Source organism: Halichoeres trimaculatus, unplaced genomic scaffold, assembly GCF_033239565.1.
Source record: "Halichoeres trimaculatus isolate MK-OKI-2021-1 unplaced genomic scaffold, fHalTri1.1 fHalTri1_scaffold_21, whole genome shotgun sequence".
NCBI lineage: Eukaryota > Metazoa > Chordata > Actinopteri > Labriformes > Labridae > Halichoeres > Halichoeres trimaculatus.
In genome coordinates this window covers 2,303,888-2,448,066 of record NW_027437199.1, presented here as the reverse complement: position 1 = coordinate 2,448,066, position 144,179 = coordinate 2,303,888, and the positions used below count along the sequence as shown (strand labels likewise).

Here is a 144,179-nt window from a genome sequence, read left to right as displayed (position 1 = left end):
TTTATTTATTTATAATAAATAAACATATACTTTAAGGCTTTAAACAAAGTGAAGTGTTGGAGTTGGTTTTATTCAAAGCTGTGATCCAGTTTCTGTCAGAAACACAGGAAGTGATGGAGCTGATTTTCTACGTCCTGATCCAGCGAGTTTAAAATCGAATCATGGAGGATGCAGAGCGGCAATAAGGGTCAGGTTGATTTCTTTAATAAGAACGAATCGCTCTGATGGAGAAACTCAGTTTCTACCTTGGTGACTCAGATCGTTTTCTCAGATGTTTGTTTGTTTCCTTTATTGGATGTTTCCTCTGAAAGACGCTGCAGGAAAGATGCTCGGTGTGATAACAACAGGATGACCTTTAGTCTAAGCCTCCTCGGTCTCTATCCTTCTCTTTATTCCTTCCTCCCTTCTTTCTTTCTTTCTGTCTTTCTTTCTGCTTTCATCCTTACTTTCCACCTACATTTCTTTATTGTTCCTTTTTTCCTTAACTTTTCTTTTTCATGTCTCTATTCCTTCCATTATTCATTTATTTCCTTCCCCTCCTCTTCCTTTCCTTCTCTATCTTCTTTCTTCCTTCCTTCTTTTTGTTATCCCTTCTTTCCTCCTATCCATAGTTCCTGTTTTCCTTCCTTGTTTCCTCCCTTTCTTTTACCTATCCTTCCTAGTTTCCTTTCTTCTACCCCTCCTTTCTTCTTTCCATCTGTTCTTCTATCGTCTTTCTTGTCTTCACTTTTCTCCCTTTGCATCCTTCCTTTATCTCTTCCTTTTATCTTTCCTATTTCCTTTTTTAAATTTCCTTTCTTTTTTTTAATCTTTTTTCTTAACTCCTCTCCTACCTCTCTTTCTTTTTATCCGTCTTTCCGTTCTTCCTTTATCACTTATTATATCCCTCCTCCCTTTAGTCTACATTCTCTGTCCCTACCTTCCTTTTTTGTTTCCTAACTCCTTTCTCTTCATGTCTTTCCTATTACCTCTCTCTTCCTCTCTTTCCTCTCGTCACTCTATCTTCTTGCTGTCTTGTCCTTTTGTTTTCGTCTTCTCCTCTTTCCTTTCTTCCTCCCCTTACATGTTCTCTCCTCACTTCCTTCTTCTGTTTATCCGTCCATCTTTACCTTTACCTGCTTCTCTCTTGTATCCCTCTCCTCCTCCTCCTCCCTGGTGTGGGCGCCATGTTTTTTTTTCTCGCTGAGTTTTTTTAATTAATTGGTTTAAACTTTGTGCAGATTAAACAACATTACGGTAACAGAGTGAACCCTCTGCCCCTCCTGGTCTTTATGTCAGCTGTGTAATCTGTGACAGGGAGGAGGAGGAGGAGGAGGAGGAGGAGGAGGAGGGTTTAATCCTCTCCTAAAGCTCTGACAGGAAACCGGAATAAAGCGAAGCAGAATGGCGCAGGACAACACGACAGAGGAGGAACATCCAGGTTAAAAACGTCATTTACCTCATTAAAGACTTTTTATCGGAGCGGAAATGTTTTTATTCACTCTTTTAAAGAATATTTCCCGCCTTTAGAGACCCGGGCTGAGAGGAGGGGGAGGAAATGGCCGCTGTCTGCTGATGGCTCTGAGCCGAGACATGTCAGGACCTCTCCTCTTAACTTTACATCAAAGTTTCATTTCCGTTCTGTCTTCGGGACGGGGGGTAAGGGGGTTTAGTCTGCAGGGATGATTTGGTCTGTGAGGGTGTGTGTGTGTGTGTGTGTGTGTGGAGAGATTTAGGTGATTTAAAGCGGAGCACGGACTGAAATGAACGCGGGTTCAGCACCACGCGCGAGCGGACAGCGACTTTCCTTCGTGACGTAACAGCGGAACAAAAATTTAAATGTAACGACACCAACTGACACGGCTCTTTACTTTAACGTATAAATGAAAATACCGTTATTTTCTGTATCTGTTTGTCAAAATATTTTACATTCAAACGTTGAAAACTCATGAATTGATTTATTTGCAGCTAAAACAAACAGCTAACTTTTCTAGCTAACACATTTTCACCTCTTAGCTAGCCAAAATGTTAGTAAACAACTGCATATGGTAGGTCTATTACATATTTTACTTCGTGTGAATGCTGTTTGACTTCTGTGAAGTGTTTATTACTATTTATTGTGCAACCCTAACGTCAGTGTAAATAGGCAGGAATTAGCGCTATAGCTAATTTCATCTGTAGTCCTGGGGCTTTCCTGCAGTTTTACGCCCAAAATGGATGTTTTTGTTTTATTATGAATGACAGACCCACCTACAAGGAGCAGTTTAATGTATAAGATAAGTCCAGCGCCCCCAGAGATGGTCATCAGAGGAGGAAGCAGATTTCATAAGAACATGTCTGTTCAGTGTTTGAGTATTAGTTTAAAGGTGAAGTGATTTTCACATTCACTGATATGAGTTGGTTATTTATTTCAGGGGTGTGAGCAACGAATGGACAATATAATTTAAAACAGCAGTTTATCTCATTTTACTTTAGTCTGTGCTCTAGTATAAGAGTCTGTAACCTGCCAACATGCAAGCTTAATATACATACATACATTTTTGAATTTTCAAAAATATTTTAAATATTTCAATTTTTGAAAATTTTTCCCCAAAAAGTTGAAATAAAAAAAATTAACTTTTGCTAATTTTTTAAATTCCTTTTTTCTGCATTATTTATTATTATTATTATTTTTTTAATTAGGGTCCTGGGCCTGAGAAGAGGGCACCTTCTAGCAAGAGCTATTGTTTTTTTTTATTTTTAATTTTATTTTCTATTATCTTTTGTAATTATTTTTTTTTAATCTGCAATTTTTTAAATAAAAAAAACTAGGACATAAAAAATATTAGCAATTTTAATCAAATTTACTTTTTTTTTTTTTTAAGCAATTTTTGCAAGTTAATTGAAAATCAAAATGTTTGAATTTTTGAAATTTATTTCACATGTCAAAAATTTTGCAAATTTATGAAAATTAAATCTAAGAAAACACATGCAATGCTATGAATAAAAAAAAACATTTGGTGTAGATTATTATTCACTACATTTTTACTATGTTTATTATTTTTTTTTACACTTAATGGTTTTTATTGTGAAGACAAAGTAGATTTTGTGGCTCCTGTTTGACTTTAATCCAGGTGAGCTGAGGCTAAATGACTCCTATGAAAGTAAAGGATGCAGACTCCTGCTCTAGTATTTGTGATTTTGTTGTGTTTTCTTCACTTCATGTGGAGCAGGAGATCTTTTCAGCTTCAAAATTCAAACAAAAATCAGAAAAATGAGCAAACTATCAATGCTGAATCGCCCGTCCCAGGGATGATTTTGTAGAAATTAAAAAACAAAACAATAAGTGGAAATGTAAAACAACAAGATGTTTATTGTATAGATTCAGGCAAATGAAAACCAGATTTTACATCCTGATAATGTCAAGCATCATGTCTGTATTTAATTTAATCACTGATTACTTTATTATCCTCAGAGACAACAAGGACAGACGTTCACTCTTTGTACATGCTAATATTAGCTTGTTTCTGTCTAATCATAGCGTTTGTGCAGATTCCCAGTGAAGCGTGTCGCAGTGTTTATCTTGGCGTCTCTCTTGTTAATAATTACCCAGCTCTGTATCACTGCCTGCATCCGCGTCATGTGGAGCACGAAGCCTCATCCAGAACAATAAGAGGGTCATTGCATAACCGCCTGGAGGATGGGAACAGTAAACCTGACCCAGATCCTGCTCCAGACGAGCCTGACCAGGTGTTTCTGTTTGTTTCCAGGAGTCGACACGAGACTGAAGTTTACCATCGAGCCGTCGCTGGGGAAGAACGGGTTCCAGCAGGTAAAGGAGTTAAAACTGTGTCAACACGTGGTTGTGCTGCAGCTTATTTTAGTTTTGCATTATTCACATGAACACAGTGGGAGTTTGCTGCAGACGTCAGAGTGTAAACAGCGTGTGTTTTCTTCCCCGCAGTGGTACGATGCTCTGAAAGCTGTGGCCAGACTTCCCACGGGGATCCCGAAGGAGTGGAGGAAGAGGGTGGGAAACTTTGGTGAGAGTGTTTTAGCTCTTTGTTAGACCATGTTTCACGTGTTTGACTCCTCGTGTGTGTGTTTTCGTCTCCGCGCAGGTTTGGCTGACTCTAGCAGATCAGTACCTCCACAGTATCTCCATCGACTGGGACAAGACGCTTCGTTTTGCCTTCAACGAGCGCAGCAACCCGGACGACGACTCCCTCGGGATCCAAATCGTCAAGGTAACCACGTGGCATCTTTGACGCGTGAGAGGCTGGGTGTGACATACTCTGACACTTTGATGCCTCAGCATTTCTCCTCTGCAGAGAGATTTGACCTGATTCTCAAGACTCTGTTTGCTCCGTCTGATGAATTTAAATCAAGAACAAACTCAGCAGTTTGTTTGTTTTCCAGATCTCTGTGTCCACAAAAACATCTTTCCAAAAACTCTAAAAGCAAACAGTGACGTTCATATATGCAGGAAGCAAATCAAATGATTATGGGACATAAACGGCCTCTTAGCTCCAGTTTTAAAGTCTTAAAGAAGCAGATCTTTGTTTACACGGACTGATGTGTGAGAATAACAAGGTTTCATTTCAAACAAACAGACGACACACACTCTTTCCACACATCAAAACCTGTTTCCGCACTTTGACCTCATTTAATGTCATGTGATCTTCATGACGTGTGCAGAGCTGATGACACCAAACGTTTCTTATTCATTTTTTTAACTCCTCTGACTCAGAGATCGATCCACCTCTTTGTGTTTGTTTTCTATCACTCTCTTTGTCTTGAATGCATTTCTAGGATCTTCACAGGACAGGCTGCAGTTCTTACTGCGGCCAGGAGGGGGAGCAGGACCGTGTGGTGCTGAAGAGAGTCCTCCTCGCTTACGCTCGCTGGAATAAATCCGTCGGTTACTGCCAAGGATTCAACGTGCTGGCTGCTCTCATCCTGGAGGTGACGGAGGGCAACGAGAGCGATGCTCTGAAGGTACGGGTTCAGTTTCAGGTCGTTTTCATGTCCGTTAAATAATAATTCAGCTTCATGAAGCTCCGTCTCATCCGTGTTTCTGCGCCTCTGCTCTCAGGTGATGATCTATCTGATCGATAAGGTGCTGCCTGAGAGTTACTTTGCCAACAACCTGCGAGCATTATCAGGTAAATACCTGAGATACAAGTTTAAAGCATCTTCTGGGATCAATCTCTGGAAATGTTTACAGTCAAACGATTTTTCCTCTGTCAAAAAATAAAAATGCACTTTTCCTGTTTCATAATCCTCATTTCTTAGACTTATCCAGGTTTTTTAAAATTAATCTGCAGGCAAATAGTCATAAAGAGTAAGGTGCAAACTACTAAATCTAGAGCGACTTCTTTAGCGAGTTGTTTGGTGTTAAATGTGCTTTAAAAAGGGGGTATTCTGCTTTAAAGAGGGGGTACTCTGCTTAAAGAGGGGGTATTCTGCCTTAAAGAGGGGGTATTCCGCTTTAAAGAGGAGGTATTCTGCTTAAAAGAGGGATTATTCTGCCTTTAAGAGGGGGTCTTCTGTCTTAGAGAGGGGGTATTCTGCTTTAGAGGGGGGGTATTCTGCTTCAAAGGGGTGTGTCTTCTGCTTTACAGAGGGGGTATTCTGTCACAGAGAGGGGGTATTCTGGCTTAAAGAGGCTGTATTCTGCTTTAAAGAGGGGGTATTCAGTGTACAAGAAGGGGTGTTCTGCTTTAAAGAGGGGTTTTCTGTCTTTTAAAGAGGGTATTTTGCTTTAAAGAGGAGGTATTCTGGCTTAAAGAGGGGGTATTCTGATTTCCCATATTTTAAACTTGGTTATAAAGTAACAATGCTGGATGTTCAGACTGAGCGTGTGCAGATTTTCAAACCTTTACATCCTTGAATCGGTCTGCAAACTGATCAAAAATTGTACATTCTAAAAAAAAAACAAAAAACAAAAAAGCATGAGATCGTAATGAGATCTTAACGAGACTTTCTAAAATGATGACATCATGACATAAGGATCTCCTAACAGGCCTCAAACACCAAGGCCTGCCCATAGCTCCACCCAAACAGACCTCCAGAAGGCTGGCCAATCAGAAGGAAGGGGGTTTCTCTTAAAGAGCCAGCACCCAAAAAGAAGCGTTTAAGACAGAGGATGAAATAAGAGTTTCTTCTTTTCTTAAAACACCAAGGAGGGAAAGAAGAGATTTATTTAAGCTGTAAGAGACACAAGAGGGGCACCAGAGGGACAGAATAAAGCCTTAAAAAAGCAAAGTACCCCCTCTTTAATCTTGAAACACCAACATTTAGTGTGAAAAAGTGAAGAATTTGTCTTTTTTCACGTGTAATTTGTAGGGAAACAAGATAAATTTTTAATATAATTTAGCTGTTTTAGCTTCTAAAAGATGTTGGATCTTTAAATAAAAACCTGAATTGTGTCTCTTCCTGTCAGTGGACATGGCGGTGTTCAGAGACCTGCTGCGTCTGAAGCTGCCCAGACTCTCTCAGCACCTCCACCACCTCCAGAGAGCCGCCAACAGAGAGGCCGGAGGTAAAACACGTCAAAATTTCTGCGCTAAAATAAAGATCCAGTTTAGGAGGAATGACATTTTTCTGATTTCTCTCAGGGAGCTACGAACCGCCGCTCACCAACGTCTTCACCATGCAGTGGTTCCTCACCATGTTCGCCACCTGCCTGCCGGCGCCCACCGTGCTGAAGATCTGGGACTCGGTGTTCTTCGAGGGCTCGGAGGTGCTGTTCAGGGTCGCCCTCGCCATCTGGGAGAGACTGGGAGAGTGAGTGCTCGTCAGCGAAACAAGAATCAGACAAACACGTGAAATATCAGCTTCTCAGTTTGGTAATCACCTCCTCGCTTTCTCATGCAGGAGGATCGAGTACTGTCACACAGCCGACGAGTTTTACAGCACGATGGGTTGTCTCACTCAGGAGATGCTGGAGCACAACCTCATCGACCCGCCTGAGCTCATGCAGGTACGAGAAAAACAAACTCTGAGCTCATTTATCAGAGTTATACGGCGCTGATCCATCTCTCCTCTGTGTCTCGCAGGAAGTTTACTCCATGGCCGTGTTTCCGTTCCCTCAGCTGGCCGAGCTCAGAGAGAAATACACGTACAACATCACGCCTTTCCCTACCTCAGTCAAATCCAACGGGAGGTGAGGACACGGGGTCAAAATCCACTTCCTGGGTTGTTAGGAAGAAGTTTTGTCTCTTACTTGCTGCCCTCTACTGGTCTGGAGGTTTAGTGCAGTTCGGTCGTTGCTAGATACTCAGCCTCCACAGACCGACATGGTGTAAAAAAAGTTTTACCACCGCCCAAAAATGTTTTTAAAAGAGGAAATGTTGAGTGAAATATTTAGTTTGTGTTAAAATTTGATAAACAGATTAAGTGACGGAGGTTTCCTGTGTTTCAGCGGCGGTCTGGGCAGCTGGGAAAGCGACGACGATGCCGACATGGACGATGAAGACTCGGTGGTGACGGCGCTCGGGTGCCTCGGCCCCCTGGGTGGCCTGCTGGCCCCCGAGCTGCAGAGATACCAGAAACATCTGAAAGGTCGGTGCAGCCGCTCGAGTCCTCCTCTCAGACTTTTAATAGCAGCAGCTGAACCCCGCGGAGAGTTTACAGAGAGCGGCCAAGTGGATCAAGACAAACCGCCGCCCCAAATCCTCCGGTTCTGACCTCGATTTGACTCCAATTACAAACGTCTCTGATCTGTTTCCTGCAGACAAATCCTTCGCTTCCTTCTCCTTCAGCGACTCCTCCAGAGAGGAGAGGAAGCAAACAGCCGCAGGGCTCAGTTAAAATGTTGAACATCTGAAGCCACCTGGTTTTAAGAGCAGCTATTCATCATAAATCGAGTAAAGAGAAAGGTTTATCATTTCAGTTTCTAACCAAAGAGAAACCTGACCTTTCAGCTGGAGGAGTAAAGAGAAAAGCGTCAGTGAAAAGCTGCTTTTATCTGACAGCATCAAAGGAAACAGGAAGGTCTGCAGCGAGCGTTTCACCCACACACGTCAAAAACCTTCAAACTCACTACCTCAAACTGAAAACAGCACATTCAGTCATGTAAAGAAAGGATAAACTCTGAACTTGGCAAGAAATTAAGCAGGAAAAAGAGCTTAAGAAAGGTTAAGGCCTTTACTGATTTGTCTGTGAGTGCAGTGATTTCTCTCTGCGGGGGGTCGATGAAACTCAGAGAGGAGAGGGAAATCCTTGGCTTTAGAAACCCTGATGAAAAAGTGCAAATTTTCCATCAGATATTTAGAGTAGAGGGCGAAGAGACCGCTTTGTCTAACTTGGATCTTTGGATTGGTGCAGTTTCCACCCTTTTACTCTTCTTTGCATTTTTACACTTTGTCCGAAACGCTGCTGATCTTTTTATTTGCACTTGTTGATCTTATGAGGATCTGTGATGAGTTTCTACGTGATGTTGAAAAAGTCTCTCTTCTAGAAATCTGCCTGAACCTAATCCACACTTTAAAAACAGATTATCAGCGCCAACATAGGTTGCAAGATTGGATTGATTTATGGCACGCCAAAGTCTCCATGACAACACCACACCATCTGACGAAGTTTGGAAGTGAGAAGACAGATTTGTGTTTTTCACAAGCAAAAGGCAAAAACATAATTTAAACTAAAAGAAGAGCTAAAGGCTAAAAGATGAGCTACAGGCTAAAAAGCTTCAGAAAGGCTAAAAGATGAGCTAAAGGCTAAAAAGCTTCAGAAAGGCTAAAAGATGAGCTAAAGGCTAAAAAAAAGAGCTATTGGTTTGAGCACAAGAGAAAGGCTAGAACATGAGCTTAGCTAAAACCCAAGCTAAAGTCTAAATGATGAGCTAAAGGCTTAACATGATTTAAAGGTGAAAACATGAGCTTAAGGCTAAAACACAAGCTAAATGCTAAAACATGAGCTTAAGGCTAAAACACTCCAGAAAGGCTAAAACACAAGCTAAAGACTAAAACATGAGCTTTAGACTAAAACAATTCAAAAAGGCTGAAACACAAGCTACCAACTAAAACACAAGCTAAAGGCTAAAACACAAGCTACCGACTAAAACATGATTTAAAGGCTAAACCCAGCTAAAGGCTTAAACTTGAGATAAAGGCTTAACATCGGCTAAAGGCTAAAACATCAGCTAAAGTCTAAAACTAGAGCTCAATGCTAAAACACAAGCTAAAGGCTAAAACACAAGCTTAAGGCAAAAACATGAGCTTAAAGCAAAACACTTCAGAAAAGCTAAAAGATGAGCTAAAGGCTAAAAAAGGAGCTATTAACTCAAGCACAAGCTAAATAGTAAAACATAAGCTTAAGGCAAAAACATGAGCTAAAGGCTAAAACATGAGCTAAAGGCTGAAACACATTTTAAAGGCCTCAACATGAGCTTAAGGCTAAAGTACAAGCTATTGGCTAAAACATGAGCCAAAGACTAAAACACAAGCTTTAGACTTAACATGTGCTTAAGGTTAAAACACAAGCTTAAGGCTAACACAGGGGCTAAACTGTTTGTGCTGTTGTGCAGCAGTTATTCTGCAGTAGTCTGTTCAAACTTGAGAGTTTATCAATAAAATGAAATGAAACGTTAGCTTGTTGTCACGTTTCAAACAGCAGCGCTACGTAGCTGTACTGATAAATACCTTACCTCGTATCGTTGTATCCAGTCAAAATTTGACTTGAACAAATAAAATTTGTTCCAAAACAAAAACACGCCTGGTTAAAAGTCACATCTTTAAGAAAGTGTGCGTGAGACTCTGGGCCAGAAGGTGGCGCTGCAGTCACATTAAAATAGATCCTCCTCGCGGCAGCTTTAAAGCTGAGAATGAAAAAGCAAAAATGTGTTTATGAAGCAAACTAAATGGGTAGAATGATGATTTCCTCCTTTTCGCCCTCCAGACCAGCGAGGCGATCAGGGGAACATCGCAGAGCTGAGCCCCGGAGCAGTGGGGGCTGGAGGGGCAGGAGGCGGTGGAGGAGGAGGAGGAGGAGGAGGAGCCAGAGCGGAGCATCAGGCAGCGATCAACAGCATGATGATGGAGAGGATGAGCACCGACATCTACGCCCTGAAGAAGCAATACGCACGCATCAAGAAGCGGCAGCAGCAGCAGGCTATGCAGCTCTACATCCGCACAGGTGAGGGGAGGAGCTTAAGCTTTCTCAGCAGCGAGACTTCCTGGTTTACGTTTCCTATGAGTTCACTCCTTTAACACTCCGGCAGCAGAAACATCCAGTCTTTATCAAAACGCAGAAACCAGTTCTTCTCCAAACAAACCCTGGATCACATCCAACCGCAGGAAGACAAACACTGATGAGGCCACGCTGCCTCGGTGGTGTGACACAAACGCAAACACGCCGCAGAAAAAGTTGATGTTTGATGATGATGATGATGATGATGTGTGACTCACAGGACCTGAAACTGAAGTGACCACGAGTCCCGGAGTTCCTAAGGAGGATCCGGATAAAACCAGTGACGGTACCGACCAAGACACAGACGGTACCCGAGACCAAACACAGGGTTTTCTGAAACTGGGGTCTGACTGATGTGGTCCTGTTTTATAATCGTGGTCTACAGACCAGGGGTTCCCAGAGCAGATCTCTAATGGATCCACAGTGTTTAGGATTTTAAAACATCTCTTAAACTTAACACACTTAAAGTTTAAACCAGACTCATTTTGACCTTTGAGGATCTCGTCTTGACGACGTAGAGAAAAAAAGTCCTGCAGGATGAACTTTAGAAGTCTGGTTTGGGAACTTCTGACTCACATAAAAACTCTTTTCCAGGTGTCGCAGCTTTAAAATCTGTCTCTAATTGAAACTTCGTATTTTTTAGTTTGATATGAACTCAGGCTGGGACGAGTGGTGATGGTTTTATTCAAGCTTCTCATGCAAAAACATCCAATTCACTACAAGATCTCGAATATAACAAAGTGATTTTGTTTTAGTTCCTGTTTAGTAATCTAATCAGACTTAACGTGATATTTACCAGACAAGTCCAAGTAATGAGTCTTATTTCAAGATATTACACAGTGAAAGTAAGACCTTAATTGCTCACAGAAAGTAAAAAAAATCTGCCAATCCAGCACAAATTCAGGTCTTACTTTTAGCGTGTAATATTAGCTCCTCATCCTTTCTCCACATCTGAGTCTACAGATTTCTGTCCATCTTAAACAACTACTGGACTAAAGCTCTGACTCTGATTTGGTGTTATCATGAATTTGTTCGTCTAATTCTCTTTTCTTTTTTTTCATTGTTTTATTTACATCCATATATTAGACTAATTATGGCCTTTTAACATGACATGGGGCACACAGCGAGTCTTCTTCCATTGTTTTTTTTTTATCCAAAGTGCTGTTAAAACATTGATTTAGAACAAAGGTCTGCAACCTTTTTTTTACAGGAGCTATTTTGCCTAAGCTCACCTGGATTTAAGTCATTCAGGAGCCTCAACAGTAAAGCCAATAAAATGTAAAAATAAATCTAAACTAAGTAAAAATCTAGTGAAAATGTATCCACATAAATGTTTTTTAAATTTTTTTTTTTTTTTTTTATTAATTTGCAAAGATTTTTAAAATGTAAAAAATTTGGAAAATTTTAAAAAATCGAAATTTAAAAAAAAATAACAAAAAAATTCAAATAATTTGATATCGAAAACAAATTGCAAAAAATGTATAAAATATCCCAAAAATTGAATGATTTGCTAAAATAGCAAAAAATCTAAAGAAATTTGCAAAAATTATAACATTTCACATGTGTTGTCTTACAAAATTTTCAAAAAGTTAAAGAATTAAAATAAAAATAAAAAAATAAAACCAAAAATTCAAATAATTTGATATTAAAAAAAATTGCAAAAAAATGTGTAAAAGTTTCCCCCAAAATTGTATTATTTGCTTATATTTAAAATAAAAAAAGAACTTAAAAAAACGTGCAAAAATTGTAGAAATTTTTTGAAGGTTCCAAATTTTTCATTTTTTTTCATTCAAAAAATTTGCAAAAAAAAAAAGGCAATTATTTTATAAAAAATTGAAACATAAAAGATATACAAAAATATTAGAATTAGAATTGTAAAAAATTGCTTTAGAATATCAAACTTGGCTGAATTATTTTTGAACAGAAAAAGCTGGAGAGACTGTTTTAAAATAATATTACAGCCTGAAATTATAGAAAAGCTGGACTGGATTAGACGTGTCAGAGGACAGATGTCTGTCTGAGATATGGTTGGTGATTAACTTCTAACTTGACTAATCATAGACATGGCTGAGACCCAGGTGAAACATATCCTGTGGGACTAGGGCTTAAGACATTTTCTGGACTTTTCTGGTGAATATAGCTCGTTTGAAGTCTAAAAGATTTTTTTTAACCCCAAAAAAAACAAAAACACTTGTTTAGTTTCAAGTTTTTTCACGTATTAAGCAGGGACTTCCTTTAAGTCCATTCAAAAGGAGATATCTGTCACTATTCTTAGTAAATTCATGAGATTTATAAGACAAGATGCCAGTAAATCATCTGAGACTAACAGAAATTGTTGGTCAACCATCTACAGAATTAAGTCTGATTATCATCCTCCTTCATTTCTGGAGCAACGGTTTCTTAATATTTCATTTCCTCTGAACACATCTTGTGACAGATGTCTCCTTCTGTACATTTGATTGTAAAAACAATCTCTTCCTCGGCTTTGTTTCTGAACATTTTCCTGGTTTCCTGTCTCTAACCTCTCCCTCTTCCTATTGGTGGATGCTCTGAATCCTCTAACATATGATCTGTGAAGCTTGTATAACAGTATTACAGTCAGATTGGATTTTTTTTTTCCTTGTTAGAGTAAAACATCTATTTACACACTCACCCCTCTCTTTTAACATTCATCATCACTCAGAAACACGCTCAGAAAATCTCATTAATTGGAAAAATTTGCATCATCATGTTTCAGACACAAGAAGAGAAACTGCAGGTTATGCAAGTCTCAATCTGTGAGGCCTGAAAATACAAACTGTGGCGCCCTCTGGTGGCTGATGGGGCTCACTTCTTCTCTCTTTTAAAAGCATGTTAAATAATATTAAATGTTTTTGTGCTTTTTAATCTCCCTCCAGATAAGTGCCCCGCCACCCGAGTCCTGCCGTCCCAGCTCAACCCGTCCAGCACCGTCATCAACCACCTCCTCCTGGGCCGGAAACCCCGTGGAGGGAGCTCCAGGCTCTCGTCCTCCTGCTCCCGTCCGGCTTCGCTCTCCCAGAATCAGAGCTCCCCGTCCCGGCACTACAGCGGGGGAGGCGCAGGGTCGCCCTGGCGCACTCACGTGCGGGTACACCGGAGGAATATTGCCAGAGCTCGAGCACAGCTTGGGTTTGGAGATTCAGAGGAGCGAGAGGATGAGGAGGAAGACAGAGCATCAGCAGGAAAGGAGGGAGGAGAGGAGAAAGACGAGGAGCAGAAATGTGAGGGTGATCCTGCTCCGTCTCTGGATCCCTCTGGTACCGGGTCAGAACGTGAAGAGGCTCCTCAGGCCGCTGAAGACCCACAGGACGTGGAAGTCGCTGAGGTGGTCGTGCAGCTGGACTCTCTGGACCTTAAAGAGGAATCAGATCTGACCCCGGATGGCAAAGATACTCAGCCCAGACCTGAACCCCAAGTCCCCCTGCTCCCTCCTCCACCGCCCTCGACCCGCCACAAAGATCCTGACTCCTCAGGCTCAGACAGAAAGACTCACAGACACTGTCCCCCCATCGCTTTACCTCCACCAGACCACTCGTCGTCCTCTCCTTCCACCTCCCCGGTCCCTGTGTCGTCCTCCCCGACTCCTCCATCCACGCCAACGCCAACCTCCACATCCCACCTCCCCTCATCCTCCTCCGCCAACGACCTCTCCGCTCTCCCTCTCCCAGCATCCTCCACCTTCTACAAAACCTCCTCCCCCTCTACTCCATCTCTCTCCTCCATCTCGTCGTCTGGGTCTCAGCTATCCTCCTCCCCTTCCACCCCGGCGTTCCAGTCCAACGGCGCCGTCTCTCACAAACAGCAGGTCTTCTCCCCGTTTCCCAGCGTGAAGCAGCCGAGGAAGTCGGCGGCGGCCAGGAATCTGGGTCTGTACGGCCCGACGTCCAGAACGCCCACGGTTCACTTCCCTCAGCTCAGCCGCAACCTGAACAGGAGCAGCGGCGCCGGGACCACCGGGCGGAGATAAACACCTCCTGAACTGACGTTAGAACAACACACTGATGAAAAATCATCCTATAACGACACCGTGTTGCCTCCTGCATAACGAGTAAACAACACATATCTGAAGACGACGTAAAGCTCAAAGTGATTTCTGATAAAGAGTTGATGCTACGATTCACAAACTTAAAAAAAAAAAGTTCATCAAGTGACTTATGTAGTGTTTGGCACCGTGCTGCCAAGATAACACACAACTACGACAGTATCCAGCCCTTTACAGCGGCCTGTGCAGGTCTTTGATCGTGAAAGGATCGTGAAAAATAAAGATGTGTTGTGTTGGATGTGTGTGTTTCTGAAACACAGGTTTGCAAACCTTAAGAAGAGGATTCTCCTTGGACGTGAATCATGAAGAGACTCTGGCCTGGACACGCTCCCCTGTGCGGTAACAAAACAAACTTTCTTCTCTCTGAGTTTACACAAAGCCATCCAGTTGTTTCTATGCCAAGTATTGAAAAAGAAAAACCCCAGATGTACCTGAAAACTCCTCCAGGAAGTCTTCTTATGTCTGAAGCACTTTACTTTGAATCACCTGACGTGTGTACTCTGTGTCTGTAACTTGACTGTTGAACACAAGGAATGTAAAATCTCTGTCACTCATGAAGAAAAAGCAAAGAAACGTTAAGATCAGCTCGGGCAAGTTTTGTTTTGACCACTAGGTCAAATATAATATACTGTGTAAATCTAATGTGGAAAATATAAATATAAAGGAATTTCCTTTACATTTATTAAAATAAACCTGCACAGCACCTCCATGTTGTCTCCCAGTGTGTTCACTATATGATAAATACAAATAAAACATCCTTACATCTTTGTTTCCTCCACATATTTCCCCCTCATTGCTTCAGACCAGCTTCAGATAGAGCCCTCAGAGCAGGGGTGGCCAACCAGTCAGAGACCAAGAGCCACAAAAATGGCCATGGTACTACAGAGAGCCACATCACCCACATGGTCACACTTCCTCTCACACATAAACAAAATGACATAAAATGAAAACCAATACATTTCCAAGTTTTAAAGCGAGATGTATTGTGTTTGTGTGTTTAATCTCGTACAAGAGAAGAGAAACTGAAACTTAAGTATCAATCCCAACTGATCCCAACGTTGGCATCCATTTATAGATAGTTTAGATTAATCAGCACACCGCTACTCATAACTATATATTTTTTAAAAAATGGATCGAAGAGCAAAGAGCCACATGCAGTTCGCGAGCCACAGGTTGGCCACCCCTGCCTTAGAGTTAAACCCAGAGGGGACAATGTTCAAAATATGACACCCCCTAACATTTAGAAAAATAATATTCAATATTTAAGTCTTGGTATTTTGATGACATTGCTGCAACTTGACTATTATGAAAGGAAAAAAAAGGCAATGTTCAGTGAAGTATTTTTTGTTGTTGTTTCAACCAACCAAAAGCTATAACTTGTGACTTTTCATTTAAATGGATGGATAAACAAAAAATCATCCATAGAGTTAAAAAAAAACAAAACAAAACTTAATGACTTTGAAATGATAAAAAAAAATCTGTAAAAAAAGAAAAAAAAAGTCATTTTGTGATAAAAATGTGAATTTTGTTCTTTTCATATATATTTTACTTTTTACTTTAATTTTTTTTTATTTTTAACTTAATTTTACATTTCAATACAGTTTATTGCCATTAACCTATTATTATTATTAATTATTATTATTATTATTATTATTATTATTATTATTATTATTATTATTATTATAAGTAGTAGTAGTAGTGGTAGTAGCAGTAGTATTAATAACTATAACGAATTAATTCATTATAATTATTAATACTACTATTTATACTACTATTAATACTATTAATACTACTGCTACAAAATAAAACGGAGGAAAACAAGAAAATTTATCTTCTTGTTTTCCTCCGTATGATTTATTTTCATATATATTTAATTTTGAATGTCTTTTCTATTTCACTCATGTATGCATAAGTATGCCTCTAGTGACAAAAATTAAATAAAGAGAGTGAAAAAAAAAAAAAAAATTTAGGTTTTGTGATGTAAAGTCAAAAAGTAGCCAAGTCAAAGTCAAAATGTTTGTAAAAAAAAAATCTGTAAAAAAAAAAAAAAAAAAAAAAAAAAGAATTTTGTGATAAAATGGTAAACTTGTCATTTAATTTTATTTAGATTACCACCGGAGGAAAAAAATCAAGACAAGTTAACGTACAGTTAAAAAGGACGTAAAATACAAAGCATCTACGATGACGATATTTTTAGACATTATAGTATTTTTAGCGATTTAAAAACGGCTGAAAGGGTTTTGTGAATGTTTCATTTCAGTGAAAACGTTCAGAAGACGTTTTCTGAGGAGATATTTGCTAAAAAAGAGGTAAGTGCGGTCCGTTTTCCTGCTTAAAAGCTGTGTTTTGGTTTTATGCTAGCCGTTAGCCGGTTTCGCTAGCTAGAAGCTCGTTAGCTGTTAGCGAGCTAGCTAAACAGTGAGTGTTAAATTAGTGAGGACACCTGGGGTGTATCAAACTTACGTTTTACATGTTATACGTGCAATAGAATGTGTTTTAACGCTATTGTGTCACTTTAATACTTGGCAGTGAAATACTGTAGGGTGTTAAGCTAAATTCAGAGTTAGCATGAGTACGTCTGTGCCCCAGATTAAAGATGGCTAACAAGAAGGCTATTGAAAAACTAATAACCAAGTGCTCTTCATCTTAGACCAGATGTTAGAGAATGTCTTAAGTCAAATGAATGGTTTTGTTTTATAGTTTTTAATCCTATAGAGAAAATCAGTGATGGTTATTTACCCAGCAGGCATCATATAACAACAGAGAGCCAAAGTCATGGTACAAACTTACCTCAAATTCACTTCCTTTTTCTCCACCCTCAGTAATCCTGCTAAGTCATGTTTATCACTCATTAAAACAGGCAGGCATGTACAAAAGACACCTTTTATTGTACAGAGTTTACAATAATGAGAACGATAAAGTCTACAGTACAGGGATTTAAGTAGCTGATACAAATTACAGCATCAATAAAACTCCTGAGGTACGATAACAAAACACACGTAAACAAACCCTGTAATTATTATCTGCTCCACACTAACAGATCTACAGTACGTCCACTGAATATCAACACAATTACACAACATTTATTTACACAAAAAGGACTGAAAGTTCTTTTTACAGCCAATGTAGAGCGCTTGAATAAGAAATGAACAATAACATGAACACAGCTGTAGGTTGGTGTTATCAAATGTGTTTAGCTTGCATTGTTTGAACTTCATAAATGATTATGAGGCACCTAAATTATTAACGTTTTCTACAGATAAACACACCCTTTAACGCACAAAGACAAGGGTGCTGGGTTTCTTCCATTCTAGAGGTAATTCATGATAAAGGAGAGTGTGTGTATTTGTGATGGAGTTATGATTTAGTCTGAGATTTGTACATATTTAACAATTTTTATGAAAGGTTTAAGATGGACTTAAGGGGGCAATGTCTGGTTCTTAAGTTAGAAATTTTAAATTGGACAGATTTAAAAATACTTCCTTTCATATAGATTTTACACCCTCTTGGTAGCTCTCTAACTGATATCTGAGTTTTGTCACATTCATGGTCTGAAGTCTCTCCAGTTTGTTTCAGTTACGGTTATGAAGTGCTGGTTGTGACTCGTTAGCAGGTAGTAGGTTGTCAGTTGGTTCTTCAGTGGGCTGCAATGCGGTTCATCCCCGGGTTGACGAAGGAGAAGTTTCTGAACATCGTCTGGTCCACACTGTTGATGAGCGTCCGGTCAGCACACGACAGCCGAGGCTTCTCGTTGATGAACTCTTTGTCGAAATTGCTGCAGTCACTGGGTGACGACTGTGAGGGTGAAGGGGAAAATATTTAAGTACATACGATGACTCAGAAAACACTAATAGTTTCACGGTCTCACAAGTTGCTTTAGTAGCTAATGATGAGAATTAGTTAAGTAATTACAACAAAAGTAAGAGCTACAGTGAAAAAATAAAAATAGAAAATATGAGCAAAAAGTCTTTATAGTTAAAAAACACATTTTATATTGTTCTTTAATATGGAAATAAAATCGGAATGTAACAAAATTTATTTGGAATCTCACAAAAAATAGGTCAGAATGAAAAATCAAGTCCCAGTTTTACAAATTAAAAGTCTTAATGTTATGAAATAAAAGTTTTGTTACAAAAAAAAATGTGCCTTAGGAGACATAGTCATGATGTCACAATAACGAAGTCCTGATGTTACAGTATACAGTTGCTATGTTACAAGCATAATTGTTATTTGTGATTATAATTAAATTAAAAATTATATTAAAAGGTAAAAATAAATAAAATCAATTCTTTTTATATATTTTTGTCTTTTTACTTTAATTTTTTAAACTTAATTTTATTTTTTTTAAAACCATTTTACATTTCATTTCACTTTATTGCCATTTAGTTATTATTATCATTATTATTATTATTATTATTATTATTATTATTATTATTATTATGAGTAGTAGTAGTAGTAATAGTAGTAGTAGTGGTAGTAGTTGTAGTATTTATAATTATAATGAATTATCTTCTTGTTTTTCTCAGTTTTATTTTGTTGGCTTATCACTAATTTATCACTAATTTATTTATTTTGAATGCCTTTGCTTTTTCACTTATGTATGCATAAGTATGTGTCTAGTGCCAAAAATTAAATAAAAAGATTGTGAAAAATAAAATAAATATAGCTTTTGTGATTTAAAGTCAGATAGTTGCAAAGTTGAAGTCAACATATTGTGAAAAGAAAGTCATAATTTAACAAAAATACAGTTGTAAGATTGTTTAAAAAAATTATCATTCCACAAATTTGAAGTTTGACTCATGTAAAAAAATAGTCACAACATTGTGAAATAAAACTGGGCTGTGATAAAAAATTAAGCCATAATGTCACCGAAATAAAATTGGAATTTTACTTAAATTGTTACAGTTATTACAAAAATTATAAGAATAGGAATGTTGGGAAATAACAGTTGTAATTTTGTTAATTATAAAAACATGTTACTTTAACCAGACAAAACCCACTTGCAACTTTTTCTACATGTACTCGTTCAACATACTGACAAACCACATCATGCTACAAGTTGCAATCTGTCATCTGTGCCTTGTTAAATCCAGGTAGTAGAGCTTTATAGCTTTATAGTTGTAGCCTTTATCTGAGAAAACAGCCTTAGCCAGAGGCCAGGGGCTGCACTACAACTTGAACACAACATATGACTGAAGTTTCAGTATGCAAATGCTCGAATACAGAAAGTCTACCGGGCCGTGGATGTGCTTACCAAGGTTGGCTTGAAGGGCGGCGTCACCTGCCGTTGTTCCAGCGCCGTCCAGTCGGTGCTGCTGAAGAAACCGTGTTCTCTGATGTTTCCCTTCACCCCCAGACGCTCCTCAGGCTCTCTGACAAACAGCTGCAGCACAAACACACACAGGATGTGATTGTTAGGCTTGACTTGGCAGCAAACTCTGCTAACACGTTTGGATGGCTGTGCTGTCTGACCTTGACCAGGATGTCTTTGGCGTCTTTGGTGAGCCAGCGGGGATAAACGGGGTTGTCCGTTCGTATTGACTGGAACAGCTCCTCTTCATCGCGGCCGTGAAACGGTGACTGACCAATCAGCATCTCGTACAGCAGCACTCCAAACGACCACCAGTCCACTGAGCTGTTGTACTTCTGACCCAGCAGGATCTAAAACCACACCGTTTGATGAAGCAGGCTGCTTTCACTTTCACTTTGTGTGTGTGTGTGTGTGTGTGTGTGTGATATTACCTCTGGGGCAATGTAGTCCGGCGTCCCACAGAAGGTCGACGTCCGTGACTCGTCGTACATGTTCTCCTTGCACATGCCGAAGTCTGCTATCTTTATGTGACCCTCAGAGTCCAACAGGACGTTATCCAGCTTCAGATCTCTGCAGAGGAAGAGGAGGATGTAAACAACGTTATGTTTTAAAAACATATACAGGAAACGGTTCACCGCTCAGTCTCTTGAGTATTACTCATCCTCAGTTTCAGTTCTGGGTCTGGTTATACTTAGACGCTACCTGTAGATGACTCCTTTAGAGTGCAGGAACTGGAGCCCACATATGATCTCTGCTGAGTAGAAACTGGAGGAAGACACAAAGAAGAAAGCACAGGGTGTGTTAGCGTTCCTCGTTCTGTATCTCTGGAGATGTCGAGGTGTTTTGGGGATTCGTACGTGGCTCTGTGCAGGTCGAACTTGTGACAGTTTTGGATGTGGAACATGAGGTCGCCTCCATTCAGATACTCCATCACAAAGAACAGATTCTCCTGTGCACAGAAACAAAGGGGCGTCAGCTGACGTTAACACATCGAGCTGCAGGTGTTCAGGTAGACATGACTCTCACCTTGGTCTGAAAGGTGCAGTGCAGGTGTGTGAGAAACGGGTTCTCCCAGGCTAAAGACAGCACCCTCCTCTCCACCATGGTGCACTCCACGTCATCGTCCATCAGCACCACGTCCTTCTTCAGCGCCTTCACCGCGTAAAACTGCCCGCTTCTTTTCAGCTCTGCTAAAAACACCTGGAAGCAAAGCCAGAAAAACACTCACGAGGCTTGAAGGTTTATATTTTTCTTTCTGTTGTCCACTCATTTCTTACGCCCCCTTCGCCTGCTGATGTAAAAATCCACCTACATCACAGCTAAAAAGAAATCAGTGGTTTTATCTGGCTGCACCAGCAAAAACAGAATATCTCAGAGATGCAAAAATCTAAACCCACCATCAATTTTACTAAATATAAGTTCCAGTGGGTCATTTGGCTGATATTTCATTTTTATTAATACAGAAAGTTAACAGGTTCCATCATTTCTTTAGCAAAAAATGCAAATCATGTGTTGAAATTTGCAGTTTTTGTGCTGTCTGATTTCCCAAATCTTAAGTTTTCTTTTCAAAATTAACACTAGACTACATCATACGGTATTATTTCTCCAAAATAATCATTGAAACATGACAAAGCTATTTTTAAAACTATTTTAATAATCAATTTAGATAAAATAATTCGGTAATAGTCACTACAAGACAACTTAATCTATAAGCTATATGGAACCTAACCCTAACCCTCTTTGTTTTTTGTCTTCTGCTTTTGTCTCTCATGAGCCCTACCCCTAAACCTAACCATTCAGGGCCCCATGCCTAAACCTAACCATTCAGGGCCCTATGCCTAAACCTAACCATTCAGGGCCCCATGCCTAATCCTAACCAATCAGGGCCCCATGCCTAATCCTAACCAATCAGGGCCCCATACCTAAATCAAACTGTTCAGGGCCCCATGCCTAGATCTAAATATTCAGGGCCCCATGCCTAGATCAACCATTCAGGGCCCCATGCCTAAACCTAACCATTCAGGGCCCCATGCCTAAACCTAACCATTCAGGGCCCCATGCCTAAACCTAACCATTCAGGGCCCCATGCCTAAACCTAACCATTCAGGGCCCCATGCCTAAACCTAACCATTCAGGGCGCCATGCCTAAACCTAACCATTCAGGGCCCCATGCCTAAACCTAACCGTTCCCGGCCCCATGCCTAAACCTAACCATTCAGGGCCCCATGCCTAATCCTAACCATTCAGGGCCCCATGCCTAAACCTAACCATTCAGGGCCCCATGCCTAAACCTGACCGTTCAGGGCCCCATGCCTAATCCTAACCATTCAGGGCACCATGCCTAGTCCTAACCATTCAGGGCGCCATGCCTTAACCTAACCATTCAGGGCCCCATGCCTAAACCTAACCATTCAGGGCCCCATGCCTAAACCTAACCATTCAGGGCCCCATGCCTAAACCTAACCATTCAGGGCCCCATGCCTAGACCTAACCATTTAGGGCCCCATGCCTAGACCTAACCATTCAGGGCCCCATGCCTAAACCTGACCGTTCAGGGCCCCATGCCTAAACCTAACCATTCAGGGCCCCATGCCTAAACCTAACCATTCAGGGCCCCATGCCTAAACCTAACCATTCAGGGCCCCATGCCTAAACCTAACCATTCAGGGCCCCATGCCTAGACCTAACCATTCAGGGCCCCATGCCTAAACCTAACCATTCAGGGCCCCATGCCTAGACCTAACCATTCAGGGCCCCATGCCTAAATCTAACCGTTTAGGGCCCCATGCCTAAACCTAAACATTTAGGGCCCCATGCCTAAACCTAACCGTTCAGGGCCCCATGCCTAAACCTAACCGTTCAAGGCCCCATGCCTAAACCTAAACATTTAGGGCCCCATGCCTAGACCTAACCATTCAGGGCCCCATGACTAAACCTTACCATTCAGGGCCCCATGCCTAAACCTAACCTGTGGGGCCTTACCCTTACAATGACCTTATTAAACACTTATTAAGCAGTTATATAGTCTTATAAACAAATAATAATGTGAATAAGCATCTTATAAGTACTCACAAAGGTCTTATTAATGCTTATTACAGGACCTTAATATAAAGCGACACCAATAATTAATTTTATGTGTGTCTGAGAAATAAGCGTTAACCGTGTTACCCTTTAAAAACCCTATAAATCAGCAATGGTTTGCTCCAAAGTCACATGACCCACATGAAAGGAGCAGAAATATCATTCATCAGAGCTGAAGCTTGCTAATTTATACTTTGCAAACGAACAGAATATGAAGCAAACAAAGCACAGATTGTTTCACTTTGTATAAACCTGAATGTTCCCCTAGTCTTGTATTGATGCAAACTTTCCCAACATGTCTCCTTCACCTTCCCAAAGCTGCCTTTCCCGAGCATCTTGTGCAAGGTGAAGTCCTCGACGCTGAATCTGAGTTGGTGCTCCTTCCTCGGGACGGCGTACAGCGGCTCTTCATCCGGCACCTCCTCGGTGATCGACCTGCTGACGTCTGCAGGTCCGTCCCATGACACGCCCTGCGTCTCTGCAGGTCAGGAAACACGTGAAGTTAAAAAGACTTTAAAGAGAGCAGTGACAGACTTTTAAAGAGTGAGACGTTGAAGGTGTGTACCTCTGTTCGCAGGTGCAGCTGTGGCGGGAACACCTGTTACTAACCCGGACGGAGCTCGAACCACGCCCGGCTGCTCCACGCTGACCGGACCTTCCCGACTGATGATGTCTGAATCTTTGGTGCTTCTGGCCTGAAGACGCAAGGTAGGACTGACATCAGCATCATGCTGTGTTTGGCGCTTACAGACAGGTTTAGGTGTGTGAGTGTGTGTGTGTGTGTGTGTGTGTGACCTGCTGTTTGCTCCCGATGATAGCCAGAGCTTCAGCCATCAGTTTCTGGTTCACTCCGCAGAGGTTTGCTACTTTCTTCTGACACTTGTGATGCACGTTCATGCCGCATTCTGCAGGAAATACACAGTCACAGGTTGTAAAGTCAGAAAATGTGAAAGTTGAGTATTTTTCTGACGTTTTTCTACACGTCGTCATGCATCATCAGCTCGTCGCCTCGCTGTGTAAATGTGATTAATTTCACTCCCGCGTCCAGCTGCTGGAGCAGCTGCTGGGTTTCAGCTCCAACATCTGAGCCATGCAGAGTATGTGCTTCATGTTTCTGAGGGGATGATGTGTGACCAGCTGTTGGAGGGAGATCATGTGTCTTCTCTGAGCATGCTCGGTCACTTTGCTCACACGTTAACAGACGGACATTATGGCGAGGAGTTGGTTTGATGGTTCAGGAAGTTTTAACAATGACAGTGAGATGAACTGAGCTCCTCCAGAAACATCGACACAGAGTTTAAAGAGTTTAAAGGAGGACGGTGGACAGTTTCTTTCCTTTGCTCCATCTTCGTCTTTTCTTAATGCTCTCTATTTCTATTTTTTCTCTTTTTCTCTCTCCCACTGTTTCCTTCCTTCTTTCTCTCTTCTCTCACTTTCCTTCTCTCTTTAAAGTTACTGTGGAAACTGATCTCGAAAAAGTGTCCCTCCTAGATATCTGCCTGGTATTTGAAATGCTACTTCCCGATCAGGTTAAGCCAGGTCTAAGTCTTTATGACTGTTATTGCTTGTGTTAAGTGAATAATGTAGAAGATAACCCCCCCCCCAAAAAAAATAAAATAAAATAAAAAAATAAAAAAAAATTGCATGCTAAATTGCAATATTGGTTTAAAAAAAATCGCAATTAGATTATTTTCCAAAATCGTTCAGCCATATTTTCTATAGATCTTTCTTTCTTTATCTCTGACTCTGGCCTGTTCCTTTCTTTTTCTTGTCCTCTTTTTCTCTCCCCTCCTTCTCTCTTTGTCTGTCTATAAGAACTGTGACCATAGACTGTAAAAATAAAAATGGATGTCATCTCGCTCGGCTCAAAGTGAGGTCTCCACAAAAACTGCTCCCCCTGGTGGCTGGCTGCAGTATAGGTTAAAAAATCCATCTCCCCAGTCATTCCAGATGGGCTGTGGCTAAACTTTAAAAAAATTAATCCACCTGGTAGAAATGTTTCTCACGTCTGATTGTTGTGGTGATTTGAAGATATCATTTGGCTGCCTTATATTCAAGTCATCTTTTTTTCTGAAAAGTTTTTTTTCAATAGTTATACGAGGTTAAAAATGAGGTTTTACGTCATGTTTAATGATGATTAACAGCTGCTGTTCTCGTGTATTTTCTTTGGGGATTGTAAAATATGTCTGGAGGTAGAGTCAAGAAGTGATTAGACTCTCGAAAGAAAAGAAAATATTATTATTTTTGTCACCAAGCTCCACTCAGATTTTCCCAGAATCCCTCACAGTCTCTACTACGCAGACAGCCCCACTGTAATTCACCCCCGCCAACTATTCCAGACAAAGAATTGTGTGTGTGTGTGTGTGTGTGTGTGTGTGTGTGTGTGTCTTTGTGTGTGTGTGTGTCCTCTCACCCTCACATTTCAGCCCCTGCTTGGCGAGCCCCCACAGCAGAGTCCCACAGTGTTCGCAGAAAGTCGGACTCTTGTAGTTGTAAACTTTGAACCTGTGCGGCATGTCGATCTTGAAGCGCTCCTTGTGGATCTGCAGAACACACACATACACACACACACACACACACACACACACACCACATCACACACCTTTATAAAGCAGATTCCACTCACTTCCTGCTCTGACAGAGTTTTCAGCTCGGTCCTTTATTCTCTCTGAGGTTTTTATCCTCTTTTGATTTCACCGTGTGAACTCAGATCGCACGTGGCTTACACAGTGAAACAAAAGGAGATAAAAGCAGCCGCTCAGATAAAAACATCAGCGTAATGATGCATTTATTAGACGCAGAATAACCACAACTTCACACATCTCTGGCTCGTGCAGCCTTGGGATTGAAACGTTGGCTGATTAATGGGAACAAAGAGTCTGAAAACCCCTCACCATGGTCTCTTTGCTGTTAATGGCTGAACCCGTGCACTTGGCGATGACTTTGTCGATGCATTTTTTGTGAATAGCTGCGTTGCATTCTGAAAAAAACAACACGATACGGCTGTGAGTAACACAAGAAGAGGAAAAAAGTCGAATGGGACTTTTCCATCCTGAAGGTCGGGGGAAATAACTCACGTCTGCACTGGTAGCCCTGCTTGTTGAGACCCCTGCGGTGGATGAAACCAGGTTGAAATGACTCAGAGGATGTTGCAGGAAATGAAACTTTAATTAGAGATTTCTGAGTGTGTAACGTACCAGACGAACTCTTTGCAGACCGAGCAGAAAGTGGGCTGAGGGAAGAAGGTGGCGCTGAACTCGTGACACTTGACGACGTGGACTTTGGCCTGTTTGATGGCTCCTCGTCGGTGGTGCAGGGCGAACAGACCCTCTCTTTCCGGCTCAGACTCGGGTTCTCCGTCAGTCTGGCCTGCAGCGTCTGAAACACATCGGACCACATCAACAGAGAAGACGAAACGTTGCTTCTTTCAGAGCAGATATCACACCATGGTTTGGTTTCTCACCTCGATGTCGTTAAAGATCTAACTTCTCGTAATGGAGGCGTTTGTGCTCTTTGTTGCTCCCTGTCACTTTTAGTTTCATGAAATCCTTTTAGCTTTAAGATTTAAGGTTTGTTCCCACGTTTTCCTTTTTTTAAACCTCATACTTCATGATTTGTTTGAGTCGTTATGTAGCTTTTATTGAGTGATCTGAAATGGGGGCATGCTGTGTCTGAGCTGTACTGCAGCCTCCAGCCACTAGCTGGAGCTGCAGCTCTGGTTATAGATGACAACTACCGTACGTAAACAATAACTTATCACCTCTTAGCACGGAGCAGTTGGTGGTTTTTGGTTTGGAAATAGAGATTCGTTTTTAGTGTGAACTAATCTGATGTAAAATCTGCACAAGGTCTGAGTTTGGACAAAAATTTAACCGAGTTTAGCAGCAAAAACAGAGGCATGAGCTAACAGCTAGCCTTAAATATTTATCCTCTTTAAAGAGGGGTATTAATCTCTCTGATTCTTTGAACATGAATAAAAATTAATAATTATGGACGTTAGAATTTAATTTTAACTAATCACTAGTTTACTGTCATTTATTAGGACTTTAATTTTGTAACATAACTTTTACCTTGTATCATCACAAAATAATCCTCATAACGTCACAACATTACAACTCTGTTCTCATGATATTTGTAGTGTCAAAATTTTAATTTCGATAATTATAGATGATTTTTTTAAACATTAGGACTTTAATCTTGCAGCATCACAACTCCATTCTTTGAGAATTACAAATTTGACTTTTGTGGCATAACTTTATCATTGTAAAATAACAACACTATATTGTATATTCTTGCTGCTTTAATCTTGTAACAGTTAAACTTTAATTTTGTCATATTACAACTTTGTTTGGAGAGAATTAAGTCTGTTTTGACCTGAAACTGTAGCATCACAAATTTTACTTGGCATCATCACATTATCACTAACTGTCTTTACTTTACGACTTTAATCTCGTAATATTTCGTTAAAAATTCTGTAATAAAACAAATTTATTGTTACGACTTTGTGACTTAAATCTTAGCTTTATCATTTCTTTTTCATCTTAATTTTTTCTAATTCTCTGTCGTAAAATATTAAATACTGACTTCTTGAAACAAACTAAAAAAAATCTGCATTAATAAATTATTACTATTATTATTATGATTATTATTATTATTATTATTATTATTATTACTATTATTATTCAATTTTTTATTTTTAAGAAATATATTCATTGTTTTTTGTTATCATAAAATTTTAGGTACTGTCCCTTTGAAACAAACTCAAAAAAATCTGCATTAATAAATTATTCTTTTTTTTCATATAAAACAAAGAGCAAAAACTCCTCCCCCCCAAAAAAAGGATAAATCATTATTATTTTATTTTCTTTTTTTTTTTGTGGACAAGTTTTTTTCAGCCGATCTGTGAAATGAACTAAATTTGACAATAAAAATTATCCCAGATTATAAAGATCGTCCCTTTGTTGCTTTTTTTTCCTGGTTTTACAAACACAAGTGATTTTATTTTATTATTTTACATAGTGTCTCCTCTTTTTGTATCTTTAACCAATCAATCAAAAAAAGTTACGTTGGGTGGTTCTAAATCACTGAATCTGACTGTGAATTGATCGAAATGCTCAATTAAAAAACAAAACAAAAACACAAGATCTTGACGAGATTACCTAAAATTATGAGGTTAATACATGAGGCTCTCTTCACTGCTTTGTAACACATTCAAGGGTTGGGCCTCAAACACCAAGGTCTGCCCAGAGCTCCGCCCTTCAAAGGCCTATACAGAGCTGGCCAATCAGAAGGAAGGGGGGTTTCCTTAAAGAGACAGCAGCTAAAACAAAACACTCCAGGCAGAGACTAAAACATTGGTAACCCTAAAAATAGGTGTATATTTTTTAGCTGTAAATCACACAAAAGCTAGAATAAAGCTGAATAATCACACAATACCCCTTCTTTAAACCCAATAATGAAAAGTGATGTAAAAAGAGCGTTGTTCAAAGTCACAGTGACCAGATGTCGACAGCAAAGCAACAAACTGACAAAGACTGGAAGTGATCTTTAACCTTCACAGTTTCTCTTTTTAAGAAACATCATACCTGATTAGAGAGGAGACTTTTAACCACATTAAACTAGCTGGTTGTGTTAAAAACCTTGTTCGGTGTTTGTTGTGTGTGTAAATATCAGGAGGGAGTTCCCCAGGCTCTTCCCCCGTCTCTTTGTACCCCGCTCTGTGCCACCTGTTGTTCTGAGCAGTTATTTCCTATTAGCTGACTCTATTTATAGAAACATAACAAGTCCTCCTCGGTGACACCTCGGGTGTAAATGTCAGGGAAGCAGCCGTGAAACGAGGAGGACGCATCTGTTGAGCCAGCGCTCTGCAGGAATTCAGTTTCTATTTTATTCTGAAAATGTAATCAGGCTTGGAAGATTACAGCCGGGATGCCTTTCGGCTTTTCAGGGACTACACGGACAATCTGGATGATGGCTTCTGTCTTATGATGTCATTTTTTGTATTTATAGAGTGTTTTATCATTTTCAATCCTCCTAAAAATCAGAGTAAGCAAGTAAATGAATGAATGGACGAGTGGATGAATGTTTCTTGAACCTCTCATTCAGAGCAGAAGAGCTGATGGGCTTTTAAAATTTTCCCAGGCCAAAATTTCTGAGAAGGGAAACCTTCTAGTGTTAAAACTGGGATAAGAGGTGAAAGGCACAGCTTTGTCCACAGGGGGCGCCAACATCAACACAAAATGAGAATTCCCCACTAGAGCCTTAATTATCTAAATGTTACATCTCTAATCATCATCACAGCTTCATTTTTATATGATTACATTTCACTTGACTTCAAGTTTTGTTTAGTTTGGACTTTTTCCTCGTTATGTTTCATCTCTTTTTGTAACAATACAATTTAATTTTTCTGAAATTATGATTTAAATCTATAAGCACTAGAATTTTCCTGTTATGTTTAAACTTCAAACTGTCTTAACAGAATAAGAATCAGAATCAGAATGACCTTTATTCTCATTATACACAAAGCACGACGAGATTGGAGAGCCACTCCTCTCAGTGCCATAAATAGTTAGTTAGAAAAAAATATATATATACAAAAAAATAAAATAATACAATTTAAAAAAGATAAAAAAAACAACAACTTAAAGTTGCAGAAGGCTTATGATGTGATGTCTTGTTTTTTGAAGTGTTTCAACATTAAACTCAAATCATCACAACTTTTTTCTTTTGGTATTGAAAGTTTTATTTCATGACATAACTTTATTCTTATCACATTACGACTTTAATCTTGTAGAATTAGAGTTTTTGCCGTAACTTTGTGACTTTAATTTTATCTCACTGCTAGTTTACTGTCATATATCAGGGCTATAATTCTGTAACGTTACAACTTTTTGATTGTCACAACAGTACGACTCTATTCTCATGGTATTTATGGTGTTAAAACTTTTATTTTGATAATCCAAAATGATTTCTTTGAACATTAGAACTTAAATCTTGCATCATTACAACACTGAGAATTACAAATTTAAATTTCATGGCATAACTTTATCATCGTACTATCACCACTTTGACCTTGTAACATAATAAAGTTATATTGTATAATCTTGTTACATTGCGACTTTAATCTTGTAACACTAAAACTTTGATTTTGTCACATTACAACTTTTTTTTGAAGAGAATAACGTCTGTTTTGTCGCAACAATACAACCTGAATCTGCAACCTCACGAATTTAACCTGGCATCATCACACCGTCACTATCTGTCTTAACATTATGACTCGTAATCTCATGACATTTGCTCAAAAATTCTGTAATATAAGAAATTTATTGTCATGACTTTATGACTTAAATCTTGTAGCATTTTGGCTATATCATCTTTTTTTTTTTTTTTTTTTAAATCTTAATTTTTTTCTAATTCTTTATCGTAAAATATTAGGTACCAGCCCCTTGAAACAACCTAAAAAAATCTGCATTTTATATATTATAAATTGAATTATCATAATAAATTATTCTTCTTTTTCATAAAAAACAAAGATCACGAACTCCTCCTCCAAAAAAAAGAAAGAAAAAAAAAGATAAATTATTATTTTTTTATTTTTTTGTGGACACTTTTTTTTTTAGCCAATCTGTAAAATGAACTAATATTGATTAGAAAAAATATCCCAGATGATACAGATTGTCCATTTGTTGTTGCTTTTTTCCCTGGTTTTACAAACACAAGTTATTTCTTATAGTTTTTTTACAAAGTGTCTCCTTTTTTTTTCTTTTTTCGATCTTTAACCAATTAACCACATAAAGTTACGTTGGGTGGTTTAAAATCTCTACTCACCACTTTTCTCCAGGTAGTATCTGGCCTCCATCAGCAGACGGCCCAGTGGCTTCAGCTCCAGCTGAGGAGGAAAATCAGAATCAGGTTTATTGGCTCACAGGGAGTTTACTTTTTGTTACTGGTGCATATTAAAATAAATGTAATCACAGTGGGCAGACGTCGTTCTCAAGTCGATAAGATCGTCTAGATATTTAGGACTGGAGCTGAAAATGTGCTGCGTGTGGTTTTTGGTTTCCAGATAGAGCTGTTTGGTTTGTTCAGGAATATTTTAAGCCTGAACTTCATGAGAAAATAAAAAAGGGAAGGATGTGAACGCAGCGATGATTGGGACAGAGTTTGGCTTCTCTCTGTCTGTGTGCCTCAAACAAACTCACACAGGAGCAGAGCGTAGAGGAAATCCAGCCCCAGACTATATTTGATTTGACTTATCCACTTTATTTGTTTATTTGATTCCTCGGTTACTCTCAGAGGCAGTTGGTCCTGAGCCGCTGGTGTCGCCCAAATCTTTCCAGGGAAATTAAAATCTCTTCCAGGGAAGGAGTGGAGTCATGAGTTAGAAATAAAACGAGGAAGAGCAGCGCCGTGACCCTGGTGACATCAATATAATCAGTATGTCACAACTCAGGGTGAGAAGGAGACGGTATTAGCTTGAATGCTAAAGAGATGAGGATAAAGTCGAGATAAAGAGATTTCTGAACTCTTTTTCAGAGTTACACAGAATCTCAGTTTCCTGAACGCTTCACGTGATGATCCTCTCCCCCACAAATGGACGAGCAGGTTGGCTTTTTGTGTGTCTAAAAGGTGGATTACGGATTAATACGTTTGGCTTTTTGACCCCAAAGTGAGGCAGCACATCTGGATTTTTGCTGAAGCAGCCAAACAGCTGGCCGGTAAATAAAACACACACACACACACACACACACACACACGTCGTTCGACACTCACCCAGATCTCCAGCTTGCCGTTTTCTTTCTTGCATCGTGTTGCGAGCGAGTCCAGCGCCACCGTGGCCTCCGACTTCAGCTCGGCCGTCCGGTCCTTCACCATCACGTGCATGATGCGGCCGCGGTGGACGTGGGCGTCGAACGTGGTGCTCCACGGAGGGTACATGGTGGGCTTCTTCTGCTTGTAGACTTGACCTTTTTCTGTACAACCAAAAGGAGCAAAGAAACGGGTCATCGTACATCTCTTTGACGCTCTGACCTCAGAGATAGAGTTTGGTCATGTTGGAATAAACCAGTTTCACCAGTTTGTGGACATCAGTGATTCCTTCACCACTTCCTGTGGGTTTTCTGTGCAGACCTGTGAGCTCAGCGATGACCTGAAATTACTCTGAGCGTCACCGTGTGTTTACTTCTCACTGCGCTGTATTTTCTAACTCATCTGTGACATCTGACTCTTTGTTCCCCTCCTGCTTCCCTCTTTCTTATTTTAGACCTCTGCTTAATTTAACTGTCTTTCTACTACGGCTGACGACACACTACTTCCTGTCACAGCTGTTTCAGAACGTGTTACGATGAGTTTCAGTCGTTAGTTTGACTTTGATCTAAAACAAGATGCAAATCCCGGCAGCGCTTTAACTTGTTGGTCTTATACTTGACGAGAAAACCGGCGTGGTGGGATTTTTCTGTCCCCAAAAGTTTCAAGACAAAATCAGCCAGGAGTGGATACACCCTTTTCCCCACAGGGGGCGCCAGAACCAACACAGACCAAACCAAAAGATCCTCACATGAAGCGTTCAGAGACTTGATGATCTGCAGACCACAGAAAATGTTTGTGAGTCTTTGGAGATGTGTTTGTGAGATTTCTCACTGTAACGAGGCTAAAAAAGGTTTGTCGGGTGGCTTCATGTATTCCTTGTATTTATGACGTGTTTTTTCCAGTGGTCGTTCTCTTTTCTCTCATTTCTGGAAACAGAAATGATCCTTTTATCCTTTAATTTCATTTTTGATTTTCTAGATAAAATGTAATTTTGCTTGCACTTTTAAGAAAAAGACAAACTTTGTTTTGCACAGTTTACTCTAACTCAGAGAATTATAACAGGAATTCTTTTTAATTTTTTTTTCAAAAAGAGAAATTATATTTTATAGTTTTTATACATTTAAATATATATGTGTATGTCGTTACATCCCTATCAAACTAAAATCTAAAACTCTCATGTTGCAATATTTTACAAAGTGAATATTTTCTGTCAACATCATTTTATCAAATCCAAGAAATAAAGCTGAGTAACATAAAATAAATGCTCAGCCATCGCCATTAAGAGCATCAGCTGTTGAAAAACTGATATTAATAAACCTCGACTTGATACATGACAAACTTTGCCGCTTTAACGAGCCTCGACTAAAGTCTTTGCCCATGACCGATGAACCAGCCACACGTTTGGGTCGATACATCCTGATTTGTTGAAAATCAACACCATGGATTAATCCTGTGCAGCAGGATGAAGCGTGTTGTCGTTTCACTCTCAGAGGATTAACTGCTCTTTTACAGCTGAGCTGTCGTTTAAAGCTGAAATCCATGAATCCTCGACATTAAAATGTGTCGTCGTATGTCGTGTGTGCAGATGTGTCCGGACGTCTCAACATAAACACGTTGTTCCCTGTTTTTTCATGAGGGATAAATTTAGACCTGGATTTGTCTGACCGCTGGTTTTTGACTGACAGTGTCGAGGGATTTCGACCGCATTACATGGCCACAAAACAAACTAAAAACCCCTCCTGGCTTCATAATTGACATCTGCTGATGTTTCTGTGTAATAACATCCTAAATATCTACTTACATAACAGCCACATGCCATCCTGCTGCTTCAACAATAAACCCGTTAAGCTTTTTACTCCTGATGTGATCTGCGGCCTTCACCGGCTCGCTGTCGCGGCAGCCGCTGCTTTTAGAGCCGCTTTAAGCCCCCGAAGAGGAGAATACGTCTGGATGTGTGCATCAGACTGGGTGTTTTTCAGAGAAATCTGTTTGTGGCGTTGTTGCCGGGTGAGAGGTGACAGGTTTTGGTGTCAGCAGGGACTCTGTCAGTTCCTGTGAAGTTCTATGAAAAGCGGCGTTTACACTCAGGTGTGCTTTCACAGCTCTGCTGCTTGGCGCGCGCTGATGTCAGAAACAGCGTTAAACTGAAGTTTTTTCAAAGTTATTAGATTTTTAGAAGTTTTTTAAACAACAACACAGCTGGATGTAATCCTAAAGGCTTAATCCACTTTAAACAACTTTTAATCCGGCACTAATGAAAGTCTATTAGAAACATTTGGGGGCCTTGACTCAGCAGGTTTGCTGTGTTTGAATGGGATTTGAAAAGTGGAAGTAAACCAAGAATGGCCTTCTGTTTGACTGCAGGTAGAAGCTGTCAAACTAGATTTTCCATCAACACGAGCAGCTCTGAAAACAAAAAGGGAAATGGGTTTTCACGAGTAGTCATCTACAGCCCTGTGTGTCCTCTTCTTACCTTCACTGAGCTCTACCTCTGTCCAAAACTAACAAAGCACCAACAAACTCTTTACCCAGATATCCCAAGCTCTCCATTTCCTGTTGCCATAAATGTGGATTAATCCATTGATTAAAACTGCCCCAAATAAATCCACTGTGGACTTCTGTTTGAGTTCTCTTTGTTACAAAACAACGCTGACCAGACTGACCGACCCCTTTTGTCAAACACACTCATATGGTGACCTGTTTTAAAACATTTTGGCAGCCTCGGCAGGAACACATGGTGGGTGACACTGGATTAACTGTTCTGAAAAATTTCCAACTACACAGAATATTTTTATTAACCCCATAGTTGCTTGTTTGTTTCAGCTAAAGTTAGCCATTAGCTTGTATAGCAGGCATGGGAGCTTGCACTTAAACAGCTCATTAAAAAGAAAAGCTTTTCCCTAATAGGCCACATTCTGATTGTTGTCTAGACATTACGGTTTTCTTGTGATAGACTTTAAATTCCCCCATTGTCTCTATGATGTCACCCATCTGTTTCTTAAGCAGAGTTTTGAAGCCTGTCCTCAGCAGTCGCCATATTGAAAAGCAGCTGATTCAACCTAACAGTGATCAATCCACTATGAGACAAAGAGGTGGAGTTTATGTTATCCTTTAGCCTCCTTGCTAAGAATTTGTAAGTTTTATATCTTCAGATTTAAAAAATTATAAACAGTTGAACAGTTTGTGCCGAACTATGTTTGAACCAGGATGTAAACATGTTTATTTTTGCTGTAAAGATCCACATTTTTGAATGGGTGTGAATGTAGTTTCTGGTACACCCACCGCCAGCCTGAAGTTTTACAGCCCTGGGAAGATAACTTGATGTTGTCAAATTCAAGTGTTTCTTTATAAAATTTTTCCAAATATTAAACATTTTTTTTATTTCAAAAAGTTTTTTTTTACATTTCAAATTTTTTTGTAATTTTTGCTTATTTTTATTTTAAAATTTTTGAAATATAAGCAAATCTATCATTTTTTAAAAATGTTTTACAAATATTTGCAAATTTTCTGAATATTACAATTTTTAAATGTCTTTGCAATTTTTTCTTTAATTGATTTTTGTAATTTTTTGCATTTTTTATTTTAAAATTTTTGAAATATAAGCAAATCTATCATTTAAATTTTTTTTTTACAGATTTTTGCAAATTTTCTGAATATAACAATTTTCAAAAGTCTGCAATTTTTTCTTAAATTTATTTTTGTAATTTTTGCATTTTTTATTTTAAAATTTTTGAAATATAAGCAAATCTATAATTTAATTTTTTTTTACACTTTTTTGCAAATTTTCTTAATATTAAAATTTTTAAATTTCTTTGCTATTTGTTTGCTTAAATTTCATTTTTTAAATTTTTGCACATTTTTTTTAACATTTCAAAAATTTTAGCAAATTAAAAACACACACACACACACAAATTAAGGCATCACATGTGCAATGTTATAAATTCAAAATAACTTATTATGGCGATAATTATTCACTAGATTTTAACTTTTTGGAATTTTGCTCTTTGCAGTGTTTATAGTGAAGGTGAAGTAGATTTTGTGGCTCCTGAATGACTTTAATCCAGTTGAACTGAAGAAAAAATGGCTCCTATGAAAGTAAAGGTTGCAGACCCCATCATAAAGCTTTCCTAAAGCCGCTTGAAGTGAGCCGCTTCAGTGTAAAATAATATTAAAAAGACTAAGAAGAGGCTCTAACTTTCATAGAGGACTGATATTGCTATCTTCTCCAAGCATTTCACTTTAAAACATTTTCTGTCTTTGTCCCGGCAGAAGTAAACTCAACGCCCTGATCATTCTCGATACTGAAAAGGAAAAAATTTGACCTGTAAGTGAAATGAAACTAAAGGATGGTGTCCGCTGTGAGTCAGCCTGTGTAAATGAAACACTCTGACGTATAAAGGAGCCTCTCTGTGCTGCCTCGTAGAGCCAGTTTTGTGGTTTTGAGAGGAAAAGACGCATCAGAAACCCTCCTCTTTCCCCTCAGCGGCGCACTGTTTTTAGCTCTATCCTGCACTCATATTTACCAGCAGTTAAAGACAGACATGCAGAACAAAGATATCTGCTCTGCGCCTGTTATCATGTGGAGAGTTTCCTTTAGTGGTGACAATAAATAATGACCGACAAACTCAATGAGAACATGAAGGGTTATTAGTATGTGTTCAGAAATATAAACCTGGCCTGAGTTGATGTTGTAGACGTTTGTTATGTCAAGTTTGAAACTTAAAACCAAAAGTAAAAACTGCTGATTCTGTCGTAAATTTTCTACAACTCTCCTGTCTTACTTCTGCTGTTAACCCTCACCGTTTCACACTTCTTTCAGACAACTTCTAGAAAACACAGACTCCACTTTTCTATTTTTATCCCACACACCCACTGTCGTTGCTTTTCTCAACACAGAATGCGTCACTTCCTGGGAGGCAGAGGAGTTGTTTTCTTCAGAGGAGTCAGAGCTGTACATGCATCATATGGCGCAAACAAAGGAATCAGAGTTAATGTTCAACTATTGTCAGAAAAAAAGTCAGGACACAACCAAAAATCAAACTGACTGGCACCAGAAAAACACAAAATTATCACCAAAAAAAGTGGTTTTCTGGTTCGTTTTTACTGTCTCCTCACCCCAAGTCCCAACATCCTGTTTATACTGATGTCACTGAGGTCAGAGATTTTGTTTTCCCTGAAAAGATTTGGGCGACATCAACAAAATAAGAAAGAAAAGATAGTGCGGAGAAACAAAAATCCCAGGTGAGGAGTAGGTACCCATCTACGGAGGCTGCTATCTTGTTTCTACGGTAGCACAGAACAGACAAAATAGGAGCATACGAGCTTTTGTGTTTAATGAGTTGAATGTGAATGTGAGAAGAGAGTGATGCTTAAGGATGGGTACCGTTCATGTGTGAAACGGTACGGTACAGATGCCTTCTACCTGGCAATCAGTATTAGTACTCTACTGCACCAATTTTTGGTACTTTTCTGTGTATTTATGTGGTAATGAATATAGATTTTTTTTTAGTAATAAAATCTCAACATTTTTCAATTTAACATGTTTATTTCTCAATATATAACCTTGCAATGCTGTGTTCATGTTCGGTAGGAAAATCACCTACTCTTCCACTCCCTCACAGTCACAAGGATTTAGGGATGGGTACCGAGATAGATACTTTTATGGTATGGTATGAGTTCTGTCAAAAGTACCTGGTACCGATTCACATAAAATCAAGGTACCTTGTTTAGATACATAAACGCATCCTCGTGACTGTGAAGGAGTGGAAGAGTAGGCGATTTTCCATACTGGACATGAACACAGCATTATAAGGTTATATACTGAAGAATAAATATATTAGATTGACAAAAAATCATATGTTATTATTAAACAAATTGGTGACTGCCAAACTGAAAATTGGTACTGTTGAGTACCGGTACTGGTTGCCAGTTACCAAGCATAGGTACCGTATCGTTTTGAATGTGAAAGGTACCCATCCCTACAAGGATGCGTTTAGGTACCGCGACGTGATACTGTTTGATTTTGCATAGATATACTGGTCAACATGGGTTGATCAGCAGGAGGGGTAAATAACGTAGCATTTCAAGCTAGTCGGGTCAATCTGACAAACAGCCTCAAATAATGCAGAAATGTTTTTGATTATTACTTCACTAGAACAGAAAACATCAACAATAACAATACGATGTGATACGATTCAAATTTGTTTAACATGATGCAATACGATGTGGTATGATCAGTGAGACACAATAAGTTATTGTACAATTCAATGAAATATGATACAGCTCAGTGCAGAAGGTTTGATGTAATACAATATAAGATTTAATTCACTAAGAAATATGTCAATATATGATACTATAAGGCAACATATCACAATATTCTGGCCTCCAAATATCAATATTTTTTAAAAAATCAAAATTAATTTTTTAGCCAAGTAGGAGGTGACATATGACTTCCATACATCCACTGCTGTAGATGGCGCTGAAGAGCTACTCAGCTGTATGTTGCCATAGACGGTGTTTTCTGTCTTTTTTGGGGTCAGTTGGTTTGAAATAATTTGAAGTTTATTTTTTAACAGTGTTTTGTTAGTTTCACCAACTGACCACGACTTTCACCCAATAGTTAAAAGACATGAAAGACACCATTAGTTCAATGTCACAGTAGTTTAAGAGACAAACTTGTTGTACTTAATGGTTTTAAGTTAAGTGTTTGTTTGTTACTGCATTTGACTTTCAGTTGTTTTCATCATTTTTTGAATTTAATTTGTTCTTTTAAATTTTGAGTAATACTGTATGATTCACATATAAGAAAATAAAATTCATTTTTTTTCTTACTTAACTGTGCAGAATATTGCAGTGTATCACAACATCGTAACGCATTGTGATATTATCGTATCTTGAGGTTCTTGCCAAAGCTAACCTTCAATAATATCCATGTAAACCAGACTCCATGGTTAACTTTTCACACAAAGTGCAAAAAAAAAACTGAGAATAAACAGATTTTGCACAAGTTCTTCCAAAAAAACTTGAATAAGAGATTCAGAGAAAAAGTTAAGTCCACCATGTTTTTAGAGTCTTTCAAGAAACACGATCTAAAACTTACTTAAGCTAGCGTGGTTCAGCTAAGGTTGGGGGACTATGGTCTGTTCGATGATACGATCTGATACTCGAAGAGGAGGACTGGAGACTGTCTGCACCTGTAGTCGATTGGCTGAACAGCCAACCAACCAATGATCGTCATTCACTCATTCACACAGAAGAACCAGGCCGTCATTTTCATCAACAACCCAAGCAGCGACTCACCTGTGTCGATGGCCTCCTTCATGTGAACAGCGCAGTACGGGTTCAGCACCTCCTCATGGTACGCCAAACCAGGGTCCATCTCAAACTTGCAGAACCCAATCCGCAGAAAAGGCGACATGGCTGCAGCTTTTCAACGCCAATATCCAACACTCTGAGCTTCAGTATCAACCACCTTCCTCCACTGCAGCAAACCACTGACTGGCCCTTTTCCTCCAGAGGAAAAAGAGGCTGGCGAAGCAGGGCAAAAGGAGGAGGAAGAGGAGGTGGAGGAGGAGGAGGAGGAGGGGGCTGACGTTTTCCGCCCTTCACACTTCAAACAACCTGAAAGGAAGAGACAGAGCAAGAGGTGTTTCATCACTTCTGACAACCACAAACTTCTTCTTTTACTGCAAACTTACTACTCTGGAGTCTCCTGGGCAGAACAATCCTTTAAAAGCATCAATTCAGGGGAATATTTGAGCCGCTTTGCTGGAGAAAAAAATCCCAGAGAGAGCTGCAAAAACACTCTGAATGCAACACAAATACAATGGCTCATACCTTCAGGACTTGTAAACACCAGCTGTCACGTTTGGCAGAGGATCGTAGCACCTCCACAAAAACACAACCATCTCTATCTGTGCAAACTTCGCTCTGTGTGATCAGACGCAGGAGTAGCTGCTCTCACTGCCGCAGTTTTCATGACTCGGTGAGGGTCGATGTGATATTTGAGGCCAGTGTGTGTGTCTTTTCCTGAGCGTCTGTGTGTGTGAGTGTGTGTCAGTCCCCGTATTGGAGAAGAGGGCCCAGAGAGGACTATTAATAGAGCTGAAATCCTAAACGCAGATCACGGCCGCAAAACTTGTTGGCGTCATTTACAGAAGCTGGGACAAGTCACCTTCTTCACTGTAAACTCAGCTGACCCTGAGTCAGAGGGTCATGTGATCAGACGGGCGGAGGACGCTGCTCTTTCAGCTCTGTGGTGTTTTCCATCCATACGTCTGTGTACATAACTGTGCTTCTCTGCAGGTTAAAGCTGCACGGATCAATATTTTATATAAACAGCATGAAAACAGACCTCCTACAGGCAGCCGTGGGAGACTCTCATTTGCATAATCCTCTTTAAATTGCTTCAAAATAACCACTGTGCATTCACCTCTTTTCATCAGAAACCCATCTATCACATCCTTTGCATCCTCGACATAATAACTCGTTTGTGACGTCATAACATCGCTTTATGCTCAGGGAAGCACTGCGCTGCAAACACGGGCGCCAATCTCTCCGTAGGTGGTCATGTTTGCATAATCCTGCTCGAATTCATCGATGTGAATAAGACAGAGGAGCTCCAGCGTGACTTATGTAACATGAATAACCTGTAGGATGTAAGGATTCAAAGATACTCCAAGAAACGATCACATAATGAGGAAGAGCAGTAGGCGCAGTATTCATGTCACCAAAAGGAGCACGGCTCGAAAAGTAAAAAAGGTTAAAGAGGTCGTTTGACTTTTGTAGAGTTAGGAAACTTTCTGAGAATTTATGTTGTGCTTGTTAATTTCTTACATTAGACCTTTATTTTTTTGATCTACGGCTCAGTTTTGATTAAAAAAAGTTTAACAAGCCTTTAGTGAATATACATTTTAAAAAAGCCTTAGAGAGGGCGTTGTGCTTTAATGGGAGAATCCCTATTTTTCTCACACTGGAGTTTTAGACAACCCTTTTTTCAGCACTGTCTCTTTAAGGCTCAACACTCCTCTAACCCCCTTCACTCTGATTGGCTAGTATTCTAGAGAACAGCCTTTTGGGGGCGGAGCTATGGGCAGACCTTGGTGTTTAAGGACTGTTACAATAACAGTATGTGATCACATCATCGTGTGAAGATGTCGTAAAAATTTTGCAAAGATCTCTAAAATATGTCGTGAAGATCTTGTAAAAATGTCTTGAAGCAATCTTGAAGATTTTGTACAGATTCTGTAAAGATGTTGTGAAGAGGTCATGAAAATGTCACAAAGATATCTTGAAGATTTCATAGAAAATATCTTGAAGATCTTGTAAAGATGTTGAAAAGGGGACATGCAGAGGTCGTGAAGATGTCCAAAAGATGTTGTAAAGATGTCATGAAGATCTCGTAAAGACGTTGTGAAGCTCTAGTAAAGATGTTGTAAAGATATCTTGAAGATCTCGTAAAGATGTTGTAGATGTCGTTAAGAGGTCGTGAAGATCTTGCAAAGATCTCTAAAAGATGTCGTAAAGAGATCTTGAACATCTTGTAAAGATGCTGTAAAGATGGTTTGAAGATGTCGTAAAGCTGTAAAGATGTCTTGAAGATGTTGTAAAGATGTAAAGATATTGCAAAGATCTCCAAAAGATGTGAAGAGGTCGTGAAGATGTTGTGAAGATGTTGTGAAGATTTTGTGAAGATATCTTGAAGATCTCATAAAGATGTTGTGAAGTTCTTGTAAAGACGTTGTAAAGAGATCTTGTAGATCTTGTAAAGATGCTGTAAAGATGTTGTGAAGAGGTCGTGAAGATCTCGCAAAGATATCTCAAAGAACTCGTAAATATGTTGTAAAGATGTCCTAAAGATCTTGCAAAGATCTCTTAAAGATGATGTGAAGAGATCTTGAAGATCTTGTAAAGATGCTGTAAAGACGTGAAGAGGTTGTGAAGACGTCGTTAAGATACCTTCAAGATCTTGTTGAGATGTTGTGAAGTTCTCGTAAAAATGTTGTAAAGATGTTGTGAAGAGGTCGTATAGATATCTAGAAGATCTTTTAAAGATGTTGTGAAGATCTTGCAAAAACTGAAAGATGACAGAGAGATGTTGTGAAGATCTCGTGCTCTTTTTAGTGTTTTGATCTGTTTACAGGGATTTCTACAACTTATGATTGTGTAGAGCTTTGGAGATCTGCACATGCTCAGTCTGAACATCCAGGGTTACTTCATGTTTATAATGTGGGAAATAAAAATAACCCCCTTTAAGTGACATTAGAATTAGCAAAAACCCTAAAGTACTCCCCTAAAAGCTATCACCATGTTTTAAACTTTCTTTTACTGCTATATATGATTTTATTTTTCCTTTACTCAAATTCCCTTTTTCCCAGTAAATCCCACTTGCATAAATGTCTTCATCTGCATATAAATACACACATAATTGAGCATAATTTCAGATTCTCACCCACACCATCCTCCACCGAAGCAGAGATTTGAACGCTCAAACCGTGCAGAGCTGCAGCCTGCCGTGCAGCCTCAACCCGTGAAGCTGCTGCCTTGGTGCAGGGCCGGTGGGAGTAAAACTTCCGGAGCTTAAGTTACGACGATGTAACCACACTTCCTGTTTCTGGGTGGTTTTATTTTTCATTTGAAGCTTCACAGGTGAAAAACAGAGATAAGCTCAAAACAAGTTCAGATTTGTAAAAAAATGGGCAGAGAGCTGAGAAAAGAGGTGAAGCTTTGATGATGGAGATTGACAGAGAAGTGCAAACTAGTTTTAAAGTTAAATCTGAAATGTATCATCCTCCACTGTCTCTCTGGTTACTGTACTAGAAACAAACCAGCTAAGAATGGTAACAGGAGAAATTTGCCTTCAAGACTCTCTGCCAGATATCTGTGCCATAATCTGTTCCTCTCAGGAGATGATTCCCACTCAGCACGAGTTTCAGAGCGAGGAGAGGCGTAGAGTGAAAGTTTTTACGTAAGTCTGCCTCAAAAATATTAGAAAAATGTCTTTTTGAGGGTGAAATATTAATATATTTGATGCACATATTGCAGAAAGCGTGTGATTGTCTGATGTTAGACTAAACAGTGTTGCAGTTCAAGGTCTGTCCTCTAGGAGGAGGCCCCAAAGAGGATTGACTCCCCATAGCACCCCATGCTTTCAGCCCCGGTTGATTTCATGAAGCTTTAGTTGCTCAGATTTTATCTGCCTTTAATCAGAGGGGACAGAGCGATGGCGTCAGAGCGGGGAGTCACATGTGGTCATCACCTGAGGGCTAACCTCATGAGGAGCATGACTCAACCGCCAAGCTTCCCCTCCGTCATACCAGGTGCTGTAACAGTCAGCCAAGCTCGTGGTCAACCCGGCAGCAGAGAAGTGGAGCTAATGTAAAGATGCAATACAACTGCAGTTCCTCAAGTGTCCACTAGAGGCTGTCTCAAAAGTCAAGAATAACCCATTGGACGCAGTGTTAAAATGCACATTTTTACAGCAGAGTTAGACGTGTTTACAGACGGGATCTGAAGCTGATTTTAGACTTTTAGCTTCAGTATTTATTCCTTCACGCTGTACTGAGGGTTGATTTTAATATAAACAATTTTTTAAGATAATAATAAAGTGACAAGTTAGGCACAAATCTACAAAATTCTGGGCTAGATTGACCAACAGAAGGGAGCTTTGTAGATGTTTTCTCGTCTCTGAGCTCCTTCATTTGTTGGAAGCTGGACAGCTTGAGTCATGTGACCCAGGATTTCCTGCTCTAACTACTGAAATACTGGTTTCCTGCCTCCTCAATGAACCTCCCCTCATCTATGTTGGCTTTATGGACTCTTGAAAACCTCTAACTGTGTGTTCACACCAAAAGAGGCACAAGAGGCAAAAGAGGCAAGCATGCCAGAAGTTCATTAATTTTCAATGAGAGCTCAGCGTCCTGAGCGGCACCAGATGAGAAGTTGACTCGGTCAACTTTATGGTAATTAGCTATGACACAGTTCAGCGGCAAACAATGGCAACCAATCAGAGTAGAGATGTCCTTCGACCGAGCGGGCCTTAAAGAACAACACATCTAACTTTGGTTCCTAGTTCAGTCTTGGAAACAGAAAAGCTCATAAACTGTGTTCAGGCTCATCCTGTTCTTTTTAATATCCGCCTTTTTTACCTACCGCCACCAACGACAAAAATTGTATCGTGGAGGTGGTAGATTGTTCTGGTGAGTTAAAAAAATGTGCAGTAATAGCAGAAAATAGCGAAGTGTAGTGTAGTCTGTGGCTAAGACGTAGCCTAGCCTAGCATGCTAGCATTTCTTGCTTCATCTGAATGAGATGACACCAGGGCTCCAGACGAACTTTGTCAGCAACGATCTGAGGTTTACACCGGGGGGAGCAGGTTACTTTATTACCAAACAGTCTCTGCTGGATCCTTCTGGATCCTTCCGTGGATGGCTTCGTACTGGACTTTGCTCCGGGATCTGAACAGACGGCGGTGACCTGGTTTTCACTCGCCTGTTTTGGGCTACCTTTCTTCTTCCTTGAGGATTTATCTTTCGTTTCTTGTGGATCAACGTCGTTTTGTGTTACAAACTTAAGAGGAGCAGAAAAACAGGATTAAAGGAGCGTTTAAAATAGTGTGAAGAAGGACAGCTTGTATTTTTTCGTTAGTTGGAACTTTTTCATAATTTTGGTTTTATGAACATTGAGATTATTGTTTTATTTTGGTTGTGATTTATTTTGGAACGGGGAATATGTACGGGCTGCGCAGGGGTTTGATTTATTGAATAAAAGATTAACATTGAGTCCAACTCCTGGGTATTTTTCTTTAGTATCATAGAACACACACACACATACACACCACCGAATTTAAGTATATTTCCAAACTGTAAAAGTTTGATGTGGGCGTGCTTTCTCGGGCGTGCTTGCCGCTTTTGCCTCTTTTGCCTCTTTTGGTGTGAACGCACAGTAACTTGTTGACTCCTGGCTTGTTTCTTCTTATTATGACGGTTTGTTGCTGTAGTTGCGAAGTTTAACTGCTTGTTAATCCTGTTTTTGTGTCTGACTTGTGTACCTGCCGTAAGGGGCTCGGGATTGCCGGAGCTGAGAAGAAGCCAGACACAGATCTGCTAGAATCATCTTTAAATCCATGTGTTTGTTTTTGCATTTCCAATATGGAGGCTGCATGTTTGTGGTCATGTTACGTAAAGTATGTGACGTCTTTCTGGAATTCCTCGGTGTATGCCGTCTTTCTTCCTCATGAAACAACACTCTGAGCGTAAGAGGATTCAAACAGCACCAACACAGCCGTCATTGTTAAAACAAGCTGCTGAACTTTCTACTCTTAAACCTTTGATAACTACTTTTAACCAGAGCAGCGGATTATGGGCTGTAAATCAGCTGCTGATGGCGTCTTATGTGCTTTCCGACACATGAGGACGTAAACACGGACTCCTGTGTTCTTTCCAACACGGAGGAAACTCTCTTCATCTCTTCCAGCTGAGCAAACACGCTTCATGTGTGTGCCATCTGATGCCACAGATCCGCCACCCATCGGCGCTCAAATGCCAGCGCCACCCATCCTCAAACACACAGACGGGGTCAGGAAGGTCAAGCACCCCGTGTGCCAACGCCAGACCTTTCTGAAACCTTTCATGAGGAGGGGGCGGAGTCGATGGAGCCTCCTGACCCTCTGTACCCAGCGCCATCAAAGCCAACTGCTGGTGTGTGTTTGAGCCTGTTTGAAGTGGTCCAAAGAGGAGAGATCTTTGTTGGTATTGACAGGAGGTGTGTGTGTGTGTGAGTGTGTGTGTGTGTGTGACAGACGCCTTTGACTGGAGCTGCTCAGACACTCAGCGAGCGGCTGAAGTGGCGGCTCGTTCAAAGAGAGGATGTGACCCTCCACAGGTTACATCAGTGAGCTCACACTTCACTGCAGAAAGGGACGATTCAAAGTGTGCTTTACTTCAAAAATCAATTTTAATAAAGATTTAAACTCTGCACTCAGACCTCGCCGTCCCTCGAGACATGAAAACATGTCTCACAGGAGGAGGCCACGTCAGTTTGGAGCATGCACAGTTTATTTTTCTGCAGCTTTTCAATTCTGTACTCATCTAATTCAACACTTCTCAAGCTTGAGATGAAAAATCCAGATGCATTCTTCAAATTCGCTGCTTTTTAGAGGTGAAATATCGCACTTTTTACACACACAGATTCAACGCAACAACACATACGCTGCAAAAACTGCATCTTAAACAAGTGTTGTGTCTTATCTCTTGTAATTTTTGTTTTGTTTTGTTTGTTTTGGTCACTTACACGATCACCACAGGGGGCACTTTAGCTAAACCAGCAGGTGGACACTACAAGAAAGGTCACAAGTTAAGTATTGATAGGGTTTTTACCGCCAGTCGTCATGGTTTCCTATCTTTCCTGTGGATTAATAAGTTGAAGAAACGATGCAACAGCAACTTTTGATCTGACTTTTTAAGAGGCGCATCAAATAGTCACTACACTTTTCATAACTTTGTGGCTCAAAACAAGTCTAGTAAGAAAATTTCCACCCAAAATAAGACACAAACACTCGCTTAATCTCAGGGTTTGTGGTGCATGTTTTCGTCTGAAGGGGGTGGCTCCTACATCAACTCAAAAAGCACTTTTATCCACTCTACATGCATTTTATTCAGTATTAAACTGTGCTTTCCACTGCATTTGCAGAATTGGGCTCTTACTTTTCACCCAGATGCAAATAATGACGATGCAATGAAACAAACCTTCACGAAAATGTAGAAGAAATAGCAAATATCAGCTTTCCCTAAGTTCAAGCTCTGCAAACTTCACATAAAGAGAATAAATGAGCAGACTTTGAGAAGCAACGCCCTTAACTATGGACTGACCCATGCATGCAGCCAAAGAAAGGATGGATCATCTGCATTTTTACAGTTTACAGATACAGTTTAGACAGCTGGATTTTTTTTTTAAAAAAAAAGCAAATCTATGAGTTTAATATCGTGATGTCAGAACTTTCAGGATCTGAGAGTCATTCAAAGACACAGAGCAACATTTGGTTTCACAGCTTTGATTACAGCTTGACAATCTAGCTCTGCAATGCAGCCGAACAAGCTAATAAAAGAACCAGGTAATAATAATTTTACTCTCAAAACAAAAGCCTAGCTTTAAAATAGAAACCACCCAGCCTCTAATAAACCACAGGCGAAATGTCAAACTCCCATGCAGCTCTCTGTGTCAGGCTGAACCGGACGTTAATCAAACTGTGAGGGCTCTTAATGAGATAAAAAGCGGGACAAGTTTCTTTTTTTAGTGTTTTAAACTTTAAATAGAAGAGAAAGAAGTCAGGACTCACCGGTGAGACAGCGCTGGAGTTCAGTATCCGCAGGCAGAAGCTGTTCTCCATCCGAGCTTTGCTCTGACAGCGGAGGAGCGCAGAGCTGCATTTAAGCGGCGGTGCGTTCACTGACCGTCAGAAAAATCAGCACTGGCGCGAGGCGCCACATGCAGAGCAAAATAAAAGAAAATGAAAAAAAAATTTGATAACACCTTTAGATTCTATTATTTATTTGGAGAAATGAAGCATAAATTAAAGTTGTTTCGTGCATCAGATCAGTTATAAGTTATAAAAATCATAATTTGTGCCACAAAAACTTCTTTTTGACTTTATCATCAGGTATTTCCACTTCATCCCTGTTCCTTAAGATTAAATAAAACATAGTAAAAAAAATAGAAATGCTTCAGACAACGAGTATGTATGTATGTGCAGAAATATTAATGTAATTTCCGAGGGACAGTGAACGCCACATTGATCTTTCCGCCCACACACACAAAGTGAAACTTCAGACAAAGAAGAGAAACTTAGAGGACACATGCAGCGAGCTGTAGCAAGAAAAAACATAACTTGGGGGTTATTTATGCACTCTTTTATTAAAAATAAATAAATAAATATTTTTTTTCATAAATATAAATTCCCAGAGTTGTTATTTATTTTATTTTATTTTGCTTTCCAAGTAAGTTTAGGGTGATTGTGAGCACTGCAACTAAACCAAAGTTTATTTTTCAACAAATAGATTAATTAAATAAATTAAAAAATATACTCAGCTCGGTTTGTTAGTAAGTTTGATAACTTATATGATGTAAAAAAAAAATGAAATAGCTGGAATATCCCTCTTTAGATACTGACAGTTGACCACAAAGAGAAGTGGGCCAAAGTAACCACAGGTAAATGTGATGCAACTGATCGTTTCTGCTTCTTCCTGCCACAGTTTCAAGGCCTCTGCATTAAGAAATTTGCTGAATCATTTTGGACTTACTTTTAATAAAGTGGGTGAAATTTGCAGAGCTACCACAGATTATTTACTATGAAAAAGGCATGCAGATGAAGTGAAATAAAAAATATAATTAAAGTAAACTGCAAAAGAAGTGACATTTAAAGACTAATTAAACTCTAGTTGCACAAAATGTGCATTTTCCTTTTCAAAATTGTTTTATTTTTAGATGTAAATGCTAAAGGGACAGATCCAGCTGCTTCCTAACATGAGACATGTCATATTTTGTCCACCAGGAGGTGCCAATGTTCATGTAATATCACACACTCTCTGTTTGGATCATGCAGTTTTTTTTTAGATAGATTATTTTTTTCAGAGAAGTCAGAAAGAAATACCAGGAACAGGAGAGCTGATCAAGATGAAATGTAGTTAAAAATAAAAACAATGATATTAAATGGTTTTTGTTTATCGAATGAGTCATTTTTTATCATCATGAGCCAGTTTTCTCAGAATCCATCCGCACACAAAAACCTCCTTTTATCTGTTTGTAGATGAAAACCTCCATCGAGCTGCAGAGTTTAAAATCCTGGATGAATGTTTCTCAAACTCTGAGTTTTTCTGGTTGAGTTGTCGTTTTACATCCACAGCAGAGTCTTTGTGTGTTTCTCTGCCCATGAGGTCACACTTCCTCTTCCTATAACAGCTGAGAATTTACCACCTCTTTTTTTTTTCCCAGAGATTTTAATCTAGTGAGTGCAAAAGGAGAAGCAAGAGACATTTTTAGCGACTGTGAGTTTGAGAGAGGGATTCTGATGAACTGTGTGATAATAAAAGAGAAAAATTAGGAAAACTGCGGAGGAATGATGGACGAGGACTTTGAGTTTGATAAGTGAAGCCAGCTCTGCTCTATCTGTCCAGTAGGGGGCAGCAGCACTAGGGCTGGCTGGCGATCACCCTCTGTGTTTGTTTATCTTCTGAATTCACAACTTTTACAGGATTAATCTTCTCCTATAGGCTTTAATACATGTGTGTCTGTGTCTGTGTCTGCCTCAACCCCCTCCTCTGCCTGGATATTGATGTTTTGGTTGGATTGGGACATTTCTGGAAAGCTTTTACCTTAACGGGAACTTGTAAAGCAGCACAGTTAGCTTTCTGCTAACCAGGTATGTGTCAAATACCTGTGATTTGCTTGTACTAACATGCTAAGTCAGGTGCACGGCTCTCGAGTCTCTTCCATGTAGAAACACTACGATGCTACAGGTGATTGCTGAGCTAGTGAGTGTGTTCATATAGTCATGGTTGGAGGCTGTGGGTGTGCGCTGCTGCTGGCACTGAGCCAAGGAGGCGGAGCCAAAGTTTGAACGTTGTGTCTACTGAACAAACATTGTGAAGTCGGCCTTCGGATAAGTGATAAGTCAAGATAAGAAAATCATTTTCTGAGTCTCACAGCAGGGAAATTTGAACTGTTAGGCTTGGTTAATGTAGACGATTGACGTCCTTTTAGCACCATCCTTTTCAAGTGGAAAATTTTCACGTCACGCACATTCCAAAATTTCTAACTGCCAGACAGAGACGCAGTAACTAACAGTAGCTCCCTAGTGTCAGAAAATACAGGCATTGATATGGTTCATCACACAGAGATCACTGTGATAACTGTGTCATGAACAGTTCCTGGCGTGAAACTGCGGCCACACTCAGCAGAGAAGAGGAACTGATGAAAAAAACGTTGCTAACAGAGTAAAATAATCCAAACTTCTACTCCAGTTTGGTACAGTGGTAGTTAAAGAGTGTCAAAGAGTGTAAAAGCTACACGTGTTCTGTGTGATGTTTGTGCTGAAATCGTAATTCAGCCTTGACATCTAAAAAAAAAATACTTTTTATCAAACAAAACTCTCTGAGTACACAAAATATTACTTCACTTTTAACTTCTCTTTAATTTTTGGGCGGTGTCTCTGTTTTTAAAAAGTGACTGATCTTTGGGGAGCAGGGGCGTACATTACTTAAAGCTCCAGTGAGGACTTCTTAGCTGGACACAAAACATTTCATTTTCCAAGAAAAAAGTTCACATCCAGTGATTCTGTCAACTGGACAAAGAAAGCCAGGTCAGGATTTTTCTTTCAGTTAAAATTCTGACTTTAATCTTAATATTAGCTTATCTAAATGTCTTGTTCATTTGCTTAAATATGTTTCAAAAGTGAACAAGAATCCAATACAACAACACAATAAGACCTACGTTTTTGTCTGTTAGTTTTTACGCTACATAAAACAGAATTCTGCGCCACAAAAGATTTTATTCCCCTTTTTAATAAAGACATAAACACTTAGCAAAAATATAATGTTTGCATTAGCATCCTTATCATTCTCATGTACTCATTGCCTGTTGTAATTACGCCGTCATCATGACGCAAACCTTGAATGCATCTCTCAACAAGCTGCTTTCGTACGGCCTCGAGAACAATAACTAAATGTCAAACACATCTGAAATATTTTTAATTCTTTGAAACATGATACGCTGCTTAATGATCTTGAAAAGAGAGTTATTTACTGTAAATCATGTTGACTGAGTTGGTTTTCTTTGACAATAGAGATAGATCACAGCATCATCAGTGTAAAAAGACAGTTCAGATTTTAATCTTCAGCAACTTTCTAAGAAAAAATAAAGATGATGTTTATTTAAATCAAAATATTACTCAAAATTAAAAGACCAAGGAAAACACTGATGTCTATGTTGGACTGACTTTTCAGTGCAACAAAAACCTACATTATCAAGTTAAGAAGTTAAATATTTTAGATATATTTTGAGATGATATCTATTATACAATCTATTTGCAACATACAGGGTAGTAGCTCTTTGGCGTCATCTACAGCTGGGGAGGTGTGAAAGTCATGTTGGTTGATTAATCAATAGATTACTCAGTTAAAAGAAGAATCTCCAGAATATTTCATCAAATGTAGTTAGCATTCTTAATATTTTGCTAACATTCATGTTTTTGGGTTTGCTCATTCACGTGACAATTCAGAAACTTCAGGTGAATTATGAGAGAAAGAAAGTGAAACTAACTGATGAAAACAACTTTCTAATTCTAGTCCTGAGGTGGAGATGCTTAAATTATCATTCATCAAGCTGAGATAAAGGAACAACAAAATGAACAACACACCATTAGTTCCTGGACATGACTAACGTGTTATTTGTAGATGGATTTCAAGTTTTGTTCAAGTCAACGCTGCATCCCAGCTCTGCCATCAGATACGCAAACCTTTTATTTTTGCCTGTTGAGCAGTTACGCATCAATTTACAAAAAGCAGAGTGAGCGGGACAGGAAGTTGGGCTGGTAAACCACATAAAAACACTAAGTGACTTTCAAAATAAAACAACCTGAGTCAAAACCAGGTGGTTTTTATCTTGACAACAACAATAAATCAACATTATTAGTTATTAAACTGATTTTGTTTCAGAAAAATATAAACCAAAACTTAAAAACCAGATGCATTTTTTTTACTGAAACTGTTATTTTTAAGCTTCCTCCACATTTTTCTCTTGGTACTGGATCACATCTTCTTCCTCAGCTTTGCTCGCAGATCATTTCATAAAGTTTTGAATCTTTGCTACTCTTTGGCTCCAAACTGGCCTGAGATCCTCAGTAGGTGTTTTTAACTCACTGAACAGTTTTAGCAGAGCTGTCAGAGTCCCCTCGTGGGTTTCCTCCGTGCATTACTCTGATTTAATCCTCCTGCACGAGCAAATCCAGAAAAGCCTTTTTATTCCTCTCTAATCAGAATCCTTTCTGCGAAGACGATGAATCTGAATATGGAGATGTTTGGGAATAAAACAACCTGATGAAAATGTCTTTTTTTAGAGCTCATATTTCTGATATGAGGATCCAAAAATAAACCCTGTCAGTGTGAGTTAGGAGGAGGATTAATGACAGACGCACGCGGAAAAAGATGGAAACGTTGTTCTTTTGTAGCGAGCATCAATACGGGACTGAGGGACGGAGAATACTCGCCTTTTTTTTTTTTTTAAACACAGGCTGCCATGGAAACCAGCCCAGCAGCCAACCAGCTGCTGCAACAATCCAGAGGACCCCCCTCCTCCTCTTCCTCCTCCTCCTCCTCCTCCACACAGCCATGTTTCCACACACGACCCCCCGTCCTCTCACATTCTTACATACCATCACCAGGAGCCGGCCGATGAGTGTGTGCACAGACAGAAACATAAATAAACACACACACACACCTTGTACCTGACGTGGCGTTCACACTTGTTGTGCAGAAACTGATGCAAACTGTGACTTTGCTCTGCAACATGCAGCAGCTGATGATACAAAGTGAAACCCGACAGGAAATGAGTCGGTAGTTTCAGAGTAAAAGAAAAACCACAGCTTCAGAGATAAAGTGTTGAATTAGACAAAGCTGCCAGGATTTTATCTGAGGAGGAGAAAGGAGGAGACAGGAGGAGAAAAAGAGGAGGAAGAAACAGACAGAGGGCAGTTATCACATGAGTGCACAAATAGAGCGCGATAATCGCCGCGTGTTGAGCATCTGGGCTGTTTGCTGTGAAGAGCAGTGGGATAAGGAGCTGGAGACGTACGAGCAAAAGAGACAATCAATCTTTATCCATACAGCTCATTTCATACAGATCAAATACGATCAAAAAAGAGCTTTAAACTGAGAGAAAACTTAAACAAACAGTGCAATAAAATGTGCGTTATAAGGCAGGAAAGGAAAACAATGATCAATTTGTAAATAAATAAAAGACACAGCGTTAAAAATGTAATCCAAAAAGGGAAACATAAAAGTTTTAAAATAAATAAAATTGATAGAAACAGCAAGGCAAGTTCAAGCAAAAATAAAAATAGAAATTGAAAATACAGAGGGTTAAAAAATAAAACAATATTTTGGAATACATAAAAGTTAGAGAAGAAAGTTATGTGAAAAATTAAATATTATATTTTGAAATTTTTGAATTTAAGAAATATAGAGATTTTGGGGGGAAGCAAAAATGAGGTGTAAAACAGCATGTTAGCCTGCAGCCCTTTTAATTTTGGCTCTAGGTGACTTAAAAATAATATTTAATGAGGGAAAGAGTCGACAAAACAAGAACTTTTCTTCCTTCTGCTCCTTTTTCATTCATATGCTTAATTTCTGTTTTGTTTTACTAAATGTTTTAGTTTTCGTCTGAATGAAACAAATAAAATCCCATCAAATCAAGAAACAAAACATCTACACGTAGCCGGGTATTTTCATAAGTTTACACCTGTCGTCCACACAAAACCGCTGCTTTTCATCAAAGTGAAGATTTTGGAAAGCTCCTGTTTCATGGTTTTGTGTAGACGCCGGTAAACTGAGTTTTCAGTTCTTAAACGTCACAGCTGAACGACAGGGGCTCATGCTGATTGGCTGGCACAGGTTTTACGTCTGGAAAACACTGACAATCATGGGTTTGGCGTGCTTCATCCGCCAACGAACAAGGAGGAGATATTTGTTTTTGAAAATACTTTGCACCATGTGGACCTGTGGTGATTGCTCTAAGACTGCAAGGGAAGCTCAGCTTCCCCTAAAATGTCCCTAAAAAGTGTTGATCTGTTCTGCTGTGTGAACATTTCATTGATAAAATCTGAGCTAGAATTCCTTCATCTTTAGTTCAGAATCAGCTCCTATCACAGGTAACTGGCTCCACCTCCTTCTCATTCATCCCCGCAGTGTCTCAGCGCTTTAACACAGTCGGACGCTGAGCGTCTTCTGACTTCAGCGGGGAAGCGTAGAGTGGGTTGTTCCACTGTGGAAACTGGACGGTCATTGGATAAACGCTGGGCTTTGTCCCGCCCATCGGACGCTCAGCGTCTCTGGGGGTCTATGAGGCAGTGGGCTGGCCTGGACGCTGGGCTTCTGCATGATGATTGGATGATCTGTCTGAGGCTGAATCCCTTTTTGATTGACAGTGAAATGAGCCAGTCAGAGATCTTGAAGTATAACCCTCCACCGGAGCATCTTCTGAGTTGTTCTGGACTGATCCAGAGGTTTTATCGATCCCCAGCGAGTTTACTTTTCTTTTCTTCTACTTAATTTTCACTTCTATGCTGATGATACTCTTTTTTTATTGCTGTGTACCTAAACCTGCACTGGCTTTTGTAAATCTACAACATGCTTTTGATTTTCTTAGTGTAGAAAAAACTAAACTCATGTTGTTTTCGTCTGCAAGAGCAACAAAGGAAAAACTGTCTGAGAAAATTGTCAACATTTTGTTTTAAGTGTCTGGGTTTTTACTTGAGGAAAACTTGTCTTTTAAAGAGCTGCTGCTAGAAAGCTGAAGGTTTTACTTGTTTTTTACAGTCTTGAAAGTCTTGTTTTGTCTTTAAATGTTAAAAAGAAACCAGATGAGTCCATGTTTTTATCTCTTCCTTGTTACGGTGATGTACTGTACATAAATGCTCCTGCTCAGAGTCTGCAGATCTTGCTCAGTGTGTTTCATGGAGCTCTGGATTTCTGACTCATCACTGTACTTTAGACTCTAAAGTCAGATGGACTTCACATTTTAAAACTTGCACCATTAGTGTGATGTTTGATGGTCACTGTGGGATAAATTTCCTCAGAGAGTAAAATCACTTTAGTAGAAGAAATTTGGTCTCCAGAAGTCGATGACTCTGGTGATATCTGACCAACTCCAGGACCAACCGGATGTAGCGGCTCAGCCTCGTTGTGTAAAACGAGTTAGTGCGTCGTTGTCTCTGACTTCTGTGAGGATTTAATTTCCCTGACGCAGTGAGGAAGAGGAGGGATGTGTTTCATCGACCTTCCTGAGATAACTTCCCCCCCAGTCCACCACCAGCAGCAGCAGCAGCAGCGTGGACACAGGTCTCGAGTTACTGACAGCCCCTCTTATGGTGCAGATCCTGACAGACAGACGTGACACGCTCTTTATTTACAGACCGATGAGGCGACTTCCTGTGAAATGAGGTCAGACTTTAACTCGGCGCGTTGGTGATTGTTGAAGTTTGGGATCTATGACAGGTCTGGAGAGACTTCACGCTTTATTTTCAACTTCTTTGAAAGAAAAATTGTCTCAAAATATTTACCCCTTCTTTATTTTTTTGGGCCCTATCTCTGTTTTTAAAAGCGACTGATCTTTGGAGAGCTGTAGTTCACTCCTTCATCCGATGGGGGCGTACGTTACTTAAAGCTCCTGTGAGGACTTCTTAGCCGGACACAAAACTTTTCATTTTCCAAGGAAAAAAAATTCACATTCAGTGATTCTGTCAACTGGATGAAGAAAGCCAGGTCGAGATTTTTCTTTACGTTGAAATTCTGACTTTAATCTTAATATTATCAGAATCTAAATGTCTTGGTCATTTGTTTAAATACATTTCATTCAAAACAATAATACAATAAGATCTACATTTTTTCAGTTCTGCGCCAAATAAGTCTTTTTTGCCCCATTTTAATAATCTTACAAATACAAAAATAAAAAAAATATTTATAAAAATATAAAGTTTGCATTAGCATTCTTATCATTCTCATGTACACATGGCCTGTTGTAATTACGCCGTCATCATGACGCGAACCTTGAATGTGTGTCACAGCAAGCTACTTTTGTACGGCCTCGAGAACAACTTCTCAGTTTCTTTGGAAATATCAAACATATCATAAATATTTTTAATACTTTTTGATATGATACGCTGCTTAATTATCTTGAAAAGAGAGTCATTAATTTTAAATCAGTTTGATTGAGTTGGTTTTCTTTGGAAGTAGAGATAGATCACAGCATCATCAGCGTAAAAAGACAGTTGGTTCAGATTTTAATCCTCAGCAACTTTGCGTCAGTCTAACTTCTTTTACGCAACATAAATTAAGCTTAAACCAGTGTTCAATTACCTGAATATGAAATTAATATCTGATAATATGATGAGAAATTTTAGAAAAAGTCTTTTATGTTTACATAAAGGAAGGTCCCGTTTAATGGAGGCTGCCATCTTGCATCCTTATGTTTCTACAGCGGCAACAAACAATACGCATCAGGATCCTTCGGTCACGATATGAAAGTATCAGGATGTATCAAAATATCACAATATTGTTATATATTGCAATATTCTACACATAAGAAAAAAACAGAGATGATGTTTATGAAAATCAAAATTCAAAGGACCAAGGAATAATCAAAAAGCCAACAAACCACAGTATACTTCAATCTTCAAAAACATTCAGTAGTAAGGCTGAAAAATCATTAGAGCTGAGGAGAAGAGTCTGGCTAGTGATTTGGAGCCACTATTGGCAACATACAGAGTAGTAACTCTTTGGCGCCATCTACAGCAGGGGAGGCGTGGAAGTTGTATTTTACTTCCAACTTGGCTAAAATATGAATTTTCATTTTAACAAAAATATTGATATCAAGAGTTGAAATATTGATACTGTATCGGGGTCAAAGTATAACAATATATTGTTATGCATAAAGTATTTGCATTGATGTTTTAAGGGGTCAGAACTAGACAAATGGAGGAGCTTTTTGTCCTCCAAGGCCACCATAACTCTCAGGAATCTAACTGCTATAAATCACTCAGTATTCCCTTTTTTATTTACTACACCTTCAAATTTTTATCAAACTGACCTCTGAAGAACTTTCCTGAGACAGAGGATGTAAAATATAAAATATGTTTTTGTGAAAAATTTAAGCAAAAACTGAAAATACTTCAGCAAAAGTTTGGTAAAGAACCAGCACAAAATTTGCAAATGAAAAAGAAATCTGTGAACCTTTTCTTCCACTTCCCTGCGTCACAATGTTGAATTTAATTTCCATGAAGGCAGACTGTTGGCCGAGCTTTAATTTTACATTTCTTTTTCTGCCTTTTTTTAAATTCCCTCTGCTGCCGCCCACCCGCAGAACTCAAACGCTCCTCTTTCTTCCCACACCAGTCCTGTTGTGTCCCAGTCCTCTGCTTTCTCCGTTCAAAGCCGCAATTTATCTCCAGTTTTATCATTTCATCCATTCCCCAAACGATGGCATCAACGAATGCATTACCTTTTGAAAGAGAGATGAAGGGAGGCAAAAAGGGATGGATCTACACCCTCCCTATCCCTCCTTCTCCACACATATCAGATGTATGCCGCGCTCGCTCGAGCCAAGCGTATGGAAATGGAGCCGTAGCAGATGGGAGGGAGTCCCACAGGCAGTCCAGATGACTAATGAATAATGAACAATGGAGAGGAAAGTGCTCTGTCGTATAAACAGAGGTGTGATGTTCAAGATAGGCCACCGTTCAGCCCCCGCTAAACATTAATCAATAGTGAAACGTGTCTCTGCGTCTGAATCGCACGAGCACGGCATCAATTTGCCTCCACTCAGACGTCTATTAGCTTATCAAAAGCTCAGGCAGCGCATAATTTATGAGACATGCCTTGCTGGATTCAGATTGCGATCTGTTGATGCGAGGGATACAAGTATCTCTCAGAGCAATTCATTAGAAATGAAGACAGATTATTCCCTCAGGGGGACGGACGTGGACAAGTCGGGACACGGGTGGAAATTAGCCGAGCAGGCAGATTGTTTTCTGCTGGATGGATTAAGTTGAATTTCTGTATTTTTTTTCCAGTTTCTTGCAGACACCGGCCAAACTCGGATTGCAGCTACTGAATTATGCAGTTTGTTCTCAGTGTCCTGTGGAAAAAAGAAGAACAGTGTTTACTTTTCAAAATCTTTCGCCAGCTTGGAGCAGATTTCTCAAACGTGTGCAGAGCCAAAGAGGAATGATTGCATGTTTCTATTTCAAACTGAGGATTATATTATTCATCAAACACTAAAACTCTTGCTGTTTCTCTCTAGCAGATTGGACGTCTTTTATGAGTCATATCCAAAAAAATATTTTATAAGGAGACTGAAAAAAACAGAGCTTACAGTTACAACTTGATATCTTTGTCTAAACCAGTGGTCTGCAACCTTTACTGTCATTAGAGCCGTGTAACCTCAGCTCACCTGGATTAAAGTCATTCAGGAGCCAAAAAATCTACTTTATCTTCACAAAAAAGACAATAAGGTGTAGTTTAAATGTAGTGAAAAAATAAAAAAATAACAGGAAGTTTTTTTGAATTTATGGATTGTTCATATTTGATGTCTTAGATTTTTATTTCAGATAAATTTCCAAGTTTCAGAATATTTTTTAAATGTAATACATTTTCAAAAAATCAAAAAAATTAAAACTGCATAAAATTTTGAAATTTAAGAATTACAAAAAAATGCAAAAATGTTTGTATAAAATTTTGAAATTTCAAATTTGCTAAAATTAAAAAAAAAGTAAATCTGCAAAAATCCCCTTTTTATGAAATCATAGAAATTTCCAAAAAATGACATTTCAAATATTTGCAAAAATTAAAAAAAATGTCAAAAAATGAAATTTTAAAAAATTCCAAAAATTTCAAAAGAAATTGCTTATTTTTGAAAATATTAAATACTTTGAATTTTTTTTTTGAAAATGCAAAAATGCCTAAAATATTCTGAAATTGAATTAATTTGCAAAAAAATGTAAAGTTTTTTAATGAATACTTTAATAAATCAACACTCCTCAGTGAAATGCCGTGACTCAAAAGCAGATGCAGAGAAACAAATCCCATTTTGCAAACAAATTAATTTGATAAATGCTTTAATTTTGACATTTAAACTAAACAAAATGAGAAAAACCACCTTGTACTTCTGCACAGATGTGTGACAAGATCTTTCCAAGCTTCGTGGAAAGTATTGATCATATTTCGAATTCTTATTTTTTGCCGTTATGGAGTGGAGGATCTTTATTATTTTTGCATTGAGAGGTAAACCATCATATCATCAGCATATTGAGAAATCCTCCTTTGTCTTTAACCTGTAGACTGGAGCTCAGTCTTGCCTGCTGTCGCTCGCATTCTTCATTGTAAGATAAATCACCACATCGTCAGCATAAAGAGGAATATGGCTCCTCTTAACTTGGGTGTATTAGATGTTTCTCAGGTTTGAAAAGTGTTGCTGCCGCCCTCTTCCTCTTTCTGCTTGCACACAAAGCCGACTGCAACAAGTTCGCACATTTCTGTGTTGAAACCCGGCAGTTTGAGCGGCTACAGCTGAAACAAACATTGCAACATCTCATCAGAAAACAAGATGTTAGAGGCACTGAAACACAGATTAGATCTTACAGTGTGATTTTTTTTTTAGAGACAAGGTTTTCTGCTTGAAGGGTTTGGAGAGGAGACTGAAGTAGTTTTGTGGTGAGCTGACAGATCGAGCCTCCTCTTCATCACATCTGATTGTTCTCTCTTTCTCTCTCTGCCGAGCTTTTACTGTGTGTATCTCTGCGAGTGTGTGTGTGTGTGTGTGTTGACCTAGATTTTAAGCCTGCACTGCAATGCAAGTGTTGGTTTGTGTGTGAGTGTGTGTGAAAGAGACAGAGAGCTCAGTCTCTGGTTAACCATACACCTTACCTTCCCCCGCATTCATACCTACACACACCCACACACACACTCACACACGCAGAGAAATTACCTCCACCCAGCTGTGTCCCACCACACTCTGTTTTTTAACTGTTGATTCTGTTTTGTCTGACCTTCATACAGCGTTTGAAAAGGTTAACACCAACACGAGGAGAAACAACGACGTGTTTAACCTTGTTTTACCTTCCTAACGCGATCAGAGCCGGTCAGAAAGCATCGTTGATTGAATTACAGTGAAGTGACTCGGGTATTATTCAGTCATGAGACCATAAGTTTCAAATTCAGATGAATAAGAGGGGGTGCTTGTCTGAGAGGAGCATTAAAAACCATGTGATGGAGATGAAAGCTGTAAAACGAGCTAACAGGACAGAAACAGGCAATGAAACCAAGACTGAGCTTATACTTTGAAAGTCTTTGTTTTCTTTCTCCTGAGTGACTCTGAAGCGTTAACTTTGAAAAAAATCAGTTTTGGTCGTCTAAAAACAGCAGCTAGGAAAAAAATGCTCATATATGATGGGGTATTTGAGCCACATTCAGGGTAAAAAATACATTAAGAGTTGAAGAATAGAGTTGTTTGACTAGCTTTGATCAACTCAGTCAGGTTGGTTATTGTTGGAATAAATTACAGTATCGTCAGCATAACAAGAAACTTGGTTTAGTTTAATTAAGGCTGTTAATTCAGCAACTGAACATCTGGCTTATTTTTTTTTTTTGATAGTACTAAAATGTTTTAAATTCCCTGCTTTTCTTTGGATTAAGTGATGTTGGCAAAAGTTCAAAAGAGGATAAGGGCCACTTGAAAATAAATAAATGAATAAAAAGGGTCCAATATTTTTTTTTCTATTATTTTATTATTATATATTTATTAAAACTAGAAACATAAAAAGCATTAAATTAGTTGTAGAGCAGCATCATTTCAGGGTCACATTCATCAACTCGTGTAGAGTATTTCAGGACTTGTGTGGGAGGAAGCTCAAAGCTTTCAAACGGAAAATAGCTGATTTATTTTTTTTACACCAACACGTTGAAGGAAAGTGTTTTATTGTTTCCTAAACAGAAGAAGACAGAAATCTAGTTTTTAATAAAAGGAGAAGATGATGTTCGTGTTAACATTTCTCTCCTTTCCAACCAGCAGACCTCTGCTCGCCCTCTCCTCCTCCCCCTCATTCCTCCTCCCGTGCTCTCCTCCGCTCCTTCCTCAACCTCCTCCTCCCACCTTCTTCCTCTCCATCACCCACAGCCGAGTCCTTGAAGTTCTTCACTGATCCGCTCCAGGGTAATGACCCTCTGTCTCCTCCGTGGAGTTAAACACTCAGCTGCAAAGAAACATCATTCTGTTTGCACTTTAAGAAGATCACACTCTGTTTTACAACCACGCGATATGTCACATTAGCGTTAGCATATTCAGTGATTTCCTGCTTTACCCAGACCGACGCTCGCAGCCCCCAGGGAGAGAAAGAGGGGGCACGAGCTCTTTCCATTCAGCTGAGGCTCAACATGTGGGAGGGGAGAAAAATCAACCATTTTTCCAGTTCAGAAAAAACAACGGGGTCACAAAAAACCACTGATTCAGAGTCAAAACCACCTGAACTTATATTAGCAAGTGCTACACAAATAGCTCCAATAGTCTAAAGATAAAGAAACTCTTTAATAGATCAGTGTCTCTGACATGTAGATGCATGATCTATTTTTTAACATCCCCATTCAGTTTTCAGGTTCATGAGAGATTACTTTTATCATTTCAGTTTCTTAAAACAATGTGGTTCTGGATCTGTCAACTACTTAAAGACAGAATTATATAAAAGATGTGAAATTATACATTTTCTTCAAGTTGGGTCAAAGGTGAAGCCTCACTAAAAATATGTTCAACCTGCTTCTTTTCTAAAGACCAGCAGGGGGCATCTACACTAGCTGTTGATAAGAAGTAAGTAGGAAAAGCTGACCAACCTCTCACCTTATCTCTTCCCTCAGTCTGTAAGTCAGGGGTCTAAACTCAGGCATGTCCAGACACCTGTACGTATTGTTTATTTAAGTGGATAAAATAAGAAACATACCATTTTCCCAAATTCTAGAACTTGGAATTCAGAAATTATGAGCTCAAAGTTCAGATTCCAGAATTCAGAGATTAAAGTTACAAATAAAAGCAAAAATCTGCAGTCTCCCCAGCGTTCTAGAATTCTGGGGTTAAAGGAAGAATTCTAGAACTCTATAAAGGGGGTAAAACTGCCCCCTTTTCCTTAGGGTTCTAGAGTTCTGGAACCCTGGGAATGAAATAAGAACTTTACAGTTTATTTACATATTCAAAAAATCTGGAATTATAGAGAGAACTATTTAAGCCTACAAAAAAAGAGAAAATTCTATTGTTTTTTTTTCCTGACGAATTCTAGAATTACTTGACAGACAACCCTAAGGGCACCGGTCCTTTTTACAACTTCTGCTGCTTGAATTTGAATCTAAAACAGGAGAACAATGAAGGAACTGTCTGGTTTCCATGGTGACGGATCATTCTCCATTCATTTCTATGGTCTAATTTTCGTTTTTAATGTTGAACATTTTAAAAAGTAACATTGTTAGAAATTTGAGTGATACACGTGAAATTCTCCTGAACATTCTGAACATTTTGCAATTTGATTTGTGAAAATCGGTGCTTATTTGTTGGAGGAACAGCGAGCCAAAACACGTATGGAAGAATAAGAAATGTTCAACATAGTTAAAATTAAAAGGTAGTTTTTTCCCGTTTTCTCAGAAATATAGAATTCTTGGATAAGAATCGAACTCTGCAATTTTTACAAATTATAGAATTCTGAAAAAAGTGTCAGTATTCTCAAATTTCCCTAGAATTCAGTGATCTAAAAATTCTGAGATCAAGATTTAGCTGAATTATTCATGCAGGGCTGGTCTTTCAACAAAAAACAAATATTTAACCAGTCTCTTAGTACGATAAGTAGAACGTACCCCTCTTTAAATATTATTTTACTGCTACACCACCTGACCATGACTGCGAGTGCTGCCATCCAGAGCTCCTCTTTAAATCAAATGTGTGTTTACTCCTCTGCTGTCATGACTTTGTCTGGATTCACTCACAACAGCCGAGGAAATCATGCAAAGGGGCCGTTTGATATGTGGTTGCCAGGCAACAGTATAAGGTAGCAGCTTTCAGATTGACTCAATACAAAGTGTCTGAGTTAGGAAGCGTCTTTGTGTGTTTGTGTGTGTGTGTGTGTGTACGAGGGACAGAAAAAGCTATTAAATGAAATCAGCTGCACTCGTACAGAGCGCTGGTGAAGCACGACACATCTGAATGTGAATCACAGCCTTTATGAGTTTTTATTGGCTGATGTTTGGCTGAGAGGAGTGAAATGATTCAGCAGATCAGTCCGTGTGTGTTTCATGCATGACTAACGCAGCATTACCTCCAATTATGTTTCTACATGAAACAGCTATCACCGCGACATGGGGGTAATGTTTTTTATTTTGCCATCAGGAAACTGGCTCTAACGGCTCCATCATCTCATATCCAGAGTTTTAACGAGGCTGGCTGTTTTTCCCTTTGACTTCCAGCAAATCAAACCCACTGTAACCTCATTTTATTTGTGAATATGGCCTCGAGAGCATTCCAGAAAGATCAGTAAGGGTACTTCTAAAACAAACTTTAAATGTTGATTTTTTTTAGTTGGCTAGAGAAAGTTAAAATAGTCTTTTCTGTTTTCAACATCACTTCAAAAAAGTTTTAAATAAAGGGCACCAGCAAGGTTAGCAGTTTAAGGGTGTGCCCCATGTACGGGGCTATAGCCACAACTGTACATGTAAACAAATGTACATATGTATAATGTATGAATGCATCAAACATATGTTGCACAATCCTAAGGGAAAAAAACATTAACGTATATTCTTGGGATTTTTGTCCAAAATTTCTAACAAAAACAACCAAGGCTAAACCCTGGTGTTTTGATAAAAAACAATTCTGAAGAAATCAAAAAGAAACGACTTAAATCTCACATATTATTTGGATACTTTGACAAAAATAAGGCCAAACCCTTATGTTTTTTTTCCAAAAAATTCTGCTGAAAAATAAATAAAAAATCCAAAATCTTGAAAAGGAATTAAAAAAAAAAGTTTTCATCAAAATATTTTGACCAAGATTCAAAGGCAAAAGCCATAGTTGTTTTTTTTTTATTAAAAAAAAAAAGATTTATGAATACATGTATGATGTATACTGAGAAAGAAACTAAAAGGAATATTCTTAAAGACTTTTGTCCAGATTTTTTTAATAAATAAAAAAAAAAATTTCCTTTGTTTTATCCAAAAATTCAGACAAAAAACAAAGGTGCAACACTTACTTTTTAATATAAAATTCTAACAAAAAAAGACACCCACACTTGTGTTTTATCAAATTTTTTTGACGGAAAAAAGGACCTTTTTTTTTTTTTGCCAAATTCATTAAATACTCTAACAAAAAAAAAAGTTATACCCTAACCTTCGTTTTTTCCAAAAAAACTGTCAAAAAAAAAGAAGCAAAACCCTTGCAATTTTACAGCAACATCCTAAATGTGTTATGTATTCATCAAATATTCTGGCCAAAAACGACTTAACCCTCACATATTAATCGGATACTCAAACCAAAAGGCCAAACCCTTATGTTTTTTTTTTTTTTCAAAAAATTCTGCTTAAAAACAAATGCAAAATCCCAAATCTTGGAAAAAAAAAAAAAAGGTTGAGTATTCATGAAAATATTTTGACCAAGGCAAAAGCCATAGGTTCTTATAAAAAAAAAAAAAGATTATGAATACATTAAAAAAATGAATAATCTTAAAGACTTTTATCCAAAATTAAAAAAAAAAAATTCAGACAAAAAAACAAGCGTGCAACACTTATAATTTAATACAAAATTCTTAAAAAAAAAAATACCCACCCTTATGTTTTATCAAATTTTTTGGGCAAAAAAAACAAAAACAAACAAACAAACAAACAAAAAAAACAAATGCTTAATCTTTATTGAAATACCCTAACAAAAGCCAAACCCTAACATTTGTTTTTCCAAAAATTCTGTTATGTATTCTTTAAAATATTCTGGCCAAAAACCTCTTTTTAACAGTTTTAAGTTTTGTTTTAAATCTGGACTGAAAACCAAAGGCTAAACCCTTGTACTATTTTGACCCCCCCCCAAAAAATCCCAAAGGTTAAACATGAATGTTTGTGAACGTCTGAACATGTTTGACTGTGTTTAATAGTGTGTACACATGTATGTGTGTGTTTGGATTCAATACTTACATATTAATACTCACATACTGTGATACTTGCTTCCTCTGGGAATCCAGAAAAAAACAAACCATCTGTTTCTGTCACTGTTGAAACTGAACCAGATTTCATCTTTAATATTCATCCTGTTTGTGCTCAGTCATATTATTCTGTTGGTTTAACAGGGAGTTGTTTTCTCAGCCCTGTTTAAATAAAGCTAATATAAACTCAGTCCAGCCGTACCTGTTAGAAGCTTCTGGAAATAAAGGAGGAGTGTCTTTGTAAGCATTGATTCCCTTTGTTTCATCCGCAGCTAAAGAAACAAATTACAGCTTTTGTTTACGCTCTTCATTTGCTATTTTTACTCTTGGTGACATTTCTCTGTTTTGTTTTGGAGGAAGCTTCACACTTCATGTGTAATTGCACTGTCGGGGTTTTGTTGAATACATTAGTGTCTGTCAGGGCTGTCTGTTTTTATTCCTACCTCAGATTGAGGTTAGGAAAGGGACTTCAGAAACAGGAGACACTGACAGTGTTTGACGTCCTATTGTTATTCTGCTGCTGTTCACATCTCGAAACAGAAAAAAAAATCAATGATTTGACTAAAAATTTTATGATTATAACCAAAATCTCAACTGTTGATCTGTTTTTAACCAATGCACTTTCTCAAAATAAAAATTAGTGAGATAAAAAACGCTGAAAGAAACCTGTGAACAGTAGATACAAATCAATAGAAATTTATTTTCTTATTTATAAAAATATCTGCCACATTTGCATAGATGGACGAAAAAGCTTACATGATTGTTTCATGGGATTGTAACATTGAGGAGTTAGCATCGTTGGGTTTAAAAAACAATAATAATAGTTTACAGGACATCTTTTCTTCTTCTGTAAAGACCAACTGAAATGTAAATCTTAACTTTGTTTCTGTCAAAATAATGTTCCTTCAATTCTTTTCTCTCCGTCCGAATCGATCCCTCCTCATAAATTAGGATAAGAATAAATACTCCAAATATATTACTTCATGGTTTGTTAAATATTTCTTGAATATACTTTTTCAGGACCAATTATTTCACACAAATAAGGGGAAAACTCTTCATGGTCGCTAATTGTTTTAACTTAATTTCTATAATTCTCCTCTATCACAAATAAAATAGAAATAAAAAGCAAGAAATAAACACAAAGTCTTCAGAAACGAGTCCACAGCGTCTCCAAACGTCTTCTTCACAGATTCACAGAGTCACTCCATCGAGTTTTGTTCTGCTTCACATTTCTACTCCAACGATAATCCACAAATTAATCCTTCAGCTTCTTTTGTAGCTTGGTTGTGTTTTTCCAAAGCAACCGCTCCAAAAATAAACGTCTCCTTACAAAAATCCAACAGCGACAAAACTTCCAAAATATTCCAACAGGAGTTCCAGCGTCCACAGTTCATTTTATCCGATCGCTCAGAGCGCGTTTTCCTCCTTGATCAGTTGGCGTACTGTTTGTAAAACGCCACCTTCACGCGCTCGATCTGGTGACACAGTTTGATGGCGGGGCCCAGTTTCAGGTCCATACACTCCTGGACCGTGGGCAGAGTCAGCAACAGCAGAGCCTGGCCGTCAATGTCCTGGAAAAAAAGAAGACAAAATTATATTTTTTCTTCTCAAATAAATTCAAGACTTTTTTCACACATATTTGGGCATTTGTCCTGGCAAAATGTAAACTTTTTCTTAACTGGACTTTGGACTTGTTTTGTCACAAATTTGGTATTTTGTTTCTCAAAATTTTAGTCTTTTTTTTTCTCCACAAACAAATCAAGGACTTCTTTTTTCTTGAAGTTTGGGACTTTGTCTAATCTATTTTGGGACTTTATCCCACAGTTTTGCCGCAGTTATTTTTCAAATTGGGATTTTTCTCATGGAATAGTTTTGGACAGTTTTTCTCTCAAATTCTGTCATTTTTTTCCTACAGCTGTGATACCTTTATCACGCAAAATTAGGACTTTTTTTTCTACACATATTTGCAATTTATTCCTGACTAATTTGTAACATTTAACAATAAAAAAATTGAGACTTTTTACATATTGAAGACTTTATCCGATGAAATTCGGGGCCCGTTTCTATCAAACTCATTATTTTTTGTGCAAATCTTTTCTGCACAAATTCAAGAATTTCACAAATCTGGTCAAATTTTCTCAAAATTTATTATTTATGACTTTGTTCTGACAATTTGGAACATTTTTCCATCAAATCCAGGACTTCTTTTTCCTTGATTTCTTTTTGATGCAATGCAAATTATTTTGGGACTTTGTTTCACAGTTTTGGAAAAAAAAAGGTTTTTTTTTCCTTGAAATAGTTTTTTATAGTTTTCTTACAAACTTGATAATTTTTTTCTTTTAATTGTAGTAATTTTCCTTGCAAAATTAGGACTTTTTTTCCTTGCAAATTTGGGATTGTTCTTTACACATATTTGTAACTTTCTCTTGACAAATTTGTAACCTCTACGATGCAAAATTGAGACTTTTCACAAATTTAAGACTTTTTACCGAAGAAATTGTGGTGTGTTTCCAACAAAATCATGACTTCTTCCTCGAATATTTCAGACTCTGTCGTTGCAAAAATATGAGTTTTGCCCAAATTATTAGGGACTTTTTTTCTCACAATTCTTTTTTCTTCTCATCAACAGAAAAGTTTTTTTCTGGACAGTTTGAATCTTTCCTTTTTTACACAAATTCTGAAAAATCACATTTTGATTATTTTTCTCTCAGAAAAGGGACTTTTTTTCTGATAAACTTGGATCTTTGCTCACATGAATTTCTGATTTTTTCCTCACACATTTGGGATTTTTTTTTCTTGTAAATTTGCATCTTTTTTTTTTTTTTGTAATCTTTTTGTATTTAGAAGTTTTAGGAGTTTTTCCTCAAAAATTGGCAACTTTGATCCTAAAACATCACTCTTCCCCTTTGTCTCCGTTTTCTTTCATCCTTTAGAGATACGAGCCCTGATACACCATTGAACTGGATCAGATCTTTTGAACCCAGGGGTCTGAGGCATGTATGACTTAATCAGATCTCCACAGCTGATAGTGTGTGTGTTAGTGTGTTAGTGTGTGTGTGTACCTGCTCCTGAAAGATGTTGGCCAGTGATGCACAGTCCGTAGAGTTAATAAACTGAACGACTTCGTCGACGCTCCACTCCAGAGGGTTTCTGTCCAGGACCAGCTGACCCTCGTCCTCCTCCACCTGAAACTCACAAACACACACACACACACACACACACGCTGTGAATGACTTTAACTCAAACACACGCCTGTGTTTCCTCTTTTTAAACTGATAATCGGTGTTTTACCGCTGGCCCTGCCCGTACCTGCATGTCTTGTCCTTTAGCCGGCTGATATTTGCTGTTCTGGTTGTAGGTGGACAGCGACCGGGTCGACCTCCTGCGGCTCTCCGTGGCCTCCTGGCTGCTCGCCGTGCTCCCGGCGCTGAACGCTCTGCGGAGAGTAGCAGCTCGGCGAGGGCGGCTGCTGGTCACCTCCACTGAGGAGGCGTCGGTGTGGTCGTCACGAGGCTCCGAGCTGGTGCCTTCGCTCCCCGACTGCATCGCCATCTCCTCGTCCTCCTCGCCCTCATCGCTGTCCTGAAGGAGGAAGAAAACAATAAGATTAACCTCCTTTTTCTGCTCCAAACTGAAGATCTTCATGAGAAACACCGACTTCATGAATTTCCTTCTTTTTACTAAACTGTCTCAGAAACTTAACACAGGTCACTCTCAGACCTCGTGTCATGGGGACAAACAGGAAGAGATATCTGAGCCGCGCAGAAAAACAGGTGAGATAACCTGAAGTCAGTGACGTCAGCTCAGACTCATGTTTCCTTTCAGTTTCACGTTTCTCCTCAGAGCAAAGACTGAGTGTTAAGAGAAGAATCAGACGTGTTTGTTTCCTCACAGTCAGTTTGAAGATGGCTGATACATCACAAGTTTTTTGTATTTTCTTAACACTTTCAATAATTGAGTAAGTAATGATTGTTTAACTACCAGTTATTAAGTTCATAATCTGACCTCACAGTATGCTTCAGTTTGGTCCAAAAAGACGAAAAAATGAAATTTGATTTGATAACAAAACGATATCATTTCTATATCTATAAGAAATAAGATATTAAATCTAATACATCACAAAGGAATGGACGACCACACACAACATGTCAGGATGTGGTTTAGAAAACGGTAAATAATACTTAATATGTATCATCCCATACGAAGCGAAACAATTTCAAACAATATCACGGGGCATTTAATGCACTAACAAAATCAGGTCAGGTAAACTTTACATACCAACAGGTCATGATATTCACAACAAGTCAAGTACACTATTTTAACAACAGTTCACAAAACGTAACGTACCACTTTGCGAAACGTAACAGTTTGCAACACGTAAGTTCACGAAACGTAAGTTTGTGAAACGTAACAGTTCACGTAACAAAACGCAACAGTTTGTGAACTTACATTTCACAAAATGTAAGTTCACAAAACGTAAGTTCACAAAACGTAACATAAAAGTTCGCAAAATGTAACAGTTTGTGAAATGTAACAGTTTGCGAAATGTAACAGTTTGCAAAACGTAAGTTTACGAAACGTAAGTTTGCAAAACGTAAGTTTGCGAAACGTAAGTTTGCGAAACGTAAGTTTGCGAAACGTAATGTCACAGTCTGTGAAACATAACAGTTCACGTAACATAACGTAACAGTTTGTGAAATGTAACATTTCACGAAATGTAAGTTCACAAAACGTAATGTAACAGTTCGCAAAATGTAACAGTTTGCGAAATGTAACAGTTTGCAAAATGTTAGTTCACGAAACGTAAGTTCACGAAACGCAAGTTCACGAAACGCAAGTTCACGAAACGTAAGTTCACGAAACATAAGTTCATGCAACGTGATGTCACAGTTTGTGAAATGTAACAGTTCACGTAACATAACGTAACAGTTCGCAAAATGTAACAGTTTGTTAAATGTGTTATTTAACAAAACATAACTGTTCACAAAATTTAATTCACAAAAAGGTAAGTTCACGAAATGTAACATAACAGTTTGTAAAACGTAACAGTTTGTGAAACGCAGCAGTTCACGAAAGGTAACAGTTCACAAAAAGTAACAGTTCACGAAACATAAGTTCACGAAACATAAGTTCACGAAACATAAGTTCACGAAACATAAGTTCACGAAACATAAGTTCACGAAAACATAAGTTCACAAAACGTAATGTAACAGTTTGTAAAACGTAAATGTTCACAAATTGTATCTGCTCACGGAACACAATGTATCACTTCACGAAACGTAACGTAACAGTTTGGAAAACATAACAGTTCACGGAAAAAAATGTAATTTTGGGAAACGTAATGTAACAATTAACAAAAACTGTTAAAGTTCAGGAAACAAAACAGTTCACGAAATGTAGCGTAACAGTTCAAGCAACATAACGGCAGTTCACATAGCGTAACGACAGTTTATGTAAAGCAACATTACAACAATGAACATAAACTTACGCAGAGTATAATGTGAATTAGCACAAGAGGACGGATCACGATACCAAACTTAACACAGCACAAGAATTTCGTGCTAAGTGATCTGTAACATTTTGAAACAACACATTTCAGGCTCATAACGATGTGATACGACGCAGTTCCAAACGGATCGATCAGATCTGATAGGATAAAAAATCTTAACCATGCAATTCAGTACGGTCTGACTGGATCTGATTCTGTTCTTTAAGACAGGAAATGATGAAACTGGAAACAACGCTCTGATAAATATTCACTGGAACTGCTGACAGATCTGACAGTGTTTTAACCTAATCCACTCCTCCTCACATTAATCTCTACATTTGTCTCTTTGAGGCTTAAACTTTCAAACGCGGCACATTCCTGTGATTCCCAAGACGCAGAGAGGATCATAGATGTTTTGTTTCTTAGTGTAGGAACTTTTGCACCTGTTGGACTTATTTAAAGTTAAGATCAGGTAAACAACACATCCAGAGGAAGAACTAGAGGAAGTGGAGACATGAGGTGAGCAGTGTGGTCCAACCTGTGGTGAGCCAGCAGGCGTGTAGTCCACGGCCGACGACCGTCTCTTCTTCTGCACAAAGATGGCTTTCCTCTTCTTCCTGCGCCGCGTCGGCTTGGCCAGCTCCCCCTCCGCCGCCGCCTCCTCTCCCCCCGCCGGCTTGGACAGCTTCCTCTTCTTCCCGTAGTAATAAGCTGCAGACGCACAGCAGATGTTGGAGACAATGGAGCCAAAACAGACTTCACCTACTCATCAGAGAAAATGACACACTCTGCAGCCTCCGATTTGGCAGGAAGTGATGCGTTTAATGACACACACACACACACACACACACACACTCACTGTATTTGGTTTTGGTCTGGATGGAGCAGTTCTCCGGGCACTTGTTGGTGACGAGGACGGGGCTGAAGAGGTTGGGGCAGCACTGCAGCTTCAGACACACTTTGCGGCAGAAGTCTGGGATCTGGTCTGCGAGGCGGACGATGCGGATGGTGGAGCGGTACGTTTTCCCTTTGTACCTGGAGGAAAGGAGCAGGGAGGAGCGTGGTGACTTTGTCGGCCACTTTGCCTTTATGGGATGGATGCATAATTGAAGGATGTGTGATCCATCATGACGCTCAGCGCTGAACGGTGATTGCTGCGGAGTAACGAGGTGAAATGGGCTGTTTGAGACGCGCTGCAGGGCGAATCTGCAATCCTCCGTTTAATGTTAAAGGTTTGAGGAGGTGAGCGGATCTGTCTGAGACTCTCAAGGACAAACCTGACCCGCAGATCTCAGAGAGGCTTTTCTAAAAGAACTTCACCTTATTTCATCTCTGTAAGCGCAGCAGCAAACGAAGACTAACTCCTTTGTTACGTTCTGGAAACACCCGAGCATGAATGTGATCTCTGTGCTGCAGGTGACTCACTGCAACCCCTGACTGGACGCTTCTTCTTCCTCGCTGCAGCCGGAAAAAAACGGGTTGATTAGAAAACAGCGAGCATGCAGCCTGGAGCTGAGGAATAATTTGGTCTCTGCGCGCAACCGGCAGTGGAAAAACAAAAAAGTGGAGCTCGTATAAAGCTGCAAAAATCACATCCTAAATTCAGAGAGGGGCTGCAGGATGGACGGGCAGGGACAGACAGGGTCCACGTTGGGCCTGAGACCAGGTTTTAGGCCAGTCTGGAGGTTTTTATGCATTTAATAACAAAAAATGATATTATGCTTCTAAAGATGATTAAAGTGAATATTCTGGGTATTATCACCTCTTTAAAAACTTTATGAGAGGAGAATTGAATAAGGCGTGTTCAGTGTGGTTCAGTTCAGTTTGTCTGGGTATGGCATGCATTTTGTGGCGTTTCCTTTGACTAAAACACAGACAGGTCCTCAAATTGCTGTGACGTACCGTGCTGTACTGTACCGTACCGTCCCACTTTTTGATACCCCTATGTTGGGGCTCCAGCCTTTTTCTGTATTTCTTCTTGGTTGGATTTATCGTGTGTCGTGCTGCTATAGCGTCACACTACAACATAGCTGACGCAGCTACCAGCATCTGACTTATATGTCGCCTACCACCAGGGGGCACAGTTTGCTGTGGAAACACAAACGGCAACAGGCTTAACTGTACCAAACCGTATTGAACTGAACCGGACTGCTTGGTAGAAACGCGGCTTTAAACACAGACAGGTCCCCAAATTACCGTACCGTACCTCGCCGTACGGTACTGTGCTGTACCGTCCCGTCCCACTTTTTGGTACCCTTCTGTTGGGGTACCAGACATTTTCACATTTTTCTTCTTTGTTGGCTATAATAGCAGGGTACACTGTGTCGCTATGCTATGGCGTCACACTATTACGTAGCTGACGCAGCTATCAGCCCACAGCTTACATGTTGCTACCACCAGGGGGCACAGTTTGCTGTGGAAACACAAACGGGATCAGGCTTAACTGTACCAAACCGTACTGAACCAAACAGGACTGCTTGGTGGAAATGTGGCTTAAAACATGGACAGGTCCCCAAATTACCGCACCGTACCGCACTGCACCGCACCGCACCGCACCGCACCGCACCGCACCGCACCGCACCGCACTGCACCGCACCGCACTGCACCGCACCGCACCGTACCGTACCGTACCATACCGTACCGTACTGTACCATACTGTACCCTACCACTTTTTGGTACCCTTCTATTGGGGTACCAGACTTTTTGCGCATTTCTTCCTTGTTGGATTTAATAGCAGGGTACACTGTGTCACACTGCTATGGCATCACGCTCCAGCTTACATACCGCCTACCACCAGGGGGCACTGATCCGAACTGGACCACTTGGTGGAAACTGGGCTAAAGCAGTTATTTTAGTAAAAAATGTCGCACTAGACTTAAAATGAGCCACATTCACCTGAAAAGTCCAAATAATTCTTAATTAATAAATGACAAAAATGACGCACAGTTGCTTGTTAAGAGTAAAATAATCTGTTTTCTTCCAGTTTTGTCTTTAAATCTTAAATGAGACGTTTTTCTGGACTTCTCAGGTGAATCTGGCTCAGATGAAGTCTAATAAAGTCATTTATACAAAGAATAAAACAAACACACTTAGCATTTTTCTGGGATAAAGACTCAATTTCCCATGAGCACCGTCACCTAAAGACATAACTCTTGCTAAAGCGTGAGTGTATTTAGTTAAACATTTTCCTTCAGTTTGCTCACTTTGCTTTCAGCGTCTCCTCCTGGCAGTCCCAGCTGGGCTCCTCCAGCTCCTGCAGCTCCTTCAGGACTCGTCCGGGCTTGTAGGCGGCGTTAATGAGCATGCTCAGTAGCTGGAGGCAGAAACAGCGTTTAATAAATCAACTCAAAGAAGAATCAGAGGAAATGTTCGACCACGAAGGAACAAACGTGGATCGTCTTTCACAAACTGTGGACACACTCGTACAGAGAGGAGTGTGTGTGTGTGTGTGTGTGTGTGTGTCCACATCCAGTCTCTGGAGAAATTAAGCGTCTGTTTTGCCGAGCGATGGCGATGTGTGTGTGTGTGTGTGTGTGTGTGTGTGTGTGTGTGTAAACACACTTGACTGACAGCTCCTCACATTAAAACAGAGGCTCTGCAGAGAAACTGCAGGTGGTTAACAAGACATGCCCCCCCCCACACACACACATCTTCCTCCTCCTCCTCCTCCTCCTCCTCCTCCTCCTCCCTGAATCTCCGTCCTCCGCCCCTCCCCTCCCTTTGAAAGTCAGCGTCTCTCTGATTAAACCTGCTCCTCTGCGTCTCCTCACATCAGCCCACCTCTTTGAGGACCAGCGTGCATTTCCCGGGGCCGACGGCCTGCGGCAGCTCGGCGATGCGTCCTTTGTTGAGGTAGGGTCCGGAGAAACATCGGTGGTTGACGAAGATCTTGGAGCAGCAGTATCGACCGTTGGCTGAGCCTGAGACACACAGAGAGCAAAGAGAGGAGGGATTAAACTCGTGATTTTATTTCACGTTACTCAATGAGCCGCATTCGCTCTTTCAACATAAAACTCTTCTCAGGAGATCAATCATTTCTCTCCTGAGTCTCCTGACTTTTAACGGCGCATAAACACAAAGCAAAGTTTGGTGATTTCAGATCTATCAACCTTAAACTTTTTGAGGCACAGATTTAGTTTTAGCGCCAACTTGATCAGCAGTTTGTTCAGCTTCTGTTTCAACCACCGACTTCAGTCCAAAAACATCAACTTTCTGCGCGACTGAAGAAGATTTTTGAAGATTAATCTGAAAATCTTGGTTTGACTCGACACCAAAATGTGATTTAAATAACTTTTTTAGTTTATCCAAAGTGTCTTCTTCTTCTTCTTTTTGGAGACAGTTAGCATTAGCTGCATACAAAATCCCTTCAAAATAAAAGCGCTGAATTACTTTCTTCACAGCACAAAAGAAAACAACATACAACCTTGGACAAAACCGCAATAAGAAGCAGAATCAAGCTCATAAGCCTGCTAAAAAAGGAGGAAGAAAATAAAAATTGATGCTTAAACTGATTTATTTTAATAAAATGGAAAGGAGGAAAGTAAAAAGAGTAATTTTGATTCTAAAAAGTTGGATTTTATAAAAAGATTTCACCACTTTTGCGCAATCTAAACTTGTGAAATGCTAACAGCTCATCTCACTCACAACAAGGTGCAAAACGAGCAAACTGCAAAAGTTTTTGTCATCTTTTATTTAGCTTTAAACCCTCTGACCACATCGGCCTGTGTCAATTTTTCTCCTTAAGTGTTTTTATTTTTCTTAAAAAAGAAAAAACATTTTTTTAAAAATATGACTTTTTAAGAAAGTAACGGAGATGTATCATAGGGTTAAAAAGCTAATAAACAATAGAATAAATAAAGCTCAAATGTGTGACAATATGTTCAAAAGTTTTGCAAAGCATTCAAAGAAGAAAAGTAAAAAACAAACAAACAAAAAATTCTTTAAACATGAAGTTTACACTGTTTCATGCTACAGGTGATGTCTGTAACTTAATTAGGAAAAAAAACGAAAAAAAAAATTGAAAACTTTTCTTTGATGCCTTCAGAAGAATAAAAAACTTTGTTAATCAGACTTTCAGACGGAGCAGACAACCAAAAATTCAGGGACAATATTTGGTGCAATTAGCGGCTGCATTCCATTTCTAGTTTAAGACTTTTTTTTAATTTCCACAAATAAAAAGATGAGACTCAAACTTTAAACGTTTGAAACACTGTCGTCGTGCTCGTGTCCTTCAGGCCTGCAGCATAAAGCAGAATGTAAACAGAGGATCAAAGACCAAGGTTAAAACCAGCGTCAACGACTCAGTGATGTAAAAAAAAGCTTGGGGGCCGTTTTTCTTCCTCTCACGTCGTTCAGCTGCTCGTTTGTTTGTGCGTTTGTTGTTTGGTTTGTCAGACCCTGGTCTAAAAAGGTGAAACCAGAGTCAAACTGGACCCGGGTCGCCCTCTCCATGTGACCTCCTCCCCCTCAGAGACAAACACGGCTCGGCTCTCCGCCCTCGCCGCGGCCCCAGAACGCCAGCAGCACCTGGAGCTGCGCGGCGCAGCGCGGCGCGGGCTGCGTGGTGATGGTGTCAGCCGGTGAATATGTATGAGCGCGTGGGAGGATTTTAAAAACAGGAACTTGGAGAAAGGGCAAAGGGTCTCCTGGAGACAACGCTTAACCTCCTGCTCCCTCTGCGCTGGATGTTAAACGCTGTTCACATTTAAAATCATCACAAACACGGATTAAAAACTGATCCTGGACTTGTTCAGACTTTTCCTTCATGATCAGGATCTCGTTCTGCCAGTTTTCACCGTTCACACTGTTCCCACCGCTGATAAGAGCTTCTGATGAAACATTAGCACGTCTGGCTCGTTGTAACACGCATGAGGAACACGTTAACCTGGTTAACTTTGGCGTTTGTTCGGATGGGATTTGGTTTTCTCTGCACACCTGTTCAAACACGCTGAGTTACCTGCTCAAAGGTCAAAACCATCCCAGGTGTGAAAACAAAGACTTTCACTTTCTTGTTCTTCTAGATTAGAGATAATTAATTATTCAATTTTTAATGGCAGTAAAATAAAAATTAAATAAATACATTAATTTAGAATAAACAAATTAAACTGAATTAAACTGAATTTGAGTCTTGGTAAAAAAAAAAAAAAACTCTGCAGGTTGATTCATTATTGCTGCATTAAAAAGTCTCATTTGAGATAAAAATCTCTCCACTGTAATAAAATAAATTAAAATTATGGCATGAGTCGAATCAAAAATCAAAGTAATGCAAAAAAAGTAAATTAAAATAAAATAAAAAAATGAAAAAAGGCAAAGCACTGATTCTTAAAAACTGGAACAATTTGGTGGCAAAAGATCAGAGTAACGAGAGTGGAAGGTAAAATCGCAAGATTAATATTTAAAATAAAATAAAATAAAATCATATTGGATGGTTAGAAAAAAAAATGATTAAACAAAATTATAAAAACTGAAAAACTATAGATAAAAAGACAGATTTGGAAAATAAAAGTCAGAAAAGCAAAGTCATAAAGATATTTTAAAAACAATGTGATAAAAAATGTGTAATTATTACACAAATTGGGAAAAAAAATGAAGGAAGAAAAAATATTATTAAAAAGTCATAATTAAGAAAAATAATAAAGTAAGTCATAGATTAAATTGTAAAAGTTATTACTTTTGTATAAAATGTTTTAAAATTGAAATAAAAAGTTGAAGTCAAGAGCAAAAAAAGTTTAAAGTTTAAGATTAAAAATTTAAATTTTGAAACAATTGGACAAAATGTGATAATTTCAAAATAAAAGTCTTTATAATTATTTTGACAAAATTCTGAAATAAAAAATCATAAATAAGAGGAAAAAAAGTCTAAAATATGATTTATAGTAATTTCTGTAGAAATCGGAAATTATCGTCCATTTAATAAAAAAAAAAGTAAATTCAAGGAATAAAAAAATATATTATAACAAGTCATAGTAAGAGAATAATGATAAAAAAATGTTTTTTTTAATAATAAAAAAGTAAAAAATTAAACAAAAATAAAGATTAGATACAAAATAAAGAGTCTGAATAATGAGAATCACTTTCACATGAGTCAGTTTCTGATATTTTTGACATGTTGTCTCATAAACATCTCTCTTTTTCTTCATTTCTACTCTTTACTTCTTTATTTCAGGATTTCAGCTTCCATCAAAGTCTCCTCTCGACCCTGTTTTTATTTCTGCGCTCTGCTGCAAAAAGCTGAGTTTTATCACTGTTAATAAAAACCTTCTCTGAGAAACAACAAAAGCACAAACAAGAGGCTGAAAAAACAAACATTTCTCCAACATTTGAATCATTGTTTGAGGAGGGAGGCAGCATTCCTGCTCCGTGCTGTTGACTGTGGGCGTGTTTTTCTTGTTCCAGCTGAACGGCGGCCAAATAAAGACCGCAGCAGGTTGTGTGTGTGGTTACAGCGAAATGTTTCTGCTCTTTTTATGCATCGCTGATAGAAAGAAAAGGTTTTTACTCCAGCAGGAAAAACAGTTTGTTGGTTTGTGACTAAAGCTTCTCGTAAGAGGACGTCTCCGCTGCTGTTTGTGTTTTTTAATCGTCTCCTGAATCAAACTGAGCAAACAGCAGGAATTTGAAGCCAGCGTGACTTTGACTCCACGGAGATAACGTTATCGCTTCGTCAGCTGCGTGAAGACGACGACACAGGGAGGCTTTTCAGGAGAGAAACTCACCAGCTGAACAAGTTTTACAAAGTAAAGAGTCAAAATGTGACATAAAAGAGACAAATCCAAGTCGTTTTTCACCGTCTCAGCCCTGAGATCAGAAACCTGAGATCTCCACGGAGCAGGTTGTCATCACAGCGGCTCGTTAGCATTAATTAGGGAGGGTAAATCGTGACAATGCGGCTCTTGATTACCTGGATCCATGGCGACGGGCTGGCACAGGCTGACAGGAACCGTCTCCACCGGCTGGGTCGGAGCCAACCTGCGGGGAAGAAGCAATCAATACGGCGTCGAAGGAATCAATGAAATTACCCCGGCTGATGTAATCAGGCAGGAAACAACAGAGCGGCGTTTAGACGATCAATCCTCCCCACGTGGCGTCAGAATCAGAGGCGAGGGAAAGGGCGGCGTATTGATGGACGGGTTCCCCCTGAAGGTGAGGGGCGGAGGCCGAACACCTCGTTTTTCTCTCTGAGGAAAGTTTCCTGAGGCTGCGTTCGCCAGCGACATTTGCTGTAACGTGTCGTTTGTCAGCAAAATCAATCAGCGCCCCCTGGAAACGGTTTGTGCCGTAAAAAGCTGATGTTTCAATTAAAGAGTTGGAGAGACAGAAAGACGGAGAAGGGGAGGAAAACCTAAAGAGGGGAGCAGAGGTTGGAGCTCAGAGGTGGAAAGATCAGAAACATGGACGCTGAAACACTGATTTATAAACGACAGAAAAATGAAACTTCTCTATTTTTGGGTTGAGTACATATCAACATCAACTGTTGGACATTTTGAAATGTACCGAACATTACTTTGGCGATTTTCTTCAATCCATAATCTCAGTGAAGTCCAGATGGCTGAGCAGTCTAGGTCCCGCTTCACGAGGTTTGCCCTCACGCGGGCGGTCATGGTTCAAATCCAGCCGGTGGTCTCTTTCCCACATGACACTCCTACGCTAAGCCCTGTTTCCTGCTCTATCTACTCTCCTCTCTGATTAAAGACATGAAAACCCCAAAAATATCTTAAACTTGACGACGCCAATAAATATATGAACGTAAGAAAATAGAAAAGTTTTTGACGTTACTCCGCGCGGATTGTGTATGAATACACAGCTACACAAGGCTACGCGGTCATCAGCATCGTCCACTTTGCCTGAGTCGCGTCATAGAGTAGATTGTCTGTAATTTTCTCTTAATCGAAACGTCTATTTTAATTGTCTGAACTGTTTTCCCATAAATATAAAGTATTATAGATGTATTTGGATAGTTATTTAGAGATGAAGGGCGTTTAGGGTAAAAATTGGACTTGCACGGAAATTCGGGTTACAATGCGTCATAGGAACGGAACTCGTTCATAACTCGTAGACAGTCTGTACATAAAAATAATCATTAAAAAAATCTAAAAAGGATCAAAGTTATGTTGTGACGTTTCTTATTTTTGGGGCTTTTGATGCCTTTACAGGTCCCATATTGTGCAAAAATCACTTTATTAAGTCTTTTAGTGAAATTTGTGGGTCTTTGTCTTTCCTCCCAGCCCACAAAATGTGATATTTAATGACCAAACCTGTACTTAGTAGAGCTTGTTAATGTAAAATCCTGACCTAAAACGAGCTGTTTGGATTTTGGGGATTTGCTGACGTCAGCGATTCACTTTTTTGACCAATCAGGAGCAAGTCTGACCTGATTGGTCCACCGGAGCAGGGGAGGAGAATGCCAAAGTAGGAGAGCCATCACTGCTCTGTTTTTGGCTGTAAACAGCCACATAGTTCCATGCTCAAGCTTCCCATCTCTGAAGAAGACAGACTAAGTGTCTAGAGTTCATTTATCAGGAAATGTTCCAGCTACACTCAGTAAAACTGTGCATGTGTGTGCTAGTCACTTCACAGCCGACTGCTTTTCCAACTTTGGACAGTCCAACAGAGGGCTAGCCAATAGACTGGTCCTGAATCCAGGCGCATTACCAACCATCCTCCAACAAACCTGGGACCCTGGAAATGTGAGTATTTTAAATGCTGTGTGCTGTGGAGCAGATGGAAGAGCTTTTCCTCAGTGTCCCCCCTGTCTCTGTGTTAGCTTCAGGATGCTAACTTTAGCTGCTGTTAGCCTGTTGTTTTAGCCTGTAATTTTACGGTAAACGAGCTTCTCTGTTTTCTAAACATTGTGCACTCGGAGCTCGTGGCGCCGCTCTCAGTGACGTGGAAGAGCGGGGCGGTATCAGCGGTGGCTCATTTACATATGAAGGCCACGCCCACTAAATCAGAGCGTTCTGAACAGAGGGGCTTTTTTTTGTTTCATAGTTGATGTTTTGTGCCTGTGTGGTCACTATTTTCAGGGTTAACGAGAATTTTATTGTCTAAAAAGAATATTAAAAGGTACAGTTTGTTTTTTCCGCTCATGCCTTACTTTAATTTTCTACCTCCTGAGAAAAAAAGTCGAAATGGCAGCAATTGTAAATGAATCAGAGAAATCAGAGATAAAAGCGTCTCTTACTGTTTCTCCGGCTGCACCACCGCGATCTTCTTCTGCTTCTGGCCTGCAGAGAAACAGAGTGTGTGTGATCAGCTGTCACTCCCAGTGAAATATGTGTGTGTGTGTGAGAGTGTGTTTACGCACAGACAGGTTTGAGAGGAGGGGTCAGGGGGTAAGCGTTCGCCTCGCACCAGCCGACGGGGAAGATGTCCATGGAGTCGACGTCCACGAGGCGCTCTGACAGCGGCTTGGCCACACCTGGAGACAGGTAAACAACGGGGAAAGGGCTGTCACACACACAGCTTCTTTAGACACACAGCAGGACTCCACCGACACGTTAATCCTCTCACACACACACACACTCGTACCTTCCAGTCGGAGCCACAGCAGGCGTCCTCTGACCTGTGTGATCTGAGCCACACACACCTCGGCCGGCCTGTGAGGGTTCACCGCCTCCAGCCACATGTCCTTGGCAAAGCCTCTGTTCTGCCATGTCTGAGCGCACACACACACACACACACACACACACACACACACACACACACACACACACACACACACACACACACACACACACACACACACACACACAGAGGAACAGTAGATGAGTTTATTTTAATTTGACCTTTAGTAACCCTGAGTCAGAGTAAACACCCCTTTCTGATCTTGAAGCCGTTATCGTCAGGTTTATCGTCAGGTTTATCGTCAGGTTTTCTCTCGTCTTACGTCGGGGAAGCAGCCGTCAGGAGCCGCTTCGGTCCCGCTCTGCTTCAGGTAGTCCGCCCAGTCGAAGTCCTGGCCCTCGGAGCCGCGGGGCCGCTCCAGACTGACCCCGTTCTTCAAACACCACTGGACCGGCAGGATGCCGGGGGAGTCTGAGTGACACACCACGGAGCGAGGCTTCGCGTCCACGGAGAGGTCGTCCAGAGTTACCTGGAAGTAGATCTCATCATACACCTGGAGAGGAGAGGAGAGATGCATGATGGGAAATGTAGGATTCCAGTTTTTCTTGCTCTTATATTTGATCAAAAAACATGATTATAAAACAGTCTGAAATTTAAACTGGTGACTCTTTATGACCAAAAATAGCACATACAGTGGGGAAAATAAGTATTGAACATGTCAACTTCTTTCTCATCACATTTATTTCCAAAGCTGCAATTCAAACAACATTTCTCCCAGACATTGGTATTAACTCAAATAATCCACACATGAAAAGAAATCTCAACGTTCAGGTCCATAAATAATGATTATGGTGAATTAAGTACGATAACACAGGAACAAAGTATTGAACACGCTAACTGAGACTCATCTAATACTTAGTGGAGAAGCCTTTGTTTGCAGTGACAGCTTCCAGAAGCTTCTTGTATGTTTGAACTAATCTGAGAGTCAACTTTGCCGTGTGCTTTGGATGGTTGTCCTGCTGGAAGGTCCAGCCACGTCTCATCTTCATCATCCTGGTGGATGGCAGCAGATTCAGATCAAGAATTTCCCCATACATGGCTCCATTCATTGCTCCGTCAGTTATATGAAGTTTGCCAACACCATGAGATGAGAAACAACCCCATGCCATGATGCTTCCACCTCCAAACTTCACTGTTGGTGTAGTGTTTTTTGGCTGATGTGCAGAGCCATTTCTCCTCCAAACATGGTCTGTAGTATGACAGCCCAAAAGTTCAGTTTTGGTCTCATCTGACCAGACAACATTCTCCCAGTATTCTACAGGCTTGTCAAGATGCTGTATAGCAAACTTTAAACCAGCTTCAACATGCCTTTTCTTGAGGAATGGAGTCTTGTGGGCTGAGCATCCATAGAGACCATGGTGGTGGAGTGCATTGCCTATTGTTTTCTCTGTAACAATTGTACCTGCTGCCTCCAAGTCTTTCTGGAGCACTTTCAGGGTGGTCCTTGGCTCGTTGAGTCCTCTTCTGACTATCTCTCTGACTCCCTGGTCAGAAATCTTCAAGGAGCTCCTGTGCGTGGCCTGTTGATGGTAAGGTGGTGCTTCTTCCACTTGTGAATAATGGCCCCAACGGTGCTGACTGGAATATTCAGGTGCTTTGATATAAGTCTGTAACCAGTTCCATTCTGATGCTGAGCAACAATCAGGTTGTGAATGTCTTCAGAGAGCTCTTTGCCTTTACCATCATGAGGTGTGTGCTATTTAACTGCTTGGTAATTAACTAATTGGAAGTTCAAGTAATAATTACTGACAGATTTCAGGTGGTATGGTGCATTTCCTGTCCAAAGTATACAGCCTTTCCATGGTGTGTTCAATACTTTTTTCCTGTGTTATCGTACTTAATTCACCATAATCATTATTTATGGACCTGAACGTTGTGATTTCTTTTCATGTGTGGATTATTTCAGTTAATACCAATTCCTATTTTCCCCACTGTATGATCATCAGAGAAGAGGTTAACTGTGTTTTTTTTTTTTGTTATAAGATGAAAAATACAAATCGCTGTTTTCAGCCCTGAAAAGTAAAATCTGAATCTGTCTTTTGGAGCAAAATGCTTAAACGCTGAGGAAAGTCTGACTCAGCGTTCTTGGGAACAAACTCAGAGGAAGCTTCTCAAAAACATGAAAAATGCATCACAGCATCATAAAGGCAGCTGAAGAATGCAGCAGGGAGGGGTCAGCTCGCCGTTTTCTCCTCAGATAAGACTCGATTGTTTCAGAGTGACTCACCTTAGTGACAGAAACGGGGCAGATCTGGAGCTGCTCCCACGGAGAGACCATCTCCAGCTTCATCCCCGCCTTGAAGGAGTGTTTGGGCAGGTCCACGTGGTCCTGACACAGTAACGTCACAACCGTTAGAGAAATGTGCTCCACTTTAGTCAACGTGTGCCACAGTGTGGGTCAGAAAACCCTGCTGGGCGGTTTTTAACGGATCAGGAGGAAATTATTCCCGTTAGTGTGAAGCATTTATTATCTGTCATAACAGAAAATAGAGGTGAGGATGGAAACAAAACAACACGACTCATCCAGGTCGTCCTGCAGCCAGGCTGTGTGCCAGAGCTGCACACACACACACTCCTACACACACACACTCCTACACACTCCTACACACACACACACACTGATATCAGCAGAGTGTGTGAAGTCTCCCAGCTCACCTTGAACACCTCCAGTGGCAGTGGCTTCTTCTGTCCGTCCAGTCGAGCGTCCTCCAGAGCTCGCTGCCAGTCCGCGGCGCTCTTTAGAGACCGGAGACCTGCAGGAAGGAAAGGGTATTTAAAGTGGTGTGTCCTTCTCTGTGTGCTGATACTCTCCCTGCCTCATGTATACTTAAAATCAAGGGGTAGACGTTCTTTCCCTGCCACAGGCCTGGGTCATTTTTGCTGCTGCCCTCCGTCTTTGACTTCACTTTTAGGCTGTTTCCTTTTTTGCTGATGCTCTCCCTGCCTTGACTTTTTTTTGTATCCTCGAAAAAGAAAGGGGAAGTGTGGGTCTTTGCTGCTGCTCTCCTTCTTTGACTTAACATGTCTGGATATAAAAGAAAGAGGGAGGTGTGCTCTTCAGGCCTCAGGCTGTTTTTTTTCCGCTGATGCTCTCCCTGTCTCAGCATTCACGTGTATACTTAAAATCAAGGGGAGACGTTCTCCCCCTGCCAAAGGCTCAGGTCTTTGCTGCTGCTCTCCTTGCCTTGACTTCACGTTTTCTTATAAAAGAGGTGTGCTCTCCTTGCCTCAGGCTTTTTTTTTTAGCTGATGCTCTCCCTGCCTAAGCATTTTGTGTGTGCACCTAAAATCAAGGGGAGACGTTCTTTCCCTGCTGCAGCCCGGATCATTGCTGCTGCCCTCCTTTTTGTACCTCACCTTCAGGCTGTTTTTTCTTTTCTTGCTGATGCTCTCCCTGCCTTGCCTTTTCATATATCCCTAAGAAAGAAAGAGGAGGTGTGCTCTTTCACTTAAGGTTGTAGTTTGTTGCTGATGCTCTTCCTGCCTTGGCTTAATATGTTTGCATATGAATCAGAAGAAAGGTGTGCTCCCCCCGCCTCGGACTGGTGCTCTTTCCTGCAGCTCTCCCTGCTGTAGCTTTCTATTTAGTCATTTGTAAGAGGAAAGGTGTGCTCCTCCTGTCTCAAATTCTGTCTTTTGGAATTGTCACTGATGCTAGCTCTGCTCTGTACTCAAGGGGGGTCTTTGCTGCTGCTCTGCCAGGCATAGCTTTTCATGTATGCATATAAAGGAGGGTAAAAATGTGCTCTCCTCACCTCAAACTGGGATTCTTTGCAGCTGCTCTTGCAGTCTGCTTTTTTATGCATGCATGTGATAGACTGGGTAGGTGTGCTCTCCCCACCTTAGGCTTAAGTGTTTCACATCAGCACAAAATCATACCTTCAAGTTAACTTATTGAATGCAGATAATTAATTAAATGACGAAAGTGGTCAGAGATGTTATCTGAGCTAAATGTTTGATTAATTTACAAAATATTTTGAAGCCCAGAAAGATGTAGGTAAGTTACTGGAAAGACGCTGAAAACTTAACGTTGTGCTTTATGTTAGTGTCACTAACAGGTGAGGGTTTAGTTTTTGATTTCTGCTACAGGCTTTAAAACGCCACGGTGGTTGGTTTGGTGAGGAGTCTGAGCCAACACGTTAATCAAAGGATAAAGTTCAAACATGAAAAGTCTCATTAAGTGTCATTAAGCCTCTCAAACAGGGAATTATTAGGTTTCAGCCTGAATGAGAAGCTGTTAACAGGTCTGATCATCACCTGTGGGCGGTTCTAACGTGAGCTGGTTCTCCTCAGCCCAGCCGAGGGGGCGGAGCCTCACATCCAGGTAGAACAGCCAGGTGTCCTGTGTCTGGTGCTCCTCTGAGAGCCCGGCGTAGCGCAGGCGGAGTCTCCCTCCCACGTTCTGGATGACTCTGACGGGCCAGTAGAGGAACGGGTCTGAGGGGTCCTGGAGCTCCAGGACTGAGGTCTCCACGATCAGATCCACCGTGTTCTTACCCCGCAGAGGCTGACGGAGACACAGAGGCAGAGACACAGAGTGAGGTTTATAGATCTAAACTTGATAGAGTCAAACTTATAAGCTCAGAAGCCTCAAAAGCTAACAGCCTCACTGTTGGATGGTTCATATTGAGTAAAAAAAATGCAAAAATCAGACATGTTTCTTCAATAACATTTTTAAAAAATGTCATAAAACAAAAATTAAAATCATTAAACATTCATGAAAACTCAATAATGTTATTATGTTATTATGTTATTATGTAATTATGTTAAAACTTCAGGTTTTTTTTGTTCATGACTTTTTTGTGTTTATGTGGTAAAAAAGTATATAAAATTCTGTACATAGTAATAATCTAGTGAAAAATAATCAAAACAAGAAGTTTTTTTGTGTTTGTAAATGTTTTTGTGATGTCTTGCTTTCCTGTTTTTTTTTAAATTACAAATATGAAAAAAAAGTAATGTCATAAAAATCATAAATTTGCAAGATTTATGATTTTTTATTTTTAAATTGCAATTTTTTTTAAATTAATTTTTTTTTTTTAAAAAGTACAATTTATCAAAAAGAGAAATTTCTAAAATTTGCCAAAATTTGTTTTTGTTTGCAAAAAAAAAAAATCCAAAATTTGCTTAAGTTTAAAAAATGTAAAAAAAAAAATAAAATAAAATAAAATAAAATTATGAAAATTCAATTAAAATATTTGGATTTTTGTTTGTTTATCATATTTTTCAAATTACTGTAATGGCTAAAACACATTTTTCTGGGCAGTTAAGCTCATTTTAAGCATTTATACAAAAAATGCCACTTTTATGCTAATAATAATAAAACTAAATGTCAAGATTTAAGTTTTGTATCCAACACACTTGTCAATATGTCAGTCGTAAAATGTAAAACAACAAAATCAAAATCAAATTTAATCAAATTCATCAAAAACATCATCAACCAAAAATCTACCATTGCCAAAAACTCAGAAGTAAGTCAGTTAATTTTTTCCTGCTCAGGTTTTGGTTAAGAGAGTTTTCAAATTACCGTAAAATTACCGTAATTACTGTTACATATTCCCTCTGAGCAGCTTTTTCAGCGTGTTCTCTTAAAGCTCTACTTTCCTGCTCTTGCTGAGACAGTCTGAATCCACTCACCCCCTCCAGCAGGTTTGCAGGTGCCGTCCTGGATCCGGTCAGATCCTGAACCAGGAACTCGGTCCAGTCGTTGTATTTCTCTTTGATGGCTGCAGAAAAAAAAGGAAGAGTGGAAACTGAGAAACATATGACGGGTGGATTACTATGAAGTGTCACCAGAGAACAGCATGCATGAGGAAGTGCGTGCATTCACTGTTTAACACAAACACACAGATTTTATTGAACTGAAATGTAAATGTGAAGATTTTTGAATGAATTTGTTCATTTTTCTGCAGAAGAGGTGCGAAATAATGAAGTATTCAGTGTTCCTGTGTCTCAGCGTCATTCACACTGCAAACATCAATCCTTCGTTCTGATTAAAGGATGAATCTTTTAGGACTGCACATGCAGAAATCCTCAGTTTGGCTTGTGAAACTGAGTAACTGCTGCAGGAAAGAGCTCAAACGCAGAAATGAAGAGTCTGTGGTGGCTGTTTGAGCGCAGAGACGTGAGATCAGAGGTGGGAACGGGAAGTGTTTCATTCAGGTTTACAGACATCAAAAAGGTCAACGGGTGACTTCGACTTCCTCAGCGAGCGGTAAACTGTGCAAGAATTCAGAGCGACGGTTGAGGGCAAGGTCAGGCTGCGATGAACGAGGATTTAATGTCAGGTTGAGACAGAAACTCTGACAAACTGTGGCCTCGTCATGAAGCGTCGCTTAGAGAGGTTTGGTTCCTGAGGAGGAGGTTCAGGGGATAAACTCTCAGTTTCTCCATCAAAAACTTTGCTCTTCACTTCTGCAGCTCAGCTCAATGTGGGGAAAGAGATGTAGCAAAGTTTTTCTTTCAAAACTAGAGTTGGCAATTTCTCTAAACTGAATTAAAAGTTAAACAAAGCTGAATAACTCAGAATTAAAGCTCTCGGTGATACCTGGATCTGTGGACGGATCAATTTGACATCTAGGAGCAGAGTCTGGATACGAAAATTCAGGTGAATGTCAGGATCTTCCTGAAATTTTACGAACAGATTTCACTTTTGAACGGTTAGGAGATGAGGCCCATTGGGATTAAAATCTCTCTTTTTTTAACCAAAGCACTAAAACCTAGAGTAAAAGCATCATCCATTCCTCAGATCCAACAGTTCATGCGACTAGGGGTGGGAGAAGAAAATCAACGTATCGAAGTATCAGGACTTTATATTTAATAATTTAAATACAGGATTTTTTTTTGTTCAAAGATCTATTTTTTTGGTTTAAAAGTTGGAAAAAAGTCTGAAATGTCAGATCCCTGTTCATTTATTAGGAAAATATGACTCTTGATATAATCTGTAGACATCACCATCATCAACATAAAAGATGATGATGTGAGACCAGATATTTAGAAAATCAAAAATATCAAAGAATCACAATTTGAATCAAAACGGCAAAATTTTACATGTGATGTCTTACTTTCCTGTTTGTGAAAATATGAAAATATTTTTTAAAAATGTAGTCATAAATTTACAAGATTTCTGACATTTTTTAAAAAAATTGCAATTTTTTTAAAAGTATTTTTAATTTAAAAAAATGTAAAAAAAATAAAAATAAAAATAAATAAATAAATAAAATAAAATAACCAAAATTAAGTAAAATATTTATGTTTTGTATGTTTTTCACATTTTTGAATAAATGTAACGGCCAAAACATATTGTCTTATACTTATACCTAAAATGACATTTTATGCACTCAATATTGAAACTAACTGCCAGAATCATGACAGACATAAAATGTAAAACAACAAAATCAAAATCAAATTTAATCAAATTCATCAAAAACATTATGGAAAAAAATAATCTAATTGCTATAAATTCAGAAACAAGTTAAGTTGAAATATATATGTGTTAAATTGGTCTCTGTTTATTTTTCAATTTGTTTAATAAGAAAGTACTTTTTTCCCAATTTAAAATATTTAATCTTTAATATATAACCTTGCCTTGCAAAAAAAAATCAATTCTTACCTTTAGTTAACACATCTAAGTTAAGCTAACGTTGTATTTAATTTCTCTTTTGAAAACTTGTAGTGATGTTAATCTATATCTGGTGTATTCACCTCTCACAATCTTTATTTTTGTATCTTATTGTAACTACAGTGCTTATGTTTATATTTATATTTGTTTTTTGTAATGACTATGTTAATTGCTGCTGTTAACAATTTCCCAGTTTGGGATCAATAAAGTAACTCTATTCTATTTTATTCTAGTCCATTCTATTATGAAAAATAGGACAATTACATATGGAGTAAGACATACATGTAATTACAAAACACCAGACCAGCAGGGGGCAGTAAGACAACGAAGCCCCGAAAAACGTTAACCCAATAAGAGCGAACAACTTCCTGACTAACGCGGCTTCAACAACTTTGAACTGGACGTATCTTCCTTCAGCTCCTTGAGTTTGAAACTTCCTGCTCCTCAGGGAATCTGGTAAAAAGCTCTCAGAGATTTTTTTTTTCTGTGATAAAACGTGTGAAAACGTGGACGCAGACAAAGAAAAGTCTCACAGATGAAGGTGCATTAATGTTCCAGCGGACAGGTCACAGACAGTGTTTGGTTTAGGACACGCGGCATGTTTTGTTTTTGTTTGCAGTCGACCTAAAACTGTAAAAGACTTCATCTTGACGTTAATCAGCGCTGCAGGGAGCATCGGGTCACACGCGTGTTGTACTCATTCTGTAACCGTGACTCATCTGGCACCAGATCACAGACCGGAGCGAGTGTCACAGGGATTTTAATGTCTGTGACTAACCGGGAAAACACGGCGAGGAGCTCGCAGCATCTTTCTGGATTCCTGAGGAATGTGTAAATTTAAGAGGAGGACTGAGGAAGAGAGGAGGGATAAACAGGAGGCCGATATCATGAGGAGCAAAGCAAATAAAGAGCAAAGACACGCAGACGCAGGAGTTATGTAACGCTGATGCACTGTGGGAAACAGGAAGTAGATAAAAACCACAAGTCCCCGCTCAGATCTGATGGAAGTTTAGACTGAAGTCTGAGCTCTGGCCTCAGTCTGTGCTCCTACAGCCGGATTATCCCTGCTGGGGTTAAACTGATGTGGTTTTAGGTCTTTATGGTCCAGGTCTGATGCAGAGTCAGTTTTAGAGCTGAAACTAAACAGGACGATGTTTGTTTATCTGTGTTTTTTAATTTATCATAGATTTTTGAGACTTTTTGAAGAGAAGTGGTTGAAACGCAGCATAGGCGTTGACACCAGGACTGAGTTTTCTTATTTCCCATTTTGTGGGTAAATAAAAGCTCCAGACCTCAAAGCTTACAAGCAAGAGTACTGAAAAAAGAGACGGACCCACTCTAGAGCTACAATCCTAAAAAATGAGACACTGTCTGAAAACCTGTGTTTTATAAACATGTTTAGACTTATAAACACACAGCAGTCAGCGATTTTATTTATTTATTTTATTGTTATTTTTCATGCCATCTAATTTTTGTTTTATTTTTAAAATTTCATTTGTAGTGTTCTTTTGTCTTGTGTAAGCTGCTAAGTATTTTATTTTACTTATTTATTTTTTTCTGTACAACACTTTGGTCAACAGGGTCTGTTTTTAAACTGCTTAAAAATAAAGATTGATTGGATATAGATATTTAATATCAATCTTAAGAACACTTTATAAATATATATATATATATATATATATATATATATATATATATATATATATATATATATATATATTTTTTTTTTTTACAAAAGTACCGGGTACGGATTCATGTAAAATCAAAACCATTTTTTGGTACCTAAACGCATCCTCAATGCTGGACATGAACACAGTTTTGCAAAGTTATATATTAAAGAATGAATGTACTTTATTATCAAACAAACTGATATTTTTTCAAAAGAAGAAAAGTACTGAAATTTGGTACCGTTGAGTACCGGTACGGATTGCCAGGTACCAGGCACCTGTACCGTATTGTTTTAAAAGTGAAAGGTATATATATATATACATATATATATATATATATATATATATATATATATATATATATATATATATATATATATATATATATATATATATATATATATGAAACAAAACAATTTAAAAAGAAAATGCTCTTTAAAACTAGGACACCTCTTGAGGAGACACTCTATATCTCTGTTTATATATGTTTTTTTGTGCTTTTTGTCTGATAAAATTAAACAAAAGTAAATAAAAAGTAACAAAAAAACAAAACAAAAAAATTGGGACACCTCAACATATATTCCCTCTTGAAATGGGATTAAATCAGTATCATGAAGGAGGCTTTCCCTATTCAAACCCCAGATATTTAGCTTGGTGTGTTCCTGACTGATGAAATGAGAGTGACCCTCACGGTGAGATTGAAAAAAAATTACAAGAAAGAAGATTGAAGCAAAAACAAGTGTCAGAGTCCCCAGGTCCAACTGATTAACCCCAACCTTCACCCCAAGACTAGAACGTAAGGTGCTACAAGGCGTCACCTCCAGCAGACTCAAAGCGCATCTACACCTCTACAACCAGAAAGAGACGGCAACAGGAAAACCTTCACTCTTTACAACAAACATGAAAACAGACTGAAGTTATTTTTTTTCTTGACTTTATTGATTTATTTTTATTGCTCGGCTACTTATCTTCTTTGTTTTGACTGTCTTCTGTTCATTTTTACCTGTTTTTACAGCTCATTGTGAAGCTCTTTGTTACTTATATTGAAAACAGCTACATAAACAAAGTTTTATTATTAATTTCCACTCCAGAACGGAGGAAAAGAGTCTCAACTGTGAAGCATGGAGAGGAAAACGTGAGACTATTTTCAAAAAACTAGAAGCAGAACTGGACCCTGAAACTTGACAAAGAAATCTAGAAGCCCAGATCCTAACCCTGCAGGAAAACCCTCAAACATCTCACCGCTGAAATATTTCTGAGTCGAGGAGTGGGGTAAACCTTCCTCGGACTGATAGAGAGCTTCAGTTGAAATATTTAATTTTAGAAAGTTATTTTTTCATGTTTACTTGCATTTTAAGCACTTTTTTTCCTGAGATGAAAACAAGTCGACCAGATGTCGAGATGTGAACATTTCTTTAAAAAAAAAAAAACAGGAGAAGATTCTGTGACACAGCTTGATGTTAAAATTTAGCTTCAACAAATCATCAAACTGTAACAAAAACAGAAGCTGAATCCGACTCGAGTCGCGTTTCACGTCAACATCCTCCAACTGCTGTTTATTTGAGAGCTGACATAAAACTTTCTGACGGTATTAATCCCTTTTTAAATCAGAGATTTGAGTAAATACAGTCGACAGGAGGCTGCTCGGGGTTTTAGAGACATAATTAAGTTATGAGAGAACAAATCAATAAATCCTTTCACGGCTCTGGTCCCGTCTGAATCGAATCATCGGCCGAGGAATCCACCGGTGAATAAATCAGATTGTTTTTCCTGTGAAGGTAGCGTGGCCTCGACGCTCCGCTCGTCTGTTTAATAACAGAGTTTTTCCTGAGAGACTGTTTCCTTCCCTCGCTGCTGGACTTTGAAAACACACACACACACACAGAGGCTGCACACACACACACACAGAGGCTGCACACACACACTCTGCTGTGCTGATCTCTCCGTGCAGAAATAGATAAACTATTTTTACAGATCCTGCTGAGATCAGTCAGGAGTCCATTTAGAGCTCAGCAGAAGCAAAACATGCAAACTTCTCCCCCTTTTCCTCCCCCGTCCCTCCCCTCCCCCACCTCACACTCCCATTTTTTCGTCTTCCTCTTTTTGCACATAAATAATGATCCATTCCTCTTCATTTCCATCCCAAAGGCTGCAGACATGTGGAGGTGAGCGCCTGAATTTCACATAACAATAAATGCATAATTAACCTTGAGGGAGGAGATCTTCCAAACACCCTTTCTCCCCCTTTTTCTCCCCCCTCCTCTGCACAAAACCTGAAGCCTGCAAGCAAACACGGAGCATGAAAAAATATGAATTTACATGCATGAAAGTTAACATTTGCATATTCTGCAGGGTGCATTTCTCCTCCTAACAATCCCCGCTCTGTGCAAGACGCCGTGCTCACATCCGAAGCTTCACTTTGGATAATCAGAGCAGTAATTAACGAAGAAGAAGAAGAATGGCTCGTGTGTTTTAAGCCAACAGATTCTAATCAGAGCTAATGGGGGCGAATTAGGCCTGATTCTCCCTCCGTCTTATCCAGTCATTACGCGCTGGCACGGAGAGCAACAGCACACGAGGGGAGAAGCCAAGTCAATTCCAACAATTACCCTCCTCCGTTTTAACCAAACAGGCCAAACACTCAGCGGCTGCAGCTCGTGAAATGTCACAGCGTGTTGAGCCAGAGACACCGACACCTGGACGCTCAGATGCAGTAATTTTATCACTTTTACAGCCGCATGAGTTTGTGTAAATAAAAATCAGCTCTGTGATCTGAAACACGGAGAGGGATGTTTGCCTCCTCCATTCATAAACTACAGACTCAAATTAAACACTCACGAAGGACGGAGAGTAAACGAGGCCTTATCAAGCGAACAAATGTGAGCACACACTCCTCCTGCTTCTGGAAAAAACACGCTGAGGTTGTGAGTTTATGCAAATTTTGAGGCGAGAGCAGGGAGAGGTTTGTCTCGCCTCTTATGACGCCGTTCCTCTACATCGGAGGTGTTCAAACTTTTTGATTTGTGGAAAATTCCTGTAAAAATCAGTCACTTAATGGCGTCAAATTAAAGACAAATTCCATGATTCTACAACTACAAATTTACATCTTTCGCCGATGACACTACGTCCAAATGAACTGCACATTTAAAGATCACAACACGCTGCAAAACTCACCAAATGAAAATTTAAAGGTCCCATATTGTGCAAAAATCACTTTATTAAGTCTTTTGGTAAAATTTGTGGGTCTTTGTCTTTCCTCCCAGCCCACAAAATGTGATATTAAATGACCAAACCTGTTCTTAGTAGAGCTTGTGAATGTTAAATCCTGACCTAAAACCAGCTGTTTGGATTTTGGGGGTTTTATGACGTCAGCGATTCCCTTTTTTGACCAATCAGGAGCAAGTCTGACCTGATTGGTCCACCGAAGCAAGCAATGCCAAAGTTGAAGAGCCATCACTGCTCTGTTTTTGGCTGTAAACAGCCACATAGCTCCATGCTCAAGCTTCCCATCTCAGAAGAAGACAGACTAAGTGTCTAGAGTTCATTTATCAGGAAATGTTCCAGCTACACTCAGTAAAACTGTGCATGTGTGTGCTAGTCACTTCACGGCCAACTGCTTTTCCAACTTTGGACAGTCCAACAGAGGGCTATCCAATAGACTGGTCCTGAATCCAGGCGCATTACCAACCATCCTCCAACAAACCTGGGACCCTGGAAATGTGAGTATTTTAAATGCTGTGTGCTGTGGAGCAGATGGAAGAGCTTTTCCTCAGTGTCCCCCCTGTCTCTGTGTGTTAGCTTCAGGATGCTAACTTTAGCTGCAGTCAGCCTGTTGTTTTAGCCTGTAATGTTACGGTAAACGAGCTTCTCTGTTTTCTAAACATTGTGCACTCGGAGCTCGTGGCGCCGCTCTCAGTGACGTGGAAGAGCGGGGCGGTATCAGCGGTGGCTCATTTACATATGAAGGCCACGCCCACTAAATCAGAGCGTTCTGAACAGAGGGGCTATGAGAGCCTGGAAACAATGCTGCTGTGCTTGATTTATTGGCTTTTTGGACCAAAACATGTTACTACCATTTCATGAAGACATCAATGATCCAGATTAAACTGCAGAAAAGGAACAGAATATCGGACCTTTAAAGACTTCAAAGCTTTTGTGCAAACACTAGCTGTACAGCGCCATCCACTGTCAACAGGAAGTCATATGTTTTACTCGCCACCCACCAAAAAGACATTGTCCAATCATCACCAGTTTGAACACACTGTGTCACTGTCACTCTCTGAACTCATCTACTGCAATTCACTGTTTCACATCTATTTGACTTCAAAGTTTTATATAATTTTTTTGATTGATTTATTTACTTTCATTTTTGTGTGAAATCAAAGAGCTGCTGGTCTGCAGAGGTTGGACACAGGTCAAAGTGCTGCTTGTGTGTATTTATCTGCGTTTCTGTAGCAGTAACCCAAACATGAAGCTAAGCTCAGGTTGCATGGCGACCGTTTCATGACAATAGTCTCCTCAACAGTCATGAGACAATGCAAACATTTCTATTATGTTCCCGACAGAAAGAGAAAAACGTTAGAACATAAACGCTGCAGAGGCGATGTCTTTAACAGTCTGCAAGTCAGGCTGAAAGAAAAGTGAATAAAAGGTAAAGAGATGAATATTTTTGAGGAAGTGAAGCTGTCATCTCGCCCTCAGAGGAACTGTGAAGTATCTTTTCCTCTTGCTATCACAAAAGTTTTTACAGGCCCTTTGAGCAAGACAAACTTTTCTTAACTCAGACAGATAAAGATGTAGATAGACCCATGAAATATGGCACATGTTTGCCATATAACTAAGGCAAACATGCTAATTTTGAGCTAGATAAATTTTCAAACAAGCATAGAGAGTTTACTTGTGCAAAAGGAATTAATCTATGTATTTTAGTTGTGTGAGAAAAGCAAGAAAATCCATATGCCCATACAAGCAAGCATTGTGAGGAGGAAATCAAAAAGGTCTTTGTTGGGCCCGCCATTTCTAATGAGGCTGGAATGGACCACAAAAAAATCTACAGAATTCAACCGAAGTGTTAAAACACAGAATTAATTAAAGCCAAAGAAGCTAATTAAATCATGTTATTTATGAGGACTTTGCAAAATGTCCCCAAATGAAGAGATTTCTGTCAATAGTTAGTCCTTGTTAGGCATCAAAACAAACACAAACTCACACCAAAACGTATTTTCAGTGCTTAATGGGGACGTTGTTCTAAAAGTTTTATCTATGTTTTTAGCTAGCTGAAGCCTCACTTATGAGGACAATACAAAATGTTTACACAAGCAAGACTGTCCCCAAAAGAAGCGGTATTCTTGCTGAGGTCTGCTGATCAATTTCACCTCGACGTCCCAAAAACCTGTTCAAAGACCTGAGGTGATCGAGCCTTTTCTGTGGCATTAGAACAATTTGCCACCCGAAATAAAAACATCCTCTACCCTACGGACTTTTAAATTGCGTCCTGAGACTAATTTTTTTTTACGGCTATTATCCGTATATGTATCTATTTCCATTTCTGTGTTGTTTAATTTGTTTTATTCATGTTCTTATTTGATTTTTACTTTGTAGCACTTTGGTAAACGTGATTGTTTTTAAAATGTGGTTTATAAACAAAGCAGATTAGATTGGATTGAAGATAAACACATGCTCCAGAACAAACATGTGTTCGGTGCTTTGTGGGGACACCTTTCAAAAAGGTTTTTGTAGGAGTGAATTATCAACACAAAAATCTTCTCTCTGAAATCCAAGCGTTTTAACTGTGAGGACTTGGACAAAAGAGCATGTGGTTTGTTTGTAACAGACTGTAAAGCACTTTGTGTTACTTTCATGTATGAAAAGTGTTTTATAATATGCCAAAACCTGGACCACATATGTAAACTTAAAGTGATGGAGGTGCTTGTTTTGTCATATATGAAAATGTCACTTAGCACTTTTTGTAGCTTATTTGAATCCCTTTTTTGTGGATTTGTCTGATTTTATTTTTCATTTTTTGTTACGACTGTAAAGGAGGTGAATTAATATGTTACTTAGTAGCAGTGCTTTCTCTCTAAATGCTCTTTTCTTAATTGCATCAGAAGTAGGGATGGGTACCGATTCACGTAAAACTAAAAGGTACCATGTTTAGGTACCTAAACGCATCCTTGTGACTGTGAGGGAGTGGAAGAGTAGGAGATTTTCCATGCTGGACATGAACACAGCATTTCAAGGTTATATAATGAGAGATAAATATGTTAAGTTGAATTTTTTTATATATTTTATGATTAAACAAATTGATATTTTTTACCACATTAACACAAAAAAGTACCAAAAATTGATACCGTTGAGTACCGGCACCGATTGCCAGGTACCGGGCATCGGTACCGTATCTTTTTCAAATGTGAAAGGCACCCATCCCTAATCAGAAGTTAGTTCGATCCCATGATGAGATGTTGTCTGTTGAACTTTTAATGACCTTTCCTGCTGCTTGTATTATTGTATTTTGTATAATTGTAATGTCTATTTTATGTTTTGTTACATGAAAAAATAAAAACAAAGTTAAAAGAAAAAGAAAAGTGGTTATAAATACAGTTTTAATTGATTGATTGATTGAATTTCCAAAATGTCCAAACATGTGAGAATGTCCCCAGTGTCCACCAGTGGTTTGTCCTTGTACACACACACACACACACACACGCACACGCACACACACACACACACACACACACACACACACACACACACACACACACACACACACACACACACACACACACACACACACAGTGGTAGACGGGTCTATCTGGGACCATCATCTGCAGCAGGCTCTGGCAGGAAGCAGTGTGGTGAATTCATTATGCAAATCATCTCCGTCAGGGATCTGTTAGCGTCACATGACCAAACTTGTGATGTCGCTTTAAAAAGCTCTATACGTGAAAGGCTGAATGCATCCCACACACACACACACACACACACACACACACACACACACACACACACACACACACACACACACACACACACTCATACACACTCATACACACGGGAGACTGTGGGAATTCACAGCAGAAACACGACTGAACAAGACCTGCCTCCCCCTGGAGACTGACCCCGAGGCTTCATACGCAAACGCTGTCTAAACACCATAAATATGTATACGCTGCTTTGAATTATGTTCTTCCTGTGTAAATTTAACCTTCAGGCTTACCTTGTCAGAGAGAAATGATTTATTATCCTCACTACGCAGGATATGTTTCACATTTTCTCAATTATCTGACACAAAAAAGTTGATAATTTTTGTTTCAAACCTGCAGATTTTAAATTATCTATAAATTCAAAGTTGTAGTCAAAAAATGTTGAGAATAAACTCTTTCACATTCTCGGTTTGTCTTGCAAATAGAGAAGCTGCCTGAGGCTGACTGGATGTGACACCAGCAGGTAAAGGTGCGTACGTAACAGCGTGGTGACACACATTGATTTTATCTGCAAACGACACATTTCTTCACTTTCAGAGGGAGTTTCTCTTTCTGTTACAGTCCAAAGTTTGTTTGTCGCACAGGGAGACGTTTATCAAAGCATCACATTTCTCACCGAGCTGCTGCACCACTTATCAGACCAGCCCAGTGTGTGTTAGCGTGCATGTGTGTGTGTGTATGTGTGTGTGTTATCACTGCTAGGACACACTCAGCTAGAAAAGGAGTCACATGCAAGACGAGGCAAGCCATGACGACTGAGCTGTGAGGTCACTTCCAGTGGAGAGGAGAAAAGAGGAAGAGGATGAGGAGGAAGCAGAGTGTGCATGCAGCTCTGAGTGTGTGCATGTGTGTGTGAGTGTGTGTGTGTGTTAGCCGCTAAGTGAGCCGGAGCAGGCGAGTTAGTCAGGCGCTCTGTTAGAGCTGCTTACCTTTTCTTAAGTAAACGTTATCTGAGAAACAAAAAGGAAACAGATGTAAGCACGCAAAAATACACACTTTTTACTCTCTTGTTATATTTCAGCTACCTAACACACACATCTACACACTCTCACACACACACACATATACACAAAACACCACTAAACATGATGCAAAGCCATGAAACTGAGCTACAGAGTTCAGATTTGTAAACTGACGGTAACTTGAAGAAGCTGTAGTTTGCATCATGCAGACATGCCACCTGTCAATCATTATTATCAGCTTTAAATCATCGTTATTAAAGGAAAGATGAGGAAATTAATAAATCAGCTCTATAAGATAGAAGATAATAGAAGTGTAACGGGTGGAAATGATTTAAACATGCATGGAAAGACTTTCAGTTCTGTGAGTCCGACAGGATTTGGCGGCTCGGTGCAAAGCTTTGACTTTTTGTTCGTGTTAACGAGCTCAGGGACGCTCCAAACTCCTCTATCCGCCAAAGTGTGTCTCATATTTCAGCTGCGAGAGTAAAAAAGCTTCAACATTAAGTGTTAAAGTCACATTAATTAGATTTGTTCTGTTAAACTTTCTTTCATCGTTACTGGATGAAGAGTTTTAGAAGCTAACAAGCAGCAGCTCAGCTCACAGCCCCTTCCTGACGTATAACCTTGGTGGTAGCCTATCAAAGAATTTAATATGAAATGGCTAAAATTTGTTTCTGTAAAGTTACTGTAAACATGTCAAAAACTGGACACAAACAAGCAGCAGCTCGGCTCGCAGCCTCTTCACATTTGTTTTCCACTGAGTTTGATACAAAACTGTGTAAACACACTTCGAAAACCAAATCCGTTTGTTTCTAAGATAAGGGGACTTCTGCAGATAACTCAGCTCCTGCTAGCAAACCCTGTTGTTATGATGCAGCTCAGTTTGCAGCCCCTTCTGTGTCCACTATAAAGTGTCAGAGAAACACAAATTTCCATTTTGAAATGGCTGGATGTTTTTTTATGTTTTTATCACAAAACTATGTTTGTTTTGAGAGCAAAGGATTTTTGGATCTGTTTACAACAGCGCCACCCAAAGGATTTGTTCATTCGAGCTGCCACAAATACGAGATGGATTCGGGTTCAAAAATAAAATCATTCCTCAAGAGTGACGAGGTTCAAAGCCTGGACATCAAACACATTGTTCTCCAGCTTCAAGGATTTTTTAAGCTAAAATACAGTGAGATCTGACAAAACAAGCAAGCAACAGCTCAGCTCTCAGTGCTTCTGACACTTAGCATCCACTTCAACTACAAACATATCCAGTGTTTACTTGTTTAAAGACTGTGTCTGTTTGGAGCTAAGAAGGGCATACAGGTAAATTAGCTCTCACAAGAAAACCTTGTCAACAATAAAAACTAAAGAAATCATTTAAAAAAATCTGAGCAGCTCAGCTTTCAGCCCTTATTTATATAAGTTATCTAATATAGAGTAATAGAGAAACACTAATGATTAAGCTCTCATTAAAAACTTTCTGAGTCGAGGAGACCTCACAAGAGACAATTCTGACAGTAAAACAGAAGCGCCTCAGCTCTCAGCCTCTATCGACACACATTATCCAATGAGGGAAAGAAAAAGACTTAATTCTACAGTTTAAGTGCTGTAATCAGTGTGATTACAAGCTTGCAGCAGCTCAGCTCTCAGCCCCATCAACAAAAATGTTCAATTAAAGAGTTAAAGAAAGAAACACTAGTTACTAAGCTTCAGCTAAAAAAACTTCTTGACCCCACAAAATACAAAAATGCCTAAAAACAAGCTTGTGGCAGCTCAGCTCACAGCCTTTTTTAACACTCAGCATCTGCTGAAGATTACAAGAATCCTTTTTGAACACTAAAACTGTTTATATTTTAGCTAAGGAGACCTCACAGTAAACCAGAGAAACCATGACATAAAACAGCAGCAGCTCAGCTCATAGACCCCACCGACATACAACATGTTATCTACCAAAGAGCAAAGGATAAACTGAGTTTATTTTCTTTTCCACTTGAAGGGGCAGCTTTTACAGAAGATGAAACCTTTAAAAACTATGAAATTCACTAAAACCGAGTAAAAAACCTACAAACAAGCTCGCAGCAGCTCAGCCCTTACTGGAATATGTTGTCTACCTCCAAGCAACACAGAAACACTAATGCTTTTGTTTCCTCTCATAACCTTCTTACACATAAAAAGTGAACAAAATTAACATTTAAAAAAGCAAGCAGTAGCTCAGCTTGCAGCCTTTCTTGAAAAACTGTCAAAAAATCATCAGAAAAATGCAGAATTAGAGTCTAAATCTGCTTTAATTGGCGTTTATTGATCACTAAGTCTGTCTGTTTTGTTGACAACTTCACCATCAGAACTCCTGACTTTAAAGTCACCAGTTTACAGATTAAATCAACTCATTTCTTTAAAATTTTTTGATAACACCTCTGATTTATGGATTTCAGCTTCTTAAAGACGCAAATTTATCTAATTTATTGGTTTTATGTGATCACTGAGGGGTGAAAAGACGTCACGACTTTAGAAATCTACCTCAAAATGACAAAAGAGGAAGTGGTTGACTGAGAAAGACACTCGAGGCTGATGTGAAGGAGAGGATACCCGAGTCAGGTGGAAACGTAACCAGGTCGTCTCCCCAACAACGGAGGCACACGCCATCCATCAGCAGGGGGGGTGTCAGGGAAATAAATGGTCTGAACGAGTCTGTGGAGGGTGAGTCATTTATTCGAGGGATAGAGATGTCGACGGCGTGAAAGGTTCAGGAGAAGTTGTGAAGTCAGAGAAAGTAGAAGAACGGCTGTTTTTTGGTTTTACTGTAGAGATCGAGTGTAAGAGATAAATGACAGACGAGCTGCCTCTTCAATCACAGCTCTTTAGAGAAACAGGTCCTTCCACTCAGTTTATGTAACGCGGTGTTTGAAAGACGGGAGGTTCACAACCTGATAGAGTGTTAAAGTCAGAGCAGATGAAGTGATTCAACCTCAGTCGACCTTTTGTGCAGATCTCATTCTGTTAAATATTCTTTCATACCAAAGATTTTCTGAATCAGAAGACGCAAAAGGCCACAGGAATAAAAGACGTACTCCACATCACATGAATGAGGTTAAACGCTCAGGATATGAATGATGGACGCTGGACTTTACGAGGCCCAAATGAGATCATGTCTGTGGACGGCTAAGGTGAACAAATAAAGGTTTTAGGGGCGAGAGTGCAACTGCAATGCTCACAGTTACAATTTTTTTCCCTGAATTTATCTTTTTACAGTCCCTGTTTTTCACAATTTGGCATCAGTAGAGTTTTAGTAGCTGCTTCCTTTGCAATAGTCAGAAAATGTAAGAAAACGCCATGTTGAAAATCATCAAAATCTGACTGAACAAAATTTTTCAAAAGGGATGCAGGGTATATAAGTATTAATATCAGTATCAGCTGATATTTACTCATTAGTTGCCGGCATTTTCAGAGCATCTTGAACGATCTTTCAAGACCCAAATAATCTTGATTTCTCTGACTCTGTAAACACCAAAACTACCTAAGAAGAGTGGACTCTCTTCTTTTATGTCTCTCTTCTTGTTTTTGATCCAAAAACAGACAATATGTACCTTTTTTGATCACGTTCATCCCAAGCACTCCATCCTTTTGATCCTAACCCTAACCAATATCGATATCAGAAAATATCCGATAATATCAGTCATTGGTAAATATCAGACATAGGTAAATATCGGTAAATATCGGTCATCGGTAAACATCAGCTATCAGTGAATATCGGTAAATGTCATAAATATCAGTTATCGTTAAATATCAGTCATCGGTAAATAAATTGTAAATATCAGTTATCGGTAAATATCAGTCATCGGTAAACATCAACTTTCGGTAAATATTGGTAAATGTCATAAATATCAGTTATCAGTAAATATCAGTAAAAATCAGTTATTGGTAATTATCAGTTATCGGTAAATATCGGTAAATTTCACTTATCGATATATATCGGTAAATTTCAGTTATCGATATATAGCGGTAAATTTCAGTTATCGGTATATATCGGTAAATTTCAGTTATCGGTAAATATCAGCTTTCGGTAAATATTACTTATCGGTAAATTTCAGTAATCAGTAAGTATCAGTTAATATCAGTTATTGGTAAATATCAGTTATCTGTAAATATTGGTAAATATCATAAATATAAGTCATCAGTAAATATCAGTCATCGGTAAATATCAGTTAATATCAGTTATGGGTAATTAACAGTTTTCGGTAAATATCAGTTATTGGTAAATATCAGTTATTGGTAAATATCAGTTATCTGTAAATATTGGTAAATATCATAAATATAAGTTATCAGTAAATATCAGTCTTCGGTAAATATCAGTTAATATCAGTTATGGGTAATTAACAGTTTTCGGTAAATATCAGTTATTGGTAAATATAATTTATCGGTAAACATCAGCTGTGGGTAAATATCAGTAAATATCAGTTATCGGCAAATATCAGTTATTGGTAAATATGAGTAAATACTGGTAAATGGTAACAATATTAATAGCAGATACAAGTTTCGGCCAAAATTTTCATATTGGTACATCCCTAAAGATGAAGATTAAATGTTCATTTCTTGTATATATCCAGGGAAATCACAAGATTGGTCATGTTTTTGCTGTGGTTTTCAACCTTCAACCGTTATATTTTGCAGCTAATATGAATAAAACAGTATCTTCAGAGTTTTTCTCTCATGAAGCCAACAGGTGTTGATCAGTTTCAGCTCCTAGAGTTTGTTTTAAGGTTAAAATGAAAGAAAGGAGAGGGTTGGAAGTGCTTTTTGGTGCTAATAAGACGCACCAGTACAAAACTCTAACACCGTTCAGGATTTCTGTGATATTTCCCAAACAGCCCCTAAAGTAGTTTCCTCATGAAGAAGCTTTTTTGTGCCTTTCCAAAAAAACTCACAATATCACAGAGTGAAAAAAGTAAAATACAGTTTTCACCATATTTGGAAGAATTTGCAAGTATTGCCACATAAACTTGGTGTGAAAAATAAGTTTGTGGTTGGTGGAGTATTTCTTTGTAGGAAAAATGCTTCAAACCCTACAGTCCGTTTTTTTTGGATGTGTTTTTAGGGGATCCGTAATCTGAAAAAAAAACCGTCACGTTCAGACACCTTACACACTGAATCCGGTGTTCACACACTGTCACACACTCACACACAAGTTTTCATTCATCATCCAAACATTTTCCAAAATGTGTAGAAAAATATGTCAGAAAAATGGGTAAATGTGAGCCTACGGTATCTCTGAAGAGTCAAACTACCCAGGAAAGGAGCTGATGGACGAAAGTTTCAGCGCGAGTGTGCAAACATGATTGACATAAGACAGGATCTAATTTCTTTCTCTTATTAAGCATAAGTTTTGGACGAAAAAACAGTAAGTTATTACAACAGCAACAGGAGTGTCAGCTGTTTGGCATTGGCAGAAAAGATTTGGCAAAAGGATGCACATGTTTAGTCAAAAACGTTGCTCATCTCATTTACAGCGAACGTGTTTCTGTTGTGACAAACGTTTCTCAAAAAAGTGAAGAAATAAAAGGAAAGGAATTAAATTTGAGCTTCAAATATTGAATAAATCCTTCAACTTAACAAAGGACAGACTATCTGCAGCTTTGAGGCAAAACTAGCGTAGTTTCACTTTTATTTTTTGCACTATATTCTATTTTCGAGATGTCCTCCGATCTGTGCGTTACTAATCTTACAATCGGACACGCCTCTCCATTATCCACCTTTCCTGCCATCAGATAAAGTGCACGTGCCCGGTGTTTGTTCCTACCTTCAGGGGGCATCAGGGTCTTGTTGTTCTGCGTGCACCACCCCACCGGGTGCAGCTCGGCAGTCATGACATCACACCAGAAGTCGGCCTTGCGGTCGTCTCCGTACCCGCTGAAGCGCAGCAGCAGCAGCTGGCCGCACGTGGTGATGATGGTGGCCACCCAGTACGTGTCCGGGCTGTTTTTATTGGCCACCTCCAGCTTCATGCCGGGCTGGAAGCTGCTCTGAAGACTGATCTCCACCTGAGAGGGGGAAAGGCACAAGGTTTAAAGGAGCATTCTGCAGTTTTATTAACAAGAAGCCTGCCTTTCAAAATAAAAGCCCTTCAGTCAGAGCTAGCGTCTAATTACTGAGTTCAGCTGCTTCAGGACGTCTCTGCCGACAGGTGCGAAAATCCAAAACAAGGATTAAGACGGGGTCAAGGCTCAGTGGCACGGCTGCACCAGGACGCAAAGGTCACGTTTAAAGTTTTAGAGAAAGGACTGGAGGCTGGAGTTTGCTTTTTCTAACAGAGTCCTCTGAAAGTCAAAGACATCTGAAGCATTTGAGGGTTTAACTTTGATGCCAACCGTCCCCAGCAGAGACTCCTGACCTCCACACCGCGAACACCTTTGGGAGGAATTAGATCACCAATCTCACTAAAGCTCTTTTGGCTCAACGAGCACAAAGTCCCACAGACTCTCTGAAGCTTTCCAAGAAGCGTGGCTGCGGCTGCTGCTCAGTGAAAGGGGCTCTTACTCCGTTTTAGTGCTCGTGGTTTTAGAGAAATCCTCTGAAAAGCTTTCCACGAATGAGACGTCGTTAAGCTCATGTCATGCTTGACTGTGTGGGCCAGAAGCCGCTGACTTTCAGTAAAAACTGAAACTCTAATTCTCCTTATTCCAAGATTTACTGCTCTGTTTAAAACCTCTGCACTGATGCAATAACTGTTAATAAAACTCATCTTTAAATAGCAAAAACTACAACATAACTCCCAAAACTTCTTAGAGGCTGTTAATGTGACACAAGATGCTAAACTTTTTTAAACAACTTTGGCTTTGACTCATAAAAAAACAGCAGAAACTATGAGAAAAAAAATCAACAAACAAACAAGATAAACTTTGCTGTTTGCCCTAAAATAATCAGCAGAGAATTAATAAAAACACAAGATTTTAAAAGTTGAGTTTTTCTATCACAAAATGATGTTGTTCAAAGTTTAGAGCACATATAAAATTTGATTTAATATTATTATACTGTGGAAAAAATATTAAACCATTGGAGAAGAAAAACATTTACGAAACCTAAATTCTTTTCAGTACTTTGAGAAAAAAAAATGGAAATTTTAAATTTTTAGAAAAGTATAACATCTCGTCGAAGTCCAGACTTTTAGGAATAAAGTAAAGAGTTTCATTACAGTTTTCATTACAACAATCAAAGTGTTAAGAAAAAGTCTCAATATAATGGAAAAAATAGGAAATTTCTTAAATAAAATTAAAAATTTGGGAATTTGGTTTAAATTTATTAATTTATTAACAATTTATCAATTTATGAAAAAGCTCATTATTTCATGACTTAAATAACAAAAAAAGCTGAAAATGGGTCTTATTTTTAAGAATTAAATTGAAAAACAATAACTCAACTGAAGGTGAAATTGCAAAAAAAATTGATCTCAAAAGCAAACTACAAATTTTAAGAACAAAGATAAAAACAACTTGACTTCTTGAATTAAAATTTAATGTAGGAGTCGAAACTTGAGATACATTATTTATTTTAAGAAGTTAGTTGAAATATATATATATATATATATATATATATATATATATATATATATATATATATATATATATATATACTGTTTTATGTCCAATATTTATCTTCTGTGAAATATAAAACTCAAATGTCAGTATTTGTGCAATAATCCATAATAAATGTCCCTATTATATACCATTCTTATATTTTATACTTTTATTTATTCAGTCAGTTTTTGTACTTTTTTTTGTATTTTATCATGTTACTTTTTTTACTTTCTGTTGTTCACATTTTTGGGGGGTAATATTTGGAACCAAAAAGCAATTTCCCCAAAAAGTATGTTTGATTCTGACTCTGAAATAAAGTGGAAAGTTTATGACATGTCCAAATTTTAGGAAAAAAAAAGTTGAAATAAAATGTCATAATGAATCTCAAATGTCATTAAAAAAAGCTGAAATTTTGATAAAATAAATAGGTGTATTTCTTCATTTCTTTCTTTTTTTCCTTATCTATCGTTTTCTCTTCCTCTCTGGGTTTCCATTTTTCTACTTGTTGACGCCCTTTGAGCATTATGTGTATCGTCCTGGGCTTTTTGTTCCTGTGGTGTGAATAAACGAGTTGTTTTAGTTTGGATGTTGTTCAGTTTTGTGTGTCTAAAATGTCTTTTCCTTTCTACCTCATAAACAAAAGACCTAATACAAATATTTGTCCTAAAAAAAATGTTGAAAATAAAATCTTAATCTCAGTCAAAGTTGGGCCGACTCATCAGCCAGGGCTTAGCAAAATTTTTCTACAGTGACAGTTTTCAAAGTTCAAATGATTTCATTTTTTAATTCCTCGCACATGCTCAGTGAAGTGGTGTCGTCCTCTCCTGTCTCTTTATCTTGAGCATGTGAACGTTTCCTAATTGGAGCTTTGAGGAAGCAAAGTGCTGATAAAAACTGTAAAACTGCTCCAAACAGAGCCTGAGCTCCGAGCAGCAGCCTCTCCGTCTGTGCTTCTGCAGAGAGAAGCGATAAATCTGCGCGGCAGTGAATGCAGCACAGCATAATGCATTTCCACCAATAGCCAAAGGCTGCTTCACAATCTTTGAGAGCACTACGAGCCCAACAGGATGTTCGCATTCAACAGTCGCACAAACGCACAAACGCACACACTCCCAGTGAATGGAAAAAGCCAACATCTTAGAAATAAACACAATGCAAACGGCCCCGTGACTTCCTGCTACAACAATGCAAACGTGCTGTATCACTCTGCTCCGCTTACGTAACGGAGAGCTACAGGCAAACACTGACTCTGTGTGTTTCTGTGTGTGTGTGTGTGTGTGTGCGTGTGTGTGGGCCCAAGAGAAATCACTGTTTCAATTTGTCCAGGCACACACACACACAGAGGCAGAGATGAGGGCTGCTCTTTACTGAATCACATTTTTCTGGGGAATTCATGGTCTGATTCCCGGTGACTCAATCCACTTACCGACGAGGCAATTTAGCCTCCCGAGAGGCGCTCGACGAGCACACACAGTTTGTCCGACATCAGAGGAAAACACACTCTCATCCAGATTCATCGCTGCCAGTGATGTAAGAAAGTGAAAGGCCGACACACTTCTTTAAATCTGAAGTGGGACACGCCTCCACCTTTGCAGCGCGGCAGCTGAGCGCTGTGAGACTCAGCCGCTCTGTCAGCCGCTCTGTCGGCTGAGATGGATAAAGACCTCACATCCAGGATAACCGCGCTCGCCCATCTGGCCCTGCGCTGTGATGTAACATGTCGACGCTTGCAGAGCGTTGAAGGCAGAGGCAGAGCTTTAAATATCACCAGATCTCTGCAGGAAAGTCTGCAAACTTTGGAGGTGCATGCTACAAATTCAGCTTTCCCATTTTTCAGATCTGTAGAGTAAAAACCCTGGATGGTCAGAGGAAACGTGCAAATTATCAATCATCAACTTTTCATATTGTGTAGAAAACTGGTCAAAATGCAAAGGATGAAATGCAAGTATTGCTGAGTTTTGACCTAAAACACAAACTTTTGAAAACAGCCTTCAGGGTGGATTTTTTCTGAAACACTGCGACCACCGTTGCCGTGCAGACAGCAAGCTAGGTGTTCTGTCAGATTTTGCAACCCACTGAAAATTGCTACTTTGTTGTTCTGTGCATACTCTCAATGTCATTAGTGTTACTCTCATAATTTTTGTCTCCTCGTCTCAGCGCTGGAGTTAAAATCAGAAAGAAAAACGGACAAGAATCAAAAAATGCTCCTCCCCTAACGTACAGGTAAAAACACATCAGAACTAGCTGGGATTAATGACACAGGGATATTAAGGTAAATATTAATGATTTATTATGCATTGAGTACTGTGAGCATAATTTCACAATGATGGACAGTGCTATGGACGCAGCTACAGTAAAATAAACAGCGGTAGCAAAATTTGACAAAGCAGCAAAAATCGATAGATGTGTTCCATCAGAAAAAGCATCAGTAGCAAAATTAGTGCACGATGACAAAAACACACTGTTAAGACATGCCAAGGTTAGCATTCAAGGTTTTTTACATGTAAGTTTTAAGAGTGTGTAACAATGTTTAATGTTGTGTAAGTTGCACCTTTGTGAATTTAAGATGAATGTAACAGTAAAATCACACGTCCACCATTATCTAATGTTTGACTATAATACGGTATTTCAATGTAGCGAAAGTTGCTCATTGTGTGTTTACAGTTTGACTGAGTTTCTCATTACTTGTTTATTTATTTTTGTGTTTACAGCTTGTTCTTATTTATCAGCATCAGCCCCGAAAATCCCATTCCAGTTGGGCTCTAGTGCAAATGATGCTTAAAACACCTAAAACTCCAAGGTCTTCCCAAAGCCCCGCCCCTTGACTCCAGAGGGCTGGCCAATCAGAGGGAAAGGGGGTTTCCTTAAAGAGACGGCAGCTAAAACGAAGCATATCAGACACAAGTTTAAGTAAGGGTTCTCTAAAACATCAGTGAGAGAAAAATGAATTTTTTGTTTGGCTGCAAATCATGTAAAGCTGCTTCGGAGCCACCAGGGGGACAATTTGAAGCCAAAACTAAATAACCTTAGAAAAAAGTAAGGCTACACGATATGCTGCTCTCACAATTCAATTCTTTTATGATTTTTAGGGTGCTGATTTGCTTTAAATTGCGATTTTTTGATATTTCAGACTGTTGCGATTTTTAGTTTTCTTTTTCAACACCAGACTGTGTGAAAAAGTTGCATGATGATGACGTCTACAGACTGTTTCAGGAGCACTTCATGTAAGTCAGAGGAAAACATTTTGTCCTCTGCTGGAGAAAAGTGGTAACTTTTTCTAATCCAGCTTGAAAGACTGAAATGAAAGATTTAAATTTAAACAAAAATACCAATTTTTTAACAAAGAAAAATAAAATCTAGAAAAGATTGACAAACTATCCTCCAAAGTGTATCGTGTATTTCTGTTTCTTCAGCTACGTCAGTGTTTTTCTGTCTTTCCTCTTTTATTCTTCATGTATACCTTGCTTCAAAGCGAAATATTTTACCCAGTGTTTTAAATTTTGCCTTAAAGTTGATATTTTACATTTTATGCCTTCATTCTTTGATATAATTTCACAGGAGGGATATCAGTGAGTGAAATCTTTCCAAACAAAACCAGAAGAGCTCCGTCTTTGAGCGATAATACCTGTAATTATGGCTGTTTTCTGAGAGTTTTGTCTAAAAAAAGAGGCGTCTCGTTCACGTCAGGGTGTTATGAACGACCTGATCCACTTCAGCTTTCCCTTTGAAGATAATTCACCGTCGTTTTGGCTCCACAGATGAGTTAGCGTTAGCACACAGAGCAAATCAGAAGCAGGGTGAGTGTCAAACATGGAACGAGGAGTTTCAGCGTCTCCTTCGTCTCACAGATTAAGCAGGTGAGCCTGACATGCTAAACACGCCGCTGATGGCGACACGCGGCTCAGGTGACCTCTCAGCTGACCTGGACGATGATTGTCTGTCTGAAATAACTCAGCTGGCCGCGCTTGGCTTCACCTCAGTATCAGATACAAGTCTGAGCCAATCAGAGCGCAGCAGGGTCAGCCTGGACAGAGCCGCTGCCAAAAATGTACCTTTCAGGACAGATCGCTGCTCCCTCTGAGAGTTTCCAACCAACGGTGTCGAAACAGAGGAAAACGACCTGATAACATCTGAACAAGCTCGAGCCTTTTTCAGGGAGCGTTCAAACTGCTTCACGATATTTAGACAGAGATAAAGAGCTCACACATCTCACACTCTGCAGGAAAAGTGCTGATTTTAATCACTTTAAGTTTCCAGAAATAAGCCGTCGGCAAAATCCGTTCATGAGGAGCAGATTTTATCACTTTGTTTACAAAAAACAGAAACAATTTCTTCAGAGCCTGAAATAATAAGAAGCTGTGATTCCTCCGCCTGAGGTGCACTGATCAGCTGCTGCTGGCTTCACAATACAATCATACCAAATAAAGACTGAGACTTTTAAAGTTACACAAAGTTCACAGAGGAAGAAAAAAATGTGACACGTGACATCCCATTAATTTCTCTCTAGCGCCATCTAACCACTTCAAAAAAAACACTAAAATGACCATAACGAGGGTAGGGATTTCATAGAGACATAAAACCAACGTCAAAATGTTTGTCTCGTTGTGATGCACAAATTACCCAGGGGGCCGAAAGCCCTGTCTCGCACAGGATAAGACTTTTCCACATTTTTGCCCTTTCTTTAAAAATGATCTCCTCCGAACCCATAAGTAGTATCGGCTTGAAAATCGCTGAGATGACAAATTGGACCCTGCTTTACAAAAGCTATTCGGGATTTTGTTGTTTCAGAAATAGTTTTCGAATGGCGAGCTCTCAAAGTTGGTGAACATGTAAACAGCCCTCTCAGCTCCCTGCATAAAAATGAATGGGAGTGGAAGATCAAACTGTGGCATTTTGGCTTCTACACAAAAAAGTAAAAGTCCTACAGCTTTAAAAGTGACATGGATGGATTCCTGACAAAATTTCCAACAAAAATTTCACATTTTACAGTGATTTGGGTAAAATTGTGGCCTCTGTGAGGAGTTGTTTCTAAAACATCTGTCCTTTCACTCCTTAGTGCAGCTGCAGCAGTTCTGTGATGATGTCACAAACTCATAAGGAGTTCCGTGAAGCTGGTCATGTGACTCACTGAAGGCGGGAAAATGCTGTTTTCCACACACAGAGATTAAAAAGGGACCAAACCTTGACTGTGGAGGCAGTGTTGCCAACTTAGCGATTTTGTCGCCAATTTTGGGGACTTTCTGGACCCCCCAGTGACAAAAATTAGAGAAAAACGACTAGCGACAAATCTAGGGATTTTTTTTGGTGGTAGGCGGCTCCAAGATCACGAGAGGAGAGGGAGAAAAGTTTATCGTAAAGCGCTGTTTTCTGTCTTTCCCCCGTTCATGCATGGCCAGCTGTACACTACGGGCACTAGGACGGCTCAGTTGACAGGTAGGCAGCCTGTCCCACAACAGATATTTTGATTTCTGCTCTGATTCAATTTTTTCGTGATATGTTTTGCCAATCTCTTTCTCTGATAGTGAGAAAGTGCAAATATTGGTGTCAAAATTTTTAACAATACAAACTCCAACACTTAACTTCATTCAAAAACCTTAAAGCATGAGTTTATTAAACAGCTCCCAGACTCAGCAGCATGTTTTATAAAGTTAAATGAGAACTTAAAAAAAAAAAATAGCTTAAGTTTTGTACCATTAATAAAGTTTTCCAAAATCTTAATGTAACTGTGCTAACTGCACTGCTGATTGGCTGTTTCCCGAGCCATGGCTCTGCTTGTAACCAATCAGATGGTGCTGTGGGTGGGACAGTGCTGGGGACTGAGTAGTGACTGCAGACAGGGGAATGGCTGCATCAGAGCTGCAAAAACACAGTTTTTAATCTGTTTCTTATCGGCCGTCGGATTAAAAAAAAGGCAGATGCCGATATGCTTCAAAATGCCAAATATCGGCCTCGATAATCGGCCTGGACAATAATTGGTCTATCCCCAGTTTGACATTCTTCAAGCTGCACTCACCAGAAGATTTGCCTGCTGTGTGTGGATAAAAGCATTTTTAAAAAGGAATGAGGGGGATATTCGTTTTTGAAAATACCCGACTACGTGTGGACAAGGCCTCAGTCTTTTGCTAAATCTGCCGATCTATGTGGACACATGCAGACAGGAAGTTAAGTACTTTCCGAAAAGATAAGGTAACGCTGTGATTATCTCTTCTGAACTGTTAAAACTCAACAGCCTTAACTTCAAACTCAGTTCATTCACAGTTATGGGGAGGAAAGAGCTCGGGACAACTTCTGCAGCAGGTCGTGATGCCTTCAATAACGTAGGAAAAAAGAACATCAAACTAACCTGACTCCTTAATTTCACTGTCAAAACAATATCACCCTGAGCAACCTTAAAGAGACAGTGTAATATATTGAAAACAAGTCTTTTAACTTTATTCAAAAACGCAATTATTAAAATAAAAGTAGAACTAAATAATGACTATTTTGTGACAAAATTGATTTGCCTTTGAGCAAATTTGTCTTCATGTAATCCGCTGATTTAATGCTTAATAATCATCATTAATCCTCAGACAATCATCGAACAGTTGAAATCTGTAATCGCTGCATCTCTACAAAGGAGGCATTTAGGGCGACAGTTTGAAAGTCATTAAAAATGCAGCATACTCCTTTAATCCCAGTGGAAAAACTGGCTAATCTCGTTATAGTGTGTAAGCAGTGGTTGATGCTTTAATGATGAATTGGACCGCGTCGCCCCGCCCTGTTTGAATGCGCTGAAACACAAAAGATGTTGAATATTAACTCCAGTGTTTACATTTCTGTTTGTGTGTGAGGATATTTCTCCTGAAAGCCGTAATCTCACTTCAAACTCCTCCGTCATTCACTCTTTCTCCTTTCCTCTGATTTAATCATCACCTTCAGCTCCCGTCTGAAAACCGGCTAAAGCCGCCCGACCACGTGCGTCACAAAGGAGCGAATCCAGAGCGAGCAGCGCTCTGAAATATGTCCTTAAAGGATTTCTGCAGATGCTACTTATCCCCAGGCTGTGTTTAAAGGATCAGAGAAAACACTCACATGTCTGAAGGTGGTGTGAGGGGCCGCGTTGGCCCCCGTCTCCTCCATGTACTCCTCCCAGTTAAACTCCGCCTCCTCCTCCATGGAACCTGCGTCTGAGAAAACACATCAATCATGGATAATTGTCTTCAGACGAGCAGAGGGGTTAATCTACGGGAGAGGAAACAGATTAAATCATCTGTGTCAGGGTGAAGTCAGCTGATCGACAGGTTGTTTCTGAACGAACTGCTCACTTTGTCCACACCAACCAGTTCACACCAGGTTTGATCTGTCAGAGTCTCTGGAGACTCCTCAGAGGAGGATGGAGGACTGATCCGGCTCCGTCTAATCAGAGGGGACGGTGGGAGGCTGATGTTTTGATGGATTGAAGCGTCTGCTGTCTTCGTTTCTGCTCTCACGTTATAGACTCCCTCGCTAACAAACACTACACAAGTGTCAACAATCGCACCGTTGCTCCTTTCTCCTCGCAGTCACACACACCGCTGGAGTCAACGCCAGCAAAGAACGATTTAAAAACTTGTTAAAGTCTAATAGAAAAGTAAAAAAAGAATCACTTCCTGTGTAGTTTGCTCCTGTTTTGTGCCTGGCTGTGACTAAAATGAGACTTTTTTAATGAACAGATATAATTTTCAATCAATATTAAATTCTAATTCTTTCTCAAATGATGCCATCGTGGATCTTACCCTGAGCTGACAACATCTGAAACGCGAAGAAACAACAGCATTTAGAAAACATACCAATGGAATTAAGAAATATGGGTGTGCTTGTTTTTAAAGTTTATTTTTAGGGTTTTTAATATCTCTCAGGCGCTGTGGGGACCATTTGGAAAAGCTCCTGTAAATCTGACAATATTCAGATCACGGCTGAAAACAGTTTTGTTTAGCTTATCATACAACAACTGAAAGTATTTTATCCAGACCCTCCTCTTTGAATTTAATTAATCATTTTTTTGATTGAATCATTGATTTTATGCAATAATTTTATTTTACGATTTGTGATTTTATTTTATTTAAGCTGTAAAGCACTGGGAATTGTCTTGTGTATAAATTGTGCTCCACAAATAAACTTGCCTTGCCTTGCCTGTTTTTACAGTATAAAGACTCCATTTCCCATGAGCACTGGTACCAGCTTTTTTTTCTTTTTAGTTAAATTTCTTTTTTATTTCTTCCCCATAAACAGGTTAAGATATGTACATAAATGTGCATTATAACAATAGACTACAGGATGTAAACATACCCATGTAAAATTTGTGCACAAATTTAATGAATACACAATTAAAATAAAAGAAAAATAACACAAATGAATACAATTTTTTATATATATTTTTTGTAAAACGTCTTTGAATATCTTCAAAAAGTGCTATATTAATCTCTTTTATAGTTATAATTATTATAATTATTTTATAATTATTATTATCATTTCATTTCACTTTTTCCACAACTTATAATAATATTTTCATTTTTATTATCATTATCATTATTATATATACATATTTTTTTCATTTCATTTTTAATCAATTATATTATCATTTTTATTTTTTATTTATAATTATTATCATTATTATTGTTAAATGATAATATAAATGAAATTATGCATAATAATAATGATAGTAAAACAGAAAAATACGTACCAAATAATTAAAGCAAATCAATCAATCACAGAGTTAAAACAAATAAAAGACAAAAAGTGAATTAAAAAAACAAATTCCAAACCTTAATAAAACCCACCCAATTCTTGGATTCCTGTTTAGTTCCTCTGCTGTGATGTCACTTTCCAGCTCAAGAGTCCAACAATAACAAAATTAATTAAATGTAACTAATCTAAAGTAATTAAAAAGGATTTTAAACATCAAAACTTATATTTTATACAAAAACAGGGAAAAAAGATCATCTAAATCTTGCAAAAAAAAAAAAAACTATAAAAAAATATTTTAAAATATTTTTTTTTCTTTTGTTTTGTGGCGAATTGGAGGTTAGCATTTCTGTTTGTGAATTGTTTTGCTCGTCTGTAAGGAAGAATTAATGGAATATTAAATTTTTTTTTTTTCTGATCATGTGTTGATTTAATATTTTGTAAGAGAAGGAGCAGATATAATAAAAACTGTTCTTCTTTCTGCTTCTTTTCATTCATTTGAGTTTTTTTCCCCTATTTTTATATCGTAAATATATTTTTATGACAACATGACCAAAACTAAACATCTACACGCAATCAATCCAACAACCCAGACTGGGAAACTGTGATAAAGCTTTTTTTTAACCCATTTTAGAGCTGATTTGTAATTTTGTAAGCAAATCCAAAGAAGAGACTTTACTTTGCAGGAGATGGGAGCTGGTTGAGTAAAAACACTGTTATTCAAACAGTTCCTGGCTCTGGTTGGATATAAAAATAGATCTGATCTAGATCTTCGAGTTCATCTGGCAAAGTTTCCTCCCTGAGTTTTTTAAAGCTGCAGAAAAATGCCGCACCCGTTCGTCGGCGTAACATTACTGAAGTCTTTAACAGCTTCACATGCCCTCCAGCTACAGTTAGCTAACCGTGCCTCATTACGAATACGACCAGTGAAAACAATAAAAGTCACGTTAGCGACAAATGTTCGAAAACTGCCTCACCTGCGTTCACCTCCTCCTCCTTCCCGTTGGTGGAGCAGAGCGGCTTCATGGCGGTGAGGGCCAGCAGCTGATCCTGACTCTGACTCTGCATCGTGCACCTTGACCTTTGACCTCAGGTGAGTCAGCTCTCCTTCACTGCATCCTCCCCCCTCCTCGGCCCTGAGACGCAGAAACAAACAGAGTCATTCTGCGCCGTCGAGCACGGACTGGAAACGTCTCCTTTTTGGGAAAAATCCTCCACTTTCAGATTCAAAGTGAAAGTTTTTGGCACCGCTCAGAGAAACTCCCCGCCGCTCAGAGAATTCCCCAGAAAAATTAATCTCACAGACAGGAAACACTGCCCTTTGCAATTTCTGCTTCTTCAGAATTAAGAGCAGAGGAAGTGGGTGGTTTGCATGAAATGAAACGGCATCAAAGGTCGAGAGAGAAACTCCAGAGATCTTAACCAACAAACAACTTCAGAAAAATGAGCCAAAACAGTTTCAGAGTGTAAGAAAATAAATTAAATCCTCCGTTTTCAACCCTCACGCTAATTTCCAGCCTCATTACAGACGAGCAGAAAGCCTGTTATTCAGCGTAATTGCAGACCAGTCTCTGCCCGTCCGGGCCGCGCTCTGTAATATCAAGTTACGCATATTGTCTGTATTTGCATACGGCAGCAAAACTCCATCAGATCACCAATCAGAGCCAAACAAAGAGGGAAAACTGGAAAGACAGAAGTGAAACGAGGAAATATGACCACAAATATGTGTTGATTCAGAAGCTGCGATCACCAGGTGTTGGAGGATCTTGATCTTTTTCCCCCTTTCAACATATTTTCTGCGTCGTTAAACCTGATAAAGAGTTCAAGTCATCAGATTTATGGACTCAGTGAAATCCAGCTCCACCGCAGAGCGTTTCTGAGACGCGGTTTCTGATCTCAAACTGTTTATTTCAGTGTTTGTTCGGGCTTCAACCGCCGAGTCGGTTTGTTTTGGAGAGGTTTGTGGAGGATCTGGACCCTCGTGAAGACTCGGTTTGGGAGGAGTTCAGCGCCAGTTTTTCTGCTCAGACTGATGCTGTCCCAAAACCAAAGAGCAGATACTCGAATCGACTCAGAGCTCGGCCGACAGAACATCAGCGGATTATGTCCACACATCGAATTATCATCCAATCCAGCTCCTCCTTAAACGCTGAGTCTGATTTTATGTATCATCACTAAAGCTGCAACTAACGATTATCTTAGTAATCGATTACTCTGAAAACCAAACTTGCATCATTATTTTAGTTATTTTGCTTGACGATAATTTTCCAAAATATTATTGCTGATAAACAATATTATTGTCAATATTATTTTGATTTTTTTTCCATTTTTCATTGATGTAATTATGATAAATGGGATAATAAAGTGAGTACACGATATCAAAAGCAAGAAACTTTAATTTCTTAAGAGTATTTAACTGTAATTAAAAGGTCAGGATTTTTAAATAAAATAAATTAAACAAAAAATATTATAAATTAAGAGTATTTAACTTTAATTAAAAGGTCAGGATATTTTAAATAAAATAAATTACAAAAAATATATAATAAATTAAGAGTATTTAACTGTAATTGAAAGGTCAGGATCTTTTGAATAAAATAAATTAAACAAAATATATTATAAATTAAGAATATTCAACTGTCATTAAAAGGTCAGGATCTTTTAAAAAAAAATAATTAGAAAAATATATATAATAAATTAAGAGTATTTAACTACACCATATCAAAAGCAAGAAACTTTAATTTCTTAAGAGTATTTAACTGTAATTGAAAGGTCAGGATCTTTTAAATAAAATAAATCAAACAAAAAATATAATAAATTTAACAAACAAGAAAGAGAAAAAAATACAATGAAAATGAAATGGACTCTTTTAGAAAAAAATTCATGTCAATGAAAATAATTAATACTAATCAAAAACAATCAAACATAGACCCTGTCTCTAAAGAAAAAACAAAACTCCAAAAGAAAAAAAAACAACAATAAAAACTATAGCCTAAATAAAAGGGAGTTTATACAGTTCCTGAATTGTTTGTAACATGTACTTTTTCCCAGTCAATCTGTACTGTCTGTCAAACATTTTGAACATTTCTGGCTTTAACCGTATTGAAGGGCTGCATTTCTTTGGTAATGTATCTGTCTTTGAGCGCCACCATTTGGCGCTTTTATTTCTATTTACTTTGCCGACCAAAAGCCTCAGTAAGAGCGGATTGTCAAAGAACAAGGCTCCCCTGCACCTCCCCTTCTTCTTCTTCTTCGTCGCCACTATTTTCAAACAAATGCCACATATCAGCTGGTTGGTGTTCATGAGCTCAAACTTTGTTCATTCTGATAAAAAACTAAATATTCCCACACTGGGACTGTGGCAGGCGGCTTAAGAACCGTATCTTTGGTGCCATCACTCATATTAGCGTGTTTCCTCCTTACCCCTCAGGACGCTCGCTTCAGCTCTCTCCGTGTGTATGCGCCAGCAGCCCCGTCTTCACCCCAAAGATCGCATTTTTGACAGATGCTCACTCCGCTATAAATCTGCTATAGAACCTATGCACTCCGATGTTAGGAAAGATAGACGTAGTGAGCCATCTTCTCATTCAGCCTCTTTGGTGGAAAGAGAGGAGGAAAACAAACAAACATGCACGTGTCAGTTTATCGAGGCTGGAAAACTTACCGAGGACGTTTTTATTTATTGTTCGGTTCATCGATTTATTGATTATCATGACAGGCCTAAGATATATACAAAGAAACAACATATTAGAACTAGAGGTCGACTGATATGGGTTTTTTGGGGGCCGATGCCGATGCTTTCCAAATTTGGGCAGCCGATGCCGATATGCATAGTCGATTTTTCCAATTTGATATTCAGGCCGATTGTTAAATAAATATTTATTTATGACATTTTTGTGAAACGCAGCAATTTCTGAGCAACTAAAAGAAATCTATTACAACAAGTCGTGTCCAGTCCTCTGAACATTTATTCAGCTTTCAAAACAATGACATATTTTGTCTGAGTAAACACACAATGTAACAAGCAGTAGTAAACATTCACACTCTTCTTAAAATGTCAAAAAATAAATTTAAACTTATTCATATAATTTGAACAAAAGTATGTAATGTATCCAAGTGGTTCCACAAGTTTGAGGTGCTCATCTTTTTTGTGCCTGATCAAAAATTGCGTCATTTTATACAACGGATCAAAAATCGGCTTTTTAAAAGAAAATAAGGCCGATGAGCGATAGAGACAAATATCCAAATATCGGCCCGATATATCGGCCGGCTGATATATCAGTCTACCTCTAATTAGAACATAATTAAACGACCAGATGCTACAATTATAAAGTATAAAAAGTGATATGAATGTATTTTCACTTACAGAATCAACAATTTGGGCAAAATAACAGAAAATATCTTTTTATATCATCAGATTTAGAGCTTAGTGGGCCAAAAAGGCAAATAAATAAAATTGTGTCCTCAAACTTTTCACCTGCCCTAGCACTATCTGTAGCAGCTAACGCTAATGCTAACATTGGTTTAAAGAAATCCTCATGGTTTTCAAACAGAGTGACGATAAAATAAAAAGACGTAACGGAGTCCTCAAAGACAAAACATTTGAAGGAGTGTTTGTGGGATTTTGTTGATTTTCATCAATTTTATCGATTTGTCGTCGCAGCGCGACTCGTCACTGATGCTCGCCATGTTCTCCCCCCTCTGGAGTCTTTGCTGCTGCTCTCCCTGCCTTTGCTTTTCACATATGCACATGAAAGAAAGGGAAGGTGTGCTCTCCCCACCTCATGTATATGAAATAGAGATAGACCGATATTTGGCATTTTGGAGCATAACGGCATCGGCTTTTTTTTTAATCCGACAGCCAACGGATGCTAATTAATATAAGCTTCAAATATTGGTTATCGGCCTCCTTGGCTACAAATAATCGGTATCAGTATCAGCCTGAAAAATCCCATATCGGTCTGTCTCTAATTTCAACTCCAGAAACAAAGATTTCAAGTCAGAAACAAGCAGATTCTCACACCGCAGGAAGAGAAACTCGTAAATATTTACTGATTCATCGATTTCTGTTCCAGGTAGTGACATCTAACCACCTTGTTCCTGCATATTCTTCACTTACTCTGTGTACAGCGTCAATAAAGTTTTATAACAGTGTCAGATGATGACAAAGAAAGGTCTTGGTGCTCAAAATGAGCAGTTTTCAGAGTCAGATGAAGCTGATTGTTATAAAATGAAAAAGGACAAAAACAACGAAACAGAAAGGAGCAGAAAAACACTCACGTCTCCGTCACAAACAGGTCTATTTCAGGACAAAAGCAGCACAATCATCCTCACAACAACAGACCCTGTGTGTCACTCGCCTGGCGGTCGTCCCGCAGCGGGTCACGCAGTCACATCACCGCTGACTCACTCCACGACTTCCACCCACTCCCATCAACCCGGCAATTATCACAGAGGCACGCCGCCGCCGCACATCGATCCCCAATCAAGCTACAAACAACTCCACGGTCGGCTCCTCGCCTTCGACTCTGACATCAGAGCGAGCAGGAAATATCCGTAAGCTGAGGGTCGGCATCCTGAGACGATCCGAGGAGAAGAGACGGCGAAACGTGAGAATCAAACGTCCAGACGCCAGCGTCAGAAACTCCCAGAGATCCTGAGAAAATGAGACAAAGCTGGAGCTGCTGCATGAGCCCAGAGTGTGTGTGTGTGTGTGTGAGTGCGTGTGTGAGTGTGTGTGTGTGTGCCTCCTCCACACACTCACACACAGACCCCTGACGTCCCACAGTGGCTCCGGCAAACATCCACTGCGTAAACAACAAGCTGAGCTAATTTGGCTCACATGACGCTCTGCTCGCTCTGCGCTCGCCTGCTCCTCGCCGTTTCCCCTGCTCCTCGCCGCGCAGACTGCAGCGGCACTGACACATCGCTGTCGTCAGCGTGCAGCCCGCTCCGCCGCTCATTAAAAGTCATTAAAGCGCACTCCAACGCCCCGTATCAAACGGTGCGGGGAGGAGTTCACACAGGAGCGTCCTCTGGAGACGCTTTCCTCTCAGTCCTCATTTAGACGAGCGGCGTCTGCTGCTTCCAACACTTTGTTCAGCGTTTTAACCACGAAGCCGCGCTTTAAAGTCAAATATTCAGCACGAAAAATCAGCCTGAGATCAACGGGGAGGCAGCGAGTTTCATGATCTGGATGGAAATGTCTGGATTCAGCTTCTAAATGGGACAAAGAGCTGCTTTTTTCAGACTTCATGCACTAAAAATGAAACTTTTTTCAGCTTTCTGCACAGAAAACTGCACAAATTAAGCATTTTACTCACGATATGATGAAATTTATGACAAAAACCCTTTGAAAGTGTGAAATAAAAGTCTTTATCCTGCAACAAACTACATTAAAGCACTTCTGAAAGCTTTTAGAGCAGGTTCTTGCATGATTTAAACAAAACTTTAGAAGCACTTTCTGATATTTTACATATTTTTATACGCTGTATGATGACATTTTGTACAAAAATCCTGCAAATTAAAGGAAACAAACGTCCAACTACTTCAAAAATCCAAAAGTCCTCCAGGTCTTAATGCTGCTGCACATTTCTTTTAAGCTCTTTTTAAACCTTTCCAGACAATTAAACTGCATTAGTACGCAATTTTTAGGCATGACATGAGACTTAAAGGAGATTTTCTGCTGTTTTCAGGAAGTTTAAAAACTAAAAGATGTCATATTTTACCCCAAAATCTTGCAAAATTTGGCAGAAAAACACCTGATTTCTGAAAAATCTGAGTACTCTGTGTCTTGGTCTGAGCTTTTGGCACGGTTAGCGGCATAAGTTAAACAACTTTAGAGATATTTGGGCATTCAAAACACATTTTAGACCAGAAAATATTACAAAGAGGGGACAAAATGCTGAAAATCCTAAGAACTTTAGGTCATTAAGCTGCAGCACATTGCACATTAAACACTTCCTTCAGCTTTTAGCTTTTTAGCTTCCTTTAGCTTCATGAAGGAAACATAATTAAGACATTAAACTAGACTTAAAAGCTAGGCTGTTTTCAGGCAGTTTAAACACGAAAAAGATGTTATATTTTACCAAAAACCCTGAAATAAATACTACTCCATGTCTCTGTGCTGCAGGATCCTCAGGTTTAAACACCTGTGTTAGCTTCTGTGCATGAATTATTTCATTATTTGGACAAATTCAGGACATAAACTGGACTTTGAGAACATTTCAGGCACAATATACAATTGCTGATGACAATAACATGAGGTGAAGGAAGAAAAAAAGATGACTGATTATTTGATTACTGCAGCGAACTACCATTTTAACATGTTTGTCAAATTCATGCCTGATTGTCATGAAGTGCCATTACATTTCATGAGCGATTTCACAGCTTTAGAGGATTTCAAACATATTTACCCTAAAAATATTTTGCAAAAATTTGGCAGAAAAACACCTAAAAGCTGCAAAATCCAAACACTCTGTGTCTTCACGCTGCAGCGTCGTGCAATAATGAACTTTTTTAGGCGTTTGGCAAAGTTAACAGCATGAATCAAACTACTTTAGAGACATTTCACCAGCTTAAAGGCTCATTTTTTTGCTGTTGTGGACGTTTAAAACACATTTTTGACCAGGAAATATTACCAAAAGGAAACAAAATGCTGAAAAACCTAAAAACTTTAGGCCATTACGCTGCAGCACATTGCACGTTTAACACTTCCTTCAGCTTTTAGGACTGCTACTGTCACAAAAAGAACAATGATGAGGTGAAACACTGGATTTCAGGGATATTTTCTGCTGTTTTGAGGAATTTAAAACTCATATTTATCTTAAATGTTGTTTAAAAAGGGAAAAACTGCATCATTGCTGATAAAATCTAAGGTCTCTCATCTTTAGTCTGTTTAGTTTCCCTTTTTTGCACATTTACCAACATGAAGGAAACATTATTGAGACATTAAATGAGACCTTAAGGAGATGTTTTGTTGTTTTCAGGCTGTTTAAACACTTAAAGATGTCAATCTAACCAAAAACCCTGAATAAATATTTCTCCGTGTCTCTTTGCTGCAGGATCCTCAGCTTTAAACACCTCTGTGTGCACCGCTTTTGTGCATGATTGATTTTAGGGTTTGGACAATTTCAGGACATTTTCAGGCACATTATAGAATCTCTGACGGCAAATATTGCAAAGAAAAAAAAGGTAAAGGATGAAAAAAAATGACCTAATGCTGTTTTTGAGGATTCTGAACAAATTCTACCCAAAAATCTTGCAAAATTTGGAAGAAAAACATCTGATTGCTGCAAAATCCAAGCACTCTAAGTCTTGGTCTGAGCGTTGGGCAAAGTTAACGGCATGAATCAAACAACCTCACAGATATTTAAGCATTTAAAACACATTTTTGACCAGAAATATTAGAAAAAGGAAACAAAAAGCTGAAAAACCTAAGAGCTTTGGGTCATTAGGCTTTGGCACATTGCACGTTGAACACTTCCTTCAGCTTTTAGGACTGTTACTGTCACATATTGAACAATGATGAGGGAAAACACTGGATTTCAGGGATATTTTCTGCTGTTTTGAGGATGTAAAACTCATATTTATCCAAAATGTTGTTTTAAGAAAAGGAAAAACTGCATCATACTGATAAAATCTACAGTCTCTCACCTCTAGTCTGCAGTACGTTGCATTGAAGCACCTCTGTTAGCTTTTTTGCACATTTACCAACATGAAGGTAACATTATAAAGACATTAAACTAGACTAAAAGGATATTTTCTGCTGTTTTTAGGAAGTTTAGACACATAAAGCTGTCAAATTTTTACCAAAAACCCTGCAAAAACAGGTAATAAACTTCTCCATGTCTCTTTGCTGCAGGATCCTCAGCTTTAAACACCTCTGTAGCTTCTGTGCATGATTCATTTCATGATTCGGACAATTTCAGGACTTAAAGAACATTTTCAGGCACGTTATACAATCTATGACAACAAATATTGAATAAAAATTAAAGGAGGAAGTAAAAAAGATGATAAGTTACTTCAGTGAACAGACTTTTTAACACGTTGGAAAGCTTATTGAAAAGTTAACAGCCTAATTGACTGAAACACTTTACAGATATGACTTTACACTTCATGAACGGTTTCACAGTTTTGGAAGATTTTAAACGTATTTACCCTAAAAATCTTGCAAAATTTGGTTAAAAAAACACTGATGGATGCAAAATCTAAGCACTCTGTGTCTTCACGCTGCAGCGCTCTGCATTAATGAACTCTAATGCTTGTCTTAAGTCTGCAGCATGTTACATTAAAGCACCTCTGTTAGCTTCTTTGCACACTTAGCTACATAAAGGAAATATAATTGAGACATTAAACTAGACTTGAGGGACATTTCCGCTGTTTTCAGGCAGTTTAAACACGAAAATATATTATAATTATATATCATAATTTTACCAAAAACCCTGAAACAAAACTTCTCCATGTCTCTTTGCTGCAGGATCCTCAGCTTTAAACACCTCGATTAGCTTCTGTGTATGATTCATTTCATGATTTGGACAATTTCAGGACATAAAACTGAACTTTTCAACATTTTCAGACACGTTTTACAATCTACAATGACAAATATTGCAAAAAATTAGGTAAAGGAAGCAAAAAGAGGTGTTAAATTACTGCAGCGAACTGACTTTTAAACACATTTGGCAGATTCAGTGCCAGATTAAAACACTTTTTAGACATGAAGTGACATTACACCTCATGTGCGGTTTCACAGTTTTGGAGAATTTCAAACATATTTTACCCAAAAATCTTGCAAAAAATTGGCAGAAAAACACCTAAAAGCTGCAAAATCTGAGCACTCTGCTTCTTTACGCTGCAGCGCCGTGCATTAATGAACTTTTTTAAGCGTTTGGCAAAGTTAACGGCATGAATCAAACAACTTCAGAGACGTTACACTAGTTTTATGTCACATTTTCTGCAGTTTTAGGGCATTTATAACACGTTTTTGACCAGAAATATTACAAAAAGGGGACAAAATGCTGCAAAACCTAAGAGCTTTGGGTGATTACGCTGCAGCAACTTGCACATTTAACACTTCCTTCAGCTTCAAGGACTGTCACTTGCACAAATTGAGGTAAATAATGAGTATTATGAGGTAAAACACTGGATTTCAGGAAAAATTTCTGCTGTTTTGAGGAATTTAAAGCTCCTATTTATCCAAAATGTTTAAAAAAAGGAAAAATTGCATCATTGCTGGTAAAATCTACAGTCTCTCGTCTTTTGCACGCTTAGCTTCATGAAGGAAACATTATTGACTGTTTTCAGGTGTTTAAAACACAAATTTAACCAAATATTCAGCAAAAATTGGTGAAAACGCTTTCTTCTGTGTGTCTTTACTTTTGCTTTTCTGCTGCATTTGAAACACAACACAAACCTTAAAGTTAAAGCGTGGACTTTGACCTTTAATTTGAAGGTTTTAACGAGCATCAGATCTGCAGCCCTCTCATTGTCCCTCAAACTGGAGGCAATAAAAAAGAAACGGCGTCTTGTCCCACATTTGTTACGCAATATAAAATGTTAAATTTGTTGCGTTTCGAATCCTTCTGGCTGCTTGTTTTGAGACAAAAACAGGAAGTGTGTCATCGCCCAAACGCTTTTAAACCACAGTTCTCATTTCCCTCAAATCTCCCCCTGACATATTTATCATCTCTGCAAACTTTGGGAGGAAAGGTCACATTTTTCACGCTTCTTATCAAGTTAATGCAGCTCCAGGAGAATGTTGCAGTGAATTTTTACGTGTTTGTCCCGTTGTAGCGTCTGTTAAAGAGTTGGTGTGAGGTTTAAAGAGGGGTCTAAAGAGGCGGACCCTGCAGGTTTTATGGGAACTTTAATCTAATCTCTCCACACCAATCCTTCCAACAACTCTGACAAGAAAATGACGCCTAAACAGTTTAATTTATTAGTGTGTAAAGTCGTCTCTTCGTTTGGTGCTGGTTGAACGAGTTTTTAACCCTCAGGGACGGTTTTACCTCTTTGTTCAGGAGGCGGCTGCACATTTCTCTGAACCTTTATCTAACAGCGTTTTCCTGACGGAGTGTGTTCGTCCTGGCGCTCTCTGCCCCGGAGGAAACAGCCCCAGATTGGGACTCAGGGATTAAGCCGGTCTGGGAGAGTTAATCTCAGACGCGGGACATTTGTGCCCCTGCGGATTGAGAGCAGTGTTTTTTTATTGATTAGCCCCGAGTGGGGCGCTGAGCATCCACATGTTGTCCTCCTGCCTTTCCCTAAACCCATCCATGCCAAAGATTTAATGGGGGATTTAGGAGATTAACTACCACTGCATGGGCGCGGGTTTTATTGCATTACTGCCTATTAGCTTCTCCTCTTTTAGCCGCGTCCAAGAGTTGTTTCCTCTGGGCAGCAGGAGCCTGATCCAACAGTTTGTCCTCTGTTTCTCTCAGCACTTTAACATGTGGACACAATGCGGCCTGTGTGTTTTACGCCCGATTAGCACGCCGTGTGATGCTAACAGAAATCAGCTAACTATCAAATGATGAAGCCCCGAGAGCGCCGCCGGAAAAAAAACAGCAGAAGAAGAAAACAGAGCAGCAGCCAAAGAGGGGGAAACTCCCCGAGCCCATTTTCTTATTTCAACATCAATGACTGGAAACCACATCCAAAACACACACACACACACACACACACACACACACACACACACACACACACACACACACACCTCTATGAAAACAGGAGAGGTCGAATCTGATATTTGACTAAGTCCTCCTCTTATTCAAAAACAGGCCGAGAGTTACTTTGTCTGATGGAAGAAAGGAAACAAGAGACAGACGGAAGAAAGGAAAACAGAAAATCAGGAAGAGACAGAAAGACAAAAAGAGGAGAGACAGAAAAAAAGAGTGAAAGAAACAAAAAAGAACAGAAAAACAGAAACACACAGAATAAGCGAAAGAAAGACTTAAAACAGACAAAACAGAAAGAAAGGAGGTGGAAAAAGAAAGACAGAGAGAAGAGAAGAAGACAGACACAGACATGATAAAGAAATAACAGAAAGAGAATTTAGACAAAAAGACAGAGAGAAAAACAGAGAGACAAGCAAGAAAAAGGATGAACAGAAAGAAAAAGAGAAGGAACAAAAGAAAGAGACAGACGTCAAAATAAAGAGGAAAACTTAAGAAAAAGACAAAAAGAAAAACAGACAGAAGAAAGGGAAGACAGACGTGGTACAAAGGAAAAAAAGAAGGTTAGGAAAGATGGACACAGAGATGACAACACAGATGATGGACAGAAAAAAAGAAAGAAGAAAAAATGAGTAGGGGGAGAAGAAAACGTGAAAGAAGATATAGAAAGAGATTAAGGACTGAAAAAGGCAAAGTTATGGAAAGAGGAGAGACAGTCGAAAAAAAAGGAAAACTAAGAAAGATGGAAACAGTGGAAAGAAAGAAAGAAAGAAACCGTAATCGAAAGAAAGAAAGAAAGAAAGAAAGAAAGAAAGAAAGAAAGAAAGACAGAAAGAATAAAAGAAAGAAAGAAAGAAAGAAAGAAGGAAAGAAAGAAACAAAGAAAGAAAGAAAGAAAGAAAGACAGAAAGAATAAAAGAAAGAAAGAAAGAAAGAAAGAAAGAAAGACAGAAAGAAACAAAGAAAGAAAGAAAGAAAGAAAGACAGAAAGAAAGAAAGAAAGACAAAAAAAGGACTGGAAAGACAAAGTTATGGAAAGAGACAATCCAAAGAAAGGAAAACTCAGAAAGATGGGAACAGTGGAAAGAAAGAAAGAAAGAAAACGTAAAAGAAAGAAAGAAAGAAAGAAACAAACAAACAAACCAACAAAGAAAATCGAAAAGAAAGGAAGAAAGGAAGAAAGAAAGAAAGAAAGAAAGAAAGAAAGAAAGAAAGAAAAGAAGGAAGGAAGACAGCATTAAAGAAAAACAAAAAAAGAAGTGAAGAAAAATAATCCAAAGATGGAGAAGAAAGGAAGACACGGATGATGGACAGAAAAATGAAAGGAAACACAAATTAAAGAAAGAGAAAGAAAAAAGGCGGACGTAAAAACTGAATATAAGCAAAGAAAGTCATGAAAACTAGAACAGACGAGACTGAGACATTAGATAAACGGACAGAAACACAGAGCGATAAAAAGAAGGGCAGAGAGAAAGATGGACAAACCAAAAAAGAAGGAGAGGAAGACTTTCAAATGGAAAGAAAAACAAAAATGTTAAGAAAAAGAGTCAAACTCAACCAAAAAGAAAGAGGAGAGGAAAATGAAAGGAAAGACAGAAAAGTCCAGATCCTGATTAGATTATTTCCTGTAGAGACTCTTCAGTCACAACCAGATTAACACACAATGCTGATCACAAACAGCTAAATGATTAAAAACAAAACATGGCCGTTAAAGAAAAGCCAACAAAACATCAACAATGTGCAAAAAGCAGTTTCTGAGGAGAAACAAAGCCTCTTCCTCCAGTGAACTGCTCTTTTTCTGCGGTCTTCATTGTTTCTCTTCATCATGGAGACGAATTTAATCTGGAGCAGGAATCCGGGAATAATGCAAAGCTGTGAAAACCCCGGATTTACAGCAGAAAGAGAAATAATTAAAGAGATAGATAATCCAATTATCTGCTCAATCATTGTGAATTTACCCACAGAGACACAATAAACTGAGGAGGAACGCAGTGTGAGTGTGAAATCCTGCGCTGAAGGTGACAGGAAGCAGCCTTAATGTGATGGATGTGATGAAATGTGCTCGCTTTGGGGAGAGCTGACGCGTTTTTGGATAAAAGTGAAAGAGGAAACGTGGAGAGGAAGATGAGGAAGATGAGGCTGAGGGGTGTAGCCGAGCAGCAGGCACACAGGCAGGCAGGCTGCCACTCCGGTCGTGTACTTTGCACACTCAAAACTGCAGCGGAAAAAAACTCCCACGGATTCGCCAAAAGCACACTTCGGATTTAATTCATTACACCTCGTGTGTGTCCACCAAAAGAAACCGACCCGGGCGCGTTATCTGCCAGCGTTTTATTTTTTCCTCGTTCAAAGATTTGAAGGCGCAGTTTTTCCCCTCGAACACCATAACCCGCCATGTTGAAAGTGGTTTGACATTTTGGCAGTGTCCGGTATTTTCCAGTGGCTTTCACGCACCTTCAAAAATCCCGACTGACTCATATCTGCCTGAATGACAACAATAAGTGATTTCCAACCTTTAAACGTGAGGACAACTTCGCGTTTGCGTCAAATAAAAAAATGCGTCGTGTCCCTGAAGAGAATATTAAAGCAGCTGAAATAACGTTTAAGCACGCGCGCGAGCTGATTGGAGAAATTCACCTTATTTACAGCAGAATTAAACGGAAACACTGAGAGAAAACAACGCAATTATTACCGCGAGTGCCACGAGACAGCGTCCTCTCCACCGGTGAAAGCTGTTAATTACGGCGCGTGCGAGACACTTTGAGCAACTTGGGCTCGTGAACGAACGCTCGCGACTATTTTCTCGTTTCTACAGAAACCGCCTCGGGAGCACTTCAGGGAAGAAGGAGGGGAAAGATAACTCTCCTCGTGTTTATTTCGTCGACACAACCAAAATTACAAAACGCAGCAACCTCCGGAAAAGCCTCCCGCGAGCCTTTCTGGAGCCGTCACCTGTCTTACCTGTCCAAGTTTTTTCGTCGCCTCTCCTTCACGAGACCCCCTCTGTTTTTCTCCCCCTCGCTCCCTCGCTCCCTCTCTGCTCCTCGTTCGCGTGAGCCCGAGCAAAGCAGCGCGAGCGACGTCTTTCAGCTGCTGCTGCCCCCGTTCCAATATGGCATCTCCCATCTGCGCATGTCCAAAAACATCTACAGATATTTTCGAGCCAACTCCTTCACGGAGCTTTTAGTGCAGCAGAAAAAAGTGTTTTCTTCAGCCTGGTGTAAAAAGGGAACTGAAGACGCCTACAAAAACACAGCACAGTAAAAAATACCGCTTATATAACCACACACAGCTTTTTTTGTTTTATCAGTTAATATAAATGGAAAACTAATTTAATAAATATCTTTTCCTTACATAAAATATTTTTAAGAATCCCAGGGTCCTTAGAAATATTATTATTATTAAATCTAAAAAAAAATAATTTTGTTATCTCAATAAACACTAATTTTCCTGCCTTTAATGTGCTTAAAAGTCACCAGACTGCACAAAATTCAATGCTTTTTGCATCATAGCGCCCCCTAGTCACTAAAACTGCATCCTCTACACTATTTTGCATTTTTTGGTGCAAATGCAAAACATCTCCAAACAAAAATCTCTCATCTTTGCCATGAAAACTTAACAGGAAGTCCAGAATTTTACGTAAACATATTTATTTTTGTTTACAAAAAACAGAGCTTACATCAGATCATGTTCATTAATTTCAGTGTATGCACATTAATAGTGAAAAGTTATTAAATGACTTTTACTACCTCAGTGGGCGTGGTCAGGACAGGTGCCAAAGTTGACGATTTTTCAGAAATTTCTAGAAGCATGTCCCAAAATTTTGGTTGAATGGCCGTTTTTAGCGATTCCTTGGAAGTTTTTATTATTATTATTATTTATCTTTTTTTTTTTTTTTTTTTTTTTTTTAACCAAACTTATCCAAGTTTTTATTCTATTGGATATATCCTGTAGAATAAAAAAATAAATAATACTAAATAATAAAAATTCAATTAAATATTATTAAAACATATTAAATATTAAATAGATAATAAATAATAATGATTAAAATTAAAAATAAAAAAAATTGGAGTTTATAAACTCTAAATTTGGTGCACGTATTGTAGACATAATGAGGATAAAAAGTTATAGATCTTTTAATGGGTGTGGCCAGAGCTAGGGTCAAAGTTCTTTTTTTATTTTATTTTATTTTTTAATTTTTTATTTTATTTCATTATTTATTTTATTTTAATTTTCTTTCCTTTACATCCAGATTAACAACCCAAAGAAAAAAATCTCACATAGCATAGCCACAAAGAAACACTTTTTTACTTAATGTTTGACATTTCTATCTGTAAATAATAAAACACACCCCGCCCATTCCCCCTGTATTCTCCTCTGTGCATGAATATTCCTCTAAAAGTCAATAATTAATGACTTTTTAAAGCAGTCGCCCTTTGAGCTGGTCAATCCGCGCAGTTGGGTAATTTTATTTGGCATGTTTTGGCAGTCTCTCCTCTCGGGTTGCCCTTGAGAAATCGCCTGAGACTTTGTTGTCCTAAATGGCAGAGTCGTCTTAAAGTCAACAGTATCCTCTAGTGGCCGCGGCGCATTTCACCACTTAAAAAACAAAAAACAAAAAAACAAGCAGAAGCAGCTCAAAGTTTGGTTTACAGCTTCATAAAGTCCTTTATTTACACCCCTTACAAAAAACCAAGCTACTGAAGTTTCTGAGGATGTTTTTTTCTTTTGGGGAAGCTGATCTGTCAGCGTACGAAAGAAAGATTTCTCCAAGAAAGAAAGTGAAACTTAATCTACTCCCTGATCGTTGTAACACGAAGATCTGCTGGTTTCATTTCTGGGACTTGAGATAAATTCCTTTTACTGGAAGTTCGTCCCCTTCAAATAGAAATAAAATCATTACAGCTCCGTTTGTGCTGGACTTTGGAGCTGGCTCTGTTAGGTTGCACAATCAGGAGGAAATCCCCTGAAAGTTCCCCCTCCTGAAACTTCAATTTATGAGACTGAAATTTAACAAAAAAAAGTTTGGTTTAACCAAAGATATTTTTAAGATAAACCATCAGAGAGCTTTTTTGGGGGCTGTTTTGTGGGATTCTTGATGAAATAGGGGAGACTGGGTACGGTTGTAACACTTTTTACTTCAACACCTGAAACTCTCTGAATTTCGTAGCTTTAATTCTCATTTCTAAACTTTTTTTAAACTACAAATTTAACACTTTGAGGAATTTTACCTCAACATGTTGAAAACTGCAGTTCCACAAGTGTCCACTAGAGGCTGATGACGAAACATTAAAAATCATATACACACTCATTCAAAAACCTCAGAGTACTCCGCGTTGAAGTTATTTGTGTGAAATGTAAAGTTATTTTAAATGATAAAGAGTTACCGTAGTAACCACAAAGTAGCTAAAAAGTTACATAACAACAGATTTATCCAACTTATTTTTGAGCTAATTACAGTTAAAAGGCTTCAAACTTCCCCAAAAATGTAAAACCAAGGGAAAAAAAAACCAACTTTCTTTGACTTACTGATAGTTGTTTTTCCCGTGACCCTGAACAGGCCTCAAATCAAGCACTCCAAAGGACAGAACAGGCGTTTATTGAGGCCACCAATTAGCGAATCTGACAGTTACGGGGCTTGTTAATGGCGGGGAGTGTTTTATTTTGTAGCCTGTGACGGGAAGTCCAGCTCAGTGTTGTCTTTACGGAGGCGGATCTGATTCATGGAGACACACAAAGGACTCCTGGAGACAGGAGGAGAGGCTGCGCTCGTGCCGGTGTGATGCCGCTGGAGGAACAGATGGTTGGAGCGTGCGCCGTGCCCCATTAATCTGCCAGAGAAGAGGCTTTCCGAGCGCGAGAGAAAGGATTATGCCCCCCTCCCTGCCCCTTCTACAACACACACACACACACACACACACACACACACACACACACACACACACACACACACATGCTGGACCTGTGCATGAGCCGGCAGCCTCCCTGCACGAGGCAGAGGATGGTGATTTTGTTTTGGCAACACAAGTAAACGCTCCCAGTTTTGGCAGGCTGTAAAAATAGAAACATTCAAAGAGCTCTTTAATTATCAAACCAGAAATTAACACGACTAAATCAATTTAATTTCTGAGCATAGATCCTTATTAAGCGAACCAAGCTTGAACTTTGACCTTGAGGTGACAGAAAACGTTAGATGAATGCAGGGTAAAAACTTCAAAGGTCGTCTCATTGTTGACCCTGAGAAAGATACAGACTGGGATCTGCGTCAGTCAGTTCAAGTAAAAAATTATACGACCAATATTTTACTTTTCCCTCTCTTAAAGTTGTCACGTCTGTTATATTCAAAAAATAATCTCCTTGTAGCTGCAGTTCCCTGGGTGTCCACTAGAGGCTGGGTCAAAAATGCAGAACGTCCTGTTAACAGCGTGTTAAAAAGCTCATCTTTGGGGCAGGAATCGCTGAAACTGTATGACTAAAAGCTTATGTTTTTCAGCCGATGTCATCATAAAAATACACACGTTTTCACGTTTAATCAACGTTTAGCTCCACTCGTTCACTGGTGTTTTAGCTGCTTCATCAGAACCTGTCTGCGATCGTTGGCTAACCGCCAACAGTTAATTTTCTGTTTCCAGCCTCAGTTAACCAGTTAATATCTTTACGTTTCAGTCTGTCTACAGATTACGCTGTCACTTGTTGATGTTTTTCATCCACTCACTGATTTCTCACGAAGCTGAGAGTCAGTAACAGTCCGTCAAAGTGATGTTATTTAGGTAAAATTGCTGTTTTTGATGGTTAACAGCCTCGCGTAGCTTGACAAACCGTTTTACTTAACGGTACTTTCTAGTGGCGGGAGAAAAAATTGATTCACATTAGTATTGTTTTTTTGTTTTGTTTTGTTTTGTTTTGTGATTTTGAAATTATAATTTTTATTCTTTTTTTTTTTTTTCAAATTAAATCCTTACGGTGGCCAGTAGGTGTCAGCCGATTTGCAAACGCAACAACACAACAGAAGTTGAGAAGACAGTTTTCCTAAAGGACACAAATTACATTGTTATTATTATTATAACTATTTACTTTTATTTTATTTTGATTGCTTCTTCTGCATTTTTTTATTCATTTGAATTTGTTTTATGTCTATTCTTTTATCTTATATCTTATTATTCTCCTGTGCAGCACTTCGTTTCAACTATGGTTGTTTTTTAAAGTGCTTAACAAATAAAGTTGGATTGGATTGGAGAAAAGTTGGAAGGTAAGTAAATTATACTAAATATAGCTTAAATGCTAATGTTAATGATTCATAAAGCTAAATAAAAGACAACATATTTTTTCTGGTAAATGAAAAAATATAAGTACTATAAAGGATATAACAAGGTGAAACCCCTATGAAGCTTTATTTCTCAAAAATTTGCAAACTATCTGACACCCACTGGCCACTGTAAATCCTTCATTTTAGTCTGTTTTTATACAGTGGTTTGAAAAAAAGTTACCGCTTTTCTCCAGCAGAGCGCAATTTTTTTTTTTTTTTCACAATCCAGTAATGTGATGTCGGATCCCCTGAATAAACCCTAAAAACTGACTTTTCGGGAAAATACTGCTCTTGATATAGTCTGTAGACATCATCATCATCATTCAACTTTTTTCCATTGTCTGGTGTGAAATGAGGAAACCAAAAATTTTGGGAAAAAAATATCAAAGAATCATGATTTAAATTGATTCAACGCCCCGAAAACTGTAAAAGAATCAAATCAGGAGAAAAGCATATTGTCCCAGCCCTAATTCTTCCAAAATGCCTCAGCAGCTGTAACTATTTACAAACACTGCTCAACACTGCCCCCATGTGGTGTAACTTTGGTCCATACAGCTTCCATAAAAATACAGAACCACCTGGGTCTTTTGATTAAACAGGATGATACTCCTCTTTTTGTTCACTGATATAATTTCAGTCAGAATCAGAGACTTTTCAGAGACTAGTTCAGGACCAAATCAAGCAGGAGGTGAGTTTAGTATCTCCTAAGCTGCTCCTCTAAATTGGATCCTCTGGGCCTTGATGTTGGCTCTCGGCCTATCTGTCCGGCTCCAGGTGAATAATCCGCTGAGGTCTCTAAATTGGCCTCCATCAGATTATTTTAATCATGAATCCAATCACCTCCTCTTATCTCCCTCCCTTTAGTCTGACACTGAGCATCAATGAGTTGTTGCTTTCTAATTAGATTCCTCAATATTTCTTTTTCCAAAAACAGTCAGTAAAGGGGTGTGCGATCCTGCCACTGGAGGGCGCTGTAGTCCCAGGAGGAGAGCCAGCGTCTCCAGCTGCAGCCCCACCTGGAGAAGATTCCCTGTTGCTTCAGAGCAGATTAACTTCACGCCAGTTATTACACTCCCTCAATCTTCTGTTTTTCTTCTTGTGATAGAGAGATGTGCTGAGAGAGTCAAACTCAGCACTTTTTCAGGCTCAAGTTTCAGCTCCACACTTTTGTTTTCCATTGGCAGAGAATCATACTGGGGGTTAAACTTCTAAAATGTGTTTTCATGAACAAAAGAAAGAGGAATGTCGTCTCTCTTTCCTCTTTCTAGCTGCCTCTCTGGCGTCTTCCCTCTCCCTCCTTCCTGTCCTAATGACAGACCTGTCCTCCTTTGGGTCCGTTGTGGTGACACACCTGTGTAACTCACCTTTCCAGAAGGTTTAGGAGAGGGTTAGAAAAAGTATTTAGAAGGACAGCTACCTCTCTTTGACTTCTGAAGAAAATATCTTGGACACAGAAGCTCACGATAAAGTTTAACTCCCTGTGAGGAGTCACTAAATCATCTTCAATAAGTCTCACAGTTACATCTGTTCCTATTCAGTATCCTCCACTCAAAATGAGATTATCAGCGCCAGAATAGATTATTATTAAAGTCTCTAAAGCAACACCATGCTTGAGCAGCGTGAAGAGAGATCCGTGTTTTTCTCTGCTAAAGATGATTCATGACTCATTTTTTAGTAATGGTGGACACTGGAGCTGAACTGTCAAAAAGAAGAAGACATCAGAACCAGTGTTGTGGACAAACTCTTTGAAAGGCAGGGGTGAAATAAATTAAAATAAAATAAAATAAAATAATGAAATAAATAAAAAAAATACATAAAATAAAATAAATAAAAAATAACCTTATTGCTTTGTATCCTGCAATAAATAAATAAATGAATAAATAAATTATTAACCTTATTGCTTTGCATTCTGCAATAAATGAATAAATAAATAAATAAATAAATAAATTCATTAAAAAGTGTTAAAAAGAGCAATTACTCTCAAAAGCAAATATAGGGAAAAGATAATCCAAATCTTTCAAAAAATAAAAATAAAATAAAATAAAATAAAATAAATAAATAAATAAATAAAATTATGACATTGCTTTTTTTCTTTTTTTGTGGCAAAATGGTAATTAGCATTTATGTTTGTGGATGGTTTTGCTTGTCTTTCTGTAAGAAAGAATGTTAAAATCCATGTTTTCTCCCATCATGTGTTTATTTAATATTTAATGAAAGAAGAGGAAGATATAAAACTTTTTTTTCGGCTCCTTTTCATTCATTTTAGGTCTTTGTCTTCAATTTTATTTTATTTTTTGTTTTACATATATTTTATGACAACATGAACGAAAAAGAGACCAACTAAACTAAACTAAATGCACGGCTCGGCAAGACAGTGGGTGCTAGTGCTCATGGGAAACAGAGTCTTTATCCCAGAAAAACACTAGCTTTTCCAGTTTCCAGATAGTTTAATGCAGTATGGAAGATCAAAATAACATCTTAATATTTAAAGACACTGAAAACGTTATGAATTAAAACAATATTTTGTAATTGGTTACTTTTTGGGTTGTTTATTTTGTTAATTGTTGTTTTTACTGATTCCGTGTCTTTTATTTTGAAGGGGTTTCACCGGAAGCTTCAAATTCAGTCGTGTCAACTTTACGGTTTTTGTTTTTCTCGTTGATCGTATAGTGTATAAATATTTTTTGACATGCACACTTATGGATGTGGGTCCTGAAAACCGTCGGAGCTGATGCCGTAGACTCGAACCGGTGAACAGAGCGAACCCGTCGGTTGTTTTCCCGCCGTCTAAGCAGGTTAAGCTCCTCTTTACCCACCGAGGCAGAGCTCCTTTTGTCTGCAGCGGGTGTGTTGTTTTCGTCGTGTCAACATGGACATGTACGGATACAGCGGAGTTTTCCTGGTGAAGAGGTTTTTGGACAAAGACGTCCTGGAGGTGACGAACATGTCTGACATTAACAAGGCGAATCCTCACGGCTGTGACTACGGAGCTTTGACGGACAGGTTCGGCGTCCTCATCCAGGGACTGCTGGCGATTGTAGCCTTCAGTACGCTGATGTGTGAGTGTCTGATCCTTTAACCCTAATGCGTCTGAAAACATGTGAATATATCAGTGTAACTACCTCTAATCAAGCTGAGGAGGAACTAAACATGCTGTGTTAAAACTCGCTTTTTAAATGCTCCGCTTGTCCACGTGGCGTTTTGTTGACGTTTGTTTCTTCTGCCTGAACCCCCTTTAAGAACATGCTAATTTCACGTTATCACACCTTTTCACATGAAGAAACGCCCTAATTCAACTTTAAAGAAACATTTTAGCTTAAGAAGAATATTAGCTTAAATTCGGCATCAGTTATGTGATAATACCTTTCATTATTTTAAGTAAAATCAGCCGTTTTGCTTATTGTTTTTGCAGAGCCTCATTCACCGAGCACCAAACTCCATTGAAAAATCTGCACATTTTACACTACCTTGCTCTTGAATGATTTATATGAGTTTTATTCTAATTTTTTTTTTTAAATTATTGTTACTTATGCTTCTCTGCTTATTTCGGCATTGAAAATGTGCTTTAAATAAAATATTATGGAATAAAAACAGCTTCTTAAGGGGTAAAAAACACCAAAACAAAAACACATCTTGCAAATCATTTGAGTAACTGCTCTCTTTCTGCCTTATCTTTTAACTCAATTTGTCATTAAGGCTTAAAGAAGTATGCATAATTAAGGTTTAACATGCCTCACAACTACTTATCTGGAAGTAAAGCTAAAAAATAACTGTTTTTCTAATTTAGAGTTGCTATTTATCCGTCTTTCACACTGTTTATGCCACTAACTGCAAAACAACATATCTCTATACAATAGCTACTGTCTGCCAATTAAGCTGTGAATCACCGGGTGCTGACTTGGAGAACACTGGACGCCTCACAGGTCTTGGTTCTGCAGAGAATGTGATGTGAAATGTATTTATATGTTAGGAAAATTGCACCGATTTGTGCGACACCACTGAGAAATCTCCTGACAAACATCCTTCATTGTATTTTCAGGTAAACAAGTGCATGCAGAAAGGGAGTGAAGGCTTAAATGTGACACAGAATGAATTAAATGTGCATTTTTTTGCAGTTGCATGAATATTAAGCCTTATCATAGGAAAGGTGACGTGAAATTTGGTGCCCCAACATTCTGTTAATCTGTGTTTTTGGCCTCTCACGTGTGTTGCGATATGATTTAGTAGTCACAGTGTAGATTTAAAGGTCAAAGCAGTCTAGTTGATCTCATCAGCTTATCATCAAACAGCTGCGTTCAGAGTCGCTGCAGCGTCAGAGTGTTGCAGAATCAGCCGAGGCCTTCAGGGTGAGTGGGATCAATGAGCTCTAACCTCCGCTCAGTTACTTATTAGCAGACAAATCGATACACTCCTCTTTTTTCTCCTCTGCATCTGTTAATATTTACTCCACATTATTTGAGAGCAGCCGAGCATTAAGGGCCCTTCAGCCGTGATCCCTGTGGCGGTATGCCAAGCCACAGAGGAGCCGGGGCTGCAGCATGTGGCCCTCTGCTGATCTCTTCCTGAGAGACTATTTCTGATCTGAAAACACATCTGCAGGAAGCCTCGGTGCTGTTTTCACACGTTGAGTCACATTCTCCGACCTGAGAGATGGAGAGATAGAGGAACAGTGGGCGTCTGTTCGCCCTGAGCCCAGCGGGTGAGGCATGAAAATGCTGCGGCGGCGTGACAACGAGGACAAGCGAGATCATCCATGTGTCACCTGAGAGTTTAGACTCAGTGGAGGTCAAAGAAACTGTGAATTTGCTGTGACAAGCTTGAGCTCAGTTGGAACATTATCGACGTATTGATTGAGTCTTTGTTTTTGTCTGCAGTGAAACGTTTTCGGGAGCCTGTTGGGATCAGACGACCGTGGAGGATCTGGTCAGAAAAACTTCTTCTGCACAAACAATATAATTATTAAACTATCACACTTTCCAAAGGATGAATCAAACTAATGTCAACACTCTAAACCAGGGGTCTGCAACCTGCAACCTTTAAAAAATTATTATTTAAATAAAGAATTTTTATTTTTCTTCCAGAGGGTATTGATGATTAAAGACACTGACACTAAATGAAATTATGCGTTACCATTTAGTTGAACTAAATCTTCATCCCATCTGTCAATAAAGCCTGCCACCGCTCTACTTCACCTCCTACAACATCAACAGCCCACCAACTTTCCATGCACCTGTGGCTAACCTCAAGTTTTACAGCCCTGGGAAGATAACTACATCTACAAAAAGACTAATCTGGAAGAAAATACTGATTTTTAATTCTGTGTGGATGGATTCATTTTTCTAACATGACAGCTTAATATGTACGCTTGATATGTGGCAGGACAAGAAACAGAAAGTCTTTTTTTTTTCATGTTTGAGGTTTTTTTTTTTTTTTTTTACTATTTCAGCATTTTCTTTTAATTTTTGCAATTTTTGCAACTTTCTGATTTTTTTCAACATTTGCTTTTTTATGCAATTTTATTAAACTTCTTTTCTTTTTTAATTTACACTTTTTTAAAAAAATCTTTTTTTAATTTTTGCAATTTTTTGGAAAATTTTGCAACTGTCTGAAGTTTCTATTTTAACATTTCCAATTTTTGTTTTGCAATATTATTAAATTTCATTTTTTAAATTTTTACTTTTTTTAACCTTTCTTTTTTTATTGTTTTTGCAATTTTTTTTGAATATTTTTGCAATTGTTTGAAATTTATTTTTTATATTTGCAATCTTTGATTTTTTTTTTGCAATTTTATTTAATTTTACTTTTTTAATTTTCAATTTTTTAATATTTCTTTTTTAATTTTTGCATTTTTTTGAAAAACTTTGCAACTTTCTGAATTTTTTTTTAAAAAATTCCTTATTTTTTTGCAGTTTTATTAAATTTTATTTTTTAAATTTCTACCTTTTTAAACATTTCTTTTTTTATTTTTAGCAATTTTTGGAAAACTTATGCAACTTTCAGATTTTTTTGTAATATTTCCATTATTTTTGCAATTTTATTAAATTTCATTCTTTAAATTTTAACATTTATTACTTTTTTAAAATTTTTTTGAAATTATTTAAATTCCTTTCTCTCATTTGAAAATTTATTTAAAATATAAAAAAACCTAAGGCATCACATGTACAATTCTATAAATTTAAAAAAAATCTTAACTCATATAGATACTTAGTTACTTATTTTAACTACACACGGAATTTTAAACACTTTTTTGTCTTAATTGTGAAGATAAAGTAGATTTTGTGGCTCCTGAATGACTTAAATCCAGGTGAGCTGAGGGGAAAAAGTCTTCTTTGAAAGTAAAGGTTGCAGACCCCTGGTCTAAACATTTAGCTGAATTCCTGAAATTTGTCTGAAATGTTTTTCCAGACATGTAGAAGCTGAACTCTGTGCCGTCTGTTGCAGGTTTTTCGACACGTCCAAGCAGGCCATCGGTGCTCTTTTCATCCACTTTGCCAACGTCTTCCTTTCCACGCTCACCAAAGAAGACCCGTGCTCCCTGTGAGTTACCGAGCAGCACAAACCAAGTCACATTAAGCTGGAGATCATGTTTGATGGTGTTCGTTTCCCTCCTCTGAAAGGTACCTGATGAACTTCCTCCTGGATGCCACACTGGGCATGCTCGTCATCTGGCTGGCGGTGAAGTTGGCGTCCAGACTGGTGGAGTACAAAGAGTGGACTCTTCTCATGTTTGGAGAATATGGTGAGAAAGCATCTTCATTTTTAAATTCTGATGTTGTTGGAAAAGTGTGTTCCTGCCACTGGAGGGCGCTGTAGCCCCAGAGGAGGCTAACAGAGAGGGAGGAGAGCCAGCGTCTCCAGCTGCAGCCCCACCTGGAGAAGATTCCCTGTTGCTTCAGAGCGGGATTAACGTCACGCCAGTTATTACGCTCCCTCAATCCACCCGTGATTCTTCTGTTTTTCTTCTTCTGACGGAGCGATGTTCTGAAAGAGCCAAACTCAGCATTTTTAAGGCTCAAGTTTTAGCTTCACACTTTTCTTTCTTTTGCAGAAATATTGATAGTTATCCTTCAGAAAGACGCCTTAACATGAAGATCTGTCTCTCCTTCCTGTGTCCTTCCTCTGGCGTCTTCCTCCTCCCTCCTTCCTGTCCTAATGACAGACCTGTCCTCCTTTGTGTCTGTTGTGATAAGACACCTGTGCAACTCACCTTTCCTGAAGGTTTAAGAGAAGTTTAGAAGCAACCTGTCTCAGACTTTTGGAGAAAAGATCTTGGACGACTCTCAGTGCTGTTAAACAAAATAATTTCACAAAAACAAAAAGAAAACATCTTCAAAATCATGACAATTCCTTTACTGATTCACGTCCTGCCTCCTCTCCTCCAGGTGACCCTCCTCAGGCGGCGGCGTGGCTCGGTCAATGCGGGGTCTACCTGCTCATCATGGTGCTGGAGAAAGGCGTGATCAGCCTGGTGCTGCTCGTCCCCGGCTGGTCCAAAGTAAGGAGGCTGCACCAGCTGCTCTCTGTAAACATGATGCTTTCAGGCCCTGTGGGAAAGACGAGTGACGCTATGATACTTACAGACACTTGCACGGATTTTCCCACGATTAATTTTCCTGAAATTAGCACGTAACAGTTTCTCGTCTCTATTTCTCCATGAATGAATCTGTATGTTTAAAAATCTATTTCTGCTCCAGCTTTGTTTGGCTCGTTGTTTTCAGTGTTTAGAGATTAAAGTCATTAGGACGGCTGAGGATAAACAAGTGGACAGTAAAAAATGACCTTATTTTCATTGAGACTTTGAGTTTTGAGGGAAAGTTTGTTTTTACGACATGGGATCATTTTTGTTTATTCAAACACGCCACGATCAGGGAAACAGATGTCTTTCTGGGAATTAAAATGTGGCTCATCCTCTCGTCTCACATTCGTTTTAAGAGCCATCTGTGTCGTTAGGATGAGTCAACATCCTTTGTTTTGAACCGTCTCTGTCTGACGCTGCGTTTCTCTGCTCCAGCTGCAGGAGGTGCTGCTGAGCTACATCTCCAACCCTCAGCTGGAGCTGGTCCTCGTCATGCTCATCGTGCCGTTCATCGTCAACGTGAGTAACGCTTTGATCATTCACACAGTCTCACCTTTGTGGTGTCTGTGTCTCTTACCTGGTCTCTCTGGCTCCCCCTGCAGTCCATCATGTTCTGGGTGGTGGACAGTCTGATGATGAGGAAGTACAAGACGATGAAGAGCCTGGACGACTCGCTCGGGGACTCAGTGAAGAAGGCCGACTCACTGCCCTGGATGAACAACGAGGAGTCACGGGTGAGAATAACTCATATCATCATTGTCGCCCAATGCTAATGCTAATGCTAACTGTCATTCCTGTTCTAACTGGAACAGGATCAGTACAGTTTGGTGCGGTTGGGATCAGTCCAGTTTGGTCTGGGTCCGATCAGAACAGTTTGGTCCGGTTGGGATCAGTCCAGTTTGGTATGGTTCTGATCAGTACAGTTTGGTCCGGTTGGGATCAGTCCAGTTTGGTATGGGTCGGATCAGTACAGTTTGGTATGGGTCGGATCAGTACAGTTTGGTCCGGTTGGGATCAGTACAGTTTGGCACGGTCGGGTCAGTACAGTTTGGTCCGGTTGGGATCAGTACAGTTTGGTACAAGTCGGATCAGTACAGTTTGGTCCTGTTGGGATTGGTCCAGTTTGGAATGGGTCGGATCAGTACAGTTTGGTAGAGTCGGGATCAGTACAGTTCGGTTTGGTCGGGATCAGTATAGTTTGGTCCGGTTCGGATCAGTAAAGCCTGATTCTGTTTTTGCGTTTCCATGTGTCCTGCTTGGTAGGTGGCGTGTTAGCCGGAAGCTAATGGACACAGCAGCTACATGATAGCACGACACCGTAGCGGCGCGACACAATGTACCCTGCTTATAAATCCAACGAAGAAAAACGCGACACAGTAAACAAAGAGCAATGATGGAAGACATGCAGCAATTCGTCTTCCTTGTGATTGGCACAGGAAGTGACAATTCTTTCAACCAACCAATGGAATGCAGTGTTTCTAGCTCCACCTTCTGGTGTTGGATCGGTATGCCTAAGCCCCAACAGAAGGGAACCAAAAAGTGGGACGGTGCGGGTCGGTAATTCAGGGACCTGTCCCACTTTCAGTCAAAGGAAACGCCACAAAATGCGTGCTGTACCGAAAGGAACTGAACTATTGTTGGAAACTATTGTTTTTCAAGGAGTTATGTAAATAAAATTATTATTTTTACGCTATAAATAACATTTAACTTTGATAACTTAAAGAACAATAAGATATAAGAAAATCAGCCCCCACACACAGCATCTTAAACGTGCATTTTTGATGCAAAAATTGGCATTTTATACTGTGTGTATGTGGTTTCTGCTCCATCTACAGCCAGCCCCTAGTGGACACTTTGAGAACTGCAGTTTTTTCCTCACTTTTGCAAAAGAGTTTTCCTCTTGATAACAGAAAAGTTACTGAATCCACTTCTTTATAAAGTTGTTGATGCACAGTTCATGATATTTTATGATAATCAGCTGGTTTGGGTTTGTTGGTCGGAGCCACGTGCGTCACCATGAGAAAAACTTGTGCTTCAGTTCCCAGATCTATAAACTATAAAAAACAGAACAGAGGCGCACATCGTGAGTTTGGTTGAACTTGGGGTGGAAGTTTTCCAAGTAGAGTAAAAAAATAACGTCCTCTGGATACAGATAACGTCTGATGTGTGTAGTTTGATGTGAGATTAACAAGTTATGGTGTGTTTTAGCAGTTTACATAAGAAGAATTTAAGCCACCATCAGGATAAGTCAGATCCTCACTCTGAGAACTCTCAGCCCTGGGACTGACTCATCCGAGGAGTTACGCAGTCACGCTTGGCGTCAGCTGCACCTGTTGTTTTGGGGATGAACTCAAAGATCCTCTCAGTCTTTCTTCACTTGATCAAACCAGATGAGTTCAGTCCAAGAAAGTCTGACTCACTCGTCCCTCGTTACCGATGAGACGGGTTTGGAAAGTTTGGGAAAGACTTGGAGCTCCTGCAGAGCTACTTGTGATTATGGAGTAAAGTAGAGTGCACATTCTTCTGGTTTATTTAATTCTGGCGTTTGATAACAAACCTCCTCTTTTTCTCTTGCGTTACTCTGCCGGGCAGCCGTAGATCAACCCTTTTTCCTGTTCCTCAGAGTGATGTTTAGGCGTCTTTTCCACGCGCTGATGTTACAGGCGACAGAGAATCTGGAGGAGGAAAGAAAACCTGATCAGTATCTGCTCTTAAAATCAGTTTCCCCTCACGTCAGCCTCTCGCAGAAAGCAACATATGGAAGTTTTAACGCTCTGAATCCTTCGAGATTTGAGTCTCTGCTGCAGCTTCAGAAAGCTTTTACGAGAAAAAGGAAACAAAACGTACTGCTCACGCTCTCTGACGCCGTTTTCATCCCCAGGTTCTGCTGACCGTCGACACCGACACAGATGAAGCCTCTGAAGGAGAAGAAGACCCCTCTGAAGTCCGCCCTCTTCCTCCTGTGCACTACTCAGGGGGACCGCTGAGACCGAGCTGGGTGGTTGTGTAAGCCCTGGTCACATGACCTCCCACCTGTCCTCTATCCACACACACACACACACACACACACACACAGAAACCCTCCCAGAAGCCTAAACGTGAGCAAAAACCGAAACCAGAGCATCCTCGCCTCAGATCAAAGGTCTAAACACCACTTCCTGTGAGCAGCTTCCTGTGAGCGGCGTCACAGTTAAAGGTTATTCCAACCTGCGAATGTGAACACTACAGCCTTAGCCCGACAGGGAGACACACACGCATGCAAATCAAAGTGCATTCTGGGAAATGGAGGCACAGTTTTCCTCCAGGAGATGATGTGAAGCACAGAACCCACAGGGGAAGTCTAAAACCAAGCACTCCTTCAAATCCACATCTGTAGTTTTTACTCAAAGTCATTCCTGTGTTCAGGCTACGGCAGCCTCATTGGACCAAACGTGTTCAATCAGCGGTTATGTAAAAGTTTTTAGTTCCTGTTTTTAAAGGAAAGTTTATCCAGGAAGGATTTTTATCATGTTGTGGTTTAAAGGACCAGGTCTCACTGTGTCGTTGGTCGTCTATGATGGAGTATTTGAGCCACTGCAGGAGGAAAAACAGAGATTTTTTAAACTAAGTGGGAATATTTAGGAAACTCTACCA

The 144,179-nt window shown here is 39.1% G+C and overlaps 4 protein-coding genes across 9 annotated transcripts in view; 2 read left to right on the top strand and 2 right to left on the bottom strand.

Annotated features, from left to right (window-relative positions):
• Positions 1 to 15,172, top strand: part of tbc1d30 (TBC1 domain family, member 30) — a 26,624-nt gene extending 11,452 nt beyond the window's left edge. The window contains exons 3-15 of one of the 3 annotated variants that reach the window (XM_074698487.1): positions 3,729 to 3,790; positions 3,923 to 3,988; positions 4,080 to 4,205; positions 4,771 to 4,956; positions 5,054 to 5,123; positions 6,404 to 6,502; positions 6,579 to 6,747; positions 6,838 to 6,943; positions 7,020 to 7,126; positions 7,385 to 7,524; positions 9,862 to 10,098; positions 10,373 to 10,459; positions 13,050 to 15,172. In XM_074698487.1, the coding sequence (XP_074554588.1) occupies positions 3,729 to 3,790; positions 3,923 to 3,988; positions 4,080 to 4,205; positions 4,771 to 4,956; positions 5,054 to 5,123; positions 6,404 to 6,502; positions 6,579 to 6,747; positions 6,838 to 6,943; positions 7,020 to 7,126; positions 7,385 to 7,524; positions 9,862 to 10,098; positions 10,373 to 10,459; positions 13,050 to 14,140 (2,546 nt within the window). In that variant the 3' untranslated portion in view covers positions 14,141 to 15,172. The remainder of the gene's footprint in view (positions 1 to 3,728; positions 3,791 to 3,922; positions 3,989 to 4,079; positions 4,206 to 4,770; positions 4,957 to 5,053; positions 5,124 to 6,403; positions 6,503 to 6,578; positions 6,748 to 6,837; positions 6,944 to 7,019; positions 7,127 to 7,384; positions 7,525 to 9,861; positions 10,099 to 10,372; positions 10,460 to 13,049) is intronic. The other 2 variants (XM_074698488.1, XM_074698489.1) reach the window with 2 other exon arrangements.
• Positions 15,173 to 17,094: 1,922 nt separating this feature from the next.
• Positions 17,095 to 46,810, bottom strand: prkcq (protein kinase C, theta). The gene is made up of 18 exons (XM_074698555.1): positions 46,750 to 46,810; positions 38,715 to 39,035; positions 31,380 to 31,579; positions 30,435 to 30,495; positions 25,805 to 25,985; positions 25,685 to 25,716; positions 25,502 to 25,587; positions 25,021 to 25,150; positions 23,403 to 23,512; positions 23,173 to 23,302; positions 22,916 to 23,085; positions 20,553 to 20,726; positions 20,384 to 20,475; positions 20,229 to 20,291; positions 19,958 to 20,096; positions 19,688 to 19,876; positions 19,470 to 19,598; positions 17,095 to 18,010 (listed from the first exon to the last, which is right to left on the bottom strand). Exons 2-18 carry the CDS (start codon positions 38,830 to 38,832, stop codon positions 17,852 to 17,854), a joined length of 2,163 nt encoding a protein of 720 aa, XP_074554656.1. The 5' UTR covers positions 38,833 to 39,035; positions 46,750 to 46,810; the 3' UTR covers positions 17,095 to 17,851.
• An 18,304-nt stretch (positions 46,811 to 65,114) lies between these two features.
• Positions 65,115 to 128,802, bottom strand: sfmbt2 (Scm like with four mbt domains 2). Of its 4 annotated transcripts, none has more exons than XM_074698438.1 (21): positions 128,626 to 128,802; positions 114,970 to 115,128; positions 112,361 to 112,455; positions 103,516 to 103,756; positions 97,698 to 97,718; positions 86,135 to 86,223; positions 84,758 to 85,007; positions 83,156 to 83,253; positions 82,728 to 82,829; positions 80,763 to 80,993; positions 80,405 to 80,531; positions 80,181 to 80,294; positions 80,058 to 80,100; positions 77,778 to 77,845; positions 73,658 to 73,797; positions 73,081 to 73,190; positions 70,737 to 70,912; positions 70,416 to 70,588; positions 67,699 to 67,971; positions 67,452 to 67,574; positions 65,115 to 65,960 (listed from the first exon to the last, which is right to left on the bottom strand). In XM_074698438.1, the coding sequence occupies exons 2-21, from the start codon at positions 115,058 to 115,060 to the stop codon at positions 65,820 to 65,822; spliced, it is 2,706 nt and encodes a 901-aa protein (XP_074554539.1). In that variant the 5' UTR covers positions 115,061 to 115,128; positions 128,626 to 128,802; the 3' UTR covers positions 65,115 to 65,819. The 4 variants fall into 4 exon arrangements, with proteins under 4 accessions (XP_074554539.1, XP_074554540.1, XP_074554541.1 ...); XM_074698439.1 differs by lacking the exon at positions 128,626 to 128,802 and adding an exon at positions 128,357 to 128,459; XM_074698440.1 differs by lacking the exon at positions 128,626 to 128,802 and adding an exon at positions 119,350 to 119,839.
• A 6,781-nt stretch (positions 128,803 to 135,583) lies between these two features.
• tmem110l (transmembrane protein 110, like) lies at positions 135,584 to 143,797 on the top strand. The gene is made up of 8 exons (XM_074698822.1): positions 135,584 to 136,029; positions 137,845 to 137,893; positions 139,412 to 139,507; positions 139,588 to 139,709; positions 140,353 to 140,465; positions 140,982 to 141,065; positions 141,149 to 141,280; positions 143,428 to 143,797. Exons 1-8 carry the CDS (start codon positions 135,840 to 135,842, stop codon positions 143,554 to 143,556), a joined length of 915 nt encoding a protein of 304 aa, XP_074554923.1. The 5' UTR covers positions 135,584 to 135,839; the 3' UTR covers positions 143,557 to 143,797.
• The last annotated feature ends 382 nt before the right edge of the window (positions 143,798 to 144,179 follow it).

Coding starts and splice junctions, on each gene's coding strand:
- prkcq (XM_074698555.1), bottom strand. CDS start 38,832: ATGTCGCCTTTTCTGCGGATTGGGTTCTGCAAGTTTGAGATGGACCCT. Junction 25,717..25,804: donor GTCTGCAAAGAGTTCGTCTG/GTACGTTACACA, acceptor CATCCACCGCAG/GGGTCTCAACAAGCAGGGCT. Junction 25,151..25,501: donor TTAACAGCAAAGAGACCATG/GTGAGGGGTTTT, acceptor TGTGTTCTGCAG/ATCCACAAGGAGCGCTTCAA.
- sfmbt2 (XM_074698438.1), bottom strand. CDS start 115,060: ATGCAGAGTCAGAGTCAGGATCAGCTGCTGGCCCTCACCGCCATGAAG. Junction 112,456..114,969: donor GGAGGAGGAGGTGAACGCAG/GTGAGGCAGTTT, acceptor GTGTTTTCTCAG/ACGCAGGTTCCATGGAGGAG. Junction 77,846..80,057: donor GTGGTGCAGCCGGAGAAACA/GTAAGAGACGCT, acceptor TCTTCCCCGCAG/GTTGGCTCCGACCCAGCCGG.
- tmem110l (XM_074698822.1), top strand. CDS start 135,840: ATGGACATGTACGGATACAGCGGAGTTTTCCTGGTGAAGAGGTTTTTG. Junction 137,894..139,411: donor AGACGACCGTGGAGGATCTG/GTCAGAAAAACT, acceptor CGTCTGTTGCAG/GTTTTTCGACACGTCCAAGC. Junction 141,066..141,148: donor TCGTGCCGTTCATCGTCAAC/GTGAGTAACGCT, acceptor CTCCCCCTGCAG/TCCATCATGTTCTGGGTGGT.